The sequence below is a fragment of the Pelmatolapia mariae genome, linkage group LG18 (assembly GCF_036321145.2).
Source record: "Pelmatolapia mariae isolate MD_Pm_ZW linkage group LG18, Pm_UMD_F_2, whole genome shotgun sequence".
Lineage (NCBI taxonomy): Eukaryota > Metazoa > Chordata > Actinopteri > Cichliformes > Cichlidae > Pelmatolapia > Pelmatolapia mariae.
The window spans coordinates 14,536,576-14,678,094 of NC_086243.1; the positions used below are offsets into that span (position 1 = coordinate 14,536,576).

Sequence of the window (141,519 nt, forward strand, 5' to 3'; positions counted from 1 at the left end):
AACATAACATAACATTACATAAGATAAGATAAGATAAGATAAGATAAGATAAGATAAGATAAGATAAGATAAGATGAGATAAGATAACATAAGATAAGATAACATAAGAAGAGATGAGACTGAGATGAGATGAGATGAGATGACATAACATAACATAACATTACATAAGATGAGATGAGATAAGATAAACTGTTTAATTAAACAGAAAGATTAAACAGAAAATACAGAAATGTGGCAGCCATTTTTACAGAATGGGACTTTGCTTTAGTATTAAACTGTACAGCTAGCACTGTATCTTGTTGAATCCATTCCATGACAAATTAAGGCACTTCTGAATGCAAAAGCGGGTCCAAACCGGTACTACAAAAGAGAATAGTGTGATGTCTGTCATAGCAGGAGAAGATCAAGTTTAACTAATGACATTGTTTGCTTTCTAACCATATTCAAATAAGACATGGCAATACATCAAAAGTAAAGACTTTGAAATTAGAAAACAAGTGCTGAGAACTTTCAGTGAAGGTCAACAGCTAAGATGAAAACAGCTTGCGGTTATACTTACAGATAGAAGCCCATGTCTTGTGCACATGGGCTTCTGATGTTATCTGTCTAGCAGTAACATCAACAGGATGTTTAGTTTTTTTTTTTTTCAGGGTTTCTGTACAGCATGTTCCATCTTCTCAATTAGATCTAACTTATTTACAATGATGACCTAGCTAGATATTGTACAGTAGACTAGCAAAATTACTTTAGAAATATTATAACAGAACATCTTCTAAAATTTGCAGCATCATAATAAAGCACCAAAAGTCAAAGTAGAATACTCATTATGCATCAGTGTTGCATTGTTATTTTGTTTTTTGGGGGGGTTGGGGGGGGGGTGGTATTGCATTGTTACATTACAAAGCCAACCGAACCACATCCTCTGCAAAAAAAAAACAAAAAAACTGAGATCAGGAATGAGACCGACTTATTACCGGCAATGCGGACCAAGCTTCTTCAACAGTTGCATAGGTAGCGAATGGTTTGTAGCAAAGGACCACACACCACATACCACCGAAGCACCACCCACAGGACATTCTGAGGAACACGGTTGCCTTTTCTCAGTCCACAAAACACATGTAGACTGGTTGGGCAAACTCCCACGCACCCTCAAATATCTTTGGTAGGATAAAGAGTTGGTCCACTGTTGCACGACCAGGACGAAAACCGAATTGTTCCTCCTGTGTCTGAGGTTCAACCACAGAGTCACTCTCTTTTTCAGTACCCTGGCATAGACCTTCCCAGGGAAACCGTGGAGTGTGACCCCTCTGTATTTTCTAGTCCCCCTTCTTAAAGATGAGAACCAATCCAGTCTGCCAATCCAGAGGCACCGCCCCAGATCTCCATGCAATGTTGCAGAGGTGTATCAACTAACGGCCCTACAGTATCCAGAGCCTTCAGGAACTCAAGGCAAACCTCGTCCACTCCAGGGGTCCTGCTACCAAGGAGTTGTTTAGCTGCCTCAGTGACCTCGCCAAACTCCATCCCCAAACTCCAAGGAAATGGGGATGGAGGAGGGGACTTTTGTACCACACAGTAGTGGAGTACAACATACAGTTCTGGCTAAGTGATTAAATGTTTTAACACAAGTTGAATAACAAACATATGCTAACTATTATTACATAGCAACTTTTAAAAGGTGTTACATGTTTATATTATTATTTTAAAATCTTAGTATCATGAAAGTGAGCAATTTTGCATAATGTACACAGAGGAGGGGGTTTCGGTGGTAGAAAAAAAGACAAGTCACATTTCCCGTTTGACTCAGACAGGGTTTTCCACCTCCCTGACCTCTCGTGGGACATTTCCCTTCCATCTCACACAGTATTTAAACTTCACTGCCACAGCCGGTTACAATCATTTTTTCACTGACTCCCTGAGAATCCTGATCAGAAAACTGATTCACTGCTGATTTACTGAGGATGGCAAAGTTCGCCGTGCGTGTCTCCGTACTGCTGGTGTTGCTGCTGGTGGCACTGAATGAAAGCAGTGAGTATGGCTTCAGCGATTATTCACTGAGACGTTATTATAATGTTTTTTGTCATATTGTCATATAAAATGCTGTTTTCACTGAAATGTCTCATTCTTTCCTTTAAAGGTTCCAAGAAATATTGCTGCACACAGTACCAAGAAAAACCTGTCTCAGTAAAACGGCTGAAAAGCTACATAGTCCAAGATGATAACTGCAAACTCAGGGCAATAATGTAAGGGAAAAAAATCATAACTGCAACTAAAACACATAATCCACACTGACTACCAGCTCTGCTGTGATACTAATGTCCGAACTTTTTTAATCATCAGTTTCAAGACTGTGAAAAACAGACATATCTGTGCCAATCCTGAAGACGAGTGGGTGAAGATTGCCATTCCGTTACTGCCACGGTAAGATCAGTTCCTTACCCTACCAGTAGCTATCAAACACCAGAAGAAACAAAAACACTGTTTTAAGGTTAGTCTTGTGTTTCTGATTTCTAATCCTTTCCTTTTTTTTCTTTTTAAACAGAAAACACTGAGGACAATCGGCATTCACGGAGCTCACTTGAGGGCATCAGTTTACAGACTAGTTCTGTAAAAGTTAAATAGTATAGTATTGTATTTTATATTTTATGTTCTGGTTTTTTTATATTTTTTATACTTCATTTGTATAACATGATTCAAAGCTAATAAATACATTATATTTTTTTAAAAATATATTAATAATTGCATCCGTTGCTTTTTATTGACCTCATGAAAAAACACTACTAGTCTGCATTACTATTTAGCAGTAAAGCTGACTGACACAGCATGAGTACGCGTTTACAACAAGAAAAGAAATCAATTTTACAAACAGAAGGGAGTATCAGAAAACAGCGAAAGATTAAAAGTGAGAAACTAACACAGGCTTATGACTTTTAAAAAAAGCACTTGAGTACAGTAATGGAGTAAACATAAACAAGAATTTCAATTTATGAGATAGAAGTAAGACAGAGACTTAAAACAATAAAAATGTGGAAATAGGACGATACTAAAAGCAACAATAGATATAAATACAGCAAAAACTAATTACAAGAGACACAATAAAGATGCTTAACACAACCAAAGAGTAAAGTACAAAAGGACCACATTTCAAACAAATGTTAAAGAGAGCCAAAGATTTGGTCACAAAGGGGTGTAGGATGACTGGTATAGACAAAAATGATGCCAAATGTCCTCATTAAAACAAAAATGTAAAATGACTAATGAGTGATGTGAGAGAGACAAACAACCACAAGTAGGTCTTTCTCCTTCCTACGAGTGTGGCTCGTCCTGCATGCCCACAGCCAGGTACTCAAACCAAAAAAAGAAATGAAGAAATTTATTACAGCACCCACACAGTCCACACAGTGCAGATCCCCATCAGATTTTTTTTTTTAAAAAAAGGCAGATTAATAACCTACAGATTTCTACAAAATTACCAATTCACACAGAGAAGGTGGTATTCTGCATTTACTACTTCTACATTTACAGTGAGGGAAATAATTATTTGAGCTCCTGCTGATTTTGTAAGTTTGAGCACTTACAGAAAATGATACAGAAATTTTTATGGTAGTTTCAGTTTAACAGAGAGAGACAGAATATCAACCAAACATCGAAAAACAAACAAACAAATAAAAGTTATAAAAATATTTGTACGCTGCTGAGTGAAAGAAGTATTTGATCCCTAAGCAAAACACGATTTAGTATTTGGTGGAGAAACCCTTGTTGGTAAGACGTTTCTCTCGTAGTCAGTCACCAGGTTTGCACACATCTCAGGAGGGATTTTGGTTCACTCCTTTTTACATAAACCCTTTAGATTTCTTGGATGTCTCACAAAACGTCAGCACCCTGCACAGATTTTCTGCAGGACTGAGATCTGCAGAGTTGCCAGACCAGTCCATTGCCTCCATGTGCTTTTTCCTTTGTTTCCTTGGTGGTATGTTTGGATCGCTGTCATGCTGGAATGACCCATCTTCAGTGTTGTGGCTGAGGAAAGGAGGTTTGAGACTGACTGAATGTCACATGGCACACAGCCAGTCTCTGGGAGCCACAATTCTGGCTGCTTTGCAGAGAATAAACTATTGTTTACATTATTTCCCTTAATGACAGCAAAAAAATAATTATATATATTTTTTCTGTAATCAACTGGTAAAACCTTTACCTAATTCATAATGCATTTTAGTAAATCTCTACAAAAACATTCTACACTTTTAGATTATTTTTCCCGCTTTAAGCTGGATGTATCCATGGAATCTGAAACACGGTGTTCCTGCAGTTCAGAGATCCCAGCAGTGGGCGGCAGTGCCCGCAGCACAGGAAGGATTCACTGCATCACCGGAAGACCCCGTGTCTGTTTTATTTTCACCATCACGCGATGTCTGCTGTCGATATAACTTTTACTCATCGCTAAATATGTCACACTGAGAGAAAACCGCTGTGGTTATGGATTTGAAACCACGATAAGATGAAGCGATATGGAGATGCTAGCTTACCTGCTGTGTGTGTCTGTGCTGTGCAAGCTAGTTCGAGCTAACGATGCTATTATACACAATGACAGCTACGTGGCGAAATGAGCTTAAAAGAGGAGCAAGGTAAGATAAATACACACATGCTGTTTCTGACATTATGTTTCCAACATCTCTTTGTATATTTATGTTAGTATGTCATTGTTATTGAGTGAGTGAAAGCTAAAACGTGAAGATGAATATGCCGTAAAAGTCAGTGATGCTCTGTAACGGCAGCTTCCTCTCAGATCCGTGCAGACTTCACGAATGCATAACGTAGTTAAGGTGTAATGCAAGTGTTATATTTAGGTACATGCAGTGAAGGTGGCCTTTGGTCCAGCAGGTTTCCAGGCTGAAAGCAGCAGGAGCCATGAAAGAAGAGGGCAGGGCAGAGTGCGGAGGTCCAGCTCTGTATGAGGACCCGGACTTCCGCTGTGTGGACGCCTCCCTGTTCTCTGGCAGCTCCACGCCTCTGGCCAGACTGCAGGGAGACATAACCTGGCTACGGCCCCAAGTAAGCCTGTCTAGTGGAAATGCCCAGAAAATTCCTTATTGGTTATCTTCCCATTGATCGGGTGTTGTTATTGTTAAGATCCTGCCACATAGGGCACATTTGTGGCCTATTAGCTTGTGCCGCCTCTCACAAGATGAGGGGATTTCCCTTTTCTGGTGGTTGACCTGATTATGAAGGACTCTCAAAGTTACTGCTCTGTATCTCACAAAAATAAATATGTGCAATTAAATTAACCTCCTCTGCTGTTTCCAGCCATATCACTGTCTCAGTCCCAATTATTATTTCCATTTCACATCTCAAGGAGATCTGCCAGTCACCAGTTCTCTTCCCAAGCAACATCAGCCTGGGGCATGCAAAGCAAGGCCTGTTAGGAGACTGCTGGTTCCTCTGTGCGTGCGCCTTCCTGCTCAAGAACAAACAGCTTTTAAACAAGGTAACACAGGCTGGTTGTCTCATCAGTTTGATTTTGTGAGCCCCAGCACTGGTTTTGTTCTAAATGTGGAGAATGTTCATCGTGTTTTTCCTGTTGTCACTCGCATTGTCGTTGGATCCTGTGTAGGTTCTGCCTGAACATCAGCCACAGTGGGGTGACAGCAGGTACAGGGGCTGCTTTCATTTTCGCTTTTGGCAGCAGGGACACTGGACAGAGGTGACCATTGACGACTGCCTGCCCTGCATTAATTCATCTCTTTGCTTCTCACGCTGCCACTCCCCCACTGCCTTTTGGGTTGCCCTGTTGGAGAAGGCCTATGCTAAGTCAGTTGATTCCTTGAGATTAACATGTATTTTTCAAACAAGACCTAATCATAAGGAAAAGTTTGAAACCCCCCCTTTCCTTTCCCTTTCATCTTCTGCAGGCTTCATGGTTCATACGAGCAACTGTGGGCAGGTCAGGTGTCCGAGGCCCTGGTGGACTTGACAGGTGGTCTAGCTGAGCGATGGAGCCTGGGTGACTTTGGCTCGGAGGAGGAGCAGCGAACAGCACAGGACAGTGACCAAGTCAGAAGGAGAAGGCTGGACCTGAACCTTCTGGACCCTGTGAAGGATGACTGCGCGCTCAGCTGCTCCACTCACAGCACGCCTGGAGGTCAGAAAAGTGTCTGCTCACAGATAATACAGTGAGTGATGCTGTGCCACATCACTTGCTGGCCTTCTCTGTTTCAGGACTCACTGAGCTGGATCAGTATCACGCTCTGACTGTCATGGAGTGGCTGGATGTGAAGAAGGTGTCAGAGGGTGAAGTACGGCTGCTAAGGATCAGAAATCCTTGGGGAAGACGCTACTGGGGAGGAGCCTGGGTATGGAGGTGTGTGTCAGACTTGTCTATTGTGGAGTATATCTGACACCCAGATGTGTGGAGTTGAAAGTTGTTAAACCTTCAAATTACAGATTACAAATGTTCTTAAGATTAAAGCTTTTTGAGTGCTCAGAAAAGTACTATACAAGAACCAGTCCATTTACCTTTTATTTACCTAATATTCTGGATAGCATTACCTTGGCCTCCAGTAACACTGTGATGAATCTCATGGTCATTTTTGACCAGGATATGTCCTGTAGTGTCCATATTAAACAAATGAAGGAGCACTATCTTGAATTTGTGTGATATATCTCTAGTTCACACATTCAGTACTTCTAGGCTGGACTACTGTAATTAATTATTGTCAGATTGTTCCAAAAACTGTGTATTTGGACATTGATTTAAAATTTTAAAGTTAAATCATTCACAAAAAAAAAAATTCAAAAAAGAAGGCAAAACAAGACAGCTGATCTGTTAGCTACTAGTTGATGCCATCACTCTACAGATCCACAGCCACACAGGAGCATATTCACATAGTTAGGTTCTGGTGACAGCTCTTAAAGGTAGAGTTCTGCTGATATTTGGTGATTTAAAAGTCAGATATTCCGATATATAAACCAATGTTTTTTTCGTGTTCAGTTATTTATTTACTCATTTATGTCCGACTCTGCTTGGATCAGCTGCTTTATTGTGTTTGGAGTGTTAGTATTCCCAACAGGGAAGTTGCAGAGTGCCATCTGGTGGACAAACTGTGCAACATCAACACAGCAGCGCCTGTTCTATATCTTTTAGTTTTGGTTGATAGATTGGCAACTAGCTCATATCAACCTGTCAATAAATAAATTGGCTGGGGTCTACTCAAAGGTTACTCAATTTATAAAGTGATTCATTAGATTTGACAGCACTGGCTTTAAGATTTCAGACTTTAGTCGCAGCTATTAGGTATAACTGATTTCTCTGTCTGAAGTTATGATTTTATCTCACTAAAGTCACAGTTATTATACGGAATTTGTAGTGCATTTCTGGAATTCACACCTACATCAACAAATTTGTAAATGTGGGAAAATCCAGATGATGTTTCTTTGTATCTCTCTGCAGAGGTGCAGGTTGGGATTCTGTTGCCCCTGATTGTGCTTCGGAGCTACAAGCCAGGGTGGCAGAGGGTGAATTCTGGTTGGACGAGGCTGAATTTATGTCCCAGTTTGATGACGTCACAGTGGGCTATCCCATCAGTGAGGAAGGACACTTGAAGAGCATTTATACTGGTGTTGCCTTATTTTGTTAAAGAGGTTTTTGTTGTTTCAGATGTTACTTTCTTGGTGCCCTTGTTTTAACCTGATGCCTCTCTGCTCCGGCAGGAAACCTGCTGACACACAGTCATCAGCTGGCTGGTCGCTGGGTAAAAGGGCACTCTGCTGGCGGTAGCCGAAACTGCGGCAGCTACGGCAGCAACCCCAAGTTTTGGCTTAAAGTGTGCGAAAGAGGAGAGGTGGTGGTGTCCCTGTTGCAGTGCCGGAAATGGAGAAACACAGATAAATATGCACAAACCCCAGTCGAGGACAGCAACAATACAAAGCACCAGCATTACCAGGCCATCGCGCTGCACTTGTGGAAGGTTTGTTCTCTCATTTAGTGTTGGCATGCGCTCGTGTGGCTTTCCATCACTTTACTGAAAGTATGTTTGCACTAGGTGGAAAAGAAGCGTTTCAATCTGAGCCGGATGTTGAACAGACCTCCTCGCGCTTCTACTCACTGCCATGCCTACGAGAGAGAGGTGGTTCTCCACGGGCAGCTGGAGCCCGGATTCTACCTTCTCATCCCCAGCACCTACCAGCCAGGAGCCGAGGCCCGCTTTCTCATCAGGGTCTTTTCCTCCTCTTCCATCTCCCTCAGGTAAAATGGTCAAATTTTTCACGAAGTTATTCAATGTTTCTGATTTTATTTGCGCCTTTAAAACAATTAATCTCATCCTCAGTGCCATGAAAAGCCCAGCACCCCCACTGCCTTTAACAGCAGACAGTGAGTGGGAGACCAGCTACTTCCACGGCTCGTGGGTTGAGGGAAAGACAGCCGGAGGAAGCAGGAACTTCCTGTCTCACTGGCAGAACCCCTGCTTCCCTTTTACAGTTTCTGATGATCCAGCAGTGACATCAGGAGTTAATGTCAGGGTTACCCTGCACCAGAGCCGGCCTGATACGGATCTGCACCCTATTGGCTTCCACATTTACAAGGTCAGTAAAATACAAAGTCAGAGCATCAGTGTTAGCTTACATTATGTGACATCCGTCCTTCTGCAGTTCAGTCTGTACACTAGGATAGATTTCACATCGCCTCTGAGTAGCTTAACATTATTTTACTTCTCTTTATCCGGTATTGCTTTTAGTCGAAATATCTGCTTTTAACAACATAACTAGGTACTAGAAGGGCAATCTGAGCAGATGATATCCAGGGATGAGGATCCTGTGGCCAGCTGTGTCCCTCACTGTTACACGCAGGACGTCAGTCTGGCCTGTTCACTTCCTCCCGGGGCTTACTCCATAGTGCCGTCCACTTATCAGCCCGACTGCTTTGCAGGCTTCAGTCTGAGCCTCGCTCGCAGAATACAAAGGTTAGCTCTGTCATCAAGCAGACGTTTTTTTTTTTAATAGGTAACAAGTTCTTGTCGCTAATGATGGTGGATCTGTGTGTGTCTTTCAGGAAAGTAGTGAAAAGCCAGGAAAGGCTCGGGAAAGCCGTTCAGGAGGTTAGTGAATTTGAATTATGCATTGTATTATGTAACACGAGGAATTCATCAGGTGGAACCAAAGGATTTAGTGTCTGGGTGAATGTGCAATATTGTCCCAATCCTCTCCATCCTTTCCTGTGTTATGAACTTGAATAATGGCCAGAAATGTAGTTACTGACGAACATTATGACATCACAGTGATGTTGACCTTTGACTATTTTAATTGTTTGATGTCATTGCTTCTCCATTTTTTCCTATTAGACTTTTGTGATAATTTTCTTAGAATTAACATGAATTCTTGCATTGTAAGCTTTTTGTAAAATAAGGGTGAGCTTTAACCACCAAATTCTAATCATTTGTCCCGAGGTTCAGGTAAGTGTCTGTGCCAATTATGAAGGCCTGACAACTCGCACTGGAACACACGCTAGTACAATTACGACTTGTTAGCATGCCGCATATTTGCGTGACTTAATGCGTAGTTAACTGTTTAATGATTGTGGTCAGAAGATGGCAGCACTCAATAATCCCTCTGTCTTGTCTGCCTCTGTCTGGACGGCAGGTTTCTCACGTCTCTGTGATGCAGAGCTAGATCTCTGGGACCGTTGCTGCTCCACTAACATCGACTTACCTCCATTTGTCTCTTGGCCCGTGATAAAAGAACCAGCCAGGCCACAGATATCGTGTGTGTGTTTGTGTGAGCATACATGTACACGCTCCCCGTGGATGAGAAGGCAAGCAGGCTTAGTGGGAATCCCAAAAAAAAGCCTTTATCCTGAACCGCCAAGGCTCTGGGTTGATGGGCAGCTACATGCTTGTCGGCGATTAGGACATCAGAGGTTGTCGGTGGGCTGGGCTGCTAATGAAGTATGACGGGACTGGCTGGTGTAAACAAACAGCCGCCACTGAAGAAGGCCGCCGCTGCTCTTGCTCACTCACTCACTGGTGCGCCTGCCGGCCCAGAACAAAGGGCCCTCTCATGAAGGTCCTCGCGGAGGCACAGGGGGCAAGGGGCTAGGGGATGGTCTGCAGAAGCAGCGCCAACCGAACCACACCACACCATACCGTGATATACCACCCCGGAGCTTTCCTGCTGTCCCTCACCCACAAACACTCTGCTTTTTATCTGGCTTTAATTGTTTGTTTCCAATACACAAACACAGGGGTTTTCATGGTCTTGTAGCCACTAAGCTCCCATAATTCTGTCTAATGCCTGAACCGATTTGGACCAAAAGAAGTCCCAACTCCATCCTCACCCTCCAGCTCCCTTTGTTTTTGATTTTTTTTGCCCCCCCTCCCCTCTTCAAAACTTGGTCCACAGCTCTGCTTGGACCTGAGCACAGCTACTGTTTGAAGGCGCTGCGAGAACAGATTGCAAGCAGAGGAATGGAAAGCGTTGAAACGAGGGTTGCAGCGTATCAGAGGAAGCCGCTTGCTGTGATGAAGCCACCCGTGTTGTTCTGAGGCTGTTCTTGTGTGACAGTGTGTGTCGGCCTGCACATACATCTGCGCTGAAGTCACAGGGTTTCTGATTATTCAACAGAGTCATCAGACTCTGAAAAACTACAATTAACAGATCACAGTGGTACTAATGTGCATTTATTATATCTTAAAGTTCTGAAATGTGGAGAATAAAATAAAATTATTGGGACTTTTGCTTCATGTATGCATATTTCTTAATTACTTATTTATTTTAATGCACATTTCAATTAAGTATAAATGAGCGCATGCTTAATAGTAATGACGTGGTTCACCTCTGACCTTTTCGTGCTCATCACCAAGATCGATACATGGCATGCGCGTCCACTAAACCGCTGCTGTGCGCGTCGCCGTCACTTGCTGCGGGATTCAGGAGGCTGTGGTCGGACTCCGAAAAGACTCCTATCTACAAAATAATGAACAACAAATTTGACGCGTGAGTATTTAAAAACATTTCGCTGAATATCCAGAGATCGGTCTCGTCGGTCGCTGCTGTGAATTCACTGGGGAGGGTAACGTAAGCTGACCGTGGTTTGCGTGTGTGAGAGGTGTGTCAGCTTTATTATATGTTTTTGCATGAATTATGTTCTTTTATTAACTCACGGGAGTGCGAGGGCAACACGTAGACGCGCTTTTAAAAAGAAAGGGAGCAATATCTGTGAGTAAATGGTGCTTTTTGATGAAGAATTTCAGTGTTGTTAGCTGTTAGCTTGGCCTGGAGGAAGGCGGATAGGCCTCGAATCCTCGGTGTGGTAGTTAACTGAGAGGCGGGGAGCGGCGCGTAGAGGCCGGTCACAAATTAGACTCGCGTGGCCAATAAATACGGGAAGCTGGAGAGACACTGTTACACGCAGAGAGCTCTTATTAATAGTGACCGTAGTTTAAGATTAGCACAATAGTCAGAGCGCATGTTTGCAGGCCACAACTTTAAAATGCATCAGTTGCAGGTTTATTGGGTTAAGTTGCCTTAAATGAATACAGCAGCCATGCTGCAAATCTTCTATTCGTCGAGGTTATAGTTTGTGTTCATTTTTTTCTTGTATTTCTGATGTGTTGACCAGGATGAGGGCACAACTAAATAATTTAGATACTGGTTGCTGTAAGACGGTATAACGCCAACAGAATGGGTAACAAAATGACAAAAGATTTGATTTAAAACACTCTGTAAAAAGAGTTAAAATGAAAAGGGCTGTTACCTGACAACAGGTGTAAAGTCCCTTTTGATTTCAACTATTGATTGCATGATACAAATGTATTCTGCATTTCCCTTGATTGTAGTCTGAAAGACGATGACAGCGGAGACCACGACCAGGATCAAGGCTCACCGAAAGACGGTGAGAAGGAAAAAAACGAAGATGAAGAGAAGGAGCAGAACACTTCCAAGAAAAAAGTGAGGCCGCTAAAGTCTTACACAGATGTATTTGCAGATTGTGCTACTATTTGTTGAACAAAGGTACAGTTTCTTTAGTTTTGGTTTGTTTGTTAAACTATAAAATTTTGAACCTCTGGAAATGAATTAAACAGTAAATATAATTTTTGAAGAACCTCTAGATTAAAGCAAAAAGTCTGCACTTTAATCATATGTTAATTATTAGATTTAAAATCCACTTTGGTGGTGTACAGAGGCAAAATGACAAATTATAGGTCTGAGTTTGTATAAAGTTAATATGTCAATGAGCTGTACATGTTACTCTCTCGTTTCCGGCAGATGGTGGTGCCAGGAGCAGGAGAACACCCTCTCCAGTACAATTACACCTTTTGGTACTCCAGACGCACCCCAGGGAGACCAGCCAGCACTCAGAGCTACGAACAGAACATCAAACAAATTGGCAGCTTTGCTTCGGTGCGTCGCTCCACATCACATCTTTATATGGCTTAAAACAGGAGCCAGTGCACTTTTCCTTGCCCATGCAGAACTGCACACTCCACATTTTGACTCGTTTTCCACTAATTATTACAATTGTCCATCCCAGGTGGAGCAATTCTGGCGTTTCTATAGTCACATGATCCGACCTGGCGATCTGACAGGTCATAGTGACTTCCACCTCTTCAAAGAAGGCATTAAACCCATGTGGGAGGTAAGCACACTGGCTGATATCTTCTATTTGCTCTGGTTGTTTGGTTATGCGTGAAAGGCCTGATCTGAAATTGTGTATGTTTAGGATGATGCTAATAAGATGGGTGGGAAGTGGATCATTCGTCTGAGAAAAGGCCTGGCATCTCGATGCTGGGAGAACCTGATCCTGGCTATGCTGGGAGAACAGTTCATGGTAGGAGAGGAGATCTGTGGGGCTGTGGTGTCAGTACGTTTCCAGGTAAAGCCAACAGCAGACACACTCGGTTGCACACTAACTGCCTGACCTAACGCTCACACATGCCTCCTCTTCATGCTGCTTCTCCCCAGGAGGACATCATCTCCATCTGGAACAAAACAGCCAGTGACCAGGCGACCACTGCCCGCATCAGAGACACCCTGCGCAGAGTCCTCAACCTGCCCCCCAACACCATCATGGAGTACAAGACACACACAGACAGCATTAAGTATGTATGTCTTCTCCTTTTTTATTTTCTTCTCCAGCTTTTCTTTCTCTTCAGCTCTTCCATAAACCTGCATGCTCACACACATTTTCCAACCAAAGAGGCAATGAGAGAGTACACTTACATGTTGCCTTTTTAATGGCTTGTTTTTAACATGCTCAGGTGATAAGATGATGGTTTTCTGTAAGTTAGATTTTTATTTTGACAGTATGTTTGGATTTTAAGGGAGAAATAACAGAAACACAATTATCAAAATGTTTTATTTTATTGTTTGAAGTATTATTCCAAATTGAAATGTATAACTGTACACACAACCACATATCTTGTGCATGTCTATATACTAATATAATTTTACAAACTCCCATATTTTTCTATTAGTTCATTATTAAAAAGAGAGAGTGAAACAAATGCCCATTTAACTGATTATAATGGTTTTCCATTGCAGTCTTAACCTTGAGTCAGTATTTCTTCAGTATACAAGAACTCAGTTCTGCCTTTTGTTCCCATTTTCATGCTTTTCAAAATCCAAGTGGGGAAAAAACAACTAGTTCTGTGTCCATGGTTGTCCTTTGTAGCTTTGAATGTGAATGCCTAGTATGATGGCTTTCAAGTCCTTTTACACAATCTCTATATCCTCATGTAGATGCTGTTGCTCCATTTTTTTTTTTTGTTTTTTTTTTACTCACGGCGCTTGATATTAATGAGATGGGATGTTCTTGACACATGTTGTTAAAAACTTCTGTTTATAATGGCCAGCCAGTCCAAAGAAAGGATAAAAAGCTAAAAGACCAACTTCTTCTGCACGAAGGCACAGAAAAGATGCACAGGGATTATTTTGAGCTCTGAATCGTGCAAAGGTTCTCTAGTAAAGTCTAGAAATACCAGTATGGAGCTAAGAATAATAAGTCCCATTCATTCTAAAATGGCCTGTATAAATCTTTATAATATTGAAATGACCTCTGTTAGTATATTTCTTTATTTTGGCAGCTTTAGCTCATAAAGCTAAGCCTAAAATTTTCATCATTAGTTTTTGGTAACTGTGAATACAACTATTTTTCCCATCTAAACCTCTCATTCAGTTAACTGATGGGCTTACGATTCTTCCAGGAAAATAATTAGATTTCTTTATGCATTTTACTGCGAATTATAATTTACTGCATCCTCCTCTGTTTGCAGAGCATGGGAAGACTTCCATGGTCTGGTGAATGCTAGCGGAGGACGTTAGCCCCCCACCCCCCTCACCGAGATGCTCAGCGAAGAGTAAGAACTCCTGCTGTGGGATTTCACATGAACAACAACACAACCTGTGTGATGTAGTTAGACTCTACTTATGTGGTCTCTGTTTGCGGTGTGCAGGTGTGTGCATACGGGATGTGTTGGGGGAAGCCGAGTCCAGAGAAGGGCAGCTCTGCGTGGATTGGCACTGCGTAATGCGAAGACAGAGCAAAAGTCGGGGACCGAGGCCAGGAGACCGTTGGGTCTTTGTGTCAAATTGGAAATGAACAGAAAAGCCTTTCAACAGAACACTGAAACAGGTCTATGAAAGAGGTGATTTTAATCAACTGGAAGAGGAAATTACAGTTTTGTTTCTTTTTTTTTAGTAATGCAAGTTGTAACATCTTTTAACCAGTGAGTGACTGGTGTGGGCTGTTCTGGTCATGAACGCTCGACAAAGTGTGCTTTAAATACAACAGAATCAGTTGTACTCTATATGATTTTATTGCTTAACGTGACATTTCACCTGCTGTTAAAATAGGTGTGCTAATCAGTTTTATTGGGACTCAAACAGGGTTATTATAACACAGTGCTGTATTTTAACTACAATTCCTCTAGTCATTTTGGACTAGAACAAATATTAATGTTGTTTAAATGCAATCCACATCAAAGATCACTTAATAGGATTTAAAAAAAAAATTAAGTTGTATCCCAAAGGATGAGGATCCTGTGTTGGGCAGGTTTCTATAACCGGCATCTTTAGAATGAACTGCCAAGCTGCCTAAATCACTGTGCCTGGCCTCAAGCCCGACCTGAACCAGGTTTCCCTTCCCTGCCTTCTCCTTTCTTTACCCCACCTTTAAAGGAAGGGCTCTGCTTTAATGTCAAAGGTGTATAGGAGTCCTGAAACACTGATATTCACTCCTTTTCCATTTTGTAGTCCACGAAAGAAAACGGGGCCCAGGGTCTGTTACAGTTTTTATCCTGGGGAGCTTTTTTTTTGTTTTGTTTTTAATATGTTAAGAAAGAGCCTACAGTTTGTTGAAAAACTGTAATGCTGCCCTTATTTGTTATTGTAATGATGGATGCAGGTGTGTGTGAGTGTGTGGAAAGCGAGGAAACACTGTTGGATGTACACCTGATGGATTATAGCAATAAATGGTAAATATGCATCTGCTGCTAAAGATGGTTTAGTGCCATTTTTCTTTCATAAACGCTGGAACTGAAGCTGTGGAGTTTGCAAGAAGCCGAGATTCCTCTTTATCCGCTCTTCTTTCTTCCCGGACCGGGAAGCTTGGGTGCCCGTTGGTCTGTAAATCATGTGATGATGCTGGTCAGCTCATTTCAAAGAACATATGATTCTGCAGAGAAATCATTCAGACAGGTTAGAAACAGTGTTAGTTTTTCTTTGTATTAAAATGTCTTCTTTATGTATGCTTTTAATGGCTTTTTTTTTTTTTTTTTGGAGAAAGAAAGCAAGTGTGCACACATCCAGGGACACTTGGCAAACAAGTGTCCCAGGCAAACAAGGGGGGGGAGAAAAAAGGAAGAACGGTCTGAACACTTTTTGGCTCAAAGTAATAATTTACTCCTTAAAGAATCTTTACATAAGCAGATTTTTGATGCTTGCGATTGATACCCGAGGAAGATCCCACACATCAAAATGTTGCTTTTGTTACATGCAAACATGTTGTTTGTTTGCATGTAACCTCAATATAAATTATGATCTCCAGTTGTAATGCAAGTTCCAGTTAAACCAAATCGTGAAAGGCTCCTTAGGAGCCAATACATCAAATATTATATTCTAATATTACAGTGCACCTATCTGGGATCATCTTAATATCGTGTCCTGATTTTTATACTGAACCGCTGATTTCCAGTTAGTATACAATGATCCCAAGGCAGGGATGTCGAACATACAACCTGGGGGCCAGATTAGGCCTACCAAAGGATCCAATCCGGACCAAAAGCATTTAGGAAAATTAAAAAGGAAAAAAACATCAAATAAGGAGGGCATGAACTTAAAATATGTTTAATAATTGCTCAGTCAAACTAAAGTGAAAATAGGACAGAAACCTTGCAACTTTAAAAAAAAAAAAAAAAACTTTATCAAAGCATTAAAAAAAAAAAAGAAAAAGAAAAAAAGATTAAAGGTAGTTGTAATGACCAGCTGCTTACCAAGAGATGGAGCGTGTCAGTGATCATGAGACGATTGCAAAGATTGCCGGGTGGGAAGGAACTTGTCTTCTAGAAATATTGCATCTTATTGCCAATTTGACCTCCAGTCACAAACAGAGTATGCAGATTCTGTCTTATTGTGGTTTTATTGATGTATTAATGCACAAAAGTCATTTTGAAGACAGCAGCTGACTGCGAGTGGTTGCAGACCTGGTCCTTGTCTTCAAAGCAACCACCAGTACAGATGGACCAATGATACTGTTAGCTAAATGTACTTTTATATTAATATGATTAACAGTTGAAATCGTTACCTAAAATTACAAATATATGTTATTCACTAAAATTATAGAATGAAATTAAAATTGTTAGCTGCTGTTTGAAATGATTATGAAAAAGTATGAATGAACAGATAAAACTGTTGCTGAAGGTTGATTCATTAGTAAGCTAATTTATTCATAACACATACTTGCAACTAAGTCTTCAAAGTCTAATGTACTGAGGGTAGAAACTTTGGGAAAGGTATAATTATATTGTGTATGACAAAACATCTTCCCACCGACGGACACACATGCTTACCAACAGGAAAGTGGCTGCCAGGAGAAGGAGTTTGGTGTGTGACTCCATACTGAGTGGAACTAGAAGATGAAAATAGAATACATACAGTTGTACTAAAGCCGTGATTAAATAATAAACTATGTTTATGACTTTGGTATACTTAGAAAGAAGTCTGATACTAGCCAGAGAGATGCAGTTAATGTTTGGCAACTATTTTTTTCTTTTTTTAAAAAACAATCTAGTGGTGTTAGTTGATGTCCCTGTAAATATCATGGAACAGTCTTTTTTCATTTATTTTTTATAAATTAAAAGCATTCACTGGTGACTTTATTAGGTACACCTGTTTGGCTGTTTGTTAACACAAATCTGACCAGCTAATCACATGCCAGCAGCTCGAAGCTTTTAGGCATGTGGTTGTGAGGAAGACGACCCACTGAAGTTAAAGGTAAAAGTGCCTTGTTGATGCAAGATGTCAGAGGATAATGAGCAGATTGCTTCAAACTGATAGGAAGGCAACACCAAGTCAAATAATACTAACTTTTTTATTAAAGTTATATAGCACTTTTCTAAACAGAGTTGCAGCCAAGGTATGCCGAAGAGAGTGTCTGAATGCACAATACATCAGGCATGCTCTTGCATACCTAGCAGAGCTACAGCAGACCACACTGGGTGCCACTCCTGTCAGCTATGAACAAGAAGTGCATTGAGGTGACTGTTGTTGAGGTTTGGTGCTATGAATAAAACTGAATGTTGTTGATTTCTGCTGCAACATTCAGTTGTTTCAGAATTTAAAATGAACTGCGTGGAGTCATTAACCCTGCCTTGTATAAATGGTTCAGGCTCCTGGTGGTGTAGTGTGTCAGATATTTTCTTGGCACTCTTTGGACTTCATATGAACAGCATTTAAACACCACAGCCTACCTGAGTATTGTTTCTGACTGCGTCCATCCCTTTATAACCACAGTGTACACACCTGATGGCATCATGTCTGAAAGCTCAAACTATTTGTTTTTTTTTTGTTTTGCTTTTGTTCTTTTTTTATGTGACAGTGAGCTCACTGTGCTCCAATGGCCTCCAGTCACCAGGCCTCAATGTAATGGAGTAACTTTGGGATGTGATGGAAAAGGAGATTCACATCATGAAGGTGCAGCCAAAACTTCTGTTGCAACTGTGTGATACTGTCATGTCACGATAGACCAAATTCTCTGAGGGGTGTTTGCAGCAACTTGTCAAATCTCTGGCACAATACTTAAAGCAGCTCTGAAGGCAAAATATACTGCAGTTTAGTACTAGCGAGGTGTACCTAATAAGGTATCCGGTGAGTGTGTTTTATTATATTGGTCTGTTGTTTTTCTTTCAGTCACGTTTCTTAACTGCTCAGTAAATAAAAGTATCAGATCTGAAGAGGTCGATTAAATTAAACTTGGTCCAAAACTAAACTTTGGGAAAGGTAAATGTTCTCTGGCATCCTGTCAAAGAGAAATTAGGAATGTAATTTACTGAGGTAGAACTCACCCTCCAGCCCAAAATATTCATGGTCCATGTTGTGATCTTCGTTGAAGCCAGGCCATTTCTTCCATATCGTGCCTATTTCCTCACCAATGTTGGAGACAATCTAGTGTATAATTTAAAACTGCATGAAAGCACTGCTGCAGTGTTACGCTTTTCAGTCACACATATACTTTTATGAGTTATAAATATTCCTACCTGGAATTGTTGGTTGGAGAAGCAACGGCATGGACAGCAGGAGCCCTGGATTCTGATGGTAGACGCCCCTGCTGAAGTGCAGACCTCCAGGAGGGGTGTAAACATGCTCCATCTGAAAACATGGTCACCAACACACAGCAACTCAGTAACCGTGCACTAAGCCTCCTGGCAAATAGACTGGCCAGTGCTTCACACAGAGGCGCAGCCCAGTCTTGATGGTTGGATGACTACATTTTCAGCTGTCATGATTCTGCAGCACCAAAGCAATTGTTTGCTTGGTGTCAGAAGAGTTCAATTTGGGGCATGCTTTATTAGAGCACAACTGAGAGAATATTTATACCAAGTCGAACTCTGGTCACTGAAACCTCTGCCAGGCCAGTCCTAATTGGGCACAACTTCACCGACTGTTGCTTCTGGAAAACTCTAAATTCGACACACAAAGACACCCCCGCTAACCCTGGAGTCAGATTTAGGCCAGATGAAGAAGGAAGTATTTTGACGACAGAAGAGCCGTGAGCCTGCCATGCCATTGGCCAACATTCCCATTAGGAAGGATGTCGCATTCCTTCCCCTATGAGCCCACGCCAGCTCTGTTGGTGTGTTTTTGTGTGCAGACAGCTGTGCTGTGCATTAACCATCCCAGGTTTATATTACACTCAGGCTGTTCAGAACAGTAAAGGCCCCGACTGCTATTTACAGACAGGCCTGAGCATCTAGGGTGGGCCAATGTGGTCCCAGGCCTTGAGTGACATGGAAAAAGGCTCACATGCGAAGTGTTTAGTCTGACAGTATGAAATGCTACTGGTGTTTGTTCACCCAAATTAAAAATGTAAAATTATAGTAATAATAATAAGAAAAAAATATACTATATGAACGTTATTCTTCAAACTCAAATGATCCACAAAACAACCATTTTATCCAGACTAGTTCCTTACTTCTAGGCTGGACTGCTGTAACCCATTATTATCAGATTCTTCTAAAAGTTCCCTGAAAAGCCTTCAGTTGATCCAAAATGATGACAGGAATTAGGTACTGACAGGGACTAGAAAGAGAAAGCATATTTCTCCCATACTGGTTTCTCTTCATTGGCTCCCTGTTAAATTCTGAATCAAATTTAAAATCTTTCTGATCACATACAAGATCTTGAATAATCAGGCCCCCTTTTATCTAAAGGACATCATAGTACCATATAACCCCAATAGAGCAGATTGAGGTTTAAAATTTTCCTTTCTAATCAACTTATAGTTAGAGCTGGACTCTGAGCCAGGTCCTCCCAGAGGTTTCTTCCTTTTAAGAGAGAGCTTTTCCTTCCCTGTGTCGCCAACTGCTTGCTCACAAGGGGGTCATCTGCTCGTTAGGGTTTCTTTCTAATATTGTTGGGTCTTTACCCTACAGTATAAAGTGCTTTGAGGTGACTTGTTGTAAATTGGCACTATATAAATAAAACTGAAATGAGTGAGTGCAGACTAAAGACTTCTGTGGACTCCTTCATACATAATTATATTTATGTTTATAATTTTTGTTAACCCATTAACCAAAGGCCAGTAGTTGGTAAAATTCAGTTCATTAGATTTTGCAGAGAACCTAAAGAGGCTGATGTATGAAGTATGTCTCCTTAATATAAATCTTCACCACTAACTTTACCTACTTTATATATTCACTCTACTTATAACAACAGAAGTGAGCTATATAAGCTTCAGTGTGGCTTGATCACATGTAATTTATAACTACTGAGCAACATAAGGAAACATCAGCGTTTAGTAGGAACATATATACACCAAGGAATGAACAAGTTTCCTACCTCTGATGTACTGTGCCAATGAGATGGTTTTGAGGTGTATACGCTCTCATCTCCATCAGGCAGCAGCCCAGGCAACAGGCGTCCACCCTAAAGGGCCTTTCAAAATAAAAGACCTGACTGCCCTCACTGTCAAAGCCTTTCAGGGTGTAGGCCCGAGCTGGACCACAGCACTGCAGACACACACAGGAGCTCTCTAAAAGGAGGGAGAAGCGAACAAATGCTAAGAATATGCTGAAAAACATCAGTAGTTATAAGAGTAAGAGGTGGAACGGGACAAATACCTTCCACAGCCACAAATGACAGTGGCCTGTTGCCTTCTGTAGTGATGTTATAGATCCTCCTAGAAACACACTGAGGACCTGCAATCAGGATGTGGTATTTTCTTAACGCATACACATCTAAACAAGAGTCCTGTTTTATGTAAAAGAAAAAAGTAGTCCTCCTCACCTTGCAGCTCTGGCTTGGCAGTGATATGAATCTCGCTAGCAGTTTCCAGCACAGACATAAAGCATGACCTCACTGCACTACCAGTCTTCTTTACCGGTGGCTGCATCAAGCCATTCTCAGCAGTCTGGCCCAAAAGCTGCTCTTCAGATTCCAGGTCAGGAGGCATTTGGTGGGATTTGGGTGGAGTGCTTTGAGTCTGGCACTCACAAGAGGGCCCACAGCGGTTGTGAAAAGCCCTGAAGACCATGTGAATGTGCTTCTCTCGCTCAAGTCGTCCAAAGGGAAGAGGCTGATTGATCACTGCTGACATGGTCTCAAACTAAAAAATGAATCATACCGAAACCTTAAAGAAAACATTTGAAGGATGGATGCTTTAACTCATACCCAGTCTATAGGCTGCAAGCAAGTTACTTAAATAAAGTATAGTAAGTGCTAAAAGAAGAAAATCCACACACATCTTTCATTATTTACAAACCAAATTCCCCCAAAAGTTGTGAAAGTGTGTAAAATGTAAATAAAAACAGAACATGGCAGCCACATGTATTAAAAAAGCTGTGAGCAGGGCCATGTTTACCCTGTGTAGCATCCCCCCTTCTTTTAATAACAGCCGGTAGACATCTGGGTACTGAGAAGACCACCTGCTGCACTTTTAGAAAAGCTATGATCATATCTGCTCAGCACTGCTGGATCTTTGTCATATTTTTGTTTAATGGTGCAATTAACCTAATTAGTTGTAAAATGTTCCTCCAGCTGTTTCCTTTGAGTACCACTTACTTTCCCAGCCTTTTGCCAACCCCAATTTTCGGAGCCATTTTCTCAGTTTAAACGTTTGATATGTTTTCAGTGTTCTGTTGTTAAGAAAATGTAGGTTTATCAGATTTTCAAACAGTTGCATCACAACTTTTTGGAGCTGGTGTTGTGCCTTAAATACTAAATATTAATCTGACAAAATGATAAAACATCCACTAAAACGGTCTCAAAATCATAGCAAAAAGTGCATAAACAAAACTACAAATAGATCTTTATCATGTAAGCTTGTAATTTAAAATTTAATTAATTTTTATGTTATGATCAAAATTTTGATAGGGGAAAAAAAAGGAGCTTTCCTTCTCCTGTACTGTGTTTCTTGGCAGTTCCCTGGTATCAATATTAACATCCTCCTTGCAATAGTAGCCAGCTTAATACTTTTTCACATTCAGATCACACGCTAATATTTCTGTCTCACCCAGCCTGCAGCTGCAAGTAGCAGCTCACAGCATCAAACCGAAGCTCCCTTGTATAAACATTGATAGCTCAAGAGTTTCTGTACTGGCTAAGATCTTCCTGGAGCCTTTACTTATCATGTATTTCCAATAAGAGATTAGAAAGAAAAAAAACAGCACAAAAGAGTATCACAGGCCTGCTTACCATCAGTGTTCACCCTCCACAGACTCGGATCATCTAAGTGTTACGAGCAAGAAACCAGATGAGCCTTCATGAGTTATCATTATCTGGAGGGGCTAAGCCTTCTTACCCCCCGTGTGTTTGTGTGGCTATTCGCATAGCAGTGTTTGGCTTTGTGAGTGTTTTCGGACTTCTCACTTCAGCTCCATCTCAAAACGACTCTGTTTCCATCCCAACCAGCCGGATCTGCCTTTTGTTGGGGTAGAAAGGCACAACTCAGTCATGTAATTGAAATGCTTCCAGAGGAGGGGGGGCTGTGCAGGATATTTGTGCTTCAGTGGTAGGGTTGGGAGTGGAGGGGTGGGGGCAGAAACTTTCCACTGGCCTCAAAAATGACTCAGTCACAAAAATCATGCAATTAAAATGCTTTTATTGATAAAAAGAAAGATTCTCGTAGATTACAACAAATGAAATCTGTGGTCAACACCATGTCTCGTGGCTTGTGCCCATAGTTTTGTTAAAAATGAACAACACTTAGAGCAAACACTGAGATATAAGTAAGGAGACCATCTTCTACAGCATTAAATGCAACACAAACAATCTCAACAGCCAGGACAGCTGATACAGTATGCATTCACACAATGGTGCAGTGGATTGTACTTGCTTCTGTGATAGTCCGCAGCCCCACAGCAGGCACCTGTGCAAAAAACACATACAGCTGCATCTTCTCCATTCTTTGTATCATAGTCATTAGTGAAAGATCACTAATGAAGGCTGTCAGATTCTCACTCTGGGTAAAGTGATAACATCAAACAATTTCTCCCTGGTTCACCCTAAGGCGTTTGTTTCTATTCCTGCTACAGCAGTTATGTTGTGTAGTGGAGGGAGATACTTCTTTGGATCCCCAGGAAAAGGTGTAGAGGGCGGCTGGTTGAAGTGGCCCATCAAGAAGATGCCAATAGTGCCGATAAAAAACACCAACACCATGACAATAAAGCAGACCCTGTCGATGACACGGGCAACCAGGAACCATTCTTCATTTTCCTGAGGTTGAGTGAGATGATACATTGCTATTAGCTCTGGCATTCCCAACTAAGAACTCATCAAAATGTCCATTGCAAATGTGCAAAGAGTAAAATGGTTAAGCATACACTCTGGAAGTCATTCTGCTGTCTTGCAGTCTCAGCGATGTGTTTGCAGGAGGCCACACACTGCTTCAGCTCTGGACTGGCCTTTGCTAGACTATTAACAAGGTGCTGTGCTGTACCCCCCTCCAGCCCATCATCTGGAGTCATATATTCACAAAAAGCCATATATTTATGTGTTATATTTATGCATTTCAAAGGATAACCTAAACTGTCAAAAGTTTTAAAAATAATTAAAAAAAAAATGTGTAACAAACTCTTTCAAATACTTACGTAGCTTCTCCAGCACTGATTTCATCAATCCATTTCTCCCTCTGAGTTTGTCAAACATGAGCTCAGACCGAGCTGTTTTCATTACGTATTCCTCCGCCTTAGTGATGACAGTGATAGAGCTGCGGCGACGGCAGGGAACCAGGTGGACACCATTCCTGCCTGCAGACACAGTTCCACCATTTCTCATTTCTGATGCATTGCTGGCGTTTGGTGTCCAGGGTTGCATCTGCATCCTAAGTAGGCGAGGCAGGATGTTTAGGAAGATCTGAGGGTGACACAGGGTTTAAGATGAAATCACAGCTAAATAGACTTGTGTTCATTTCATTGAGCAGCTTTAAAAGATATTCAAATGATTCAGACACATTCTCACCTTCCGGACTTTGTCTGCCATTTTGTGAGTGTTTGGGGTTCTCAGGGATACGTTGAGGACTACGACACTGTTTATCACTACCATGGTGGTCACCGACATCACAAACATCAGATACCTGCAGTCAAATGTTCGTATCATTTTCAACACAAACCTAAAACTCTGAGCTGAAATCTGAAAGTGATCTGCTTACTTTCCAATAAGAGGCACCGCTTGAGAAGTCTCTGGAACCTTCTTAGCAATGAGGAAGAGGAACACAGTCTGGCCCAGAAGAGTCACAATAGACATGGTGCACTTCTGACCACCAGCTGTAAAACCAAAACCAGTACTCAGTCAGGGTGGTGCAGTTTTGACCTAATGTATGCATCAACGGCTAGATCGTCAATGTATTTCTATGATCATAGGTCAAAGTATGAATAAAATCCTGACTCACTGTCTACATACATCAACAGGCACAACATTATGACAGGTAAAGTGAATAACACTGATTATCTCATGGCACCTGTTAGTGGATGGGCTATATTAGGGACCAAGTAAACTTTTTGTCTTCAAAGTTGAGGTTAGAAGCAGGAAAAATGTGCAAGCATGAGGATTTGAGCAAGTTTGACAAGGGCCAAATTGTGATGGCTAAACGACTGGGTCAGAGCATCTCATATTTTGCAGCTCTTATGGGTTGTTACTGGTCTGCAGACCAAATGTGGTCCAGGGAAGAAACAGTGGTGAACCAGCAACAAGGTCATAGGCAGCCAAGGCTCACTGACACATGGGCAGCAAAGGCTGGCTCGTGGGGTCCGATCCAGCAGATGAGCTCCTGTAGTTCAAATTGCAGAAGAAGTTCATGCTGGTTCTGATAGAAAAGTGTTAGAATGCACAGTCCATTGTAGCTTGTTGCACATGGGGCTTCAGACCTACATATTCACACCAAAATTCCTTACAGTTCAATTCAAATAAATTTTATTTATATTGCAATTACAACAACAGTCGCCTCAATGTGCTTTAATTGTAAAGACCCTGCAATTATACAAAGAAAACCCCAACAATCAGACAACCCCCTATGAGCAAGCACTTGGTGCCAGTGGGAAGGCAAAACTCCCTTTTAAAAGGAAGAAGCATTGCATAGCTGCATGATGCCCCCAGTCTAATGGGCATGTGCATATCAGAACTGGACCACACATCAATAGAAAAAGGTGGCCATGTGTGATGAATCACTTTTTCTTTTACATCACGTGGATGGCCGGGTGTGTGTGCATCACTTACCTGGGAAACACCTGGCACCAAGATGCACTATGGGAAGAAGGTGAGCCGGTGCAGGCAGTGTTATGCTTTGAGCAATGTTCTGCTGGGAAACCTTGGGTCTTGCCATCCATGTGGATGTTACTTTGACATATACCACCTATGTAAACATGTAAAGATTGTTGCAGACCATGAAAAAACTTTCATGGAAACAGTATCCCCTGATGGCTGTGGCCTCGTTCAGCAGGATAGTGCTTCCTGACACAAAGCAAAAATGTTTCAGGAATACTTTGAGGAACACAAGAACAGGTTTGAGGTGTTGACTTGGCCTGAAATTCCCCAGATCTCAGTCCAGTTGAGGATCTGCAGGATGTACTGGACAAACAAGTCCAATTCATGGAGGCCCTGCCATGAAACATACAGGACTAAAGGATCTGTTGCTAACATCTTGGTGCCAGATACCAGAGCACACCTTTAGGGCTCTAGTGGAGTCCAAAAGATGGACCACCACAGTACTAGGCAGATAGTCATGATGTTATGCCTGATGGATTTATGATCACACTTTACACAAAGTAAGAAGACGAACCTTTGGCAGGTAAGTAGTAGACTAGCAGACCGAGGGAGGAGAAGAGGACACAGGGAGCAATAATGTTAATGATGTAGAAGACAGGCTTCCTCTGAATGATAAGAAAGAAGACCAGCTCCTGATACTCCAGGTCATCTTTGGTGTACTGAGTGTTGATCACCTTCTTGGCTGGTCTGTGTCTGATAATCCACTCTCCATTCTCTAAAAAACACAAAATAAAAGTCTTTTATCACAAGAAAAACAGTTTCTTCTTCTTTATATGAACCAATGGATGTCTTTATTGTGTTCACTAATTTCAAATCTATTTTTCAAATACCTGTAAAGGCCTCTGGGTCGATATCCACCCACTCTAATGTGATGTCATCTTCTTTTGTGAGAACCAGCTCGATCTCATTGGCGCTGTAAGTCTGCGAGCTGAACACATGGCACAGAACATGCGGTCAGAGTCGACCAGTCAACACCTTCATCGGAAGAGCAAGAAGGTAACATGACTGAAGGAAGCTGATTGCTGTTGATTTAGACACTCTGGATTCTTTTTACATGTCATGCATCGGCCTTTAATTCAATTTTATTTATATAAGAAGAAATTACATCAACAGTTGACCCTATAATAATACAGAGCAAACCCCAGCAATGAGAAAACCCCGATGAGCAAGCACTTGGTGACAGTTCAAAGGCAAAACTCCCTTTTAACAAAATACCTCCGGCAGCACCAGGCTGAGGGAGGGACAACCATCTCCCTTGACCAGTTGGGGGTGACAGACTTGTGATTGCTTGTGTTTTGTACAGATCAAGTCCCATCTGATCTCTTACCGGAAGACCATGGTGCAGTTCTGCCAGTCGAAGGGAAAATAGTTCACAGTGATGGCACAGGCGCTGTGGTAAATAGCAGGAGGCAGCCAGTACACACAGCCATCAGGAGACACCAGTGCATTGCAGTAAAGAGCTACCTCAAATTGTCCATCAATGCTACCAACCAGAAGAAAGATGAGAAAGATGGTGTATGGTTTATCTGCAGTTTATTGCATACATTCGTGCATGCATGCACACATCAGGCCTCATTCATGTAAATTTCACACGTACAGGCTTGTAGATTTAGCTTTAGAGAAACTTTACCTGGAAACAAATACATCTGTCATCATAATGTGATGATATGTTTTTAAATTTGCAATAGTAAACTAAATCTGCCTCTAACAGTGTGAGAGTGCAGGACCTGAAAGCGCTATCTGAAGTTCACACATGACTTCTTTTACCTAAACTCTGCCCTTTGCTTCCATTTTTGCAGCACTGTGCTTATCCTCAGCGAGCACAGAGGAAAGGAGATTTTAGAAACACAATGTAAAGTTTACCTTTCACTAGGGTTGGTGCAGCTCAAAGAAAACAGAACCAAAGTTTTGTTTTAAAAAAAGCCTGCTACATCTTTGGTGAATGCTTTCTTTGCCTCCCACACATTGTTTGGTTTACTTTCAAAGTACTTTAGGTGCATTTACAATGCTTTAAGCAGACGAGTTAGTCCAGAGAAACCTGATTTAACCCACAGGTCTTCTGAATAAACAAATATCAGAATCAACTATGATTTGATGGGTGATTGTATAAATGCATTTTTTATGTTCCCATTTATCCTGAAAATGAATTTATTGTTAATTATTATTTTAGAATGCTTCAACTAACAGCCCAAAAAAGTCCTCAGAGACGTATCATAATGGCTGCCTAAACATTAAAACTCATATCTCAATGGAAAATTCATATCTGAAGGTGGATTCACTCACTTGTTCTCCAGTACAATGTCAGGCAACCAGATGCTTTTGGAGGGGACACGCAGACTAGAGGTGATGTTCCCATACAGAGCTGACCTGGGTGGCTGGTCCCATCTCAGCCTGTAGTCGCACCATTGCTACACACAGAAACACTGCAGGTTTGACTTCCTTTCGAATGCATAAACTGGGTATTTTTGAAAGAAGCTAAAAAAAAGACCTCCAAAAGTTACCATTTCTATCCAGACGTTGGTGGTCAGGGCCTCCTCCTTTTCATTCTGAGGACACAGTTTGGTAAACATTGCAACCATAGACAATAACCCTCTGAGGTCATTATAGATGATAACCCAACTCTAACTCTAGCCTGTCCTATGTTTTGAAGAGGAAAATATTACATTTTTGATGTGTGTCAGTTAGACTTTGCTCATGGCTTGCAAGAATATTTTAATCAAAACAAAAATGATGTATTCTGATTGTCTAATGTGAGAATTATGGTTTTGGTGAGGGTCATCACTGGCTAATCATACGCACCAGGACAAGCTCTACTCACCAGAGAGATGAGGTTGGTGAGCGTCATCTTGATGGAGACTTTAGTGATGTCTCCACTCTTCTCCATGGGCCGAACGTTCTTGTTGTAGCCCTTCATCAAATCCTTAAACAGCTCCCTTTCAAGGTTGGCTGCCGAGGCTGCACACAAGAACATGAACAGCCACGACAAAGCAGGTTGATTTAAAGGGTCGATCTGTGCATTTTTATAGCAGGTGTAGAATTAAAGAGATTATTTTACTGCTACTGTTCAAGACCATCATCTTATCATTGCATTAATTATCATTTCATCAAAGCATTTATTGAAGCTGTTGGCATTATGTTATAATTTGTATTACAGGGGTTATCATAATCAAATATTAACATGTTTATGACAGGTGCAGTTATAACCACTTTAAAATGATTGAGTTAAATATATATATCAAAACTCATACGCTGAGTATATTGTTACAGTAAAATAGTAGCTGAGCAAAGGCCTGAATGTATTCAGCTTCTTGTGGCATTTGAGTTTGCCTAGTTACAGGTGACACAAGGAGGACAAGTCCATGGGGACCTCAAAGGCCTGAGATCATCACCATATTTGGATGGATGCCAGAAAGGGGAACTTCTGTGTCTGCAGTTATCTCTTAAAATACATGAATGTTCTCTACATGCAAATTATGTGCTTGTAAACGCAAGAGGGGGCGTTACAATACCCTGATGTTATAAAAGCAATCTAGAGTGTATTTTGGGTAGAGATGTACAACTGATGTTTTGCAGTTTACACCTCTCCACGCTGCGTGCATTCATTAAAATCAATTGTTTGACCGACCTCTTCTGGACTATCATTGTTTTACTCTCATCCTCAATTTCGAACTGTGGAGACTGTCAGGAAACGACTACAAGAAGACAGCTCCTTGGAAGACAGGACCAACTTCACACCCGATCAGATCTGCACACTGTTAGACCTCTGCCTTACCACAACATACTTCAAATACAACGAAGGCTTCTACAGACAAAAACATGGCTGTGCCATGGGCTCCCCCGTGTCACCTATTGTAGCCAACCTTTACATGGAGGAAGTGGAAAGGAAGGCTCTTGGCTCTTTTAAAGGAAGAGTACCCAGCCACTGGTACAGATATGTAGATGACACCTGGGTCAAAATCAAGACGCAAGAAGTGGAATCCTTCACTGCGCACATTAACGCCGTGGATAAAAACATCAAGTTCACCAGGGAAGACACACAGGATAACTGTTTGCCTTTCCTGGACTGCGCTGTGCACATTGAAGAGAAAGGCAACCTCAACATCGAAGTTTACCGGAAGCCCACACACACGGACCAGTGCCTCCTCTTTGACTCCCATCACCCTCTGGAACACAAACTTGGAGTAATCAGGACCCTACACCACCGGGCAGAACATGTTCCCTCTAAGCCTGAGGGAAAAAAGAAGGAACACACACACGTAAAGGAAGCACTCAAAAAATGCGGTTATCCTAACTGGGCATTCATAAAGTCAGCAAAGAGGCACAAAAAAGAAGATCAGACACCAGCGAGGGAGGATAAGAAAGACAGACGCAACAACGTTGTCATCCCCTATGTAGCCGGTGTATCAGAGAAACTCAGGAGAGTCTTCTCCAAGCACGACATCCCAGTGTACTTCAGACCCAGCAACACACTCAGACAGAAACTGGTTCACCCGAAAGACAAAACTCCAAAACACAGACTTAACAATGTGGTGTATGCTGTACAGTGCAGCGAGGAATGCCCAGACCTCTACATTGGAGAGACCAAACAGCCACTTCACAAGTGCATGGCACAACATAGAAGAGCCACCTCCACAGGACAAGACTCAGCAGTCCATCTGCATCTTAAGGATAAAGGTCACTCTTTTGAGGATGCCAATGTTCACATTTTGGACAGAGAGGACAGATGGTTTGAAAGAGGAGTGAAAGAGGCCATCTATGTCCACCGTGAGCGACCATCTTTGAACAGAGGCGGTGGTTTACCACATCAAGTGTCTGCCATTTATAACCCAGTTTTGAGATCCCTCCCCAGACGCTTTAATGCCCACTCACATCCCGGGCCATCTGACCTCAGGAATTCACATGACAAGGTGGGGCCAGGTTTCACAATGAGCACACCCGAAACCTTGGCTGATTAGGTCCCACACCCACTTTCACACCTTGGCTCATGTGATTAGAGGCTCACCAGGGGGTCCTTTGTCCCTCTTTGGGGGGATACTCCCACTTGGTTTAAATCTGGGACTCTCGGCCATTTGACCTTAGAACTGAAGAAGCTTCTCGGATGAGAGGTGAAACGTCTTCAAGCAACTTAAAGAAGTCCAGACGCTTTTCTTTGCAACTCCTTTGACTAAGTTGTAAAAGATTTGAATTCGGCTGATCTTCTGGTCAAGATCTTCTCAGGCACGTTCAGATGTCTTCCAGTACATCTGATTTTTTTTAACTTGTTAGAGACACAGATGCAAGGGGACACAGTGGAACTTCTAAGTGAAGCAGATAGAGCATCCGTGCTGAAATAAGTCCAGAAGTCTTGTATATAGATTTTTATGTTTATGCGACAATCCCCACAGCTTTTCAATCGTATCTCTTGCATAAGGAATATTTGCTCCAGTTGTGAAAAGGAGTTGCATCAGCTCTACTGTGACGTTTGAGATTACAACATGGTTACCACGGTTTCGATTTGTGGCAAAATAACAAATAGCCTGCTTTAAAAACTTGATGAAAGAAGTTAGTATACAGGAGGTATGGGCATTTGATTAAAAATACTATTGAGCTGCATGATGGGAAATGTAGGCTTCACAACTCATTAAGCCAGAAGATTAGGTATCTCTACTTACTTCTTTCATCTCCCCAACATTATGGAAGCCCAACAAAAAAACTGCTGTTTTGAAAAAGTTTAATTTCCCAGAGAAACTTTGTCGTAATAATCAAATGAACAATGAAGAGACAGCTACATTATAAAAATATTTGTTTTGTAAAAAAAAACACCAGTGCACAAAAGATTATTTCAGTTTACTAACAAACTGGAAAAATAACAAAAAACTAAAAAAGGTATTAAAAACAATTTCAAACTGTAATATAAAACTGTAAATAAAGCTTTTAATTGTCCTATGGTGCCTGAGAAAAAAAGTAGTAATGACTATTAAAATGCGTATTTCAAATATTCAATAATTTTTCAAAAATGTAGTTACCAGACTAATAGTAGACTGTGAAGGAGAACACATGTATAGTATCAGCATCACAAATTGAGTGGGACTGTGTGCACTGACAAATATATATTAGATCTTTTAGATAGAACAGATGTTTTGAGATTTACCAGTGAAAATGCCAACAACACATGGTTTGTACAGTCTGGTGATCAGTGCTTTTCAGTGTACTGCACTTTGTTTGAATGCAAATACAGTGAGAAATAGTGAAAATAATAGACTGCTAAAAAAAAACAAAAAAAACAAAAAACAAAGCATATAATTTCTAAGCAACACTCAGCATCTTTGGTCTTCAAAAACAACAGCATGCAAATCACTTAATAGCAACAAGAAACCCAAACTGCTTCACTCAAACTGTGCAGTGGCTCCTTAGTGTTCCTACCTGTGGCACAAAACACCAACACTCCAATAAAGAGTGGCAGAGTGCACGGCGCTCCAGCATCCATCAGCGTGTCTTTGTGCAGTGCTGTCCCAGACAAACCCTCAACCACTAATGTGACACGCACGGACTCGGGCACCCGTGTGTGCTTCCCACCAGAGGTCGAACCTCGGGTTGACGGGAAGGCTGAAGGTTGGGGGTTGGTGACTGGGTGATTGTTAGGGTAAAATCCAAAAGTGGATTTCCAGCACGGCATAGCCAGCTGTCACACAGACACACACCCATAGTTTGAGCATTGTACTCTGTCCATGGCTGCCCTCCAGTGTTAAACATGTCGCATTATAATTCTGTTCGGTGCACCTGTCTATTGTTGCTCAGTTACATGAACGCAATTTTCTGTAATGAACTCGGAGCACACTCGGCACAGCACTGATATCTAAAACTCTCAGTTTTATAGTCTCAGTTAAATATATTCCTTACAACAGAGGGATTAGACAGATCTGGTGTTAAAGAGCGAAAGAGCACAACAAGCCAGAAACTAAAAAAAACTGACAAACAGCAGAGAAGACAACAGGTGGGAAGTCTTGTCCATTTACAGCACAGCGTCTGTGATGAGTGGCCAGGCCCTGGATGCCAGCACATTTGTGTCCTGTCATTACTCGTGGTGTGTGTACGTGCATGTTTGTCACAAAAATACACACACTTAAGCACACAAGCTAGAAGCAGGAGTTAATGTGATGTAACAGAGGTATGTATCTGTGTTTACTCAGCTGTCTTGCCCCTGTATGTTCCTTTTCTGGGAAATTACCTGTCTGTGATCACAACGTTAAGTACTGGCTTAATTCAGCCGATTGTTTAAAGACTCAAATACAGGATTAGAGAAGCAAAAGTCAACACAAAGCAATAATGGGGGCCTGTTTGCTGCTCAAAGAGTGCCACTTCCTTTAAACTTGCCAGTTGTGGATAATGACAGACAATAAGAGACTCTAGAGGGTGGTGTATTTCTGGATCCTGTTAAAATTACCCATCTTAAGAAAAAAAATCATGGAGGTTCTTGTCATCACAGTAACAGCTGCTGCACTGACCGTGAAGCTCTGCTCAAAGGGTGAAACCAATGAATGTGGGGTCACAAAGACGGGAAGATCAGAAGCTGCATTACTGCTAACTCAGTCTTTCCTTACAATAAACACAGCATCCCATAACATTAATAACTTTTTTATTTATAGACCTGAATTTTTGTTTTGTTTTTTTACAAAAATACAAATACTTTTCTCTATACAAATAAATATTACAAGAATAAACATTACATAATATATATATCGCGTATGTGCTTTACAAGAGGCTCAACCTTTGTAAAAGACAATATGAATAACTTATCATTTTTGTTCGGGTTCATAAGTTAGACAAGGCTGCGTCTACAACCACATACAAAAGCTTGTGGTGTGACTGGTGGTCAGTAAGTGGGTTGATACATTCATGTTCTTCGTTTAGAGTCAGGAAACTGCAGAGGCAAGAAGTAAAGTCTGTGCGCGCTTTCAACGCATCTGTCTGTTAAAAGTTTCTCAGTTGACTTGGAGAGGCTTTCTGCCATCATCTCTCCTTTTTAGCGTCGTTAGCAGTTACGACTTGAGAGCCTCCAGTGCCAAAGCGATGATCCTCGGCACGCTGCGGTAGAAAGAATCGTTTTCTAGGCCCACAAGACTGTAGAAGGTCAAAGGTCGTCCTCCAACTACAGCTCTGACCCGCGCTTGGTAAAGTCCTCGGTCATTCTTGGAGCCCAGATCAACTAACACCTAAAGAAACGAGAGAGCTCATTAAAAGGCTGTTTCAAAAAGAATATTGCATGCATATTACTGAGACTTACCTCCTGGAAGTTCATGTGGAGATTCTTGCTCGGGATGTTTAACACCCAGCTGTAAGAGTCTCTGACTTGGCTGACTTTCTGTGAAGACTCTCTCACTCCAGGACAAACTACAGGGGGGAAACAAACACACCTGAGCACATGCATTATTTTGGAATATATGTAATGAAAGTTGTCTGAATAAAGATGTGGCACACACTTTTCATGTTGGCGCCGGTCGTTTGCCTCCTGTGAACAAGGCTCCTGTATTTTCTGTGAAGAATTAAAGGCTTGACAGCAGCCTGTCTGAGGTCAGCGGTCTCTGTGGGCGCGCTCTCAGTGACTGGCTGGAGAACAGTTGTTGACTCTGTGCCGTCTCCATTCTCAGAAAATGTCAAACCCTCTGACGCGGCTCTCCGTTTTTCATTAGCAGTAGCTTCTTCACTAAATGAGCTTTCACTCTGCAATCCTGCTTCTGTGGCAATCCCACTTTGTGCCTTTAAATTCTTAACATCATTTATGAACGCTGTCAGAAGTGACCAAGGTTTCTGTGATACCCAGGAAGAGGAGGGTGGGTGGGTGTGGTCCGGTGCTCCAGTGGATGGAGTAAAGACAGACGGAGAGTCCTCCTGAAGGTAGACTGTGTCCAAGTGCAGGATGGGAGGAGCAGCTCTGGAGTCCAGTTTGGAACGCAGAGCTGAGATGATGGATTGATATTCTCCCTCAAGCTGCTGCAGAAAGGAGTCCTGTGTCTTGAGACATTAAAAACAGATTTAAATGTTCAGATCAAGCTGAAATAAAAACACATGGAAACAAAGTGAAACCGTCTCTGTAACTGAAAGAAACTCACATTAACCCTCCCTAGGTTTGATTTTCATTGTTTTATCTTACTAGGATTTGTTTTGTGCTGTAATTAACCACAGTTTACTTTGTACACATGCAGTTATTCATTAAATTAAACACAAATACAATTCAAATTGTCGTCTGTGTAAGATAAACCATGCATCACTTTATTCTTGAGCATTAAACAGCGCACCTGCAAGAAAAGGTTGTCCTCCTGCCTCCTGGTTTTGGAGGAGATATCTGTGTCAGGGTTTTGTTCATCCACATCATCGGCCATGCTTCTCAGATATTTTTCCCAGTCATCCACCAACGCCCCGACGTCTGTGAATAAGGCTGGGGGAACTGGAGAAGGGCCTTCCTCTGCTGGCACCACAGCACCACCTAGCTGTTCTGCAAGTAATAAAACACCTGTTACAGCAGCAAGCAGCAAAACATGACAGTTTGAGCTTGGACAAATGGTGGAGAGCATCCTCTGTCAGTCATGTACCTTCAATCTGTTTAAGACTGTGGCTCAGGCCTAGGTCCCGCCTCTCTCTGGTGTGAGTGAAAGCTGTGCTGTAGATATGCTCCACAAGCTGAGGCAGAGTCTGGGTGAAGAAAGTCAAGTCCACTTTGTCCCTGATGTAGTCCTCGGCCCTCTGGAGCAAGTCCAGCAGGGTCTGCAAGAATGAGTGCAACTCTAGATGATGGAGAGAGTACGAAAGATCAGAAAACTCAGCGTAAACAATATATCAGGTATTTGTTGTACATTCATGAAGCCAGGCGTTTCAAATAGAAGTACTCACGGCATTTCTTGAAGCGGGTGAGGCATTTCTCCTCGGCCAGTCGGCTGCAAGCGCTGGCAGACTGACCAGAAGGACAGGTCAGTTTATAGAAGCGACACAGAGAGCTAAACTCTGACCTCTGTTCTTCTTCTGTCATTTCAGTTGTCTTTAGAAGCTCTGGACATGTAGGCTCACGGCTCCCAAATGACTCTAAAAAGAAGAAATAGAAGTGATGATTTCATGATGAAGTGCAGTATGTCAGTATTACGGAGTAGCCACTGATAATACTTTTCAGATTACTCAGATGAGTTTACTTTTACGGTAAAGCGAGGTTATGTCAGATTACTTTATATCGATATAAATACACAACTTACTTTGTATCTCTGCCTGAATCCAGTCAGAGAAGGCAGACACCCGCGTATAAACGCCGGGCTTGCCTTTCTCTCCACAGCCGTCTCCCCAGGAGGTGATGCCATGGAGCTGAAATCGACCAGATATTCGGTCCTGGTAGATCAGGGGGCCGCCAGAATCTCCCTGCAGGTGATATAGTTTATGGTTTGCAATGAATTAAAGTGGTGCCACTTCAGTAACTGATAAAGATAATTCAAAAATGAACCCAGAAATTCTAATGTGCCCACCTGACAAGAGTCTATGCCTCCAGAAAGATAACCAGCACAAAGCATAGTGTTGGTGACCAGTTCTTTGCCAAGAGCACTCTTACAGGTGCTTTGAGGCAGCAGGGGCACCTTGGCCTCCATCACCACATCAGCAGATGGGCCATCTGTGGACAAAAATGCACCATTATTGATTTGGTAGGATAATAAATAAGTTGTATTTTCATGAGGCTAGCATGACACCGTGTGTGTCTATAGGATACTGAACTCACCTTCATAGAGGGAGCCCCAGCCTGCCACCAGACACGGGCTGCCAGTGGGGGGCTCCATACCAGAAGGAAGACACACTGGGGTGACGTGCTGAGACAGGACCACTGGAGAAGTCAGCTCCACCAGTGCTATATCATTGTTAAATGTCTTTGGGTTGAACTGCAGAGACATGACAGAACTGTTATTGCCCCTGATCAATAAATCAGTGATTAATTAAAATACTAAGAGCTATGATCCCACACGTTGGGTTTTTACCTTCGGATGGGGGATGACGCGATTCACTTTGAGAACCTGTTCATCAGGGTCAGTCTTGGTGATGTCGAACTCGCCTACGACAGCTGTCCAGTAGCTCTGGCTACGGCTGCTGCAGAGGTCAAAAGACAGTTTTAACAAATGCTAAATGCTGTGAATTTGACTACTATCTCATCTGTCTTTGCAAAGAAAATAGTCACACATGCACACTAACCCAGCAAAACAATGTGCGGCAGTGACCACCCAGGAGCTGTCCACCAGAACCCCTCCACACATCAAGGCACCATCCAGCTGCAGGTTAACCAGCCAGGGCCAGCTGCCTGGAGGTGCAGGAGAGCCGCCCACAATCCTGGAGCGAGGCTGCGTAACATTTTGCATGGTGGCTGACCTCTGACCGCACACTGCTGCTGGGACAGAGAACAGGCACCGCTGGTGAAAAACGATAAAAAGCAATTACATCTAATGCCTCTGCATCGGTGAAAAGATGTCTCCCCTCACCCTGTGCGTGTGTCTGCATAGCCGGTTCCAGGTTTTGCATTGTGTTGAGCAGGCTGCACTGGAGGACGCGAGCGCTGCAGCTCTCCCCCATGACCCTGATGCAGCTCTCCGTGTCTACCTCACCAGGTGGGCAGCGATGCTGATAGTACGCACAGGCCTGACTCAGAGCCCAGCTCCTCTCCGCCTCACCTTGAAGCTTCTGGGCCTTACCGATAACCTCACAGCTGGGCTCTGATAGAGCATTGGAAGAAGACGCTGTTGACAAGAAGGGGACATCTAAGACACACCAAGATGTAGCGGTGGTGGAGCGGTGACTCGATGTGACTAAAAGGTGATCAGGATTGAACAGGCAAGTAAGCATGATTTTGCACTCACAGCAGGACCCTGACAGCTGTCCGCAGTTCTGAAACAGACAGGGAACACAGCCCCGGCAGCTGGCTTCAGCCCGGCTTCTCTCAGACGTTGCACGTTCAAGAGTGGACAGAGCACTGGCCATGGCTGCTTCCAGCACAACAGTGCCCCGATCAGACAGAGCTGCAGGAAGGACAGGAAGAAAAAGAAAAGAAGAGAAAGGAAAGGTGCAAGAAAAGAGAAGAAAACACAGATGAGCAATATAAATCAGCCAAGCCGATGTGCAGAAACTGCAGCACAGAATGACATACACTGATATTTGCCTCCAAGCTCCAGCACTGCACTGGGATGAATTTCAAACTCAATCAGTTCTACTGTGAGAATTTATTTCCTTAACACATATGCAGAGACTTGTTTGAATTATTATCAATAAAATGACCCAATTTTTGTTTTGAGGAGAAATTTGTGGCAGTGATTCTAAAAAGAAGGACATCTAGGTCATCATAAGGAAGACAGTCATTTGCTGTGGGAACACAGTGTATGTAAGCATTAACATGAATTGGTGCAGCTTTCTGGTATGTGTGTGAGTAGCCCCCTTTTTTCTCATGCTGCTCTTTGAGCTCATTGGCAGCATTTTGGGGAAGCTAGCTCACGCTCAGCGCCCTGGTGAGTCTTCTACAGACACACTTCAATCGGGCCGCCGACCCTGCAGCCCCCCTCTGTGCCGCAAAACATCACAGGATACGCCAGTAACAACAACAATACTGATTGAAGATTTAATTAGAAGGCCAAGGCTGAGCGGGCAGAGGCTGGTGGGCAGGGACAGGCCCTAAGGGCACAGGCTGGCAGCCCCAGGGCGGCTGGGACCCATAGTCCCTTGTTCCAAACACACTGCCATCACCAGTCACTTGCATGAAGGCTCTGCTGTACTCAGCACCTCAACCAGAGAAGGCCAGAGGCCCCTCAACACTGTGCTCTACTGTAGGATTTAAAGGTCACACAGCACTAAATGAAATTAATTTAAACAACTGTTTGCTGCTTCAAACAGGTCCTGAAGAGTAGTGCTGAAATTGGCCAGTACTCGTTATTTACATTTGTGTTTTGGCTCTTTTACAATGTGTTGTTTTCAAGTATTAAAGTTAAAAATCCATGAAAGCAAAACTAGATTTTTTTATTAGATGTTTACATGTGCCAAACTGAAGGTGAATCTCACTCAGACTAGCAAAATCACCAGATGTTTCTTCTGGTGTTTGACTCACTGAGAGGTATTAATGCTTTAAGCATTACTATTTGTTTGCTGCAAGAGACTCATTTGCTACTGAAGACATCTGACATAAGCTCTCCCAAATATAGTCACAGATAGCTACAGCTGTGACCACTCTTAACATAAACTGCCATAAATGAGAAATGATGGGTCAGTTTTACCTTTAAGAGCACTCTGGGGCATCCTGTAGACCTCTCTTCCTGTTGGGGCTCCCAGCAAGCAGTCCAGCCCCATAAGCAGCAGTGACACCAGCAGCGGCATGCTGTCAGAGCATCAGACCTCCACTCCACAGTGGCAAGAAGCAGGCGGGCAAGAGACACACAGAATGACTGAAGAGGATGCAGATGAGCTGGAGATGAGTCTGCAGTGTTTCCAGGTCCTTGTTGTCTGGCAGCTCTATGCATTCACTAACTGTCTCCCTCCTCCTGACTCTCTGGGCTCTCTCCCAAACTGTGGTGCAGGGCATCTGTCTGTAAGTTTACTTAGAGGAACAATAGATGCGTGGAGTGGTCCCTGGTATATATAGAGCCCTCAGGGGACCACAAGCAAGAGGGAGGGGGTAGAGGATAGGAAAGAGAGAGGGAGAGGGAGGGAGAAATGCTCCCATGGCCAATACACAAACAGATGAATTCATTAAGACTGTGACAGCAAATCGGGCGCAACTTGCCAAGGCTGGACATTACAAAGAGGCTTGGTTCTATGAAAGAAGACCGAGTGAGGGAGTGAGAGAGAGATACAGAGGAGGGGGGGAAGAAGAGCGATTGGCTGGGCTTTGAGGAAGGGGGTGTTGTCTGAATTAATGTGATAGAAAGAAGGAGAAAGTTATACAGTTAAGGATAGTAAATGATGCAGAGTATAAGCATCTAAACCAAAGAGTCACAGTATTGCAGGAGGAAGCAGGAAACGGAGGGAGGCTGAGTGTGAGAGAGCAGGAGCCAGGGAGAGGGAAGTGGCTGCCATTGCCCATGCCCCTCAAAGAGGGCATTGTCCCAGGCGTCCCTCTGAGGATGGCCACATCAAAGCCGTCCTCCGGGCATCACTTGGATGCCGCCTCCATTGATCACTTACAGTCTTTTATCCCCCCCATTAAAATATTGTCAGTTCACATCACTTTTGTCTTTCTCTGCTGAACTTTGCTTTTGTTACATAAAGATACAGTAAAAGACTGCTCAGGAACATGATGTATTTTTTAAAGAAAAAGAGAAATCCTTGATTGAGACCACAGCTTGAATTTTGTTGTAGATTTTGGTGATATTCTCACCTGCCAAAACATGACAGGCACGTTAAAAGTCAGAACAATTTCCTACTACATAGACATGTTACATGTTACTTTTTTTTTTAATGAATATGTATAGGTTTTTGAGAAAATGCCACACAGGGCAAGTAATACGATTTTGTGAAATGTAAGGGATAAAACTGTTAAAATGTAAAAATATATGTAAATATGTAAAAATATTAGATGAATAAATCAACAGGACTATGCCCCTTATTAAAAAACACAAGGTTAATGCAGCATAAAGCTAGCGGTTGAGTGATGTCATTAGTTGCAGTTGTACAGTGTAGACTCAGGAGCATAAAAAATAAATGCTAACTGTGGGCTAACTGATATTTAAAGATGTGAACAATCATTTTAAAACTATTACAGCTGTTAAAATCTGGAAAAAGCAGCTATACTGTTTCATCTGATGTAGGCCTAGTCCCAAATCCCTGTAGCGGAGCTAACATGCTCACTAATTTAATCTATTTTTAAGCTGGATCTGGTCTACTTTTAACTTACACTTTATGTTTAGAAATAAATAATCAGCTTACCATTTACCAGTTGTGGTTAGAAAACTGCTTCAACCATTTATCCATAACTACTGGCTTGATTTAAACCATTTGTCTACTAATTGTTGTTACTAGGCTAATCAATTTAACAGCTAGCTGTTAAGCTAGTTTAAACACTTATAGCAGTTTCCATCCCATCTACAATTTCAACTGATTGCCACACTGTTTCAGTTGTGGGCTGTTTCAGCTGTTTCTATAACTTGTTTTGACCATTACCGATCATTTTAAATCAGATATGTGTTTATTTTAGTGGTCTGTGTTTTATTTTAGTCATTTATTTATTTATTAACCTTTTAGCACGAATCTGTTAAGGTCCACTGATTGAGCTAATTTCTCACCCAACCTCAGCTAGTGCACATGTACCGCCTGAGTTGCCTGCTTTAACTTCTGGTTGTGAATGAGGCTTTTCCAGCCTTAGGTGCCACCAGTGACTATACAGCTGACTACCCAGCCATTAGGCCAGAGTACTTAAGGCCACAGAGAGGCGAGCTCCAGTACTAGAGCGCCTTTGTGTTGCAGCTTGTGAGCTGTGTGTGTGTTTTGGCAAGGAGGGTGTTTTGGCAATTTTCAGCTGTTTTGACTTACTCTTTTGATCAGCTTCTAGGTTTTGTTGGGCTTTTCTTCTTTTGATCGTGATAGCAGCTCAACTCTTTCCTTTTGTTTGATTACTTAGTAAGAAAAATGCATTTAATTGGCTAATTTACCCTCATGTCTCCTTTTTCAAACTGAACAAGTTGTGTTGCTTTCCCCCCATTACCTTAGCTTCCTGGGGTATATAACAACCAATTTTAGTAGTTTTTAAGAGTGATTATATTGAATAAAAACAAAATTCAACATGTTCTGTACATTCACATGGGGCCACAGTCTAGATGGATGGACAAAGTGGTCTGTGCTGACAAACTCAAAGGAGGAGTACAAATTGGAGTCAACTCTGAGCCAACTAACCGGCTGAACGATAAAAAGAGCGGCTGCCCAATCTAGCAGAGCATTATCAAAGAGGGCCGTCCACTGCTGCCACAACCCAGCCCTGACAGTTCACACTAACAGCATCATACAGTATGTGTTAGTGTGCGACTGTGTGTTTATGTTTCAAAGCTTCTGCTCACGTAAGTTCAAACACTTTGATACTGGAAAACCGCAAACAGTCAAATATGAAAACATGAGACTTTAAAAACCACTCTGAGTTAAACAAACTGCGCTAATTGCACTTCTTCTTTTTCAAGCTTTGCTTAGACATTTGTTAATGTGCATATGTTTTGTGGTACTCATTGTGCTCCAGCCCCCTGTATGCACTCGTGCGGCATGATGAGATCAGAGAGCAGGTTCGGGAGGAGCAGAGCGGGAGTGAACAAACGGGCGGCACTCTTTCATCCCTTCCCCATTTGCTGTTTATGTCCTTTGATTAATTTGCCTTTTGATGAATCTTCCTTCATCTATCTACCAAACATGGAGCGCTCTCTTTTTTCCCCCTGCCAACTTCTACATCTGTGATGTTCTGTTCTCCGACGGTTCTTTTGACACATTTCAGGATCTTCAGTTTAAGGCAAAGGTTTTGTCATTCTGCTTGTTGTTACTGGGATCTATGAGTGTGAAAGAAGGAAGAAAGAAAGAAGCTTTGCAGGACTCTGTGTAGTCATGTGAGAAACTAAGCACACCCCAGCTTCATGAGCAACTTGAAGCAATCATTCACTGTGTGTCTATCAGTCTCTCACATGGTTGTGTAGAAATTTTTCCCACTGTGCCTTTCAGTGTTGCTTCTTTTCATTGAGTTTTACAGACATTCACCTATGTACAGATCTCCAGTATTTCAATCAGGCTGAGGTCTGATTTGCTGCTGTGCATAGGATCATTGTCCTTTATATTTTAATTTGGGCCAACCTTTAGCTCTCAGACAGAACACCTCACATTTGACTCTGGAATATTTTAGTTTAAGACTCCATAGTTAACTCAATGACTGTAAAGTGTTGTGGCTGAAAAATAAGCCCAAATCAACATCCCTCCACTACTGTGCTTGACAGCTGATATGATTTGTGCTGGTATGCCGTATTTGATTTCTTTTCCAAATGTGGCACTGTGCACCATGACCAAACATCTTCACTTTGATCTCATCTATCCATAAGACATTTTTTCTCTTTAGGAGGCTTTCTGCTGACAATCCTTCCAAACAAGCCATGCTTGTTCAGTCTTTTTCTAACTGCTGTCATGAACTTTAACGTTTAACGTGCTAACTGAGGCATGTAGAGTCTGAGATATGGCTCATGTTTTGCAGTTTCTCTGAACACTGCATGGGTGAATTTGCTGAGATGTCCACTCCTGGAAAAACTGGCGACTCTCTTGAATGTTTTCCATTTGTGAATAATATTTCTCACTATAGAATTATGGCCTTCAGATGGCTTGGAAATGGCCTTATAACCCTTCCTATTTAAGATCATTCATGATGTATTTCCTACTCGGTGTTGTGTTAGCACACACTTGAATATTTTAGACCAGCAAACTGCCTCTGCTTTTATAGAGGTGCTCACCTAAGCTGATTTACAGTGAATCAAGAGCATTTGACTAGCAGCTCCTGGCTTTAATTAATTTAATTTAATTTAATTAAAATTCCAGCACTCAACCAGACAGTGGACAGAAATTTCACTTTTCTGTGACACAATAAAGACAGGATTTAAACAGTATTTTTAAAACTGCTTTTCTTATCACCTAACAAACAAAATTAAGATCAGATTGTGATCTAGTGAATAAATGACTACTTCAAGATTGTTAGCTTCCCCAGTTTTCAGGACAGATCAGTGTAGCTGGTACAGTTTTAGGACCTGTTGGCATCTAAGGTTATTCAGTGGTCTACATCTCTGTCTCAGGCCTTCAGTGAAGCACTGACTAAAATATATTTCTCTGCAATCGATACTAAAAGCACCACACTCCTCAGGAGAGTAATGTTTTATTGAGGAAATATGAGAGGTCTGTTAGAAGCAGCAAGGAATATACTAGCTTCTCTGCAGAAATTCACATGGATGCACATCATCTGCTGAACGGTTCACAAATGATTTACTGAGGGGTCCACAGGCTTGTCTGCGGCTGGCTGCTTGAGCAGGTTACATCGAGAAAACGCACAATGCACAGCACAAACTCACACTACAATGCGATATTAACAACAATCGTGTTGAAAAACACCCAGGTATTGTGTTCAGTTATGAAACCATTTTCCCTCCCATTGTCTCGGCCGAAAACAATTGAAATCTAGGTCAGTGGGGTACGCAAGGGAGAAGAGGTTCCCAACATTTCAGCACAGACAGACACTTGAACCTCATGACAATAGTCAAGCAGAAGCAGCTCGTCTGCACAGGCCTGTCATTGTTAGACATGTTGTTAATTAGATCTATTATGACCTCAACAATCACATTAACTGCCATTAAGTTCACATTAACCACCAACTGTTCGATAATGAAATCTCCAATTTACGTAAATGGAGTGAGAATGATGACATGGCTGATTAAGTTTATGTGGAAACACAGCTCAGATCATTTTTCCTGATAATAATTCAACCACGCACCCGTGATCTTCTCATAAAATATTGCATTTTTAGGGAAATAAATGGAGTTGTTAAAAGAGTGGCACGGAGATACTGTGCTTAGCTATGGTTTGAAATTGGATACTCTAAATCTGTATCTTTGACCTTAGAGCCCCATGTGAGGGGTGAAAAGCTTTTTCTTTCAGTCACCTCTTGCTAAATGTTTTGAAACTACTTAGCATCTTCTGGTTCATGTACCTGCAGGGAGCGGGCAGTCTGTCTCTAAAATGTGTATTTCTCTGTGCTGCGTGCTTTGGGCTCCTGATCACTGAAATAAGCTCACGCACTTTGTTGCATCAAAAACAAAAAAAGACTAGCAACCAGCTGAAAAAGGAGACAGGCTGCATGAAGAGAATCCACAAGCAGCAGCTTTGTAAAGACTGACATCTAGTGTCACAACAGTGAAACCTCCTGTTTTAATAGCTCTGCGGTTCAGTCTGGTAGAGTATTTACCCTCTGCTGAGATCCAGTTCAATTTGTAATCTTCAGTTTTTATATAACAGAAACCAAAACAAACTACTTATATAAGATCATGTTAGATATTTAAAGCCTGTAGTAAGTGACTGTGTTCCTTAGACTATACTGATAAAAATAATAACGATAGAAAGAACGTATATAACTGCTTTTGCTGTGAATTGTTAATACAAAGTTACTTAAATGGCCAGTGTCATTATTCTTATTTTAAACTTCTTCAAAGAAATCCAGCTTTACTTCTAAAGCTAACTAGCTTAAGCTGTTAGCTTGTATGCTTTCCTCCAGCTTCGGCCATCTTTGGACTCCGCAAAGCTTTCAGCTTCTTCTGATCCAACACTTTAGGCTGGATTAACTTCTGTTGTTTAAGATCTGCTGTATTAATAAAATGGACTTAGCTTGACAGTTAATATGACAGGGTCATTATATTCAGACATTTCATACTTCATGTTTTTCAATAAAATAATTCTTTTCAGTTTAGGTGCACTCATATATTATTTGAATGGCTGAATATAGTCTATATCGGTCAGCTAAAGGAACAACTAGAATCATCACAGCTAAGTAGCTAAGCTAGCCTAGCTAATATGCTAGCTAGCTGCAAGAACATCATAGGGATTTTTTAATTACTGTTTGATTGCTCAAGTGTGACCATTTATTTTTAAAAGCAACATATTAATAACATTTTTACATTTACATTTTCACACAATTACAGTTATACTGGATTTAAAGGCACAGGGAAGAAAGGTTAGCCAGATCACCCCATGCTCTCTCCCTATATCTGCCTTTGTGTTTCTGTTGTACAACAATTCACAAACAAAAAATGAGTTTTAGTGATGTACTCATATTCATCATAAATAAATCCAAATATGGCAGTTTAATATGTTCTTATTGGATGCACAATTTAATTAATTTAATGATAAATAATCTGATGCAATATGAAAAACAGACAGTATTGTACAGTGTCTCATGTCTTCCCATGAACATCAAAAACAAACAGAGTGCTCTTCAGGTGAACTATCAGGAGATGGTACTCTACTATGCTGACCTTACCTGCTTCCTTTCTCTTTGTATGTATCTGCTTTTCTGTCTCATACACACAAACACACACACACACACAAACACACACACATACACCTGTAGCACATTGAACTGCCAAAGAGTAGTGGATAAAACTAAGCAAATAAATAAATAATCAATAAAACGAATACAGTTACTTGTCTTGCAAAATGTTCTATCTATATATCTGCTTACATATGTGACATTAAGTTTAGCAGTGACAGAGATGTTTTCATTTTTTAAGTTTCTTTAATCAGAGTGTTTTCTTTGTGACGCTCTGCAGCTGCTTTTTTGCTGCTTGTTAGTGAGTCTCTCTGCTTACAGTTTCGCAAACAGTAAAAGATGTCCAACCTTTAAGATTGTTACATTTCTTTGCTTAAAGAAGCCCCTGGTTCAGTTTGTCACTATCCCCCTGTGTTGTGTGGCGCCACACTATCACTTTTGCAGCAGTTAACTGAATCTGATCAGCGATTAATGCCCTAAATTTAGTTTCGTGAATATTAGAATTTGCATCATTAGTAAACATTAGTGACCCAGTTCCATTTGCAGTCATTCTTTCCCTCTGCACACTCTTCCCATTATTTTTAGTTAAAGTTCATCCGTTTTCACCTGGCAGTTTAATCAGGCCTTTCTGTTCTTGAATTACAGGTTTGCATCCTGAACTAAAACCTCTTTACATTCATGAAGGCGTCCTCATACTTATCTAACAATGAGCTTAATTTGCATAGCTAGAGTTTCTGTCAAATTCAAAACTCCAGAACTTTTACTGCTTCACCATAAATCCACTCTGGTGGATGTAACTGTCTAACTAGATATGAACCCAACTGTGATGCTGTTTTAGCACATTTTTAATACTTTTAAAATTCTGTAAAATTCATATTTCAAACCATGGTCTCAGATGACAGACTGAATTAATTTTTTAATTCTTTGCGGTGTTAGACCCACTGAAATGTAGACTGGAGGACAAAAACCTGTTCCTTCCTTGGTGTCACCTCCCCATGCTTACTGCTGCTGCTGCTGCTGCTTCTGACTGACCTGTTGGGAGAGGCAGAACACATCACCCCCCCTTTCCTCTCCCTAGCCAAACCATTAGCCATGAATTATGGTGCTGCTACCATCACGGCCAATTGTCTGGATGAAAAGCAGGCTCTGCCTCACTTACCGATCTGAGCTTTTGCCTCAACAGCAGGTTCCCGATCATAGTTTCCGATCATCCCCTTGGCTCAGGTCAAAGCAGGTAAGCAAATGACATTTCACATAACAGGAAATGTGGGTTCGTGTGGAGATGCATGCTGGTGATTGATAGCAGCAGTGAGACCTGTTGTTAATCTGAAAGAGTCATTTTAATGCGTTGCCAGGCAATGAAAACACATTTGTACAGACTTTATGTAGCTACAGTAAATGCATGAATGGGCCAAATAATCAGTTGTACATGAAGATGTTTTTATTAGCTTTGTACCATATTTGTTGTTTATTCATGCATATGCATTTATGACAGTGCTTTGTGACTTGACTTTCTTTATAGGGCAACTGCTGGATTTATGGACAGAGGCAAGGAGAGACAGAAGGAGGGAGAGAGAGAGACAGAGAGGGAGGGAGGGAGAGCAGAAAGCAGTATCTGTTAACAGGAAAACTCCTAACGTATCACTTGGGAAACCCGCAAGCAGATGTGGTGGCGGAGTGATGCAGGGACTGGACAGAGAGGCAAATTAGCAGACACAGCACAGTAAGTGTTCCTGGACGATTATTTTGCTTGTTATCTGGGGATTGTAACTGTCATGAGGAGACTGCAGTGTTGCCCAGAGCCAACTCGTAACCACCTTTGCTACTGCAAACAACAAGCTACTGCTTGATTAAATCTTGCCAAACAAACACAGAATCATCACTTTCTAAGATTTCAGTCTACTTTTAATACATACAGTTTAAATAGTGGCTGCCATGACGACCTTTTCATGCACCTGAATATCTAAATATGTTACTGGATGTTGCAGTATTTGTTATATATATATATATATATATATATATATATATATATATATATATATATATATATATATATATATATATATATATATATATATATACATATAGATAGATAGATAGATAGATAGATAATATTTTTTATATATATTATATATATAAAGTTGTTTCAGGCAAAACTGTTGAAGGTTAATATGTACATGCATACATAATTTTCATCTTTATTCTACAATATGTATTATATGCATGCACACACTTACTGTGTAAAGATGTCATTATCTGTGTCTTACTTTTTTTGTCAGCAATAAACCTAAACAGATCTTCTATCAAGATTATTCATTAGCTTTGTCAGAGATCTTGTTCTGAATAGCCCAAAGAGGGCCGCTGTTGTACTTTTCCTTTCACGTGTGTTCTAGCAGTATTACTTTGCCCTACTTTGACAAACCAGGCATTTATTTGCTTGTTATGCTCTGAGAGCACAGTAGCCAGATGGAGGCTGTTGATCTTGTTAGAAAGGTAGATGTGAAAAGACCATTACCTTGATCACAGCAAACACACACACACACACAGACGCACGCACACAAATGCACCCATGTGTGCATACTCAAACACACGTACATACACACACACAGAGTTTAGTTCACCCTACCACTCACTAAGTAAGCTATACATAGGTTTCAGCACCTGTTGCACTTACAGTTATTAAGTGATCAGTCATGAAGACTTATTGAGTACAGTTTTAATTACATACATGAAAATTGGGAAATATCTTAACAAGTTTAAATACTGTGTTATTTCTTCCTGCAGTTAGAAAAGACTGAAGTAAGTATGGCACCGCAGTTTTAAGAACATGTGGCTTTGCATAGAGATTAGCAGCTGATTGCAAATGCTAGGCATGATGCATAACGGAGCAAGTGCTGACCTGCAGTGTTAATGATTGACCAAGCCTGTTATACTCCAGCTATCAAAGTTGGTTGCTAAGAGCTTGAGGAGACACGATAGGATGTTAGATTGCCAATAACTGATATGCCTGCACATATAAACAAGAAATATATGGCCTGCATTGTGTATACACATAAAATTGTGAACTTATCTGTTTTTGTTTTGTGTTAATTTGTGCAGCAAAAATCAGGTCTGATTTACAAGGATCATTGTAATTGTGCTCTGAATAGAAAATGAGAGAATTTAAATGCACACTCACATGTTCCCCTTCCTGTCTGTGCTGGCCATTTCTCTGACCCGTGTACCTGTGTTTTGATCCAACCAGCAGGGCAGAGGCTTAATTTTACAGAAAAGATGGTGGGGCTGAGAAACCGCTCTACATGGGAACCACTGCTACTCAAAACCTCCTGCATCAAATCTTGTGCTAATGGTTGCTCCATGGGCATCACTGCGCACCTTACCTATGCCAACGCTGACATAGAGTCTGTAGAAGGTGAGTACTAACTGCCAAGTTTAGTGTAGCTAAACTGTCATCTCATAATATACCACGAGACATAAGAAAAAGAGTTTTTGAGTGCAAAGGATAATGATAATCCCAGATTAAAAATGGGAGTGGGATAAGACTTGGCCCGTGAGGAACACCAGATACTTTGAAGTAAAGATGAAGAGTAAAAATCAACAAATCTCTTTCATGTTTATTTGCACTTTATCATTATCAAAGACATCTAAAACCAACATGACCAAAACTGACCATTCGATGAAATAAACAAGCAAACATACAATAGTAGTATGACTATTAATTTTCTGTATGTTCAGAATAAAAAAAGTTTTTTACTTCCTTTAATAATCAGGAGCCCCTGTATGAATGTTCCAGAAGATTGAACATAGCATTTGCTTTGCCCCTATTAAATTTGTTCAGAAAGCTGCCACTGTCTTACACACTATATGCCACGAAGGCAGCGCAGCAGGAGCTGATGGCACAAAACAACTTTAAGTCTTCTCCCTAAGGTTTCCTTGAAGTGTTTACTTTACTCAAGTAAGATTTTCTGCTTATCTTCTACTTAATGAATACCTTACAGCCAGTAAAAGTGATGCACAAAAGACCTAACTTACCAAGTAAGAAGAAGAAAAGACCTAAGGTAGCCCTGACTCTGACTTAACAATATAGCCAGATTTATTACAATAAGTGAGGAAATTAAAAAAAACCAAAAACAAATGTGTTTGTGGGATTCATTCCTTAACGACAGAGTAAACTTAGCACAAAATGTAAGGTAAAAAGCAAAGCAATTGTTGTTTATTTTACTGCTGAAAAATATCTTTCAGTGAAAAAAAAGCCTGTTATTTGAAGGAAATTTGGGAGAAAGACACACAGTGACCAATCTCAAGGGTAGATTTGAACCCAGGCTCTTCCATAAACCTTACAACAGCTCAGTCACCTATTCAACCCAGCGAGCTACACTAGCACCCTGACAAAGGAAACGTATTAAGGTTTTCCATATTATGTCTTACCTAAGAAGAGAACTTAAGGTATGCAACTGGCTCCAGATCCCCCGATCTTAGAAATATCTACTGTACTTATTTTACTTATGAACATTTCTTTAGCAAAAGCCTGTTTCAGTGTTATGTGTCTTAGCAGCTTGTGTGTCTGTAACCTTCATCCAGGTGTGTTCATATACCCTCTCGGTGAAAAGGAGGTTGTGGTGGGCTTTGAAGCCGTGATCGCAGGCCGGTTGGTTGGGGTCCAGATCCAAAGCCGAGGAAAGTTAAAGGACTGCTGTTTGGATTGCTGCCCTGGAGTTGGTCTTGAAGGGAATGGCCTGGAGTGGGGCTGCTGTGGGAGCCCCAGTCTAGACATGCAATGCACCAACGGTGAGGGGGAGGATGGACGAATGCTGTGAAGGCAAAAATATTATGTTGAAGTTGTTACATTTTTCTCTGATACAATTTCAGCATTGTAAGAAATTAAACATTAGAGTTATACCAGCTTGCATTTAAATATGTATAATATTATAAATGATATATAATATTATTTATGGATACTGCTGCAGACATGATTCATTGCTTCTCTCCTTGCAGACGGTCTAGCTCAGACGTAGAGAGGGCTATCTGAAAAAGCCATCTTTACACTTGTGAAATGCGTATATTTATTTTGAAAAGCCCTTGATGCTAATGCTGATGATGCATGACACTAAAGCAATAAAATCTGCATTTAGCTTATAATAAAAATGTTCTATATAAGTGCAAAAAATTTGTGTACTGATGCTGCAGTAACAATGTGGCTTCAGTACGGTAAGTCCCTTCTGTGTCAGATGAGGAAGGCCATCTGATCTGGATCCCTGCCTAATGCTGTAACGGCATTCACTTAGTAGAAACATATCTACTTAACTGCAGGCCACAGAACAGTTTATTCAATTCAGCTGATGGTGATGGATTATTCTGAGTAAATACCAGCAATTAATGTGCGTTTGTGTGCTAGGTTTTTAATCATGTGTTCTTTTCACATTCATCTACATGTATTTTCATATTTATTAATGATGTCGCAGACAATCTTGAAAATTTAACATAAGGTTCTAACACAATGTTGTATTTTGGGCTTTAGGACATCTGATCCTGGATGAGGACCTGGAGAGAACCACTTTCATCGTGGGCACCGGAGTCATTGGCCCCATGGATATAGTGTCGATCATCATAAGCACGACACTAGAACTTCCCACATTAGAAAACGGAGCCATTCGGATCGTCTACCCCACACTCCTTACCCCGCTTGTCACTGGGAAAATGACTCCAAGCAAGAGTGAAAGTGGGGGGAAGTCTGATGAAACTGGGTATTTATCAGAAGTGGACTCCTTATTTTTTCCCCCCACTTCTTTCATATTATTTTCCTAAAAAACTCCCCATTGTGCGCCTTTTTTTCTTGTTTTTGTAGGGCGACCAGTTGTTTTGGTGCCACCTCAGGAAAACAAGATCGGATCGTGCACTCTCAGCAGCAGTGTGCGCACGCCATCTTCACCAGCCCAGCTGTCAACCTGGCACCTTATGAGCTGAACTTCCAGCTGCTGGTCAGAGGGGCCTGTCTGCTGGCTGGTACTGCCCGTCTCCTCAAATAAGGCTGATTCAGTGGTTTTCATCTCAACCATTATGAAATATGAGAACAGCAGGCAATCTCATTACTGAATAAAATGAATAGCTTCATAGGCGATTTCAGTCCAAACACAGCCAGACGATGAATCAGATTTAATCTTCACTAGTGTGTGCTGTAAAGAAAAATTAACTCATTCAAAACATTGCAATATGTTTACTGATTTTCATTTTTTGCCTCTCTTTATTGATAGGACTGGAGAGCCCTACTCACGCTCTGAGGGCAGATGCAGATCCAAGTGCCCAAAGTGCCTCTGCCACCTACATCACCTTGGCACAGGAGCATCCCTATGACAGGCACATAGAGATTATTTTGCACCTCAGCGGTGAGCAATGACAAAGTGGTTTGAGAAGGTTTGAACTTTTCATTGCTGTGATTTTTTTTTTTTTGTTCTGACTTTTAAACCCTTCCTCAGAACCTCACAGCCCCTTGGTCATCTTAGAGAGAGGCAGGCTCTCCTTCAGCCAATATGAACAGCAAATCTGCTCCCGTCGAGATTTCATCCGATGCACCCGCAAGGATTCAGAACCTGAAAGAAAGGTTTGGGTTTTTTTTCCTTCTGTCAAGCATTTAAATACATCTTTCTCAAGACGTTAAGCTTTCATTGCTGATTTTCCTTCTTGGCCTGCAGCTGGAGTTTGTCAGGAAGAGATACCACAAAGACATTCTGTGCAGCCCCGTGTTGATGCTCAATTTCTGCCCCGACTTGCTGCGTGAACCTCTGGAAGTGCACAAAGCCACCAGGGAGCTGCTGTTTCTCATTGATCGCAGTGGCAGCATGAGTGGCGCCAACATCCAGCGTGTGAAAGTGAGCAGTAGTCAAAAACATGCAAATAAAAACATGTAGTTCAGATTTGAGAATGTATATATATGTATATGACTCTGGCTCCATCCTGTATATGCTTTCTTATTCTGACAGGAAGCCATGGTGGTGGCACTCAAGAGTCTACCTTCTGGCACAATGCTCAACATTGTGGGATTTGGTACCACCATCAAGCCCCTGTTCACCTCCAGCAAGCTTTGCACTGATGTCAGTATTACCTAGTGAGCTTTGTTAGATTAGGAAATTCCCTGAATTGGGCATTTTTAAAAGATTTTCAGTGTTTTTCATGATATCTGTGAATCCATTCCAGTAAACGAGAACACACGGAGCATTTGGATGATGTTTTTCTGAACACAAAATGTCATTCAGTCGTTCAGGACTATCTGTTCTGTTTTCTACTCTCTAATCAGGCAATAGGTCAGTTCTTGGGTTGCCTTAGTAGCAGAGTATCAGGTTTTATCCAGACCCGGGGCTGCAAGCACAAACAGTCTTTCCACATTCTCCTCGCCATATGGTGGCCTTTCATGCATTTTCACTTAGGCAGGACGTGTCCCTCCATCTCCTGCTCTGACAGCTATGTTTGTCCACCGTGTGAACTGAGGTCATTTTAAGGCAGGTGCTAATGTGTGTTTGTTTGTGCTGTCTTTATTAGAGAAGGGTTGATTTAATTTGTTGCTTCCCTCACAGGCTAATTAGTGCATCTGATAACAAACAGTAAATTTATCCTGGCAACATGTTTGCACAGGCGCTGCGGTTCGACAGGTGTTGTTTGCTTCTCCCTCCTTTACCCAGGATCTGATTGCATCCCCACTTTAATCACTTGTGTGTTTGCGTGCAGGTCACACTAACTCAGGCCTACGAGTACGTCCAGAGGATGAGAGCTGACATGCGAGGCACCAACCTGCTGGGGGCGCTCTTCTGGGTCTATCAACAGCCCATGCAGCGCTCATACCCTCGCCAGGTCTTTATTATTACAGATGGATCCATCAGCAATGTAGCTAGAGTGCTGGAGCTAGTACGCAGAAACGCATGTGCTGGCAGGTATGGATATCATGTGCGAAGGAGGGTACAGAGGGAGCAGCTGGTTATCTATCATGACAAGAAACAGATAAAACTGACAATAGTTGCAACAGCTGGTTAATAAAAATGCATTATTAAATAAACCATTAAATCAGTGAGGTTAGGAAGCAGGAGATAAGTAAAGGAGAGTGAATGGAGGCAGAACCAGGTGAATAACATGACAGAGACGGTATATGGGGGAGGACAGCAAAAGAAACAGAGCGTGGACCCAAGCAAACACTGATCATAAAAACCTGAGAGCAAAGCTCTGTGGAAGAAAGAAAAGAAAGGCTTGAAGTATTTTTCAGCCCCGCCCAGTAATCCCGTTAAGTGCTCTCCTCTGCAGTAAGAGTCACGCCCCTCTGGTTTTCCCCAGATGCAGAATGACTCCATTTATGCCTTATTAGTATTCGCCTGTCAGACTGACTTTCTCCACTGTAATTTTTGGCTGTCCTTTAGCAAACTATGAACATGTTTGTTCGTTTCTTTATTCTTATGGAAAACATCTAATTCTGCTAATGTTAATTAGATTGGCATCTTACTGCAGTCTGCAGCTGAGAAGGTGTTGCACATCATTTTGAGCTTCTGTTTCCATATTTAGCTAGCCAGACTGCTGCTCAAGAACTCAGCCTTTTTCAATTATTCCGTCCCCTGAGCCATTTAAACTCTTAGCTAGCCAAATGGCTGGTGATCTCCACCAGTGTCTGTTTGATGACTCTACATTTTCTATTTGTAAGAGACATAGAAGCAACATTTTAGGTTATTTTCAGGCTACTGCAATAAACATAAAAAATGAACTATTATAACACAAACAGTGAAAATCATCCACAATTTGATATCATAATTAAATTTTCTCTTGTGACGTGATAAAAATGTAATGTACACACTGTATCACCTTTGCAGATGCTTTGGCCTAGGCCTTGGTCCACGAGCCTGCAGGAGACTCCTGCAGGGCGTTGCCAAACTGACAGGAGGGACTACAGAGTTCTTGGATGATGAGGAGAGACTCCAGCCCAAGGTCAGCAGCGCTGCAGCACTGCCACCTATTGGAGTGAAAAGAATTGCAAATTAATTAAAAGCAAAGTCTTGAAAGAACACATATGTAAACCTTGGGGCATTACATTAGCATTTCAGCATAGAGAAAAGCAACTAGCAGCTGTAAAGTGTAATAATTACTCAAGCATTTAAGTATAATTTAGAGTTATTTTACTTTAGTATTTTTATAGTATGGTTTTTATAGTTAGTTTAACAACTGTTAGCCATTGAAGATATACATGTATAAGTTTAAGTTTACCAATTTCTTAGCTTATGACAAATCACGGAAAAAGTGTTTTTTAATTAGTTTGATAAGTTTACTTCTTCTCCCCATTTCTGCAACAGTTAATCAAGTCCCTGAAGAAGGCCTTTGAACCTGTTCTGACTGACGTACGGATCGACTGGTATCTGCCAGAAAACATGGAGGCTCTTCTTACGCCCAATGAAATCCCTCCCCTCTATCCCGGGAATCGCCTCATAGGATACTGCACGCTTTACGACATGACCAGTTTCAAAGTAAAAAAGGCGGAGGTATTACTCTGTGTGCATTACCATGTAAAATATTAAGTCACCACTTATTTGTTTATTTTGCTTCAAGTGAGTCAAATGTTATTGTAATTTTTACAGTGGTCTTGAGCAAGAGTTCTCCAGGGTTTCTGAAACGCTTGCAGAATTTATCTTTGGACATTTGCTGATTTTTCGCTCATTGTTAGTCCAGTCCTTGTAGCTGACCAACTTTAGAGCTATAACTGACTTATGAATCATTCAATCATAAATAACACACCAAACTAAATGGATGAACCAGTCTTGTGTCTCCACATAACAGACAACTTAGCAAAGAACAAATTTTAAATTGTATCTTTAGGCACTTTGTTCCCATTCGTTTAGTTGAATCTATGAGAAATGTCAAAGATAACACAGTTTGGCAGGGATAAAGTATTATTTTTGCACCTGGAAACCTATTCCTGAAGATTACTTAGAGAACCTATGAGAGCACTGCCTAAGACAGTTCAGGCTATGATGGAGAAAAAATGAGCTTCAAACTCTTTCTTTTTGCTTTATAAGCTGTATTTTTGTGCATGGATATTTCAATACATTGCTGAACCCATTTCCCGCTTTTCTACCAAACTATGCAGAAGTGAGGGTTGGCCCCATACTTTTGCACAGTACTGTACCACTTTTTTTTTAATGTAATCTCTGCATTTTATTTTGTTGCGTCAGGAACAGAGCTACAAAGATTTACTTCATGGTTCTACGGGTTCAGTTTTTGGCCAGTCGAACGATGAGCTTTCACCTCCTCCTGCCTCTGAGCTCATGCCTGTGGTGACATGTGCAGATGGCACTGAGTTGGAGGAAGCACTGAGGGAAATTTCTAGAGAGATCTCCTCTGAGTTCTCCTGTGCCAAAGACACAGACACAGGCACCAGTCCAGGTTGGTCACTCATCACGAACATTTACATTTGCCAGCACACTTTAACACTAGAATTACTGAGCCTTTTTTCCCTGGTGCAAGTCCCTACTACTAGATTTACTAGCCTGCGCAAATTTGCGTAAATTCCCCCCGACCTTAACACCTCTTGGCACCCCGCTGAGATTTTCACAGGTCTTCAGCTCTATTGTTCTCCTGCTTTTGTTGTGCAAACACACCCTCCCCCAACCCCTAACCATGAGAGATTCAGGTCTTTCCTTCCCTGCAAGGCTACTTTCCTTCCTTACCTGCAGCATACTATACACCATGATAGTTTCTATGTGTAATATTTCTCAGATGCAATATTAGTTCTTGTCACTCCTTTTCACTACATTGGATGCCTGGCCATAAACATATATACACAGAGTTGTACATATATTTATATAGCCACACCTTATATAATATGCATAAAGTCTAGTTATACACACAGACACATCTATATCATATATATCTATATCTATATATATATATATACACACACAGATAGATGTGTGTGTGTATACATACACCAATATTTTTGAATACTCGTGTCCATATATATGTTTCCAGATTGTTTGTATAGTGCACTTTCTATACCGTGCTCTGTCCACTTTTTTGCAATGACAATACAGATTTTCCACTTGTGGGACAAATAAATGCAGATTTGCTGTGTGTGTGTGTGTGTGTTTGTGCTACATTGGCATTTGTTTACTCAGATCCAAGGCAGGCCAAACCTCTGTGTTACAACCTACATACAAAAGACACACATTCACAATATATGGGTACACAAGTCTGTTTTATTTCAAAGTGTTTCAAACTTTACAGCGTTTGCAGACCCAGTGTCCATCATCCCTGCATTTGGCTCAGGTGAATTTCTGACATGTTGCACAGGTAAACCTGCTGCGATTCCTGTTGCAGCTCTCTTGCACCTGGCACTGCGTTGTCTGCGTTGTAATATTTCCTTGAGCTGCATGGATCGGCAACAAAGTTGCTGAGCTAAAAGACTCAGAAACAATCTTCTTTTGCCTGTCCACCCTGTACATGCCTTGTACAAAATGTAGGCATTCACTGCTGCCAGGTCCAGCATATTGTAGAAAACCGCTACTGGCCACCTGTGTGCTGCTGATCTTACGGAATACATCCATGCCATTTGGTCCAACACGTCTACACCACACTGTAAAAGCAGAGAGAGAGAGTCATGAGTATATGTTTTTTTCTATAGGCCTGTATAGCACACATCAGAAAACATTGTAGCACTGGTTTAAAATTGTACACACATTCACATACCTTCATGTGGTTATAGTCTGTTATCGTGTTGGGTTTCCTCTTTCTGCCGTCACTGATCGTCACGTCTTGGTGCATGGAACTTAGAACACACACAGTCTTGTGGTTTTTAGGTGCATAAATTGTCAAGGAGACACTGCCACTTCTAAGCACTGAAGTGGAGAATACCTCTCGCTTTGCAGTATCTTTTGCAAGTTGAGGAAGTTCATGCCGGACTTTATTCACCGTGCCCAGTAACGTTGTTTTGCGCTGCAGCAGTCTGTGCGACAGTAACAGTGAAGTAAAGAAACTGTCCGTTGTGACATTTCTCCCATCATCCAAAAACGGCTCCATCAGTTTCATGACCACGTTCTCTGCCAGCCTCTCTCCCTTCTGACGACTGGGGTCCTTTCCCAAGTAAGGAGATGCACTGCAGACATATTTGGTGTCCAAATCCGTGGCCATCCAGAACTTGATCCCAAATTTGTCTGGCTTGGTTGCCATATACTGTGTAAATGGACAACGAACCTTGGTAGGGAACAGCTGTTCCCTACCAAGCATTTCTTGCAGCTGGCAACAACGGTCATGCATTCAGTATAGCTGTGACTTCCGCAAGAAATGTGGTCAAAATCTCATGAGTAAGTTGAAGAATTTCTACCAAGCATTTCTGAAAGTTGTAACACAGAGGTTTGGCCTGCCTTGGATCTGAGCAACTCTGAGTGAGCAAATGCAAATGTGCCAGGCCTCAAGGATAATGGGTGGTTTGCACAACAAAAGCTGTAGGAGAAACAAGCTGACGACCTGTGAAAATCTCAGCAGGGGTGCTTAACACCTCGGGACTTGCACCAGAAAATAAAAAAGCCAGTAATTCTAGGGGGTGTTGGGTTTAGGGAAGCTACGCAAATTTGCGCAGGATAGTAAATCTAGTGTTAAACCACAGTGGCTAACAACAGGCTTTTGTCCACTATAGGTGTGGAGTTGGACTGGTCCAGCGATGTGAGGAAGAGGATCCAGGAGAGTTCTTACATTCAGGAGCAGTACGTCCTCACTCGCTGCTCACTCAGCAGTGAACGAAGTCTACAAACGCAGTCCCACTCTCACATACATGCCTCAAATTCTGAAGGGGCCTTTCTCTCCAGCTCTCACTGTTCTGGTCCAGTGCTTGATACAGGGTCTCTGCCCCAAGGCCTCGAGAAGATGCCCCCTCCAGAACAGAGATCATCCCTGTCTCGCTGGGCAGACTCATCATGGCAGCAAGACCTTTCAGTCAAGTCCCCGGACAGTGGGACCAAAAAAGTAAGTCATGTACAACTGAAGCACAGTCAGTATATCACAGGAAGTCACTGCAAAGTTATTCTTGCAACATGGCAAATACATTTCAATCTAATGACCCTAACATACTGAACATTTTTATATATATCACTGCAGAGAAAAGCAAAATGATACCCAAACCTACTTCTCTTTGCTTGTCCCCCTTTTACAACCAGAAGGGGTGTCTGGATGGAGCTGAGGAGTCTCGTAGGAGACAAAAAGCACTAGCACGTTCGACGATGGCAGCGCGAAGTTTTTCGTCCCCCCAGGGTGAATTAGAGATGCATCGGCTCAGAAGGGCTCTGGAGAGGGTCTCCTTTGACCAAACACTGGGAGGGAAGCTGGAAGAAAGTGACGGGGAGACAAAGCCAACACCACGAGGGACAGCGTCCCACAGAAGCCTCACCGACTCCAGTAAGTTTCACTGCAAAGAAAACAGGATCATCTTTATTTATTCCGTCCCGTAAAATTTCTATCCTATTTTTCATTCTGCCCCTCAGATGGACTCTTGTTTCCTGCCTCCCCTCTGGACTGGGACAGCTTCACAGATCCAGAGTATCTCTTCACTGCTGTCCCACCTGACAGTCCTCCCCCAGGCCAGTGCCGTTCCCTTATTCATGGTGTCCTGGGTGGCAGGCCTGTGTCCTGGGAGGTCACTGTAGACCTGGGGCACCTCTGGACCCCTGAGAGTCAGGACATTGAAGTAAGTGGGGTATGTGGAAGGGGAGGTGAAGAAGGAAGAGGAGGGAAATCGTGGCAGGAGATCATTCACCAACTGACCGCTCGCTCAGTTATAAGAGACTTTGAGAAAATGGCAGAGAAAGAGAGCGACATTGGACATGGTGGGCGGTTTGCTGGTTGCTTTTTCTCACTGATTAATGTGCCGTTATCTCCAAACTACTGTGCATCTCTTACTATTCCTCTGTTTGATGGCTTCTTAGGCTCAGCAAAGCGATATCGTACAAAGGCTATCCAGACAAGTAAGCACTGTAACATCATCTGTATGTACACAGCCTTCACTACCACTGACAGCAATCCCAACAAAGGCTTGGCTGACATGGATGTGCAAACCACAGGTGTGCCACCCACCAACACACATACACAGAATAAACCCTCAGCTCAACTTTCATCCAGGAAGTTTTGTTTACTTGTCAATGATAATAAGATATCTGTAAAGAACAATCCTGATCTTCTCATTGGTGTTATGAGGAATCAAGCATTAGAATTTGTCTTCTCTTTGAAGCCTGGTTTTATGTGTATGCAAGGTTAGAGTGTGCAGCTTGAAAGACTTTGGCAGTAACAGGTCTGTATAATTCTGTATTTGTGTCTGATCCCCCTGACCTTGAATTGGATAAAGGAGGGATGGACGGACAGACGGAAGGAAAATCAATAGCTCTTCTGAATTCTCTAACTTAAGGAAAACGATGCTAAGTGAATTACAGAAGCACCATTTTAAATTTTATTTTTATTTATTGTTGGATTCAGTCGATATTTTTAAGGGTCCACATTGTGTTCTGTTTATTTGTGTGTGTCTGCAGGGCTACATTTGGGAAACAGGCAGACTTTTCAGTCAGGCATTCGTAGGCAGAGGACTTATTCTGTAGGTCTGGGCAGGCGGCACACCACTGGAGACAGTGCAGAGGTGGAAGACACCTGGAACTCTACAGGTAAGAACGACCGAATGATGCCAGCACCCATTTCTGTTATCAAGACTTTAGGTCATCAACAATCTTTGTATCTCTCAGACAGAGATGACACTCCTGCCTCACCCTGTAGTGTAACATCCTGGGACTCTAGTAAGTACTGCTGTCCATTCGCTCAGGGAAAACTCTGGTGTAAGTAGTCTCGAGGATCGAGGCTTCTGAAGAGAAAGCTGTGGTGAGAAGGAGAAAAAGGAGGACCCCTCTCCCCCGACTCCATTACACACACAACTTGTGAAGAAGCTCTTAAAGGATCAGTTCATCTAAATAAATCTTCCTTAACTTTATTGGTATCCAATCACACAGACATATTTGCTTTTATTCATTTAGTTCCAGATCCATGTAAAAGACCTGTGACCAGTTTTGTTTAATCTGGATGAGCTGAGCCTTTAAGCACAATCAGAAAACACCACTTTTATCACTGAGCTGATAAAACAATACAATGTAATGTTTTAATGTCATCCCAGGTGTAGGGAGCAGCTCCTACTACACTACAGCCATGGCAACAGGCACCTCGAGCACTCGCTCACAGCGATCTATAGAGAGCAAGTCAATGGAGAGCTTCTTTGGCACCAGGTAAGACTTTCATATTAAACTCTTTTAACAGTTTGTGTGAGACTGACAAAGATGCAATAAAATAAACAGCATGAAAGGACGAAAAGGCGGTAAAAACCCTTAAGAAGTAAGACACAAAAACAAATACTGTAGTTTCTTGAAAAGCTCCTACTTTAAAGTTGTTCATGTATACACTCCTGTTTGTGCACGTTACTTAAATGTAAGAAATGAGCCACAGCATCACCACTCTATTTACCCACATCTGTAAATGTCCTGAGAGTGAATAATGGTCCATTTACTGAAGTTTAAGAGTTAATAAATATGTGAAAACAACTCGGCTCTGGAACTCATACACCGCAGACCGTAGGTTCTAACTGTGATCTATGCAGTGAATGAAGGTCAGGTCAGGGTTCATCTTTCCACAGACGCATATGGCTGTTCACCGCAGCTGCACGCTAATGCAAACCCAGCAAACCTTACATGTGACATTTCTTTAGTGACTCCCTTCGCAACAAAGGTTTCTAACCGCAAATTGTCAAAAGTTGTTGCAAAACTCACCGTTGTAGTGAATGTAGATGATAAGGAAGTATTCATAGGATTTCTTTTTTGTGAGGCTCCTGTTAAATCTGACACTCTGAATCCATGTAATTTGTCTTTTGTTTAGTTAGCTGTAGTGTTCACACTGAAACAACAGTGTTATAATGACATGTAGGGTGTACGCACCAGAAGGGTGTACGCAAAACCCCTACATCTCCACTGGCAAGTTGCACTCTCTTTAAATGTTAGATATATATTTTTTAGCATACCTGTTTTGTTGGGTTTTTTTTTTAAATTCCAGGTTCCCGCTGGGCAGGTTCAGGTCCTCCATTTCATCAGGAAAGCAGGTGCCTCTCAAGTCCCACTGCTTATCTGCCGAGACCGAGAAACAACCTGAAAGTGAAGCTCCAGACTACCTGCCCCTGGTGAGCTGTGCCAACATGGAAAACAGTGAAGTGCTAAAGTTGTGTCCATTTTGTTTACCCAGCACACAATACATACCATCAGCTCCACAATTCATTCTGCAAACTCCTAGAGTCAGTCGACATTTAAAGGCAGAAGAACTTTGGAAAGTTAAACCATGTGCTATGACAAATAGTGTGCAAAAGAGAAACACAGCCACGTTAAAGGCAAAGTGCATTTGCAGCATTGTAATACTGTGCACTCATCTTCAAGTGTGCTCATTACTCATGTCTGTTATGACTCCTCAGGTTCGTCTGCAGCTGGCATCAGGAGCTTTTCTTCTGACTGAGATCTACTCTGACTGTGTCCAGATTCCTCTGGACCGCCTTAAAAGAGCATCGCCATACAGTCTCCACCGCCGTAGTCTCAGCCCAGCCTTACGCTGCACATCTCCCAGTGCTCCATCCTTGTCCACTACTGCCAAACCTCCTGGTGCTCCCTCTGGTCACCACGTTACCTTCTCTCCTTCCGCTTGCTCCTTTGTCAGACCAGCCATTCCACCTTTCCACCACACTCCAGATGATACTCCCCTAATTTTGGAATCAAGGCTTCGCCGAAGATACCTCTCTGACCAAGACCCTGTCACCTCTCCCACTGACCTCCCCAGCTCTGAAGAGGGTTCTTTGGAGTTATCCATCAGCCCCTTTCAGAACCAGAACCTCGGCCAAGCAGACAGTGGCCGTGGGTCAGAGACAGATATATATGAAGGCTCTACACCTGAGCAAGCTTACCTCCAAGGGAGCAGCCAGTTGGCTCAAGAGGATCTGGAGGGCTCAACTTGGGCCACAGCTGTGGCCCTAGCGTGGCTAGAGCACCGGTGTGCTGGCTACTTTATGGAGTGGGAACTGGTAGCAGCAAAAGCAGACTCATGGCTGCGCTGTCAGAAGCTGCCCGAGGGACTGGACATGGCAGGGCTTAAGGGAGCAGCCAGACAGCTGTTCCTGCTGCTGCGCCACTGGGATGAGAACATTCAGCTGAACATGCTGTGTTATAACCCTAATAACATGTGAGACAATCATCTCAGAGGAAACCAAGCCAACTCTGATTGTTAGCATTCTCACCATTTCCCAATGATAGTGACTCTAAATGCCTTTACATGGAAAAATCCTGTTTTATTAACTTAGGCAGTGCCAAGTTCATTCTAATACTACATGGCATAGACCAGGGGGCCTTTTATTATCAGTGTGCTTTATGCAATCACAAATATGCCTTTACCATCTGAATGGGCTTTTTGTAGTCTAGCTTTTAGTTTGCAGCCAGTATAATATACTACTATACCAAATATGTAATCACAGTTACTGTCAAATGAAGATTTTGATTATCAAGATGATTATTTGATAAATTAAACAAAGATGAGCTTTAAACAGTGAAATGATTGTTGGTAAAAATAATAAAAAACACACTAAAATTCAACCATTTGTTGTATTGTATAACAATGAGGACCACACGGGTTTAGTAGAATCCATTTGCCGTTTCAGTCTACTGCATGTTTCTCACATTAAATCCATCTATGAGTGCGGCCACTCACAGAGGATGACAAGTTACAGAAATCAGACAAACAGACTGATTGTCCACAGCTGACTTTTACACATTTGTGTAAAAATACAAAAAAACATCCCCTTCGATAGAGAATACTTATGTTTCATAACTGTGGCAGAGGAAATGCCACAAGCTTATGCTTCCTATGCAGTTATTTTAAAGCTTGGTGTTCAAGTTCTTATGCACATTATTGACACTTTCAATATACGATCATCTGAGCACCAGTAAATAAAAACTTGAGATGATATCAGCCTACATGACTAGACCAGAGGAATTATGAACTGAGTGTAGTTGTACCACAGTAAGTGGGAATATAGCCCATGTAATCAATTCTTTCCACACAGCATAACATCTATGACATTCTCATAGCCTCCACTCTTCTTATTTTCTATCTAAAACTAAACCTGAGAATTCTTATTTTCTCTTCTTATCTCTGCAACTGCATATTATTCCATCATGTGGGCATCAGTCTGCACACACATGATGCTTCCTTCACTTTAAGCAGTGAGAAGCTTTAAACGGCTCCCTTAATTCACTTATAAACAGTCAACCACAGTGACCGCCCTTTGCACTGGTGCTGTCAGGATCAAAAACAGGAGGATGGAGCGGGCTTGTCGTCAGCTGATTCGGCCGAATAATACTTCTGGTCCGATCAGGCCGGGGCTCAGTGGCGTTTGTCCTTAACAGCTTTCTGCTCTTGTGTTTCTGCTGCAGCTGAAAGCAAAGGTGGAGCTAGCCAGAGACATAAGAGGATGATGAGGTGACAGACGTGAAGGGCAGCTGAGCTGCTGTTAGTAGAGGGATAGGTGTTCCACGAAAGCTCGATCAGACCCAGGATCAGGACCCTGCATGCAAAAATAAAACAGTTTTTCATTAAGATGTGGCAGAGTGTTCAGGGAGGTGCTATGCTTCAGGACTTATGATTCTGTCTCACCTGAGCAGATGGGCCAGCTTCTTGACACCTCCACTCCACAGCAGGTAAGGCAGCGAGTGGAAGTACCAGACGTAAAACTGGTAGTGCAATGAGCGACTGAAGCACATGCCGATGAAGTTAGAGGTGAACAGAATCAGCACAATCTGTGATTTTCAGATAAGGACAAAAAAAAGGCATATCTAGAAGATCATATGAAAAAATCTGCTAAGCATTGTTTTACCATGTCCTGTAAAGAGAATGTTCAAAGCAAAGCTAATTTGAGGTGCTCGCTTGTCACCAGGTTTCCCACAACAGGTAGCACCACAAGTTTTTTGATTTTGCACAGTTTTGGAAGAGAAACCCTTATTTTTCCCGTGACTCTATGTCTGTCTCCTCTTGAATACAGTGGAACTTTAAGCGCTAAGTTTGTGGTTCTCTGACCAGAAATCTTGACCCTCTTACTCAAAATAATTAAGATTCACGAATCTTGCTGAGAGGAGTTTTCTGTATGAAATTTTTTCATTCTGTCAACAAGGCCTGCAGAGTCATATTAACATCTAATAACAGACTTACAGAAAAATATTTTTCACATTAAAGACAGGAGTAGATTGAAATGGAACAAAAGGATATGATCCACAGTGCTTTTCTGAGCTGGGATTTTCCTCTTGCCTGGTTCCTTTAGAAGTTCAAAGATGCTTTCTCCTGGTCTGGTGCCACAGAGAGAATATGGTTATTTGCCATTTTAGAGATCTAGGAGGTACGTGTGTATTAGTAAAACATAACTTTAAAAAAAGGTTTCCGCTGCTGACTGATGAGAACCCTGAAATACCAACAACCATTTAGTGCTGTTACTAGAAATCAATTGTATTTCCTTGTGGCCTAAATGTCTCTGCAGAGTATAAAGTAGTGACAATCCTGCTGAGATCGCCTTCTATTTTTTTCATGACACCTTGTTGCATTGTCATAATGATGTGGTTTTGATCAGTATGTTATCATGCAAAGCATTTAGAAATGTAAAAAGAAAACAAACAGTTTTTTCAAAGGTCCACTAGTTGCTTACAAGCTAAAGCATGTGGTACTGTGACTGTAACCCTCAGTTTTGTTTTTTTCCCCAGAATCCCTGGTTTTGTTCCCAGTGTATCCCTGGCATATTCAAAGTCTATCTCACCTCTTCCAGCGGCGGAAGGCAAAGAGCAGCAGGGTGAGCAGATGAGCGGCCAGCAGGAGTAAGTGGAAGTAGCGATTCAAAAAGACCCATTCTGGCAGGAAGCGCCAGTTGACCGTCCACTTGAACATGAACTGGCGGCCAAGATCAAAGGCACGGCTCATGTAACCAACGGGATTCTCTAGGAGGAAAGGGAGCCCCAACACAACCTGCCACATAAGATAAAGAAAGAGATGTTAGCAAAATACAGTCATTTGCTAAAATTGACTGTGGACAGAGTACTACAGTCAAGCTGTACCTGTCTTTATGTGTATATTTACCTGTATGCCTGCACACAGCGATAACTTGGGGATCGTCTTCATTAGACCAAACTCCGACAGGAGGAGGAAAAGTAATCCAGGGGCAAAGAGAAGCACGTTCATTTTCACAGATACTGCTAAACTGTCAGAAAGAGGAAAAGATTGAGTTGTAATTTCATCTTGCTACTCTCAGGAAAATTTAACAATGACAATGTAGAATGCCGCTTTAAAGAAGAGTGCACACTTGCCTGTACAGGCCACAGCCCAGAGTCCAGTATCCATCTATGAAGAGATTGACAGCTGCAAACAGCAGCATCATGGCCACTGGGTCATTAAAGAGACGGAGCACAAAGATGGAGTGGATCCGATAGGATGCACAGCACACAAAGAAGAACACATAGGGAGGAACCTGGAGAAAAAAAGGAAGGAGATTTAATTATTTGTGAGATTAATTATTAGAAGAAACGCTAAAGAGATTAATTCTGCAAGTGGCTCAGAAAAAGAAGAGCTGCAAGCAGAGGAAAAGGGAGGTCTCGGTATTTCTGTTAGACTGGCCCTGCAATCCAGAACCAGATATGCAACAGAAAATTAATGAATTAATGTGTGAGAATATTCTGAAAATAACATTAAATTTTGTTTCTGTAGGGTATAAAAGTTGAATTGCACACAAGGACACGCCCATGTTTCAATGTGCGTTTTAGCAAAATGACATGCTGCTTAATATATAGGGTTCCTGGCACATTAGTATTAACATTAGGCTCACCTTTTTGGTGCGATGGTATATTCTGAAGACAAGCAGCAGTGTGACGAGGTAGAAAAAAGCAAAAATGTACTGGCCCAGACGGATGTTCACCCCATGGCCGGTAATGTAGTAGAGAGCTGTGAAGATGTAGACGAACCCAGCTGGGTACCTACAACAACAGTGTTCCAAATTATCTAGGAGACCTGCACTGAAAAGCGTGGTATGGAGAGAACTACATCATTTTGAAACTCACACCAAAGGGCCTGTGTCCCCTTTCAGCTGGGTGTAGTCATAGGTGCCATTGATAACTCCTTCCACTTCATCCATGTATGCTTTCCAGTCGATCTCAGTGTCTGCAGTACATAATAATATTAATAATAATGATGATGCGGATGTGAATATCTTGATGCATGCTCAATAGTCATGCTCAGTGATGACTATAGGTTCTGGAAAAGACAACTCACCCAGAACAAACAATCAAGGAGAAAATATTATTGGTATTTTTCTGTTGCAGTTCCATAAGTCTTGTATGTGGACGTGTAAAAAGTGAGCAGTTACTATGCCTTTAGAAGTTTACTTCTTGTATTTACTATTGAAATAGCTACCTTTGGTTGTATATAGTCTTAAAAGTAATGGACGTTATTTGACGTTGGGAGAGAGTAAACCATTGTATTTGGTCATGCAGTGACAGTAAATTCCCTTTGACAGGTGGCAGGCTAAGCTAATACTTTTCTGACGCTAGCTACTTAGCCTTCAGCCGCGTTCAGATAAACGTCAAAATACAATAGCGTGCTAACTAGTCGACCAGCTACTTACATGCTACTTTCTGTATGACCCACACATTGATGCCGATCTCCAGGAACCACAAAACTGAAACCACCAGCAAGGTGTATTCCGTCTTGAACAAGAGCAAATGCTTGTCCTGCCAAAGCGTATAGAGTTTCCCCCATAGCGGGGACGGGGAAACGGGAGACTTTCTCCGCACACCTCCAACTCCTGCCATGTCCGCGGCGTAGCGACGTGTACGCGGAGGCCGTAACTGACGCATGCGCCCAGACTTCGTCACGTGACAATTCTGTCACCGCACGTCAGAACCACGGTGCTGCAGAGTGAATACTGGGAAGGTTTCGTTTCCTTGACAGGTATAAAAAACAAACTTATTATTAGTTCTAATTCATGTTGAAATATATGTGTTTTATAAACTAATAAGTGTTTCTTATATGACTGTTGAAGGATAATTAAAAAAAATCTTTAGAGGTCACTGGAGCCATGGCAACGTTAGCTGGCTAGCAGCTAACTTTGTTGCAGGGAAAACGATCAGGAGAATAACAGCATGTAAACACACTGTGTTTTAAAAGGCACAGCAAAGAAATGAAACTTCAGACAATGGAAATACATTTTATTCAAGCTTTCCAACAAATAACGCGTGACTGCAGCTTGTTGAAGTTTTGATTTTAATGTCAGAGTGATCAAGAACAGCTTAAGTGTCCAAAATCATTTTCCTTCATATTATGGAGTCACATTTGTTTGTTTGCTTTTCCCATTTTTTATTTGTTCTCCAACTTTCTCTAACTCTTACCTTAATAAGCTGGTTTGTCTTTTCTCTCATATTCTATTATATTTTTGAGCTCCTGAGTCACTTTGCTGTACACTGCATCTTGATGTTTTTGCTGCTGGACACCAGAAATAAATTTCACAGAGAAATTGTTGGAATAAATATGTCCTGTGTCTTTGATCAGACCAGAGAGAAATTTAGCAGTCTCATTGGCATCATTTTAAAATTCAATCGAAGCAGTTATGCAGCTGTTAATAATTTGTTGTTTCTTATGGTATTTCAACATAATCTCGTCTGTGCGTGGTGGCATTTTGTTGTGTTTGATTTTTGTATTATAATGTGTGTATGTATAATATAGATTGTGTATGTCATTGGGATGGGCATTGCTAACCAGCTTGGGCTATGAATGTTGTGGTATATTGCCTGGTTTATGTAACACACTTCGTCCTATGTAAAAATATGTAGAGGAAGCACACAGTAAAGATGCACACATGTAGTAAAGGAGGACATGCACAGGGCTGATGTAACAGATAAGGATCTAGGGAGGTAGCTAATCTGCTGTGGTAACCCCTAAAGAGAGCAGCTGAAAAACGAGGAAGACTACCTGTTGCTAGCTTTTTATCAACATTAATCCCATATTTTTATTTTGCAGTGTGAAAACAAAAGACATGCTGGTAAGTCTGTATTAGAAGAAAAATAATGTTCCTCTTTATCACAAAAGGCTGCAGTGCAAAATGTATGGCAGATAATTAACACTGTACATAGTTAGAGGCTATATTATCAGTTCCTTTGTTATGTCCCACACGTACCTCAAATCAGCCAGTAATCACTGCCACATAGTGTAGGCACATCAAAGCCTGTCACAACATAGCCATGAGCCCCGCAGCTGTGGGTTTACAGACAGGTGATTATTATCCTTCTTCTTTTATGTTTGTGCAGGTGCTCTTGGAGCCGTTACAGGAGACACAGGGCCAATGGAAGGATTCTTCGTGACAATTTCAGAGGCAGCATGTCTTGGAGTGAGCCTTGCTCTCTCAGGCTTCTCCTTCTACCTATATAAGAAGAGCCGAACAACAATAGACAAACTCAACGTGAGTTGTTAATTTTGTGTAATTAGCTTTATTGGAAGACTAAACCTCTAATAAGCTTCTACTTCAAACCCCTCATTAGAGATTACAGCTCATATGTTTTTGATGGAAGAGTTAAGGTCCCTTCTCAGATGTTAGTAATTTTTTCAGAGATGTGAAGAATTAATCTGGGCAGAGAAATAACACAACAGGATGTGGAGTAGTTTAAATGTATAAGGTGAGCCATATATCACAGTAACATTTAGTTTATCTTCACCATATTGCATTACACACTGTAAAAACAAACTTGCATCGCTGTTATAAAGCTGTAGGTGAGAACAGTGAGCACATCTGTGGCTATATTGCACTAAAAAGTTAAGATGGAGAATTTGGACAAAAATGCAAAAATTTGGAATTCTGAGAATAAAAACAAAATGTCAAGAATAAAACTGAAATAGTATTTTGAAGGGAAAAAAATCAAACTTGGAAGTGTTGGCTCCATTTGTGCAAGAAGAAATAGTGGCAATGGACAGATGCAAGGCTATTGATGGGGGTGTTGTATCAGAGGATCAGCCTGCAACTGACATTTCACAGATGAAGGCGTAAGACATTTAAAGAATGACCATTTTATGTAAAGTTTTATTCTGTCCTTCTGAAACCCGTCGTCCTTTTTATTCAGTTTTTAGCTGTTTATGTTGTGCACTTTTAGTCTTTCTGAGTTTCTTGATTACATCCTGATTGTTCTTTGCCATTTGCATCTGTCTTGATGTAAATCCATGAGGATCTTTTAGGGACATATCTTTTCTTTTTCTCAAACTAAACTTATTTTTGAAAGATTTACTATTACTACCAGTCATTTATAGAATTAATAGCAATGCTGTGATTGCTAGCACTGCACAGAAAAGTACCCATTTACAGCGAGCTGATTAACACACACCAAAGACATAAAACCACTGGAAAAGCAAATGCATGACTTATTAATTAGCCAGTCTTATTTACTGTGTGTGCTCCATGTTTCCAGAATGCTCCACGGTTAACCATAGATAAAAAACTCAAAGACATCTTGAAAGTTACTCCAGGAGCGTGTCTACGGTATGTCGTCATTGAAGGTAATCGGTCTTTTGTTTGTTTTTGATAAGGACTAGTACATTTATTTATTTTTTTAATCTGAAAAGTTGTATACCGGCCTGCCTCTCATTCCCTGTTACTGTATGTGTGCTTGTATACATTTTAGGTGGTGTAAAACCAGCTGGAAAGCCTCTCATTAGTTGGTACAACAAAGAAAATGTTGGTGTGCTGCGTAGATTCATGGTGAAAGAACACAGGCTGTTGTGGAACGGATTTTTACGTACATGGTGAGAACATCATCAGATCAAGCTGAAGTTCCAGTACATCTAACATTTTCTCCTTATTATCAGATATGCAAACTGTTTCTCACATTACCTTTGCAGGACAGATAATGAACGACTCTTGCACGAAAACATAGAGGCGGTGCCCTTTTTATTAGTGGGACTGGATAATACCGAAATCAGAGTCTTGTCGCCTTTACAGGCCGCTGGGCTGGACATGGAGGTCACATATGAGAAATTTCACCAGGTCAGTCACAGTTTGGGTGACCTCATGGGACAGTACTTTACTGGGGAGAAGCCAAAAGGTCAACTGGAGATCGAGGAAATGCTCAAAGTAAGTCATTCTATTTAAACTTGAATGAATTAGTGTTCACTTCATAAAGCCCAATTTGTTGTCAATATTAAAAATATATTCATATTGATAAGTGCCACACCTTTTTTTCAAGGTGGGGACAAATCTTACAGGTGTAGGCGAATTGAATCTGGACACAGATGGCACTCTGAGTCTCCGACCCCCTTCTAACGGTTCACAGTACTTCCTGACCCCAGCGGACTTTGACACCCTGCAAGGGGAGAATGAAGACATTGCTTTTTGGTGGAAAGTGTTGGCCATTACTTCTGCTTTGGCAGGGGCAGCAATCATTTTCTGGGCCGGGTTACGCTACTACCGCCACCTTAAGGCTCTCAGGGAGCAGGAACGGGAAAGAAGGGAATTTAACAGACTGCAAAATAATGTACCAGACCAGGACAACCTTCAAGACGTGGCCATGTGTGTTATTTGCCTCAGTCAGCCCCGTAACTGTGTCCTGTTGGACTGTGGACACGTGTGCTGCTGCCACACCTGCTACCAGGCTCTGCCACAGCAATATTGCCCTATTTGTAGACAGAGGATTGTAAGAGTGCTACCTCTATATCAAGTCTGACGTATTTGTGGAAGCAGGTCACTTCAGTACAAGCTTCACGTCTAAATGGCTTAACTTATTAAATTCAAAATTAAATGTGAGTCATGTTGTGAAAACATTTTGTCCGTAACGGAGATTTGTTGTGGGAAATATGGGGATATAAAGCAATTCGAAAAAATGTGTAAACTTGTGCAATACAGATGTTTGTTTTGCTCAGTGCTCATGTGCCTTATTTTAGCATTTTCTGCCGAGTGATGGTACTTTAAAGTAAATAGAGTGATTATTTTATAGTGCTTTCCTACCCTACCTGAGCACTCAAAGCACTTTACACAACTTCTCTTATTCACTGGTTCAAGCACTTTTTTGCTGTGATTTTTCTACATAGGTTCTTTCTACCTAACAGTTACAGTCATTCGTACTCTGATGGATGAATCAGAGGAACTTGGGGTTAGTATCTTGCTCGGGGATATTTGGCATGCAGACTGGAGCAGAGTTCAGACAGTTTAATTTCCATTCTTGTTTGTATCGGAAATTTACTGAAACACAAATAAATCTAATGTCGAGAAGTTTTACCCTTAAAGTGTATTTAAGTGTATTTAACACATATTTGAGAATCCGTAGTGTCACTTTTAATGTGTGCATGCACACTCATAGCGTGTACACTCACACCCAGTTTATTATGTATTATGTTTGTTTGACTTCTCCTTAATGCAAATATCTTATCAGCTGATCACATGACAGACACTCAATGCATTTAGATGTTCATACATGGCTGTACTGCTTGGAGCTGATAGGAAGGCCAAAGTAACTTGTAAAACAACTCCTTAGAACCAAATTATACAGAAGAGCATCTGAATGGACACATCCAACCTTGAAGCAGATGGGCTACAGCAGCAGAAGACCACACTGGGTGCACCTTCTATGAACAAATAACAAGGAAGCAGGAAACAACTAATGCAGGACAAGAGAAGGAAAAAGACTTAATCTGATGAGTTGTGATATTTGCTGCAACATTCAGATGGTAGGGTCAGAATTTGGTGTAAACAACATGAAAGCGTGGATCCACCCTGCCTTATATCAGCTACTCAGGCTCCTGCTGATGCTATAATTGTGTGGGGAATATAAATCTGCAGCACCTGCAGGATGCTCTCATATCATTAGACCAAAATCTCTAAGGAATGTTTCCAGCACCGTGTTGAATCTATGCCATGTAGAATTAAAGTAGCTCTGAAGGCTAAAGGGGATCCAAGTTAGTGCTACAGGAAAACTAAGAGTTATTCCCCTTCGGTCAACCACATGCTGAATAAAGCCTCCTGTAGGAGTTTCCCATTACATATTTCCACTTGATCAAGTCGACTGATTCAAAGCTCTGGGACACACAGGATTAAGCTCAAGTATGTACAGATCACATCGTCTTATATAAGACTTGGTGACCACCTGCTCATCTTAAACATCAGGAAAGTAGTTTTGTGTTGGCCTGAACAGGCACACATTTCACAGAACTCTAAAGATGGTAGGGGTTCATGTTGGGTTTTCTAAAAACATAAATGCTTTTTGACAGCACCTGGTGTCTGAAAAGACTCGCATATAGTGAGTTATCAAGCACACTACTTCTGTCATCCCTAACCAACAGCGTCTGTGACACGCCACCTCCAACCTTTTTCTTTTTTCCCAAGCATTGCCACAGAAAGACAAATGTTAACAAGTGTGTGTTTGAGGTGGAAGACGGCATGTGCAAGATGAAAAGTGCAGCATCAGGCTCGGGTCAAAGAAGAAACAGGGCAGGTGGATCCCATAAATCTTCTTCAGTGGTCATAAGCTGGACAAATACAAAGCTCTCTCAGCAGATGGCAGCTGTGGTTCAACAGGACCAGATTATTACTGCGACCTCTCAGGGCATGGGGGGAAAATGTTCTGTGTGTTTACTTCAATGAAAACTTGTATGTTGTTGTTATAGAAGATTGTCCAAATATGTGAGAGTTTTCAAATTAGCACTGCATGAGATTAACTGGGGCACAGATCAGATCATGTTGTTGCACAATAAAAATGATGGAGGTGTCAGAAACGGTCTGGCTCTGGTTATTGTCTCAGATAGATTACTAAGAAAATGTTTTATTTAAAAATGCAGAGATCTCAAAGCTAAACGACATGATTTTGAATAAGAGAAGTGGTATTAAGTGTATTTATTGTTAATCACAGAATCCTAATTCATATATGATTTTACTGATAGTTAATTATGTTTAACTGCTCAGCACTGAGCAGTATATAACCAGGAATAAGTTTAACCAGTGTGATAGATCAGAAAATATAATACAGACAGGCTTCACACTGAATCTGTCCTTGGTGTGGGAACATCTATCGGCAGATGGATTCTCTACTTCCTCACAAACAGGCCCCAGGTGGTGAGAGTTGGTAAGCACACTTCCTCAGTTTGTCTCTGCTCATGGTCACGTCGCTGTCAATGTGTGCGCCCTGTAGATGTTATGAGTCACATCACTGTGTTGGGATTTCCTCCCTCTCAGTAACAGCACAGTTCTGCACTACACGGAGCCCAGATCATCCTCCCTCCACCAACGTGCTGACAGCTGGTCTGAGGTGTTTCGTTTTGTCCAAACGTGCTGCGGTGCTTTATGGACAAACATGTCCACTTGGGTTTTGTCTGTCCAAAGGACAGGACATTGTTCCAGACGTCTTTGTTCACTGTAAAAAGAAAAACGGAAAATGTCCTGGTAATTTTCTGCCAGTACATTTTCTGTTTTTTTCGGAAGTTTGACAGACTTTTCTGTAAAAGACAGGGGCGATTTTAGCCCATTTTGGAGGGTGCTTCAGCACCCCCAAAATGAATCAAAGCACCCCCAAAGATTTCTTACTTTTTTTGACAATATTTGCTGTTTGTGGGACACACTACTAAAAATATAAAAAGCATACAGTACGTAATTGAGATAGAACATTTTAACAACTAAAGCATAGATAACCCCTACCCCCTCCCAAAGTGGTTTGTTCCAGCTCGCCTCTCCCCTACTCTGGCTCTAGCGCCGTTGCTGCCAGAGCGATGGTGGCTGAGACGCAGCGGAGCGGAGGTGGAAGCACCTGCCTTAAAACAGGACATATTAGCTGCATTTAACCTTCAGTTACTCTTTATATAGTTAGGTAGGAGTCAGGCCATGTTTCTTTTTAGCTGAAAAACATTACACCCAGGTAACCAGCAGTGTTGGAAACGTGTTTCCCGACTATGTTTGCTACCCTACAATCCGTCCTGCTCTCTAGTAAAATCAGCGACATTTGACCGTCCTGTTGCTCCCATTGAAATGTATATAGCCTATTTAAAATCTAAAACTTAATATTGTCCGTATTGTCCTGCTGTTACCACTGTCCTGTTTGAAATGTAATGAGAGAAACTGGTTATTTTGTCCTATGTGTATGTGCCGATATTGAACCCAAGGTACTAACTAGCTAACTGGCTGGATGCCCATTAACCTTATAACTCCTGTTGTGTGTGTGTGTGTGTGTGTGTGTGTGTGTGTGTGTGTGTGTGTGTGTGTGTGTGTGTGTGTGTGTGTGTGTGTACAGAGAGACAGCCAGGTTCATAACGGATATGAGGAAGTTTTTTCAAAAAAAGTAGCCACATTTAGGTAAAAGTGTAAGATCAAATGATCCCTCAATAAAGGATAATGTTGGATCAGTGTTTCAATATTTATATCCTTTATTAGATGTACATGTGGTTTGGTTATTTGCCTTTTGGTTGAAAGTACACTGAGAGAGGACTTTTTTTTTATTAATGATCTTAATAGTATTTTTTTTATCTAATTGAATACAATCTATTTGTGTATGATTGTCAGTCCAAAGAAAGAGAGGAAAGAGGGGAACGTACAAGGTCAGGAAGAACCAGGTAAGAAAACAAACAGGGAGTACTAACAGGCAAAACAGAAACTGTTAAACTGGCAAGGAAAAAACAACAACTAATTTTACTCATACAATCTGGAAGTTGTGTTCTCCCTATATTAAAGCTGCTATACAGAATCTGCAAAACAAACTGGGTTGTCAGCCCTGGCACTGCATTACCATATTGAACTTCAGTCAGAGGAAGTCACGGTTACCAAAAACTTTTTGAAGCTCAAGAGTGAGGCTGGTGCCATTCCAGATATGTTAACATTGTACAATCTTCTGGTTAATCAGATGTTCCCCACACTGAAAACTGTTATTCAGGTTGCCCTAACAAACCCAGTTAGCAGCTGTAGCTTTGAAAGGTCTTTTAGTGTCTTGAGTCAGCTCCATAGCTGGCTGAGAAGGACCATGGGTCAAAGCAGACTCCAGCGCCTGGCTGTGATGTCAGTTGAGAAAGAGATGCTTGAGAGACTTGACCACCAAAATGTGATAGACAGATTTGCTAACCTCAAGGTGAGGCAACATAGGATAAAAGAAAAGAAAAAAATCTGCAGAGCCATAGTAGTATCTGCAGTAAAGATCTTTTCATACATTGTATACATTGTACCATAGGCCAAGGTGTCTCAATTTTTTTTAATTTTTTAATAATATTTTGTACATTTCAAGGACTCTTCTATTTTTGGAGTGTATTTTTTATATATCTGTATTGTATTATACATACACTTTAAAAGTGAATCTCTGTCTTGACTTGATGAATTTAAGAATCTTATGATTTAATAAAGAAATTTGCAGACTTGCACAGAGAGGTTAAAATTATGATGACTGATAATGGAGATGAAGACAACAGACGATGAGGACAGGGAGGAACAGGGGTTTAAATGCACCGAGACAGTCAGAGGGAACACGGGACAACGGGAGACATTTAAGGATGCAGGGACTCACAGAGACGGGGAAGAAGTCTCATCGTGACGAGTAAAGTTTAGCTTGCCTGGATGGGCAGCTCTCTGGGTGCTCAGCACCCCCAAAGCTCTGATCCTAGAATCGCCCCTGGTAAAAGATAAAACGGAAAATTCTGTAGATTTACAGCATACTCTCTATACTATTTACGGACATTTCCTTCAGCTATAAAATGGAAAATTCAGTTTATTCACAGTGTATTTTCTGTATCATTAACTGATATTTTCCATTAATAGGAAAATTTCTATTTCTGTTTATATTACTATTTCCAAGCACTTCTTTTCACTGTAACTCATTAAATATAGTTCTTTATACCCTTAAACGTACATTTCTGTGCAATTACAACCAGTACACCATGTGCTCAAAAATTCATAAATTAAAACTTTTTAAATCAATTTGTGCTTTGTACACAAAAGCATTAGTACAATTAATGTTAAATATTCTTTTATTCTCCTCAACTCAAAAACTATACTAAAATATAACGACTGCATCCATCTTGTCATAAAACGACTAAACAGCTGATACATGAACAAAATAACTCACAAGCTTTCGAATTTGAGCATTTTTATTTCCTTGAAATCAGGTTGCCCTCATGTAAATGTGTTTATTTACATTCATTCAATTGGCTCCCAAGTGTTTTCTTCAAACAGGACACCTGACAAATGAAAAATGTCATATTTAACGATATGTTCACATTTAATACTATCCAGAGTACCTTTAAGTTAGAATCACTGCCTTGTGGTAGTTTTGCCTCAGCCAAATGGTTAAGGTGTGGTTTACATCCATGTCTGTCCACTTATGATACAGTACACACATGTAGTCAGTTATAGCCAAACACCTTTGATTACTGAATTGCATTTACTTCATCAATGAAGTGAATGCAATTCACATTTGTGTGAACATTTGTCCGAGATTAACTCTTTGGGGTCTTTACCTTACAGTATGACATACTTGAGTCAAAATTTGTTGTTTGCTGTTTAAGTGGTGCTACATGAATAAAACTGAACAGATCTAAAGAAGGTGTTTCTGAACTTTGAATTTATTCGAACAGGACAGATAGATAACCACAGGACGTTTCCCCATATGATAACTAAAACACAAAATAAATTAAGACAGATTACTGTCCCAAACTTAAAGATAAAAGTGCATTTATTGGACTTGTTTTGTCAGTGAGGAGCAAAGTACAATTAGAAGTGCTTGTTCTGATGAAAAGTTAAACTGTAAACAGCAGCGTGGTGAATAAGGATCTGTGTCCACGAATCCTCAGCAGTGACAACACTTAAAGATCATAGCTCAAAATCCTTAATGCACACCTTTCTCAAATGCTCTTAGGTGTTTAAGTAGAGGAAAAAGTCTGACATATTTTACGGCCATTAAATGTTAGACAAGGCTCTGAAAACGAGGTCATGGTTTCTTCCCAAACAAAAACCTCTGCTTGTGCACACAGACCCTAAATCACAAATAATTAGACAATAGTAAGACAAATGACAAGCATAAAGTGACATGTTGTGTGTGCACAATTTCTCTTGTTACCACTCTTCATATGTGACAAAGTCCTGAATGCAGCCTGCATGTTAGTCCATCAAGTTCCAGCTGAGCTTTAAATAAAATAAACTCAGCTTTTCCTTGGATTTTCAGAGTTGCTCAGTTCATACGGGAACTTCAGCAGTCGGGGTTAACGTGTCGCTGTGTTGCTCCTCCGTCTCAGCCATTGAGACTAATCGCAATTTATTCTGAGGAAAAAAAGAGAAACAACAAGACATTTTTATAAAGTTTGTATTTTTAAATATTTTTTTTTATCTTGAACATAAACAACAGAAACAAAAAAAAGGGTTAGGGCTGTGCGATATGATGATATATATCAGATGACGATATAAAAATGTCTATCGTTTTATACTACGCTATCGTTTGTTTTGTGGTGTTGCAAAATAAACTGTTTACGACAACATTTTTTTCACGGTTTTGATGGTCACTGTAGTTGCTATATTAATTTCTTAAAGTTCTCTCCTTCTCTTATACTTAAAATAACCACACTATGGACGGACAAGCGACTGTTTTTACGCCTACTTTCGTTACCAACAATGACGGTAAAACCATTGTATGGCTCCGCCATCCACTTAACGCGGTCCGTTACTATTTTTCAACAAACAGACGGTTGAAGCTGTGTTCAGCTTACCGCATCTTATATCAGCTGCAGGAAGTAGCTGTGGGTAATCTGGGTGCTACAGCTTTAAGCAGCTGCGCGCTCCCGCGGACAGCAATCACAATCACTGTCTAGCACAACACCTGGAGCTAAGGGGGCAAAACAATCACATGAGTGCTGCTGTTTGACTGAGGAAGAATAAAGTAGTCGTGGTAAGTCAATCAAATGACCACTTAAAGACAAAGCAACAAGGTGATATATACCAGTTTATAAATTGTGTTGATAGGCCACGTAAAACCAGAGTCATGATAAACAAGATATACGCAGCGTTTTTTCCTCAATAGTTTTGCCACGTTAGCGCTATGCTAACGTAATGTCTCTCTGTTTGCCAAGCACTCTCTGCTTATGAGCAAAAAACCAAAACAAAACAGGGGAAGTTTTAAGAGTGACGGCGAGAGAGAGAGAGAGAGAGAGAGAACAGAAAAAGAGAGAGAGCGAGTTTTGAGATGTGACAGATTTGTGACGTTTAGCGTGTTTGGAGTGTGTAGTTAATGTGTTGTCTTGTGTAGTTAGTGTGTAGTGTTGTGGATAGTTTTGTGTTGTGTGTTAGAACAATGAGGCGACTGCTGTCTCCAGGTAGAAACAGGAGTGATACACCTGCTGCTGTCAGACCTGCAGGTATCAGGCTGTGATGTTCTCCTTTATAGTGGACAGACATTATGTTTTTGGAGTGGCACAAATAATTTGTGGCATCTTATTGAAGAACAGCTGATTGTTCTGTAAATAGTTTGAAATGGTTATTTAAAAAATCAAGGTAAATGGATGCAAATAAATTTGTTGTTTGCAAAACTTGTGCATAGGATTTTAAAATTGACAATTAATATTTGCATTTGAAGTTATGAAATATCATTCATTAAACATGTTTATGGTTGTTACAGTAAAAATATAACTTTTTCTACTCTGATTTTATGGTTTTTGTCTGATTTTAGATCAATTCTGGTTATACAGTTTGTCAAAAATGAAAACATGACTGTAAATTCAGACACGTGATGTTGTGCTAAAAACAATGATACCAAACAAGGCAAAGCAAATAGTTTTTAAAGGTAAAATGTGGAGGGAAAATCAAGAGTAGTAAAAAAATGGCCAGTTATACCCTGGACCCCAGAGGGTTAAACGTTCTTTGTTTTTTTTTTAAAAGTAACGCAATAGTTACTTTTCCAAGTAATTAATTACTTTTAGAATATTGTAACTCAGTTACTAACTCAGTTACTTTTTTTGAAGAAGTAACTAGTAAGTATAATTGAATTACTTTTTCAAAGTAACTTGCCCAACACTGGTGATGTCACACACAGACCTGTTTTAGGTGTAAATGCAGGTAGATGATGACAGCCCTGCATTGTGATGTCAGCCCTGCAGTGTGTTCATACACTCTCTGAAAACGTTTGTAGCAGAGGAGGACAGGGTAATACCTGGCGCTGCAGTTTACCCCAAACCAAGCTGACCCCTCCTCCCATGATTCACAGCTGGAAAGGGATCTTCTGAGCCCGCAGGTGCTTTTAATGAGTGGCGTGTGCGAGCCTGTGTGCTGCAGTTCAGGACTCTCGTTCTCCGCCATCATCGCCAGTCAGCAAGCGTCTGCCCCGTCCATGTACCCGCCCGTACGGAGGTGAGAACGGTAACGCGCGCACACACACACACAGAGAGAGAGAGGAAGTGTTTTAGTTTTTTGTTATTGCTTTTTCTTGCTCCTTTTTTAAACACACCAAAAACTTATTCTTATTTTTCCTATATTTATTGTTGTTCTTTTGCACTGTATGGAACTGGAGCCTCGTCGTCTCGTGTCTCTATATACTCAACTGTATATAACAGGTGTTGCAAAAATCACCTTTGTTAGAGGGAAGTCACCTTTGTTAGATAGAAAAGTATTTAAAAATAAGTTCGTTTCATTTTGTATGATCTGAGCATGCGCAGAATGATCCCCAGCGCTCCTTTGATGTCATCTGAGCATGCGCGGGATGATCCCCAGCGCTCCATTGATCCTTTGATCTTTTCAAAGGCTCATTGTGATGTCACGTTCGTTCAAGTCCTTAAATAGAGGAGCTCCTTTAACAATTTACATTGGAGCATTTTCAGAAAGCTAGTTGTTTTTAACAAAGCTGATACTTTTGCATTTCAATAATTCAGAGAAGGTATTTAACTTTTGACTCTTTGCTTCAAACGTTTTAAGAAATGTCACGGGAATCATTAAATAATTTATCTTCTAATAGTGAACCCGAATCACTCAGGCTGCAGGCTCAGCTAGCTATAATGGAGATTCAAGAAGAGCACACAGGTTTTAGGAAACAGACTGCAAAACTCAGAAGACAGTACAAAAATATTAGGAAAGAAAACACAGAACTCAAAAGAGGGTTTGAAATTATTAGAGAACAGAATGCAGAACTCAGGGAAGAGAATGCAGAACTCAGAGGACGGTACGAAAGTATTAGGGAAGAAAACACAGAACTCAAAAGAGGGTACGAAAGTATTAGAAAAGAGATTGCAGAGCTCACGAAAACTTTGGAAAATCATCAGCCAAAAGTGGAATTGGCAGATAATGTAATAACTAGAAATGCTCCTGAACCTGAGGAGGTTGAGACCCATGGTTCCCATGGTGCCATACGCCTACTTCAAGCAGGTTTAGGTCTTGCCATAGGGGCCATTGTTGTTCCTGCAGCTTGCTGGGCCATCTCAAAGCTTTTCAGCTGAAGTGAATGTGCCGCTGATCTCTGTGGGATCATGCTTATTATCTACTTCAGCCCTACTGTAATAGTGGATTTGGACCAGGTACCTATTAAAAACAGTAATAATGTTTTCCAGCCACGGTCCACCAACTTGTCATAAATATGCTGTGCTCTCCTTTATGTTCGATTTTATTTTGCCCCTCACCCCCCCAACCAGCCATGGCAGAAGACTTGCCCCTCCCTGAGCCTGGTTCTGTCAAAGGTTTCTTCCTGTTGAAAGGGAGTTTTTCCTTTCCATCGTTGCTTAGTGCTTGCTCATAGGGGGTCACTTGATTGTTGGGGTTGAATTTTTGGATTTGATTTAATTGGCTTTAACTGAAAAACCTAAAAATTCAGGTGATGGGTTCACATAGTGGAGAGCACTACATTTGGTAACTGCACTTTTTTTATTTGTAGTTTTTGTAGTGTTTCCTTTTTTTTTTTTTTTTTTTTTTTTCTTTTGTAGTGTTTCCTACTACAAAAACTACAAATAAAAAAACAGTAGTTCACAAATCAAAATAAAGAAAACACATTTAAAAAAATCCACTACTGCTCTGTGTGTTTACTTCAATGAACACTTGTATGTTTTTGTCATAGAAGATTATAGATTGTCCAAATATGTGAGAGTTTTCAAATTAGCACTGCATGAGATCAACTGTGGCACAGATCGTAGAGCAGATCATGTGTTGATCTGAGTCCTGTGTGTGTGTGTGTGTGTGGCGGCTTCATTTGTAGAGCCAGGGTCAGGTTGGAATTCATGAACATCATCAGTGATGTTTCTCCACAGCGGGCTCATCAGTACCTGGTGACAGAAGGTCAATCCAGCTCTGACTTGAGGCGGTTCAAGAATCAGCGCCACTTGATCTGGTTCCACCTCTACCACAGGCAGAGAAACACAGGGTGAGATCTCCTCCTGCCAGTCATCATGCTATAACTGTGTCCAGGTGTTAAATTCATCAATGTGATTCAGCAACACTGTAAAATAATATTCATTTCTTTGGCAAGAAACGCTACAACTGTGTCCAATTATAGGATATTATGGCGAGAGGTTCTGGTGCGAATGGATATTATACATGGTTATGCTCAAGGTAAGTCCCCCAGTTTACACTGGAAATGCCTTTTGGTTAAACTGTCAGCAAGGAATTAGCACTGTTAAATTTTTATATAGCTTTAATGCACATAAAAAAAAGAACAAAACATACTGCAAAGGAAGCCAAGGTCATAACTTATGCTCACTGAGAGAGAGAAAGAATGTGAATGCTTAGTTTGGAGGAGGGCCAAAGCTATAAGAATGTGAGAAACAGTCAGACACTTTGAGATTTCGCCGGACACCCTCCTGTGCAAATCTCCCGTCCGGACGTAATGCTCAAAGTGTTCTATGGAATAAAGAGATTGTTGATTGAGCATTAAACACCGAGTGTTGTTCTTCCTTTAGTCCGAAGATTAAAGAGTTAGGGTATTTAACACTGGTTTTACCGAACTCATTCACATAAGAGTAAAGTACTGCTTTCCCGTTTTCTTTGGGGTTTTTTTATGCTAACTTTGTTACCTGTAGTTGCATTTTCCTGTTTATTTTCCACGTAAACCTTTCACAATAAAGCACAAGCTTCTGTTGAGACTTTTCAAAATAAACTGAAATGATATACATTATTCTCAAACATAAAATTTCTGAATATGCATCAAACAAATGACCTCAAATGAAAACATCAAGTAACTAGAAATGGCGCTTACAGTCACCACGTGGATGAATGCACAGAGAATACCAGCATGGCCAGCAAGGATGAGGCAGAACCAGCTAGCTCCAAACAGAAGGACCAGTCAAAACAAATCGAGGACCTTATTGCTAAACGAGGGGCTACCTCTGTAGCATGGACATGGTTTGGTTATGAAAAGTCTGACATGGCACAGACAACTGTACTATGCAAATTATGCCACAAACTGGTCCCCACCACCACTCAAACACGACAAACCTCTTTAACCACCTACACAAGAATCACATCATCAGCATTCTGTTGCAACAAAAGCAGTTTATAATCAAAGTAACATACATACCTTGAAAAACTAAATCAATCACAACATTAAACTCACCTTGTTTTTGTAGAGAAGGTGATCAGGGTTTTCCTTCATTTCCTGAGACCAGCTGCTCTGGATCATCACCAGCTTGTATCTTCATCTTTTTTTCACTCGGGGAAGTCGTTCCTTTTCTTGGCCATTGCTCTGCACTGGAAAACCAAAGTGTGATCAAAGGTGAAATAAGGGATATTTTTCCACTGCAGGATTTAGAGTGCTGCAAGTAGTGAAGCAAGTAGCTGTTGACGCATTTCTCAAATAATCTCTAAGGATCTGAATTTTTAAGAAAGACACAAATATCTCTGCTTATATTTGGCTAAAAGCTTTATATAGACATAACAGTTTATAATATGTCAGCATCCCCCACAAGACATATAAAGCCCCTGCACACCAGCACTGCACTTACATTATACTTCAATCAAGATATGGTTATTATTGATTTATTATTGAATTTTTTAGTAATAATTATTAGTATTTAATCACATTAGCACAGTGGGGGTGACAAAAATATCCCACATACTAGATAAATTACATTTTCAACAAATGTTGGAGTAAAAACACAGTTACAGGGAAAATGTGTCTGTCTGCAAATATTAACTAAACATTTCTATGTGCTACAAAATAGACATAATTGTAAATGTGCTGAGGTGAAACTATACTTTCAATAATATTACCACTACACTCTGTTAACCACCAAATTAATCTATGCTGGTCAGCTAGCTAAAAGTCTTTACTTTAGCAGCCCAAATCAGAGGCTAACATTAGCATTTGTTAGCTTCAGACAGTAAGGTCTGAGACTGAAACTAGGGTTAGTGTAACTTTGCCTGAAACCCTTTAAAGTGTACAGTAGAGCCAACTGTAAAACACGGGTATTGATATAGCACTTATTAGAGTCCTAAAATAATTTCTTCCTCTCTACATTAGTAGAACCATGAAGTTCTCACTTTTCCCAGTTATGTACATCGCTGACTTTCGCTAATTAGCTAGATAGCAGTCACAGCTGTGTAATACCCAGAGAGAGGCAGACAGCTAACTAGAATATTTATGAAAACTGGTTCAGCCACTGAAGGGCAAAACTGGGGGTATCACAGTAAAAATAATTTTAACATTAACTAAAATGGAAAGCTTAAGTTATGTTAAACCTAAATAACGATTATTTAAAAAATGAGTCAGCAAAATATTCCTGTCTGGAGACAGCAGAAACCAGTTAACAAATAAATTAACAATTCTTTCTAAATAAAAACGCGGAGTTTTTATATTTACCACAGAAATTTGAAGGCAGTTTCCCCAACTCCAGAGTCCAATATCCAGATGAAGCCTAAAAGAAGTGTAACGGCCGCTCTTGCTCTTACTACTTTTCCGTCCTTTTGGGGTCCTTTTTTCCACAATGCATTGCAGTAGTTGAGAAATACAGAAAAATACCTGTAAATGACTAATACGGAAAATTCCTTCACGTTTATACAGTAGATTGTACTGTATTTTTACAGATTTTTTTTACAGTTTTCAGGTGCAGCTTTGCAAACTTTGCAAACCTAGGAGCTGCTGTAATGTGTTTAAAGAGAAGAGGTTTCCTCCTGGTAACCCTTCTAAACAAGTCAGACTGTGTATTCCAAGATTCAAGTTGCAGTTATTCATATTTCTTATCACCTTAAATCTTCACTGAAAGACAAGTATCTTTGACAGTGTGTGTGTATAGATGTATATAAGAGACAAATATTGTTATTTTAATATGTTGGCATTACTAAATTTGGCTCAATGCTATGAATTCTGGGATAGGTTGGGGGCATGAAGGATACACCGACCCATCCTTCAAATTCAGGAAATGAAGGACGCATTTGTCGGCCGCGTTTGGAGCAGCCTTCGAAATGGAACAGCCTTCGCGGCGTTGCTGTGACGTAATCGGCCTTAAAAATTGGGATACAGCCACTGTACGACCTGTCCTACCACTCAGGTGAGTCTCGCCCGCTGCCTTTAGATCCTCTTTAGCTTAGGTGTTCTCAGACTGGGGGACACTGAGACCAGCCACAGTGGCATGGTGATGTCACACAGCCATGGTGATGTCACACAGCCATGATGATGTCCAGTGATGGGAATAACGGCGTTACAAGTAACGGCGTTATAAACGGCGTTACTGTTAGAGTGAATTGTTAAATGTTTGTCATTTTTATTCTTACCATTTGTACTTTAACTGTGTGTTGAAAGGAATTCTTTTGTTCTCCCCTCCCCAGATTCTCGAGGTTCTGAGTGGGGGGCTGTAGTGTTTTATCACAGGCAAACATCCTTGTGAAGGTCTGTTTGATGTGGTAAAACTTCCTGCCCTTTGTATGGCTTCACTGTGTTATCTAGGGTGAACCATAGATTGGGTGTGGGGAGGTTACCCTCTTTATGACCTAGGATGTTGTTCCTGCTTTATGACCCTTTTGGTCAGCAGTACACACACACACACACACATACACACACACGCACTTACAAAACCACAGGCAAGGTACTCTTTGTGTGTATGTATACATCATATGTTAATGACCCTATGCATATTCAAGTAACCTCAATAAAAGGAGTGCTATGGGGAACCTGGCTGAGAGTCTCATGGAGGTCAAGTAGGTGGAACGACACTTGGCTCCAGGCAGGCCTCCCTCATGCATGAGTAACACAAAGAACGTTGCCTACTTCGTGTCTTGCTTGCTGTGTAATCACATTGCCTTTAACGTTCCAGCGAATAGGTTTAAGCTACAAACCTATCATTAATTGGTCCTTCTTGAGCCGGATCCCTGGAGTCGACATTCACCGAGGGGAGAGGAGACACGCTGAAAGACCGACGTCAGCCAGGAAGTTCCTGTGGATTAGCTGTCTGTCTTTCTTCCTCGATGAATGACGATCGGCGGGATCCGAGGCTGATATTACACGCTAAGCAACGCCGAGTAAGTTGGAAGAGTTGACTGGGTTGGTGTCCCAGAACTGGGTTAGGGTCCCGAGAGAGAGGGTTTGGTAAAATCGCCCAAGGACCCAAGTGTCCGGTGAGTGTCCGGTTTTGAAATCGCCCTGGGTTTGTGTCCCGAGCGTCCCTTCACTGGGTTTTGAGTCGCGCGACTGGGTTAGGGTCCCAGAAGAGTGTTGTTGTGTTTGTGTGAATGCTGCGGAGCAGGCGCGGTCTGTGACACGGTTGTTGTTGTTATCATGGGTTCCCGAGCAAGTAAGACTGCCTCACAGGGAGACGACACATTCATGCAAGAGTTCACTCCCGGCAGCGCGAGCCATTTATATTCTCATAACTGTCATGAGCGTAAACTAGTCATGGGAGAATCTCAAATGTTAGAAGTTTTCAGGAAAACAGCAGCCTTGAAGAGCTTGTGGAGAAGGCCAGTCCACATCAGCAGCAGTTAAGCTATGCTTTGGTGAATGGCTTTCACCCACCCCTTGCTGAAACAAAATGTTTAGATGATTCTTTAGATTTCCCTGATCAACAACAGCCTGTGCTCCAGACCATTAATTTAACCAACTGTTAAAAGTAATCTGCATTAAGCTAAAGGTTGCTCAAAGTCAGTACAATGACATATGAGATGAAGTAAAATAGATAAATATTTTACCTAATTACGTGCATAGAGGCACTTGACCTGTTTAAAAACTGTCATCCTAATATGAGCCATTGTTGAGATATAGAGCACACCTATGAAAACAACTAATAAGCTGAACCCTGGATGAAGCAGCTGAAAACTACATGATGGAGAAGCTGAATTGCAAGTCTTTGCCACTGTGGGCAAAGCGCGCAACCACTGTGTGAGGTTGTGTTGCTGTCTCTTCTGAGCTGATGAGCAAGCTACACATTATCAGATCAGGAGCTGGCTGAGAACTCATCAAAGAAAGGGGAAGAGAACTATGATAACTCGAGTATGTAGCGTATCTGTGAGTTCAGCTTCTTCTTTCAGATGCGCAGCAGATTACCTGCATCTTGATTCATGTGTGTAGAGTGTTCATAGCATCAGCATCATGTTCTTGTTTATTTGTTTTGTTGGGTTGAAAAATAATTAAATAAACTTGTGATCATACTTATGGATCATCATGGCACATGTCATCAGCCATATGATTTATTTATGCAGATGAAAAGAGTGAGTGTGAATGTGCCTGACGTCGCAGTGTGTGTGTGCGTTGTGTAAACGTAATTGTCACAAATTGTGAGAGCGGTGATTCTGCAGGTCACCAGCTATTGTAAAGAAAAAAGAGTAAAAAGAGACAGAATCTACATTGTAGATGACAAATAATCATAGGAAAAAGGTTATGTGTTTATTAGCCAAGAACCACTGCAATCTCATTTTCTGCTTTTAAGAAAGGAGAGTTCTGTGTGTTGGTTAAGCAGTGATGATAATAATGGAAAATGTCTTAGTTTGTCACTTTCAGATGAAAAGCAGACCTGGACCAATTTTCCACATGCAGCGGTCGGAATAAAGTTATAGTTTAAGATCATTGGAAACATTCAGGCCAGGTTTCTGGCTAACTTATTTACAGCACCATGTGTCCCTCAACCTCACAAACGAGCTCTCACTCCTCCCTGAAGACAAGGAATGCAGTTCCAAAGAGCAATAACGTGGCAGATAAGAGACAGCAGAGTCCTGAGCAAAGAGACCCAGCAAGCAGCAGCAGTGTGGACAAACAGCATCGCAGAAGAAGAGCAAACCATCATCCTGACTGATTGATGAATGGCACTGTGTTTCCAACAAGCTGCAAAGTCACTGTGCTTGTGAAAAGAACGTTTGAGGAAAACTGAGGAGACTGTTGGAGTTTGACATTTGCCACCTTTGGAGAAAATGGCAAGAAGAGACAGTGGAACACAGGACAAAGCTGAAGAAGAACTGCCGGCTATTGGACTGTTGAAGTGGGAGAGGACAACAGAGTGAGAGCAGGTGAGAACACAGAGGAATGCTGTTGTTTAATGTGGGAAATCAAAATTTTGGGTTAGCAAACCTGGGCAAAATAATACTGACTGCTTATGTAGGAAAATTGTGAAGGAATCTGAACCACTGCAAAAAGAAACATATACAAAATCACACACACAACAGAACATGCATTAACCCTACTAACACAAACAAAAGAGAGCTCATGAAGAGTAGACAGCATCTTGAGCATGTGAGTCTGTTTATCATCTTGTCCAAGTCACTTCGTGTGATGAAAAGACCAGTGGACTCATAGCACGTTAGTTAAAAAAGGATCAATTAATAGCAGAGAAGTGTGTAGGAAAGGCAGCTTTAAGAACATGTCCTGCTGGAGATGCAGCTCCAGACACATTGATTAAACCTGCCTAATAACACAAACACATATGCGATAAAAATCAGCTTGTTATCTCTCATCAGTGCTAAAATAGTGTAAATTTAACAGAGACTTGTTATCAAATGCTGAATTTATCCAATGGTGACAGTTAACTCTCTAGGTTGCAGGACAACAGTTTAATTTTTGTGGGAAAAAAGATTCTGGTTTGAACAACTAGTGATCAGACAATAAATTTAGTTGTTAATATAGTAAATTGAGAGATGCTTTCTGCCTGATTGATGCAGCACAAAATATTTTACTGTATGAGGGAAATTCTATTTTGGTGATAATATTTTGAACATGCATTTCTGTTGTCCTGCCATCTTAGTGGGTTAACAGATGATATGCAAATCAGTTGATCGTTCTTAGATTAATGCAAGGTGACTGAATTCTAGCACGAGTGAATGGGAAGTGTTGGAGTTTGTTAGAGTGGAGACTCTAAAACACTGAGTCTCCTGTTGTGATGTGCGAATGAATCCTGCACCCAGATACACAACTCTGCACACATACGAACACACTTCTTTTGTGAAATGCATGACAACATGTCACATGTTTTATGATGACGGGGAAAAAAGGAAAACTTAATAAAATCTGTGGCCTAAATGAGTAAAAGGTACAGATTAAATTCATAGCTAATAAGATATTAGGCTTATGTTGTGTGTCGTGCGGCTGATGGTTGGTTTGGTGTTTATCTAGCTGATGATTTTTCTTTTGTTGTGAAGTTGAGCCTGCCAATTAGTATGATGGTTTGATAAACCATGCTAATGGTATGATTTACCCTCCTGAGATGAGGAGCGTGTGTCATGACTTAACGAGGCCTTTTTTTTTTTGATACTTTCACAGTGCACTGAAAGTTTTGTTTGATAATATCTGTTTGAGCAGATCTGCATGATTGGAACAAAAGCGCTATACGACATGTCGAGAAAACCGTTGCAAACCGTTGACTTTCTCCAAAAAATTAAAATGGGCTCAGGAGAAAGTCACTTATCTGGGATAATTAAAATGAAAGTCCCTGTCAAAAAGGATTGAGCGAGATAATCCAGTCTAAATTCTTCTTTTGAAATTTTCTTCTTTTTTCTTTTTAAAATGACGTCATTTTGCTATGTGTGGAAACTGAATGCGTCGATGGGTTCCACTTTTAGCAAAGAATGAATGAATGCATGAATGAGTGAATGACAAATGAGTAAGAGAAATAAAACTGACTGATTGACAACAGCTGACAACAGCTGACAAAAGCTGACGAGACTGACTGACTTAACACCATTGTGTGGAGTTAACCCCCACCTGACAAAGGTGCAGATAAATCTATGTGTGTTTCTTCTTACAAGGAGCAGGAAGATGATAGCACCATCCGAGGTTGCATGACGATTTAACCTTTTAAATGCCACTTTCTGTGTTTGCATCTACCAAGGGTGTTATTCACTACCTTGTGTTGCTCACAGAGGTAACTGTGAGAAAGTGTGTATACACCTGCGCAGCGCTAACTTTTCTACAGCATTACAGTTCTTCATGTGATTTGATCATGTGATTTATACCAGGATAGCTGGTTGATGTTTTCTACTACAGGATTTCTGGGTTTATGTGTGAAGAAAACTGTGTTTACAGGTTATGAGTCGGTGATGCAGTTACACTGTGTTGTTGGGAAAATGTTAAAGGTTACTTTGACAATGTGAATAACATGTGAAACATTTCCTGTGTTGAAACTAGTGTCACTTCTTTCCACAGCTATGGATGGCTAACTTTATGGTCTCTTTTTACAGCACCTCTGGAACCTGTCAATTTGTGCCTGACCTCCAGGATTATCCATGTGTGTTGCTAATGTTTGTTTTTCTAAGAGTGCATGTAGAGGATTCAGCAGAGACGGACAAGTAACGTGAGAAAGCAACTAAGAGATGCAGTGTTTATGGAGTAGTTTAATATGGGGCTCATTAGCTGGCCACTACTGAGCTCCTAGTGTTAAATACATGGAGTGACTTTGCTTAAGGGAAGTCACCGATTACGTTAATGTTAACTGAGTACATGGTATGATCCATGTCTGAGGCAAATTATGTCAATAATTGTAGTTTACTGATTTGAGAAAACCTGCACATGATACTTGTCCTGTTGATGCTGAGTGCTTTATTACTTTTATGATACAATTGTTTATACCTGTGGAGTTTGATTTCACTTCCAGATCTTGTTTTCCAGGCCATGATAGTGTGTGTGCAGGCTCCAGGCGGAGCCAGGTTTTGAGCACACTTACTGTGCAAAACACACTAACATCTTTTATTGCAGGGTTACGAGGCTGCTCCAGAGGAGACGCCCTGATGTTGCCTGGGACATGATGTAGCTGACCTTTTTCTTTCAGACAGGGATCTAGGTTTGATGAGTTGACTCATGGGAGTGTCCATGCGTCAAGAGGAGGGGTCCTGAATTATAGAGTTACATGAAACTATCTTTTTTATGTTTTCTAAACTATGTTTTTAGGATTTTTGTGTGATTAACAGTTAATCAACGGGTATTAAACCTATGCAATTGGTGCATCCATGTTCAGATGAGGCTTTGATGGTCCATAGATGGAGCTCACTGAACTAAAGAATGTGGTTTGATGATGATTGACATGCTTTTCAAGTAGAAGTTTTTCCTCCTAGCAAGGAAATACAGGTGCAGCAGTCAGACAATTGCTGAAAGGAATCTCCTGAGAAATCTTCAGAGGCCCAGTGAGACGCAACCCATTCCAGGCATAGCTGACAGCCAAGGCAGTGGTTGAGGTCAAAGGTCGAGCTGTTTGGGGCCCATCATGAGATCAGACTTTGGAGCCACAGCAAGGACCACGAAGCTGCGTTGGAATGAGAGCTGTGCCAAGGGGGCTTTCCAGAGGCCAACAGAGGAGATTGTGGACGACAGACGGGCACCTGAAGGATGAGGGGAGCGTGCCAAGCTCCATCGACAGCGCAGGGGGAGTCCAAGGATGGCATCATGATTCTGTGAAAAGCACAGGAACCAGAAGCTATGGTGGTGATGACAGCAGTTTCCTATGAACATCACCTAATGCTGTGTCACTGTACTGTGCATACGATAGCACACTGAAGACTGCTGGGATCATAACAGCAGTAAGATAACTGGATCCAGCACCCTTTCCACAGAGGGTTTTCCTGCAGAGGATGGACAATGGAGGATATGTATCCCCCACAGGACAAGGAGGCCTGAAGTGAGGTGATGGGGGTTGGTAGAGGCCATAAAACTAGATCGTTGACGAGGTCTGCAGCTTTCAAGATGAGACCCATGTTGATAAACAACAAACTCAACTGGTATGTTTGAATGTCTATTCTACATACATTTGGACTCTGGTCCTATGGACAGTGATGGGAACATCTGGAAGAGACAATTATGCCGCCCTATAGAGCTTAAACCACTCTACAGAGAGACATGCTATTTACATGTCTTGCGGAGGAGCACCACCAAGCTGGAGTGTTTTTGAAGTGTTGCTTTCTTATTTTAACTATTAAAGTAACAATTCATTTGTTTGCTTATGTATAGGATGCATTTTACCATGTATAAGATCACTGTTAACTAAAATGATTTCTGATACATTTGTTAATTATGTACTTTTACAACAATATGAAATGACTGAAATGAATGACATGACAGAGGCCTGTGTATGAATGACGCCTGCACTGAAAATGTTAAGCAAGAGGTGCATGGCTGAGAATATACTACATAGGAATAATTTGGAGCATAAAAATCACAAAACAGGAGGGAAATGTTAGAGTGAATTGTTAAATGTTTGTCATTTTTATTCTTACCATTTGTACTTTAACTGTGTGTTGAAAGAAATTCTTTTGTTCTCCCCTCCCCAGATTCTCGAGGTTCTGAGTGGGGGGCTGTAGTGTTTTATCACAGGCAAACATCCTTGTGAAGGTCTGTTTGATGTGGTAAAACTTCCTGCCCTTTGTATGGCTTCACTGTGTTATCTAGGGTGAACCATAGATTGGGTTTGGGGAGGTTACCCTCTTTATGACCTAGGATGTTGTTCCTGCTTTATGACCCTTTTGGTCAGCAGTACACACACACACACACACATACACACACACGCACTTACAAAACCACAGGCAAGGTACTCTTTGTGTGTATGTATACATCATATGTTAATGACCCTATGCATATTCAAGTAACCTCAATAAAAGGAGTGCTATGGGGAACCTGGCTGAGAGTCTCATGGAGGTCAAGTAGGTGGAACGACACTTGGCTCCAGGCAGGCCTCCTCATGCATGAGTAACACAAAGAACGTTGCCTACTTGTGTCTTGTTCTTGCTGTGTAGCAAATTGTCCTGAACGTTCCAGCGAATAGGTTTACGCTACAAACCTATCAGTTACTTTTTTCAGTAACGAGTAATCTAACTAATTACTATTCCTATCGTTACAACGCCGTTACAGTTACTAACAAGGAAACGCGGTCCGTTACTATTTTTCAACAAACAGACGGTTGAAGCTGTGTTCAGCTTACCGCATCTTATATCAGCTGCAGGAAGTAGCTGTGGGTAATCTGGGTGCTACAGCTTTAAGCAGCTGCGCGCTCCCGCGGACAGCAATCACAATCACTGTCTAGCACAACACCTGGAGCTAAGGGGGCAAAACAATCACATGAGTGCTGCTGTTTGACTGAGGAAGAATAAAGTAGTCGTGGTAAGTCAATCAAATGACCACTTAAAGACAAAGCAACAAGGTGATATATACCAGTTTATAAATTGTGTTGATAGGCCACGTAAAACCAGAGTCATGATAAACAAGATATACGCAGCGTTTTTTCCTCAATAGTTTTGCCACGTTAGCGCTATGCTAACGTAATGTCTCTCTGTTTGCCAAGCACTCTCTGCTTATGAGCAAAAAACCAAAACAAAACAGGGGAAGTTTTAAGAGTGACGGCGAGAGAGAGAGAGAGAGAGAACAGAAAAAGAGAGAGAGCGAGTTTTGAGATGTGACAGATTTGTGACGTTTAGCGTGTTTGGAGTGTGTAGTTAATGTGTTGTCTTGTGTAGTTAGTGTGTAGTGTTGTGGATAGTTTTGTGTTGTGTGTTAGAACAATGAGGCGACTGCTGTCTCCAGGTAGAAACAGGAGTGATACACCTGCTGCTGTCAGACCTGCAGGTATCAGGCTGTGATGTTCTCCTTTATAGTGGACAGACATTATGTTTTTGGAGTGGCACAAATAATTTGTGGCATCTTATTGAAGAACAGCTGATTGTTCTGTAAATAGTTTGAAATGGTTATTTAAAAAATCAAGGTAAATGGATGCAAATAAATTTGTTGTTTGCAAAACTTGTGCATAGGATTTTAAAATTGACAATTAATATTTGCATTTGAAGTTATGAAATATCATTCATTAAACATGTTTATGGTTGTTACAGTAAAAATATAACTTTTTCTACTCTGATTTTATGGTTTTTGTCTGATTTTAGATCAATTCTGGTTATACAGTTTGTCAAAAATGAAAACATGACTGTAAATTCAGACACGTGATGTTGTGCTAAAAACAATGATACCAAACAAGGCAAAGCAAATAGTTTTTAAAGGTAAAATGTGGAGGGAAAATCAAGAGTAGTAAAAAAATGGCCAATTATACCCTGGACCCCAGAGGGTTAAACGTTCTTTGTTTTTTTTTTTAAAGTAACGCAATAGTTACTTTTCCAAGTAATTAATTACTTTTAGAATATTGTAACTCAGTTACTAACTCAGTTACTTTTTTTGAAGAAGTAACTAGTAAGTATAATTGAATTACTTTTTCAAAGTAACTTGCCCAACACTGGTGATGTCACACACAGACCTGTTTTAGGTGTAAATGCAGGTAGATGATGACAGCCCTGCATTGTGATGTCAGCCCTGCAGTGTGTTCATACACTCTCTGAAAACGTTTGTAGCAGAGGAGGACAGGGTAATACCTGGCGCTGCAGTTTACCCCAAACCAAGCTGACCCCTCCTCCCATGATTCACAGCTGGAAAGGGATCTTCTGAGCCCGCAGGTGCTTTTAATGAGTGGCGTGTGCGAGCCTGTGTGCTGCAGTTCAGGACTCTCGTTCTCCGCCATCATCGCCAGTCAGCAAGCGTCTGCCCCGTCCATGTACCCGCCCGTACGGAGGTGAGAACGGTAACGCGCGCACACACACACACAGAGAGAGAGAGGAAGTGTTTTAGTTTTTTGTTATTGCTTTTTCTTGCTCCTTTTTTAAACACACCAAAAACTTATTCTTATTTTTCCTATATTTATTGTTGTTCTTTTGCACTGTATGGAACTGGAGCCTCGTCGTCTCGTGTCTCTATATACTCAACTGTATATAACAGGTGTTGCAAAAATCACCTTTGTTAGAGGGAAGTCACCTTTGTTAGATAGAAAAGTATTTAAAAATAAGTTCGTTTCATTTTGTATGATCTGAGCATGCGCAGAATGATCCCCAGCGCTCCTTTGATGTCATCTGAGCATGCGCGGGATGATCCCCAGCGCTCCATTGATCCTTTGATCTTTTCAAAGGCTCATTGTGATGTCACGTTCGTTCAAGTCCTTAAATAGAGGAGCTCCTTTAACAATTTACATTGGAGCATTTTCAGAAAGCTAGTTGTTTTTAACAAAGCTGATACTTTTGCATTTCAATAATTCAGAGAAGGTATTTAACTTTTGACTCTTTGCTTCAAACGTTTTAAGAAATGTCACGGGAATCATTAAATAATTTATCTTCTAATAGTGAACCCGAATCACTCAGGCTGCAGGCTCAGCTAGCTATAATGGAGATTCAAGAAGAGCACACAGGTTTTAGGAAACAGACTGCAAAACTCAGAAGACAGTACAAAAATATTAGGAAAGAAAACACAGAACTCAAAAGAGGGTTTGAAATTATTAGAGAACAGAATGCAGAACTCAGGGAAGAGAATGCAGAACTCAGAGGACGGTACGAAAGTATTAGGGAAGAAAACACAGAACTCAAAAGAGGGTACGAAAGTATTAGAAAAGAGATTGCAGAGCTCACGAAAACTTTGGAAAATCATCAGCCAAAAGTGGAATTGGCAGATAATGTAATAACTAGAAATGCTCCTGAACCTGAGGAGGTTGAGACCCATGGTTCCCATGGTGCCATACGCCTACTTCAAGCAGGTTTAGGTCTTGCCATAGGGGCCATTGTTGTTCCTGCAGCTTGCTGGGCCATCTCAAAGCTTTTCAGCTGAAGTGAATGTGCCGCTGATCTCTGTGGGATCATGCTTATTATCTACTTCAGCCCTACTGTAATAGTGGATTTGGACCAGGTACCTATTAAAAACAGTAATAATGTTTTCCAGCCACGGTCCACCAACTTGTCATAAATATGCTGTGCTCTCCTTTATGTTCGATTTTATTTTGCCCCTCACCCCCCCAACCAGCCATGGCAGAAGACTTGCCCCTCCCTGAGCCTGGTTCTGTCAAAGGTTTCTTCCTGTTGAAAGGGAGTTTTTCCTTTCCATCGTTGCTTAGTGCTTGCTCATAGGGGGTCACTTGATTGTTGGGGTTGAATTTTTGGATTTGATTTAATTGGCTTTAACTGAAAAACCTAAAAATTCAGGTGATGGGTTCACATAGTGGAGAGCACTACATTTGGTAACTGCACTTTTTTTATTTGTAGTTTTTGTAGTGTTTCCTTTTTTTTTTTTTTTTTTTTTTTTCTTTTGTAGTGTTTCCTACTACAAAAACTACAAATAAAAAAACAGTAGTTCACAAATCAAAATAAAGAAAACACATTTAAAAAAATCCACTACTGCTCTGTGTGTTTACTTCAATGAACACTTGTATGTTTTTGTCATAGAAGATTATAGATTGTCCAAATATGTGAGAGTTTTCAAATTAGCACTGCATGAGATCAACTGTGGCACAGATCGTAGAGCAGATCATGTGTTGATCTGAGTCCTGTGTGTGTGTGTGTGTGTGGCGGCTTCATTTGTAGAGCCAGGGTCAGGTTGGAATTCATGAACATCATCAGTGATGTTTCTCCACAGCGGGCTCATCAGTACCTGGTGACAGAAGGTCAATCCAGCTCTGACTTGAGGCGGTTCAAGAATCAGCGCCACTTGATCTGGTTCCACCTCTACCACAGGCAGAGAAACACAGGGTGAGATCTCCTCCTGCCAGTCATCATGCTATAACTGTGTCCAGGTGTTAAATTCATCAATGTGATTCAGCAACACTGTAAAATAATATTCATTTCTTTGGCAAGAAACGCTACAACTGTGTCCAATTATAGGATATTATGGCGAGAGGTTCTGGTGCGAATGGATATTATACATGGTTATGCTCAAGGTAAGTCCCCCAGTTTACACTGGAAATGCCTTTTGGTTAAACTGTCAGCAAGGAATTAGCACTGTTAAATTTTTATATAGCTTTAATGCACATAAAAAAAAGAACAAAACATACTGCAAAGGAAGCCAAGGTCATAACTTATGCTCACTGAGAGAGAGAAAGAATGTGAATGCTTAGTTTGGAGGAGGGCCAAAGCTATAAGAATGTGAGAAACAGTCAGACACTTTGAGATTTCGCCGGACACCCTCCTGTGCAAATCTCCCGTCCGGACGTAATGCTCAAAGTGTTCTATGGAATAAAGAGATTGTTGATTGAGCATTAAACACCGAGTGTTGTTCTTCCTTTAGTCCGAAGATTAAAGAGTTAGGGTATTTAACACTGGTTTTACCGAACTCATTCACATAAGAGTAAAGTACTGCTTTCCCGTTTTCTTTGTTTTTTTTTATGCTAACTTTGTTACCTGTAGTTGCATTTTCCTGTTTATTTTCCACGTAAACCTTTCACAATAAAGCACAAGCTTCTGTTGAGACTTTTCAAAATAAACTGAAATGATATACATTATTCTCAAACATAAAATTTCTGAATATGCATCAAACAAATGACCTCAAATGAAAACATCAAGTAACTAGAAATGGCGCTTACAGTCACCACGTGGATGAATGCACAGAGAATACCAGCATGGCCAGCAAGGATGAGGCAGAACCAGCTAGCTCCAAACAGAAGGACCAGTCAAAACAAATCGAGGACCTTATTGCTAAACGAGGGGCTACCTCTGTAGCATGGACATGGTTTGGTTATGAAAAGTCTGACACGGCCCAGACAACTGTACTATGCAAATTATGCCACAAACTGGTCCCCACCACCACTCAAACACGACAAACCTCTTTAACCACCTACACAAGAATCACATCATCAGCATTCTGTTGCAACAAAAGCAGTTTATAATCAAAGTAACATACATACCTTGAAAAACTAAATCAATCACAACATTAAACTCACCTTGTTTTTGTAGAGAAGGTGATCAGGGTTTTCCTTCATTTCCTGAGATCAGCTGCTCTGGATCATCACCAGCTTGTATCTTCATCTTTTTTTCACTCGGGGAAGTCTTTCCTTTTCTTGGCCATTGCTCTGCACTGGAAAACCAAAGTGTGATTGTTGGGTCTAAACTCAGACCCCGCTGTATCCAGGACTTATTCCCATGAAAGAAAAACAAGGCAACAGTGTTCGATCGATTACTTGCGCAAGGGAGGCCTCTCATCTGTGTCCAGCACGACAGTGACCTCGACGACGGCCTCCTCTCGCTGCCTTTTATTGACAAACTTCAAACAATAGTTTACAAAACACCTCCCCTTGCAACCCCCTTTGGTTACAAAGACAAGGCACCTCAATGTAAATGTATATACAAGAGTGTGTGTGTGTGCGTGTGTGTGTGTGTGTGTGTGTGTGTGTGTGTGTGTGTTCCTGCTGATCAAAGGGTCATAAAACCTAAAAGCAGGGGGAACATCCTTGGTCATAAAGAGGGTAGTCTCCCCCACACCCAATGTATGGTTTACCATAGGTAACACAGTGAAACCATACAAAGGGCAGGAAGTTCTACCAAACATCAAACAGACCTTCAAAAGGATGTTCCTGTGATAAAACACTTCAACCTCGCACCCAGAACCTCGAGAATCTGGGAATGGGAGGAAAGAAAGAATTCCTTTCACAGAGTTAAAACAATAGACAAATGGTAAACATAAAAATGACAAATGTTTAACTATTCACTCTAACATTTTCCCTCCTGTTTTGTTATTTTTATGTTTCAAATTATTCCTATGTAGTATATTCTCAGCCATGCACCTCTTGCTTAACATTTTCAGTGCAGGCGTCATTCATACACAGGCTTCTGTCATTTCAGTCATTTCATATTGTTGTAAGAGTACATAATTAACAAATGTATCAGAAATCATTTTAGTTAGCAATGATCTTATACACGGTAAAATGCATCCTATACATAAGCAAATCAGTATCAATAGTCCAAAAACAGGAGTTAGTACTTTTAAAAGAAGATGCCACCAAGGACCAGACAGTAACCACGCTATCCAGCCTTGTGGTGCATCTACTCCTGGTGTGCGATTCATCATGTATTTCTGCAATGTGGTTAAATTCTGCAGTGCTTCATAAATGTCTCCTCCACTTGTATATCCATCTGGTATGAACGTACAACATGTTTCTCCTATCAATTTGCATACTCCTCCTTGCGATGCAGTTATCAAGTCCAAAGTCAGCCTGTTTTGCAAAACCATTGTCCTTATGGCCTTTTGCTCCTCTGCTAAGGCTGTTCCAAGGGTCTGGGTCCAATTTATGTGTCTCAGTAGTGCATATCTGTTAATTTCTACATGAGTTCCAACTTTCCCGACCCCGATCCATGGGAACAATCCTTGTAAGAACTTGGCTCCAGGTCCCCAGATTCGAAACTCCCAGGGGACCTCACTTAAATCTGTGAGCCTTGTGCTTGCACTCTGTACGTCTCTCTTTGTCTTTGATCCTGGATGATGTTCAATCCTCTCCATGAAGAAAACATGATCAGACAATTTCACGAGTGCACATAGACCTCCCCATTTTGCTGGTAAAGATGGGTAAGCCTTATGTCCACATAAGAAATACCAATCTGCTAACACCCTCGTACCTTTAGGTGTCGGTGCGATCGTTGAGCATTTAGTCACATTCTGTCTTCCTTCAGTAAGTGTCATTTGGTACGAAGAGTCAAATGCGCAGTCTGCTGCTCGTTGAATTTCATTACTCGCACACCTGGCATTCATCAAACACGTCAGACACCTAATTCTGTTCAGACGAGGGCAAAAAGAATAGGTGACGTTGCATAGATGCCATGGTAAATCCCCAACTTGGGCTGACCCATTGCCCTTGAAACACATAGGTAACTGGCCTGCTTCCAGTTTATTTAACAGTATGATGTCCGGAAGTGGATCAGGAACTTGGGGCCAAGCCAGCAGATCTGTCTTACCAGAGCAGTTCACCTTCCCAGCTACTGGTGAATCAATCTTCCCAGTCAGGTTCAGGGGAGTTGAAAAGTTGGCAGTGTTCCAAGTACGTTTTACTCCTGGATGTGTTGCTAAAGCAAGCAAACAAACTGTCTCGCTCTCAGTGATGCTATATGGCCACAGTCCAGAAGAATGTGTAGACAGTGGCATATGTGCACAAGCATAACAATTGGTCTTGTTGTTTATGTGAGCGGTTGTGTTCATAAACTGCCACCAGTAGTTAGTTGAAAACCCATGTGGGTACTGGGTGTGATTTGCTCTGTCCCAGTGCGCTCCTGTCATCCCACTCAGGGTCCACAGGCACAAGAAGGCGAACAGCACATTCCCAGCCATTCTAAGTTGGGTTCAGGATCCGTTGGTTTCTTCACCAGGATTGAGATGAGAGGTCCTAGAGATATACTCCCCCCTTTGTACCGCTGGCCTTTTCACCATCACCCAGAGTCGGCCAGGAAGTGTGTTACCTTCTTGCAGTGCGCTTGATGTATCCAAGTGTTCCTTTCAGCGATCTTCACTGCTGTGGGCGTCGTCAGCAGCACCTGATAAGGACCTTCCCACCGTGGACTGGACCAGCACTTCCTCTTTATGGCCTTTATCAGCACCCAATCTCCAGGGTTCAGGCTCTGTTCCTGCGGAGAAACAGAATCATCTGGCAGATCATTTGTTCTCGTGACCTCTTTACTTTTAAACATTTTAAGCATCCAATCTGCTAATGTGTTCTCCTCTTCTGCTTTTCTGTCATCACTACAGAAAACTGGAACTCTAAATGGTCTGCCATATATAATCTCAAAGGGTGTCAGACCATTCTCTGTTGGAGTAATCCTCATGTACATTTTAACTAATTCTACACAGTCTAACCATGTTCTGCCTGTCTCTTCCATTGACTTCCTAAGTCTTAGCTTTACTGTTCCATTAGTTCTCTCTACCAACCCTGCACTTTGTGGGTGATATGAACAATGATGTTTTAATGTTATCCCTAGATGTTGTGCCATTAATCCAATCACTTCATTTACAAAATGTGGACCATTATCACTATAAATGGTCTCTGGAATCCCATGTTCTGGGATAATATTCTTACATATTGCTTTGGCAACCGAAATGGCATCTGCTTTTCTAGTTGGGACGATTTCTACCCACTTTGAAAAAGGGCACACTATCACTAAACAGTATTTATAGTTGTTACAATTGGACAGTTCTATAAAGTCCATGTGAATAACTTGAAATGGGTGACTGGGTCTAGGGAATTTCCCTCTCTTAGGTCTCAAATTACCCTGAGAATTGTGCTTGCAACATATCATACATGACCTACAAAAATTTTTTGAAAAGGTATTAAATCCTAGAGTATAAAAATGTTGCTCTACTGCTGCCATCATCCCCCCTGTGGAGACATGGCAAAGCCCATGACTCAAAATAGCAGCAGTCTTATACAAATTCTTAGGCAGTATTGGTTTATCACACAGATAATAAACACCATCCTGCAAGCTCGCACCCTTAGTGAGCCACAACTGTTTTTCTGCAGTAGGTGAGTGTGCCTGCATGTCTGATAATACATCTGGTGTAATAGGCAACGTCTGCTGGTGTTGCACCGCTAAAATATGAACACCATGTTCTCCTAAAGCTGCCTCTTTTGCGATCTTATCTGCAAAAGCATTCCCTAATGCAACTGGATCTTTCCCTCGGGTATGTGCTGCACATTTACAAACGGCAATTCTACTGGGCAATAACACTGCGTCCAGCAGATTTTGCAAGAGTTTGGCGTGTTCTACAGGTTTCCCTGTTGAGGTTGTCATACCTCGTCTTGCCCACTGTGCTGCAAAGAAATGTAATGTAGCGAATGCATACTGACTATCAGTGTATATTGTCACATCTTGTTTCTCTGCAGCTTTACACGCTTCCGTTAAAGCTACTATCTCTGCTGCTTGAGCAGACATAGAACATGTTAGTTGTCCTGCACAAATAACTTTCTCACTGTCTACTACAGCAAAACCTGTTTTAGCCTGTCCCTCTGCTGTTTTAAAACTTGAACCATCAACAAACCAAACCTTCCCCTCACTTAGTGGCACATCCGTTAAGTCATCCCTCGGCTTACACTCCTTCTCAACGTGTTCTCTACACTCATGAGGAGTGCCCTCGTCTTCTGTTGGCAAAAGGGTTGACGGATTGAGAATTGTGCACCGCTTGATGGTAATGTGTGGTTGTGATAGTAAGAGTGACATCAAAGACAAATGTCTTGCAGGTGACAGAAATGTCATTTTAGTCTGCAGTAGTAAAACATCCACCTCATGTGGAACTAACAGTGTCAAAGGGTGAAATAAAACTATTTCCCCAGAACATTGAACGGCCTGAGCTGCTGCACACACTGATCTCACACACGGAGGCAAAGCACTAGCAACTGGATCTAATCTTTTAGAATAGTAAGCTACTGGCTTCATTTTTCCCCCGCTGTCTTGTGCTAACATTGAAGTCATAAAATGTCCTTTGCAGTCAACTGTTTGGACAAATGGCTTTTTATAATCAGGCAATCCTAACACAGTCGCGCTCGTCAACAGTTGTTTCAACGTGCAGAATGCCTGCTCTCCCTCTGGAGTCCAAGTTAGCCTATCTGACATAGCTAAGGACTCACCGTACATCATGTCTAACAGTGGTTGACTTACTTCAGCAAAATTTGGTACCCATGAACGACAATAATTAGTCAGTCCTAAAAATTGCATCATATGTTTCTTTGTCACAGGCCTAGGAGCCGCTAAAATAGCTGCTTTCCTTTCTGGGTGTATGCTTTTCCCTGCTGAACTAAGCTGGTGACCTAGGAATTTCACCTCTTTCTGTACCCACTGTAACTTTGAAAGTGATGCTTTATTCCCTGTTTTTGCCAAATGTGTCAACAGTGCTATAGACGTAGTTTTACAATTTTGTTCTGAGTCAGAAGCTATCAAAATATCATCCACATAAACTAGGATCTGTGAATGGGATGGTATTATGAAATCAGACAAACAATTAGTTATTGCCTGCATAAAAAGGGTCGGACTGTCACAAAAACCTTGTGGTAATCTAGTGTAGGTATATTTTTTACCTTGGTATGTAAATCCAAACCAACCTTGTGAGTTCTCATGCACTGGTATGGAAAAGAAAGCATTACTCAGATCTACCACTGTGAAATGTGTCATATCTGGTCTTATCTGATTTAACAAGGTATGGGGGTCTGGGACACATGGTGCAATACTTTCTACAGCTTGATTTACAGCCCTTAAGTCTTGAACCATGCGCCACGATTGAGAATCTGCTTTTTTCACTGGAAAAATGGGTGTGTTACATGCTGCATTTGGAGCTTCTACCAGTATCCCTGCTTCAATCATGTCTTCTATTACAGGCTTAATCCCTACTTCTGCATCTGGTTTAAGTGGATACTGTTTTACTCTAGGTCTATATGAGGTTTTAGGCTTTATTACTACTGGGTTTGCTGTTTTCATTAACCCTACATCAGTCTTTCCTTTTGACCACAAAATGTCTGGAATCTGTTTAAGCTCAGGGTGATCATTTAGATCTACCATATGTCATTCTGCTGTTTCATTCTCACTTCCCTTTAAGTGTATCTGAGGTGTTGCATGTGTCACCCACCCCAGCTTCTTACGGAAGATACTGCTATGCATGTTTGTCTCCCATCCCCCTCCACATGGCTGCCATACATTTGTGTGCTCTCCCTGCTCCACTAGAAATGCTAAATCTTCCCACTCAGCTGTGCTACACTTAGTTAGTGAAAAATGTGGCACCTTTCCTTTGAAAAGTTGTTGTGCTGCTTCAGAAATTATTACACTGCATCCTGCCATTTGTTTACCATCAGTATATACAGCTTTTACAGTAATTCTTTGAGGACCCAGTTTCATTACTTTGTTAGTGTAGACATCATCAGGTCCTGGTGTTGTTTTAAACCTAAGTGTGATGTGCATCTCATCTGGCTCCTGTCTATCATAGCTCTCAGCTAATCTCTCCTCAGCTGTGGTCAACATTTTACAGTTTATCTGATCTGGCCTAGAGGTTGACAGGTCAAGCGTCCAATAGTAATGTACATCGCTACTGCCCTGGTGAACCATTGTTTCTGCAGTTTCTCCTTTTCCTGCAGTTATCATTCCAACAGCCGTGGGAATGATTGAGATTGCAAGTTTTACCATCATATCTCTACCCAAAAGGTTCACAGGACATGTTGGACACATTACTACTGAACCCTGAGCTGTCTCTCCAGTGGATGGATCTCTGATCCATACTGGCTTAGAGATCCTATGTTGATTTAACTGTCCGTTTGCAGATTTTACATAAATGACACCGTTTGATGGGTCTATTCCTGACACATGGTCCCTCAAGACGGTTTTATCTGCTCCTGAGTCACATAAAAACTGTATAGTTTTCCCCTGCACTGTTAATGTGCGAAAGGGTTTTACTTCTTTCCCTGATAAATTCAACAAAACCTCAGTCAAATCTATGGTTTGGGGCACTGATTGTTGTTTGTTGCAGTCTGATGGGGTGTTTAAACATGCATGTGTATTGACAGTGGCAGCAGATACTAGTCATTTATTATATGAGGGGTTACGTGGACCTGGTCGTCTATACTCCTCACGTAGGTCCTCAAGGCAGTCTCTAATGAAATGACCTATTTTCCCACAGTTGTAACACCTTTCATCCCTTCTCTTTCGTTCTCCTCTAGCCCTCCAATTACCTCTATCTCCTCTACCTTTACTTTGTCTAGTCTGCCCCTGAAAAAGTACCTGAGACTCTTCATCAACATAAAATGTGGCAGCATTAACTGTATTCAGCAATTTTTTCTTTTTGCTCTTAATCACATCCTGTGCATGCCTTGCCCAATTCATACATTGAGTAACTCCATCTGTGGTGTGATTTACATTTTGCTTTCTCATAAAATCTGCAATGGATGGATGGAACCCACTCATTAAGGCATGTTTCAGCTGCTGTTGATAGGGGCCTGCTACGTCTGCATCTTCTTCAAGTCCACTATGCCTCTTAAACACTTCCTCTAATCTACCTCTATACTCATGAACGTCTTCTCCTTCCTTCTGTGTGCATTGCGAAATTTTTGTGTAGTCTGCAGTTGTTCTAAAAGTATTTCTGAGACGATCGTACACTCCATTAATTTGGACAGTGAGACCTGCATCTCCATAGGGCAGGGTGTTATCACCTGGCCCTCTGTCCGTGTACTGTCCTCTGACACGGGTCCAGTTATAAGTGAGACATCTCCTAAAGGTAGTCTCAGTTTCCTGTCCATTTAAACGGTACGAGGAACAAAGCTGTCTGTGTCGAGCTATAAACTCATCAACATTAGTCAATGGGTCTCCAAGGCTCTTACAAGCATCAGCACATTCAGACTCGGTCCATGGCCGGTAAACATGAATAGTGCGACTATTGTCTGCATCCACTCCAAAATGCGGGTTAGCAACCTCTACCATAGGGTAAGTGTTCACCTCATGGAATGGATCAGGAGAAAAACTTTCATTATCTTCACGCTCTGGGGCTGGAACACCATATGTTTTTTTGTGTTTTGTCAGGGATGGATATGTGGTTGTAACATTTATGTTCACTTTCTTTGCTTTCTCTTTCCTCTCTTTCCTAGTCTGTATAGGACTCAATGCTGCTCCTAATGCCTCTCCATACTCAGCCTTTAATCTCTCCTCCACCTCTGCCTCTGCTCTCTCACGCTCTTCTCTGGCTCTCCTTTCTGCCAACATTCTTGCTCTTTCTAATGCTTTTCTACGGTGTTGTTCTAGAGTAGTTGCAGTGGATTGAGCTGTAGTTTCATCCTCAGGTTTCACAACTACTGCTTGCAATATTGCTCTTTTAACATTCTGTGCTTCTCTCCTCTTCTGAGCCTGCTCCAGCCACAACTTAGCAACTGCTAACTGCAATTCCTTCCTCCGCTTCGCTTTCCCTGTTTTACCTGCTACACTTACAGCTATTCTTTCTACCAGCATTTTACACTGAACTTCCACTAATGTCCCTTCAAATCCATATTTCTTACGCCAACAACCTATATACTGCGTGCTGCCTGGTGAAAATTTCTCCATAAATTTTGCATCCCCTTCTAAGGCAGACTTACACATTTTATTCCCCATTATGACAATTCTCTCAAGTTTGCGGTAGGCAACGCCTTACCCCCAAAAAAAACAAAACAAAACCCAGGCTACGTTTACACAACAAGTCACAAAATTCCGTTAACACCGCTTAGGTTTCCTTCTGTGTTGCTGCGTTCACTTTACTGGCACTCATACACACATACGCTCATTCACACTCTTTATAGGCCTCTAACTTCTGTTGAAAGCTCTCAAACGCCCCAAATGGCGGAGAATTCAACCGTCGGACACTCTCCAAACGCCCCAAATGGTGGAGATTCCGAACACTCCTCACGGCGGAGCTACCGAACCTAGGTTGTCTCCACGCCCCAAACGGCGGAGAAGCCTGCGTCTCTCTCACGCGGCTAGCGCGCTCCCAGACTCACGTTTAACGCACAGCCCGTAGCCGCTCTCTAATGTTTTGGGTCCACATGCGCTCTCGTGACCAGCGCTCCACCGAACTCACGTTTAACGCAGAGTCTCGGTGACGCGTTCCTATCTAGGATCCCACATTCATTCACACGGTTATAGAGACGATCTCTGATTGCTTACCGTTGTGTTGCGTTTCGTTCACAGGAGAGTCCTAGAATCCCGTCAGTCGCCGTCCACGAGGGGAGTTCAGACGCTATTCCACCGGCCTGGTCGCGAATTTAACACTCCAGGGCTTTGTCAGGCGTCCTAACGGCCTGGTTGTCGACAGTCTGCGGCGTGTCCTCTCTCTCCTCAGTGTGCGGCGAAATTCTTGGAATCCGGCTTCGAAGGACCAAAAAATGTTGGGTCTAAACTCAGACCCCGCTGTATCCAGGACTTATTCCCATGAAAGAAAAACAAGGCAACAGTGTTCGATCGATTACTTGCGCAAGGGAGGCCTCTCATCTGTGTCCAGCACGACAGTGACCTCGACGACGGCCTCCTCTCGCTGCCTTTTATTGACAAACTTCAAACAATAGTTTACAAAACACCTCCCCTTGCAACCCCCTTTGGTTACAAAGACAAGGCACCTCAATGTGTGCCTTGTCTGTATAGTGTGTATAGAGTGTGTGTGTGTGCGTGTGTGTGTGTTCCTGCTGATCAAAGGGTCATAAAACCTAAAAGCAGGGGGAACATCCTTGGTCATAAAGAGGGTAGTCTCCCCCACACCCAATGTATGGTTTACCATAGGTAACACAGTGAAACCATACAAAGGGCAGGAAGTTCTACCAAACATCAAACAGACCTTCAAAAGGATGTTCCTGTGATAAAACACTTCAACCTCGCACCCAGAACCTCGAGAATCTGGGGATGGGAGGAAAGAAAGAATTCCTTTCACAGAGTTAAAACAATAGACAAATGGTAAACATAAAAATGACAAATGTTTAACTATTCACTCTAACAGTGATCAAAGGTGAAATAAGGGATATTTTTCCACTGCAGGATTTAGAGTGCTTCAAGTAGTGAAGCAAGTAGCTGTTGACGCATTTCTCAAATAATCTCTAAGGATCTGAATTTTTAAGAAAGACACAAATATCTCTGCTTATATTTGGCTAAAAGCTTTATATAGACATAACAGTTTATAATATGTCAGCATCCCCCACAAGACATATAAAGCCCCTGCACACCAGCACTGCACTTACATTATACTTCAATCAAGATATGGTTATTATTGATTTATTATTGAATTTTTTAGTAATAATTATTAGTATTTAATCACATTAGCACAGTGGGGGTGACAAAAATATCCCACATACTAGAAATGCTGCTCAGCATTTCATAAATTACATTTTCAACAAATGTTGGAGTAAAAACACAGTTACAGGGAAAATGTGTCTGTCTGCAAATATTAACTAAACATTTCTATGTGCTACAAAATAGACATAATTGTAAATGTGCTGAGGTGAAACTATACTTTCAATAATATTACCACTACACTCTGTTAACCACCAAATTAATCTATGCTGGTCAGCTAGCTAAAAGTCTTTACTTTAGCAGCCCAAATCAGAGGCTAACATTAGCATTTGTTAGCTTCAGACAGTAAGGTCTGAGACTGAAACTAGGGTTAGTGTAACTTTGCCTGAAACCCTTTAAAGTGTACAGTAGAGCCAACTGTAAAACACGGGTATTGATATAGCACTTATTAGAGTCCTAAAATAATTTCTTCCTCTCTACATTAGTAGAACCATGAAGTTCTCACTTTTCCCAGTTATGTACATCGCTGACTTTCGCTAATTAGCTAGATAGCAGTCACAGCTGTGTAATACCCAGAGAGAGGCAGACAGCTAACTAGAATATTTATGAAAACTGGTTCAGCCACTGAAGGGCAAAACTGGGGGTATCACAGTAAAAATAATTTTAACATTAACTAAAATGGAAAGCTTAAGTTATGTTAAACCTAAATAACGATTATTTAAAAAATGAGTCAGCAAAATATTCCTGTCTGGAGACAGCAGAAACCAGTTAACAAATAAATTAACAATTCTTTCTAAATAAAAACGCGGAGTTTTTATATTTACCACAGAAATTTGAAGGCAGTTTCCCCAACTCCAGAGTCCAATATCCAGATGAAGCCTAAAAGAAGTGTAACGGCCGCTCTTGCTCTTACTACTTTTCCGTCCTTTTGGGGTCCTTTTTCCCACAATGCATTGCAGTAGTTGAGAAATACAGAAAAATACCTGTAAATGACTAATACGGAAAATTCCTTCACGTTTATACAGTAGATTGTACTGTATTTTTACAGATTTTTTTTACAGTTTTCAGGTGCAGCTTTGCAAACTTTGCAAACCTAGGAGCTGCTGTAATGTGTTTAAAGAGAAGAGGTTTCCTCCTGGTAACCCTTCTAAACAAGTCAAACTGTGTATTCCAAGATTCAAGTTGCAGTTATTCATATTTCTTATCACCTTAAATCTTCACTGAAAGACAAGTATCTTTGACAGTGTGTGTGTATAGATGTATATAAGAGACAAATATTGTTATTTTAATATGTTGGCATTACTAAATTTGGCTCAATGCTATGAATTCTGGGATAGGTTGGGGGCATGAAGGATACACCGACCCATCCTTCAAATTCAGGAAATGAAGGACGCATTTGTCGGCCGCGTTTGGAGCAGCCTTCGAAATGGAACAGCCTTCGCGGCGTTGCTGTGACGTAATCGGCCTTAAAAATTGGGATACAGCCACTGTACGACCTGTCCTACCACTCAGGTGAGTCTCGCCCGCTGCCTTTAGATCCTCTTTAGCTTAGGTGTTCTCAGACTGGGGGACACTGAGACCAGCCACAGTGGCATGGTGATGTCACACAGCCATGGTGATGTCACACAGCCATGATGATGTCCAGTGATGGGAATAACGGCGTTACAAGTAACGGCGTTATAAACGGCGTTACTTTTTTCAGTAACGAGTAATCTAACTAATTACTATTCCTATCGTTACAACGCCGTTACAGTTACTAACAAGGAAACGCGGTCCGTTACTATTTTTCAACAAACAGACGGTTGAAGCTGTGTTCAGCTTACCGCATCTTATATCAGCTGCAGGAAGTAGCTGTGGGTAATCTGGGTGCTACAGCTTTAAGCAGCTGCGCGCTCCCGCGGACAGCAATCACAATCACTGTCTAGCACAACACCTGGAGCTAAGGGGGCAAAACAATCACATGAGTGCTGCTGTTTGACTGAGGAAGAATAAAGTAGTCGTGGTAAGTCAATCAAATGACCACTTAAAGACAAAGCAACAAGGTGATATATACCAGTTTATAAATTGTGTTGATAGGCCACGTAAAACCAGAGTCATGATAAACAAGATATACGCAGCGTTTTTTCCTCAATAGTTTTGCCACGTTAGCGCTATGCTAACGTAACGTCTCTCTGTTTGCCAAGCACTCTCTGCTTATGAGCAAAAAACCAAAACAAAACAGGGGAAGTTTTAAGAGTGACGGCGAGAGAGAGAGAGAGAGAGAACAGAAAAAGAGAGAGAGCGAGTTTTGAGATGTGACAGATTTGTGACGTTTAGCGTGTTTGGAGTGTGTAGTTAATGTGTTGTCTTGTGTAGTTAGTGTGTAGTGTTGTGGATAGTTTTGTGTTGTGTGTTAGAACAATGAGGCGACTGCTGTCTCCAGGTAGAAACAGGAGTGATACACCTGCTGCTGTCAGACCTGCAGGTATCAGGCTGTGATGTTCTCCTTTATAGTGGACAGACATTATGTTTTTGGAGTGGCACAAATAATTTGTGGCATCTTATTGAAGAACAGCTGATTGTTCTGTAAATAGTTTGAAATGGTTATTTAAAAAATCAAGGTAAATGGATGCAAATAAATTTGTTGTTTGCAAAACTTGTGCATAGGATTTTAAAATTGACAATTAATATTTGCATTTGAAGTTATGAAATATCATTCATTAAACATGTTTATGGTTGTTACAGTAAAAATATAACTTTTTCTACTCTGATTTTATGGTTTTTGTCTGATTTTAGATCAATTCTGGTTATACAGTTTGTCAAAAATGAAAACATGACTGTAAATTCAGACACGTGATGTTGTGCTAAAAACAATGATACCAAACAAGGCAAAGCAAATAGTTTTTAAAGGTAAAATGTGGAGGGAAAATCAAGAGTAGTAAAAAAATGGCCAATTATACCCTGGACCCCAGAGGGTTAAACGTTCTTTGTTTTTTTTTTTAAAGTAACGCAATAGTTACTTTTCCAAGTAATTAATTACTTTTAGAATATTGTAACTCAGTTACTAACTCAGTTACTTTTTTTGAAGAAGTAACTAGTAAGTATAATTGAATTACTTTTTCAAAGTAACTTGCCCAACACTGGTGATGTCACACACAGACCTGTTTTAGGTGTAAATGCAGGTAGATGATGACAGCCCTGCATTGTGATGTCAGCCCTGCAGTGTGTTCATACACTCTCTGAAAACGTTTGTAGCAGAGGAGGACAGGGTAATACCTGGCGCTGCAGTTTACCCCAAACCAAGCTGACCCCTCCTCCCATGATTCACAGCTGGAAAGGGATCTTCTGAGCCCGCAGGTGCTTTTAATGAGTGGCGTGTGCGAGCCTGTGTGCTGCAGTTCAGGACTCTCGTTCTCCGCCATCATCGCCAGTCAGCAAGCGTCTGCCCCGTCCATGTACCCGCCCGTACGGAGGTGAGAACGGTAACGCGCGCACACACACACACAGAGAGAGAGAGAGGAAGTGTTTTAGTTTTTTGTTATTGCTTTTTCTTGCTCCTTTTTTAAACACACCAAAAACTTATTCTTATTTTTCCTATATTTATTGTTGTTCTTTTGCACTGTATGGAACTGGAGCCTCGTCGTCTCGTGTCTCTATATACTCAACTGTATATAACAGGTGTTGCAAAAATCACCTTTGTTAAAGGGAAGTCACCTTTGTTAGATAGAAAAGTATTTAAAAATAAGTTCGTTTCATTTTGTATGATCTGAGCATGCGCAGAATGATCCCCAGCGCTCCTTTGATGTCATCTGAGCATGCGCGGGATGATCCCCAGCGCTCCATTGATCCTTTGATCTTTTCAAAGGCTCATTGTGATGTCACGTTCGTTCAAGTCCTTAAATAGAGGAGCTCCTTTAACAATTTACATTGGAGCATTTTCAGAAAGCTAGTTGCTTTTAACAAAGCTGATACTTTTGCATTTCAATAATTCAGAGAAGGTATTTAACTTTTGACTCTTTGCTTTAAACGTTTTAAGAAATGTCACGGGAATCATTAAATAATTTATCTTCTAATAGTGAACCCGAATCACTCAGGCTGCAGGCTCAGCTAGCTATAATGGAGATTCAAGAAGAGCACACAGGTTTTAGGAAACAGACTGCAAAACTCAGAAGACAGTACAAAAATATTAGGAAAGAAAACACAGAACTCAAAAGAGGGTTTGAAATTATTAGAGAACAGAATGCAGAACTCAGGGAAGAGAATGCAGAACTCAGAGGACGGTACGAAAGTATTAGGGAAGAAAACACAGAACTCAAAAGAGGGTACGAAAGTATTAGAAAAGAGATTGCAGAGCTCACGAAAACTTTGGAAAATCATCAGCCAAAAGTGGAATTGGCAGATAATGTAATAACTAGAAATGCTCCTGAACCTGAGGAGGTTGAGACCCATGGTTCCCATGGTGCCATACGCCTACTTCAAGCAGGTTTAGGTCTTGCCATAGGGGCCATTGTTGTTCCTGCAGCTTGCTGGGCCATCTCAAAGCTTTTCAGCTGAAGTGAATGTGCCGCTGATCTCTGTGGGATCATGCTTATTATCTACTTCAGCCCTACTGTAATAGTGGATTTGGACCAGGTACCTATTAAAAACAGTAATAATGTTTTCCAGCCACGGTCCACCAACTTGTCATAAATATGCTGTGCTCTCCTTTATGTTCAATTTTATTTTGCCCCTCACCCCCCCAACCAGCCATGGCAGAAGACTTGCCCCTCCCTGAGCCTGGTTCTGTCAAAGGTTTCTTCCTGTTGAAAGGGAGTTTTTCCTTTCCATCGTTGCTTAGTGCTTGCTCATAGGGGGTCACTTGATTGTTGGGGTTGAATTTTTGGATTTGATTTAATTGGCTTTAACTGAAAAACCTAAAAATTCAGGTGATGGGTTCACATAGTGGAGAGCACTACATTTGGTAACTGCACTTTTTTTATTTGTAGTTTTTGTAGTGTTTCCTTTTTTTTTTTTTTTTCTTTTGTAGTGTTTCCTACTACAAAAACTACAAATAAAAAAACAGTAGTTCACAAATCAAAATAAAGAAAACACATTTAAAAAAATCCACTACTGCTCTGTGTGTTTACTTCAATGAACACTTGTATGTTTTTGTCATAGAAGATTATAGATTGTCCAAATATGTGAGAGTTTTCAAATTAGCACTGCATGAGATCAACTGTGGCACAGATCGTAGAGCAGATCATGTGTTGATCTGAGTCCTGTGTGTGTGTGTGTGCGTGTGTGTGTGTGTGGCGGCTTCATTTGTAGAGCCAGGGTCAGGTTGGAATTCATGAACATCATCAGTGATGTTTCTCCACAGCGGGCTCATCAGTACCTGGTGACAGAAGGTCAATCCAGCTCTGACTTGAGGCGGTTCAAGAATCAGCGCCACTTGATCTGGTTCCACCTCTACCACAGGCAGAGAAACACAGGGTGAGATCTCCTCCTGCCAGTCATCATGCTATAACTGTGTCCAGGTGTTAAATTCATCAGTGTGATTCAGCAACACTGTAAAATAATATTCATTTCTTTGGCAAGAAACGCTACAACTGTGTCCAATTATAGGACATTATGGCGAGAGGTTCTGGTGCGAATGGATATTATACATGGTTATGCTCAGGGTAAGTCCCCCAGTTTACACTGGAAATGCCTTTTGGTTAAACTGTCAGCAAGGAATTAGCACTGTTAAATTTTTATATAGCTTTAATGCACATAAAAAAACAGCTGCTTGTTTAAGTGAAAATACCTCGACGGGATTTTTGCACTAATAAAGTAGTGGAGTTGTAAAGTATTTTGTCTAATGTCAATTATATCGTCAGTTATATCGTTATCGCAAATTATCAAATGTACATCGTGATAAATATTTTTGGCCATATTGCCCTGCCCAAGGTAGGGGTTCATGTTGGGTTTTTTAAAAACATAAATGCTTTTTTACAGCACCGGGTGTCTGAAAAGACTCTCATATAGTGAGTCATCAAGCACACTACTTCTGTCACCCCTAACCAGCACCGTCTGTGACACGCCACCTCCAACCTTTTTCTTTTTTCCCAAGCATTGCCACAGAAAGACAAATGTTAGCAAGTGTGTGTTTGAGGTGGAGGAGGGCATGTGCAAGATGAAAAGTGCAGCATCAGGCTCGGGTCAAAGAAGAAACAGGGCAGGTGGATCCCATAAATCTTCTTCAGTGGTCATAAGCTGGACAAATAAAAAGCTCTCTCAGCAGAATGGCAGCTGTGGTTTAATAGGACCAGATTATTACTGCGATCTCTCAGGGCATGGGGGGAAAATGACATCTGATCTGTTTAACAGAGAAAAGCAAGACTTCAGAGCAAAATTTTTGATAAGAAAACTGTCATTATTAGTATGAAAATAATTTCATTTGCTGCAAGTTGTGCAGAGCTCACCCACCTATACAAGTCATAATTTTTTTTTATTTCCAGTCATTGCTTCGACCACTAGGTGTCACTCTTTCTTCATTTGAGATGCTGCTTGAGACGCTGATTTTAGTAGAGGCTTTCCAAGTCAAATGCAATTATTGTACACTGCAAGATCCTGTTTAATCCATTCTGATAGCTGACAAACAATTTAGATCATATTATTGTTCTCTAATTGGCTCTTCTTCATGGGTGTTAATGTTGGTTGGTGGCGATGATGAGGGTGGTACATGGAGGTGGTTCAGGCAAGTGAAACGCTTTTCAGCATTATCTCAGCTATCATGAATATATATAATCAAACAATCATCTGTCCTGTTGATGCACTACAGGCCAAAATTATTTTACTATAAAAATGGATTTCTGTCAAATTTGGTTCAGACTTTCACAGAGGGCAGACGATCCAGCCAAATGAGGTTGACATACGTGGTCTTGAGGGAAGTGTCTTCACAGCTGCTTTCAAATTTGGAGCTCAGATGTGTCTCCCACCTAGGAGCAGATGTGATGACTTCACTCAGAGTGTCCACCTGACTTCTCATCTAACACCTTCATGTCAAATCTTTGGTTCATTCATTATTGTTTGTGTTTGATTTACAGTGAAGAACCTTACAAGGTAATACAGCACCAGACTTGCAGTTTGTGGTATGCAGCATACCAGTGTTGGGTTTCTTTGTGGTTCGCATTCATCGTTCGTTTGTACAATGAAATGCTTTGGATTTCTCTCAGAAAGCGTTCAGAACACAGCAGATGGAGACAAGTGCTGCATTAAGCACAGTAGAATGTAAAATGGCAAACCTCCAGCTCTGAAGACCAAAGTTTTGATAGATCTTTAAAAATCCCAATACACTATGACCTTATGTGGCTGTGCTTCACATAAGAACAGGTAGGGTTGGGGGCTGTTTTTTAAAAAAAAATTATTTCTGTTTTAGTGGTGCCAGCGAGATTTTAGCAGACACTCCAACAGACAGCAGGGGAACGGTAGAGATGCAGTATCTCAGGAGAGAGAGAGCACCACCACAGCATGCTGTAGTCCCTGATGCCAATTACTGCTGTCACCCATCTGCTTTGGGCATGCAGTGAAACGTGGGATAAGTGACCTATTTTCTGACAGTAGTGTGACTGCAGAACTTCTCCTCACATCAACAAACCGAGTGCTCTCTCCCTGAGGAGAGGAGGACAGGGATGGTATCATAGGAAAATACAAACTGGGCCGATAGAAAACACTGGTTTACTTTAAAGTTTTAGTTTGAGAGGATTACACTGGTTTTTAGAGGGGTAAAAAAAAAGTGTCATGATATTTTGCCTAGCGATATAGTGATTAAAATGCATTAAAGTACTCTAAGAATACTATGAACAAGGGGGCTCATCTCATGCACCAGCAGCCTGAGATAACATCTAAAAAAAATTTAAAATAAATCAACTCAGTCAAAAAACATCCAACACTGAACACTCAGCTTGACAAAGCGTCCTCCTAATATAAAACTGACTGGCTGTCAGCTGAGTCAAGTTAATTTCTGTCTATGTAGACATCAACTGATGTGCAATTTTCAATGATTTATTAAAGTTGATTGCTACATTATCAGAAACAGACTGTATGTAATTGCCAACTTGACCTCATTCAATTTAAGACTATATCAAGACTGATAGCAGACTGACTGTCTTATGGAAACATTATGTTTGACAATCTTATTTTGCAGCAAAAAAAAATTAAATAACTGAAGTGAGATCATTTGATCTTCTCTGATGAAACAGATATGGATAAAGTGTAACTTTTCTGTCTGGTGTGAGATTATTACACTATCTTATGCTACATTATACTTCTAATCAAAGAGTTGTTGAATCATTATACGGCTATAGGCCACATTATACCTCTGATTAAAGAGTGTGAAACCATTATATAATTTTAGGTTGCATTCTACTCCTGATTGATTGCAGAGAATCATGGCCTTGCTTTTCTGATTGTAGAAAGAACAAAACATACTGCAAAGGAAGCCAAGGTCATAACTTATGCTCACTGAGAGAGAGAAAGAATGTGAATGCTTAGTTTGGAGGAGGGCCAAAGCTATAAGAATGTGAGAAACAGTCAGACACTTTGAGATTTCGCCGGACACCCTCCTGTGCAAATCTCCCGTCCGGACGTAATGCTCAAAGTGTTCTATGGAATAAAGAGATTGTTGATTGAGCATTAAACACCGAGTGTTGTTCTTCCTTTAGTCCGAAGATTAAAGAGTTAGGGTATTTAACACTGGTTTTACCGAACTCATTCACATAAGAGAAAAGTACTGCTTTCCCGTTTTCTTTGTTTTTTTTTATGCTAACTTTGTTACCTGTAGTTGCATTTTCCTCAGGTTTAATAAATATTTCTGTGAGAGTCCTGCTGGTCATTACAGTACAATCGAATATAAATACCGCAGCAAATTAAACATTATAAAGCCATTTAGTGTTCTGTCATATGATCAGCTGCTTGTTAATGCAACCAGCCAATCATATGGCAGGAACTAAATGCATTTAGGTATGTAGACATGGTCAAGATGACCTGGTGAAGTTCAAACTGAGCATCAGAATGGGGAGAAAAATGCTGAACTACTGGAATTTTCCCACACAACCAACTGAGAAGAGGAGCATCTCTGAGCGCACAACACAATTTTCACACTTAATGCAGATGGGCTACAGCATGAGAAGACCACACACTAGGTGGCGCTCCTGTCAGCTAAGAAGCGGAAACTGAGGCTACTTTTCACATAGGCTCACCACAAGACTGGAAAAGAGCTCCTGATAGTCTCACTTTCTGCTGCTAAATTTGGATGGCAGGGTCAGAATTTGGCGTAAACAACATGAAAGCATTATACCTGCCTTGTATCAAAGGTTGAGGATGCTGGCGATAATGTAATGTGTGTAATGTTTGGGGGAATATTTTCTTAGCACGCTTTGGGCCCCTTAGTTCCAGCTGAGCATCATTTAATCGTAGTATCGGTGCTGGCTACGTTCATCTCGTTATGACCACAGTGTACCCATCTTCTAATGACTGCATCCAGCAGGATAACACACCACGTCACAAAGCTCAAATCATCTCAAACTGTTTTCTTGAACATGAAAATAATTTTAAAACTGTTAAGATCAGAAATGACGTTGTTGAGAATAGTAAGAGTGTGCTAGATTCCAAGAAGATGCTTGGTAAGGGGGCACACACTCAACATTAGATGAAGTAATGATTATGAAACAACACACAGTACTAAACAACATGAAACATAGACTTGTGATTAAGCTTTCACCTCTGATGTAGATGAGGTGTGGTGGCGGCAAGGAGTGGAGCGTGGCATCTGTGGCTCCAGCATGCTGCACTCGACAGCTGTGAACCTTTCTGTTTCAGCTGTGTACTCGCTGATCCAAGGGCAGGAGCCCTGCCAATGTTCCTGCAATCTACTGGAGCATATTTATGCAGGAAAACAAACAGCATTAATCTTCATGATGAGGAGTGCAGAGACACACAGCGGTTTCCCTCGGTCAGCGAGTGCAGATGGTGTGTGTATGGCTTTTCTTTCTGCTGGTCCTCGAAGCTACATTTTAAGCTTTCCTGAAAGATGCACCTGCTCCCTCACACACATGCAGGGAGTCATATTTCCATCCCTTCACTTTCATTGACTTATATTATTTCTTTTAAAAAATCTACTCTAAAGATCATAAAGATCACTGCTGTTGTCCATCCTGACCTCACACAAAGTCTTACACCTTAAATGTAGTGCTTTACATGATGGGAACAATTTGTCCCCAGCTAGGACGCGAGTACACACACACACACAAACACAAATCCTAAGGGCTGAATTGATCCTGGCTCTCAGCTCTAGGCTTGTTATTGCTGTTTTTCCTCAGCTAGTGTTCCTAGTGAACAAACTGTGTATATACTGTGTGTGTGTGTGTGTGTGTGTGTGTGTAAGTTCAGCAGAGCTCGGTCTCCTCAAGGGGAAAGATGGGGAGGGGGTGAGTGACTCAGCACGGTGATTCATTTGTAATTTGGAGCAGTGCTTCTTAAGGGTGGGCACACTTGTCAGAGATGAGACTGACTGAGTGAGCCAAATCATTGACAACTGCTGCCTCCTAACAAGCCTGAGAAGAGGGAAAGAATGGGGCAGGGAGAGGAGACACCACACCACGGACAAAGATCAATTGCGTTAAACAGAGACAAGTCAAATGAAGAGTTTCTGCACATAACTGAGAAGGGTTTAATGGTGCGTACAAGGCAGTGCATCAATAAGGGGGGAAAGCAATAAAGGGAAGCGTGACAGTTTGTAAAACATATGCATGTTCCTGCCCTAAATTGAGAACATGAAGCATCACCTGGTACTATGTGGGTTAGCAGGCCAGATTTTCCCCTAAAGCCTCCAAATCTGTCGCCAACTGATGACATCATGTGAAATCCCTGGCCCTCGCTTGAACCCGTGAATCAACAACTCTGCCTGTTGACAGCTGGAGGCTGCAGTTTATTGGGCAGGAGGAGCTTTGTGAGTCATCCCTGAGGAATTACATCGCGACCGAGCGGCAGATTTATGATCTCTGATTCACGTCCTTATTCACAGAGTGCGAGAGAAAAATCACAATCACATATTTGAGGATAATTACTTGCAGATATACATGCTGCATTGTATGTCTTCTCGGTCACTTGCAACTTTTTCCCAGGGTCTCTGTGACTGCTTTTTTTGCCATCAGTGAAAGACGACTGTTTGGATTGAATCTGGCTCCAAAGAGCTTGGCTGCATGTTTTATTAGTATAAAGAAATGTTCTCAGAGCTCAGTAATATATTTTGCACGTGGTTATGTGGTCCTGCCAGACGCTCTGAGCTAATTTTCACTCTGTGGTCATTCCACGTCTTATCCCCAAAGGTGCCTCGCCAGCACCACTCACCTCAAGACTGTCAGCTGGCACCTCAAACTGGTCAGTTATGCAGACAGGCTGCTAAAAAAAGATGAAAGGTTATTGGCTCTTTATAGATAGGTCAGCTGGCCCGAGTTGCTGAAACAGGTTTGGTGCAAAAATAATCCTTCTGTCAGATCACTGTTGTAGCTCTCTCTAAGATACCATATGCTCTGAGGACAAGATGAGGACAGAGAGGCGTAGCATATGCAGCAGGGAAAAACAATAGCGCTATTTAAAACATTTTTTAAAATGTTAAACTATATTGTCTCTGTCCATGGTGCTGAATTGAGTCATTCTTTTATTTTCTCCTGGCAAACTGCCAGTTCAATCAGGAGAGGTTATTTGGAAGAACTGAACGTGATTATACTCCAATGGCCCATCAGAGCAGAGTGGTGACAAGAATTAGGCCTGGACCAAGATGGAGGCTTGGATGGGGCTCTGAGTGACCGGGGTGAGGCAGATATGGGGAGCAGGTGGCTTGCACCAATGAGAGTCTGAAAGGCAGAATGACCAGAGGAGTGCTGAGATTTAAAGTAGACAAGATGGGGGCTGATTGGCTTGGAGAAGGCAGTGTGGGAAAGTGGAAAATCTACAATACTATGTTTTTAATGCTTTTCTGTAGGTGTAAGGTCGTACAGATCTTATTACTACAGCTTTTAAAACAGATTAAACAAAAATTAATGGCAAATTTCTTTGACAAACATGTGACATTTGTATGTATTTGAGCCAAACTGACCTGACATTATTGCTGTATTAATAAACTGAGTAAACAATAGTTAAGTTCCACAAAAAAGAACATTTCAGTGTTGCTGCTGAGTTGTCCTAACACTACGTCTGCCCTGTACTGAACTAAATACAGGCTGTTGGAGCACCGCGACATTTTTCATAACTCACAAAGTGACACAAAAAAATAAATTTTCTGGCCACAGCTGTGACTTTTCTAATGATGTCGTCAATATGCTCAGACAATGAAAAATAGTGGTCCAGTGTAATTCGCCATAATCTAATTGGCTTGTTCTAGTTTTTGAGACCTGTGCCCGGAGCTGTTAGAGCGCTCTCACTGTAATTTAGATATATTTAAAATCGTATGATTGTACAGACCAAGTTTAGCACAGTTGCCAATGTGTCCTAGCACAGCAGATAAATTATTGCAGTAGAATAAAGCACAGTGGAATAATTGGTTTATGACCACAGCATCCTGAGCATGCCTGATCTCTGATCTGATCTTGGACACTGAGCAGGGTTGAGACTGGTTGATGCTTGGATGAGAGACTGCCTGGGAGTACAGGGTTGTGTAAGCTTGGACGCCACAGTGGTGCAGTGAGAAGTTTCCTGGTTTGATCCCTGGCTTGGGTTTTCTGTGTGGCATTTGCATGTTCTCCTTGTGCCTGCATGGATTTCTTTTGGGTATGTTGGCTCCCTCCAACTGTACAAAGACATGCATGTTAGGCTAGGTGGTAAATTAGCCATGGATGTGAGGTAAGTGCATAGAATAAAGCAATGTATGGTTAACACTTGTTTCACTTCCAAGAAGGCAGACTTACTTACTTCTCTAGGCTTTGTGACAGTCTTTCAAAGTCTTTCTTTGAAAATTGGTTACTTTTTCACTAATTTTCAGTCCAGTGCTTGTAGCTAAACGCTTTCAGAGGATGTTGTTCTATTTGTTAAGCCACTGAACACTGACTCATGCTGAGGACCAAATCAGATAAACAGTATATGAGGGAGGGAAGCAAGGAGAAAAGACTGAGGTATGGAAAATTACACAAGAATTGGACTGAAATTCACTGGCAACAGATCTTATGGAGTGATGAATCCAAATTTGAACTTTTTGGTTGAAATCATCATAAATCATCACATCAGTGGTACAAAGAAAGCCCAGAGGTTAAACAGTGAGTGTCTTTAGCCTTCTGTAAAACACGGTGAAGGTGCTGTCATGATTTAGGGCTGCATTTTCCATTTGTAGCCAGTGGTCTTGGGGATCTTGTCAAAACTGATGAAATTCTGAATACAGAAAAGTTCAGTCAGATTTTTATCCACAATCCAACAGCATCTGGAGAGCATCTGCTGGGTAACACCTTCATTTTATTTTGTTGGCGGAGAGTAGTAAAAAGAAGCAAACATCCCTCAAATGTGTGGAAAAGTCTGAATTTTGAATGGGATAAAAACTGTTACTGTTAGTACTAACATCAAAGGGGGGGGGGGGGTTATTTCTATTGAAGTTTTTATGTATAAAAAGTGTTTTTTATTATTTTATTTTTGTCAGTTGAACATTGCATTGCAAGCCTCCACCCGGCTAAAACTTACATCTTTTAGCTGCATCTGGCACAGTGTATACATTGTCCATCGTTCCTGCCAAAAAAATAATCATAAAAAGGTTATACTACTAATAAAGTACATACAAATAAAATTAATTGAAATTAAAAAGTACTTATTCCCCTTCGAAAAGCAGAACAATAAAAAAGGTAACCTATGGAAGGGAAATGCAGTCTATAACGTGCCACATTAAGCGCTTTCCTGAGTCTACAGGCTGAATAGACATCCTTAGGAAAAGTCCACTTCTCGAAGCCTCACGAGGCTCTGTCAGTATCTAGCAGTTTCGTCTCTCGCCTGTTGATGTCAGTCTTGCTCCTCTACCCCTCGGAGTCCCCACGCTCACACACATTTACACACAGCCACACTCTCGCAGCTTCAAACCCGGATGGATGACTTCACCGTTCTGCCTGGGTTTCCTTTATGATCCCGGGATCTCCCACTTCCCTCGCCAGACATCAGCCAGCAACACAGGCGAACACATCTCTCTCTCTTTCTCACACGCACACACAGATACGCACACACAGTCACGCTCGGTTCCTCTGCTGCCGCTGCAACACATCCAGAGACCACAGAGAGACCACAACAGCACCCGGACCTCACGCACCGACTCCCCTCATCCACGCAGACCGAGGATCGCAGCAGGAGACGGCGCTCTCAGACGGAACTGTACTGGCACCACCGGGGAAGAATTTCAACAACTTTTTTTGCTTGATTTAAAAATAAAAGAACTTCCCGAAGCTGGTGAACCTTCTTTACTGTCGTGCCACGATGTCTGAGGTGCTGCCATATAACGAGGGGAAAATGAGCGGCTACGGGGCGGACAGCGAGGTCAGCCAGATGTCCTTTAGCTGCGGACTGCAGGACACAAGCGCCTTTTTCGCAGCGTCGCAGGCAAAAAGACCCCCAAAGCTCGGGCAGATCGGCAGAGCCAAAAGAGGTAAAAACGAATTCAGACGCTTGACATTTACAAAGAATGGCAGAATTATATATGCTGCGCAAAAATGAGCTAGTTATATGAATGGCGCTTTAAGTGACTTTGGAATTAAGTTCCCACATTACTGTCGTTTCCAGAATCTTCCGTGATTACAAGCAGCTCGATGCAAAATGCACCGCAGTTGTTGTTTTTCTCACAAGTGTCATTGGTCGTGAAAGACATCCAGACTGTTTACATTCACGCACCAGCGATAATATTCATGCAAGGACACACCCCGTGATGCAATCGACTCAAGTTTAGGGTTTAAACGAAGGGATTAAATAATATTAATAATAATAATAAAGAAATGGCTCGAGAATGAGTTGTTTTCACCGAGTGCGTGTGTGCGGGGATTGGGGATTTGCAACAGTAATAATAATTCACAAGCGCACAAGGGCCACATTTGCCCAAACTTACTTTTATTTAGTGCGCAATAGCCCACCCCCCCCCCCCAATTGGGAGCTCCAGGGTGAAATAAATCGTGACTTCTGATTGTGGCTCTGAGTAAACACCCTCTTCCTCTTTTTCTCCTCCACAGTGGTCATCGAGGACGACCGAATAGATGAAGTCCTGAAGGGGATGACAGACAAGTCTTCGCCCGGCGTTTAAACGTGACCGATGCCTTGCAGACTTTTTTAATTTTGATCACCGATTTGAAGCACTTGTCGGCTGTGCATGTTCGAGGATTGTGCGGGGAGGAAAAAAAATTCACGACGGCACGAAGCGAGGATGGGGTGATGAAATGAAATGGAGAGGAAAAAAGAGGCAGAGAAAAGGGAACGGAGAAGGCTGAAGAGATGAAGGGAAGAGGAAGGAAGAATAAGATGAGAGAGAGAAAGAGAGAGACAGAGAGACTCTGGGGAGGAAAAAAAAATAAAAGACCAAGATTTATCATGGGATTGCTGGCAATTCTCCAAACGAATCCCGATTTTAACTACAGCTGCGCAGCAGGATGTTGAGATGGCGGGCCCCGCTCTGTATCTCAACCTCTGCTGACTTTAATGATGGATGAACTTGTCATTAATTCACGACCATCTCTATTTTTTCCTCCTTTCCCCCCCTAAAGCGCTGTAAGCATCAAAAATACTGCAACTAGAGGCTGAAGCTAAATCCCAGCCCCATTTCAATAAGTTGTACAGTAGGTAGGCTAAGCTCCGAGACATCCCCCTCCCCCCTCCAATACCTTCCCTCCCTCCCTCCTTTAGGCTCTGCTTTGTTGATTCAATCGGCGACGGTGCATTCAAGGGAGCTGTCCTTTCAGCACCGGTCCAATGCATTCCTGTTGCTGCTAATGCTTTTTGAAAACAGACCAACCAAAACTCTACAGTCTGCTAAATAGAGGAGACACGTTGTATGTAAGAAAAAAAACAAACAAATATATATATAAATACATATATAGATATATATAGGAGGGTGCAATGTGAATATTTTCTGTTTTGGCACTTAAACAACAATAGGCTGCAGATTAATTGAAAAAACAAGGCTACATTCTTCTTCTTGCATCACCCATCAGTGGTGAAAGGTGCAGGCTGACACCTTCATGTAGCCGATTAACACCTGCACATATCTCTTTAAAAAAAAAATATTTTCTTTGCATTTCCAAATGCTCAGATATCTACAGAGGCCAGCAGGAACACGGACATTATAGTAATGTTTTAAATAACAGTCATGAAATTGATGGGAAAAAAACATTTGCTCTCTATAATTTGGTTGTTTAGATTTTGCAAATATTTGTGTTTCGTCTTCGATGACTTTAAAGATTCTCTCCATCTATTTGCATGAACTTTCACTCCGGTGCCAACGCAGGTGCCACCACTCTTACCCTGGCACGCTTCTTTTTAACGAAAGTCATATTTGTATTTTTATATCTAAATATTTGTTATTTAAATTATATGCTAGTCTATCGTCTTAGAATTCATCAACAGGAATATTTGTATTACGGAGAGGATATACAGAATGAGACTGGCCTTCAGAGAGGCAAAGCGAGGACTTTTTTGGGGGGGTTGGACTGGTCTCATTCTATATCAGATGTCGCACATTTTTTAAAGACTAACTGAATGTGTCTGGGGTTTTTGCACACATCAATGTTAAACTATTATTAAGAAATCGTATACTGTGACTTGAGCTTTGTTGATGAATTTGTTAGAAAATGGCAGTTTTAGAGTATATTGCACTGTTTACGAGTATCCTCAAATAACATGTTGTTATATGATCGATTTTTGGACATTACCGTTTTTGTTTTGTTCTGTTTTTCTTTTTCTTTTCTTTTTTTAATTTTTTTTTGTTCATTTTGTACCATTATTTTAAAGAAACTGGATATGGTTTGTTGTGCATGAAACCTTAATATTTTCAATAATGAAACATCGTTTTATGAAGCAAAAAAGCAACAAAAATGTCATGACATTCTAAGAATGAGTCATTGTATATTATGATGCCATTTTCACTGTATTTGGTGAATTAATAAATGGTGAAAGAAAATGTTAATGCGATTCGTTGATATGGCTTTTATCCCAAGACACTCCCTCTCTCTGTGTGCGAGCAGAATAACAAACAAACTTGGACTGCTTCTGTGAATCGCACTGCAGAAGGCAAAAAAACAACAACAACACATAAACGAAACAAAGGGCGCACCATGTGACACACACCGTTGCAGCACTGGGAATTGAAAGGCCTTTGTGCAATCGGTAGCCATCACCTTTGTGACAGTGAATACTGATCCTCGATTAAAGAGCTTGGAAGAAGCAGTGATCCAGCTGCTGAGTTGTTAAACAGCTCTTGTGCCGGCCTACACTAGTGAATCTGTTAAATCCAAAACCCCTAGGGAGCTACAATTGGCTACATGATCATCTATCAAAGTCTGGCAGTGTCCCTCATACTCTTGATTAGTCTATCACAGGCATGTTCAAACTCGCTTTAATTTCCCAACTCTGACGCACAGGTATCATAAGTATCATGGTCTTAAAATAGTGGTTGCAGCATTTTTATTTATTTTTCTTCATCCAATGTGCCCCCATTGTCCTGTCAGGTGAACTACACTTTAAACTATCACTTCGCCACCTCTCAGTTATCATCGGTTAACTGTTCCATTACTAGTCAGATACTACAATAAGCTTGTGGTCTATGCTATTTACCAGCCATACATATTATAACACAGGGATCAGTGAGCTTGGAAAGAAGGTTGACTGGACTTCTTTGAGTTTCATGAAGATACTAAACAAAAGAACTGAAACTTTAGAACTGAAGAAGCCTCTCGGATGAGAGGTGAAACGCCTTCAAAAAGATTAAAGAAGTCAGTCCAGTTGCTTTTCTTCAAGCTCTTTAGACTATACAGACCAATGATTTCACCTGTTGAGACTTTCTAAATCCTCAAGAACTGTTGCTCTTTGGACTTCCTAGCACTCCTTTTTAGTTGGTTGGGCTCATGCACCCATTCATGGCAACCTTTGATAAATTGTTTGCTGAGCATAATTTGCTGAAAGTAAGAACCCAGTAGCTTTGTAGCAAATCAATAGTAGACTTAAATGTCCTGGAATCTATGAAAACCATTGGTTTCTCTATATCAATTTGACTTTTCCCAAATGGTAAGTCGCTCCACAGCTTTGATCAATGATCAATGGTTTTTGATCAGTGGTTGTTGATCAATGCTCATGAGAATTTGAGTATTAATGATCAAGGAACTGTTCTCACAGCCCATTGTTCATTGCTGGTTTCAGTTATTGTGCAATGTACTGTTTATAAGATTGGGGAAACCTGCAGTCAGCTGAGATTGAAGAAGTCACTTGGATGAGTAACGAAACATTTCTCTAATTGAAAACGCTGCGTCCAGATGAACAGAATGAACCTCTTGGGAGTCACTCCACAGCTTTTCCCTATAGAAAGCCTCATTTTAACAGTAATTCTTGTTTGGGAATCATAGTTTTGTTGTTTGTTTGTTTTTATTTTTCAGGAAGAGCTGCTAATGAATCCTGTGCCAGCAACATTGTTTATCTTTTCGGGGAAACATGGTCAGGTAATATCAGCTCTCCACAACAAACTGAACAACACAGAGCCAATCACACTCCAGCTTCTATTTCTGGAAATCATGCAAGCTCAGTAATACATTTCATCAGTTTCAAACATCGAGTACCAGGACGGATCTATAAACAGCTACATGTTATGACAACAACAACACATGCATTTTTATTTTAATTGCACTCCATCCTAAAAGAAGAATATACGAGCGTCAACAAAGCGTCACGAGTGTAACCATCCACGTTCCCATCAGCGACATTATTGACTGTCCTCACAACATCAGCACTGTGCAGAATGAACAAATAGTGCTATTGATTATGTTGTTGTTGTTGTAGTTGGTCTATGTGTGCGTGTGTGTGTGTGTGTGGGTGACTGAGGCCGTGGACAATTACACATCTCACAGTAATGGGCAGTCCAGGCAGGCCGGAACCAGACTGACATATATGGGCTGATATTAAGCTTCATGCCTCTTACCCTGTCATCAGCGTGTCTCTGTACATGTGGATCGTTTAAAAGTCAGACTATCAATGGCGCTGCAGTGGCTGTTCAGATTCTGTTGTTCAGGATAATTATCAAATATGTTCATGTTCAGGAATTGAACAGCTTATGCATCAATCTATAGAAATTTAATTTAGATATGTAGATTCTCCTAACATGAAACACCTCCCTAACTATTAAAAACACAAAACTGACTATTTCACTGAGTAATTTATTCTTTGATTACAATCATCTTGTATTATCTCCCGATAAAACTTTGAGATTCAGTAGTTTCCATTAGCTTGGTGTCATCCAGGTCATGTTAGCCCAGAGTGTTTCAAAACAAGGCAGATGGACTTCTTTAGGTACGTGAAGACATTTCGCCTCTCGTCCAAGAGGCTTCTTTGGATCATAGTCACAGGTATTTAGGGCTGTCCCCTTGGGGCTATCCTTTTCAACCCCCACTCACACCTTGACTCAGGTGACCTCAATAGCTTAAATGGTAGTAGGCTGTGGTGCGGCAGGGATTTCACACCTTGGTCCTGGTGATGGTAATGAACCACAACTTTTTTAAAAACTTGGCTCATGTGTCGAGGATTGGCCTCCCCACAGCCTGGAACTCAAAGGTATTGAAAGAGTGTGAGATCATCTTGACAGAGAATGGGAAAAACAGCCAAGAAGAACCTTGAATGTCTTTTAAAGAGCTTGGAGAATTATTCCTGAAGACTTCTTAAAGAAACTATAGTACAAGAAATATTGCCTGAGAAAGGTCAGGCTTTGCTGAAGACTAAAGGTGGCCGTACAAAATACTGAATTTCAAGCTTGTTAGAATTGAAAAAAGTCAGTTTTTGCCTAATATACTGTATTTCCATCTATGTTTGCACACAGTTCAGAAAAATGCATTTTCCTGACACAATATAAAGAAATAAGGGGTGGCTAAAGACTTTTGCACAGCACTGTATGCGAATAAAAACAAAAGTCATAATAGGGTCTCTTTAAACTGCAGCATAAGATGTTTCTTTAACATTTCAGTGAACCTGTGAGCTACTGCCCTCTGATGACACACTCATTCAGTTCAATCCAGTCATCATTTTACAACTCTGAAGGTCAGAGGTCACATGACTGCTGGCTGGACTCGCAGATGTAACTCAGGCTGACGTAGAAGGTAGCCTGGGAGAGCAGGCAATGCTAGGGTCACGAGAGACATGGCATTATGTGCTGGGATGCAAACACGAGCCCCACAAACATGCAGAATGAGCACTGTCGATGTTATTGCCGTCAGACCCTCTGTTGTCATCCCTTTAGCACACAAACGCCACTTTCCCCAACATCCTGAGTGGGCATCCATTAATATTTCTCCTCCTGTTACATAATTCTGCCACGCAAGATAGCATACCATTATGCCCTCCCACGAGACGCACTGTTGAAAGCAGCAGCATCGTTTTCTCTTAGACTACGCTGCTTTTAATGCAGCTACCGCAGCTAGTCTGAAGCAAGTGGCTACACTGTGTGTAAGTGAAAGGAAAAGACGTTATTTATTAGGATAACACTGAACACCCTGAATGCCAGAAAAAAACTAATCTGAAAAAACCCCCAGTGATTTAAGCCACTTCAACTAGAGTTAAAAACCAAAAGGGAGTGTCCCTGAAATGCAAGAAAGAACACCTACTTATGCAAGGAAGTTCAGTTTGCACGCAACCACGGTATGTAGCTGCAAAGGTTAAAGTTGACACACACATACAGCTATGACCTACAAGGTGAGGGTCACATAACTCATGAGGGGGGGTAGCTGAGCTAGTATTACCATTAGCAAGCTAATCTGCAAGAAAGTTTACAGGCACTGCTGGGCGTGTAAGCTATTTCTATATTAGGAAAAGCAGAAAGAACCAGAAACAACTGCAAAGTCATCATGTGTTTTAAGGATCTTTAAAGAGTTGTTCTCAATGTGATTAAACTGGTAAGTTTGGCCCAATGTTATTATCAATTATAATATCATTTTAAAGGAAGTTTTATTTTTGAGTCTTTCTGGGCACTGACTTTTTGTCTCTTCACTCTGGACCAGAAAGGTCTTTTTCACAGCAGACATCTTGGCCTGTCACAGTACGGAGAACACAGACGATGATGGATGGATGCCACTTAGGGAGGTCCTGCTCCTCTGCAGGCTGGTCAACGCAGTGGGACACAGTGGAAATGAGCCATCATTGCTAAACATTTCTGCTGCTGTTCCTCTGATGATGTATGATATATGCCTTATGAAGAATCAACAGCAGGCTTGACCGATAAGTATCGCTGTATCTCCAACTTTGATCCACTTTGATCTTGAGAGGGCCAGACCAGTGAAACTGCATGAAACTGCATGATTTCAGTACAGTGAGGTCACGGCCATCACCAAAAAATAGTTTGTGATGCTTTGAGATTTGTGACATCGATTGTTATCCTGTTGGGAAAAGCCATCAGAAAATAGGTAGACTGTAGTCATGAAGGGATGAGCATGATCAGCAGCAATATTCAGACAGGCTGTGGCATTTAAATGATTCCTAGTTGGTACTAAGAGCCCAAACTGTGCCAAGAAAACATCCTCTGCAATATTAAACCTCCACAAGCAGCCTGAAGTTTTGATACAGGGCAGGATGGATCCAGGCTTTTAAATTGTTTACACCAAATTTTGATCCAACCACCTGAGTGTCGTAGCAGAAATCGAGACTCATCAAACCAGGTAATGTTTTTACATTCTTCTGCTTTCCACTTTTGGTGAGCTCGGTGAATTGTAGCCTCAGTTTCCTGTTTGTTGCTTACAGGTGTGACACCCAGTGTGATCTTCTGCTGCTTAGACAATCTACTTCAGAGTTCAACAAGGTATGTTTCAGAGATGTTCTAATAAAACTTACCTGGGATGCAAGCAGGCAGCAAAGCTGTGTTGTGATTCTGCTTAAACACAAATGTGGCAGAATAAATCCAGAGATGTTGTGTTATAGCATGCTGTAGACTGTTTGACTTGCATGATCCCCCACACAACACCCACACACCAAACCATTGAGAGCCAAACGACGCTTCCAGAGAGGACAGGGCGGTGGTAGAGACAGACATGAGAGATTCAGAGAGGCATTGAGTGTGCAGTAGATTAGTGTTGTTGCTGCCCTTGGGCAACAGAGCATAGAGGACAATTAGCAGCAGGAGAGAAAAGTCCAGCTCCATTTTCTTACACACACACACACACACACACACACACACACACACACACACACACACACACACACACATATAAATACTCAGCACTCACTTAATCACAGCTTGAGACACCTGGATTTCTCAGGGGGAGAAACAAAAACTTTTCAGAAGGAATATTTTTATGTTTATGTTTAAACCTCTTCTGTGTATGGCCTCTGCCTCACTCTGTGGTTATATAATATGAGCCCAGTCGAGTTAAATCTCACTGTCAGGGTCTGTGCTACTGCACATCAGTCATTCCAACTCACAGAGCTGAAAATTAAATTTAAGGATGGAGGAAGATATTCGTATACGGACGGGACGCAAACTAAAGTAAGAAAACTGAACCCAAAGGAGAAAGAAGTGGGGAAGATGGCATCATGCTGCAGGGGACAAGAGAGCAGAAAATATAACTCCATGAACAGGGACATACCCAACCTCCACACATGGAGTGCTGAATCCATCAAATGTTATGTACCAGAGCTGCAGAGTGGCTGGCTGCTGCCCCCACAGCAGCCTCTGTGGTCAATATCAAACCCGCTGCCATTTAAGAATTACATAAGAACCCTCCTGCTATGCACATCGAACAGGTGCCAGGCCGTACCTGAACTTTGCTGCTCAGAGAGCAAGGGCATTACAGCCATTTGTCACCATGGAAACCAGATAGTGGTCAGACAACTATCCAGTGGGGTTTACCCAGATTTTTAAGTGTATGCAAGTATTTGTTGTAATGGGATAGCCAAAAGTAACAGAAAGCACAAGGGTGGTAATGTTACACCCACTTTAACTTCTAAAAAACGATACCGTATGATATGTGATATACTGTGCTGTGAAAAAGCATTTGTTCAAATATTTGTCACACTCACATTTTTCAGATCAAAGAAATTTTAATATTGGACTTAGATTACCCAATTAAATACAAAATGCAGTTTTTAAAGGATGATTTCATTTATTAATAACGGGAAAAAAGGTTATCCAAACCTACTTTGCTCAATTCCCCTGCAAACCTAGTAACTGTTTGTGCCACCCTAAGCTGCAAGAGCTCCAATCAAATGTTTGCAGTGACTGGCTAAAGTCTTTATTGTTCTTTGGAGAATTGCTTAATTCAGCCAAATTGGAGGGTTTTCAAGCATAAACAGACAGTTTAAGGTCACGCCAAAGTATCTCACTCTTATTTAACTCCGCGTTTTTGAGTCATTCAGAGCTTGCTGGTGTGTTTCCTGGCATAACCCAAGTGAGCCTGAGCTTCATGAACTGGTTGCCAGACATTTTCCTTCAGGATTTTCTGGAAGAGAGCAGAATTCATAGCTGAAGTCATGCTGAACCAGCAAAGCAGCCCCAGACCATCACACTGCCACCACCATGCTTGACTGTTGGTATGATGTTTTATGAAATGCTGCATTGGTTGCACAGATGTAACACAATGTAAACCTTACAAAAACTTTTAAAAAATCAGTCCACAGAGTGTCGATGGTGGAAGTGCACGCAACCATGGCTTTTTGTCACTCCTGGGACTGTTAAAGTGTGTGTTAAATCTCACCACTAGTAGACTGGAGACAGCTGAATTCTACTTTCTTGCCTTTCCCAATTCAATTGCATAATCCTAGTTATGGTGGCTGTTAAAGATATCCTGAAGTTTTCTGTTGGCAAGCACTGCAGTTTTTGCCGCCATTATCTGCTAGCCTCTGTTAGCTGCAGTTAGCCTCTGTTAGCTGCAGTCAGCCTCTGTTAGCTGCAGTTAGCCAGCTTTAGTGAAAAGGTCTTTGAAGTGGATTGAACATTGTTGGACTCAGACACTTGGAATGGAATCAAACTGTTATCAAAGACAAAGTGTGATTTTTAGGACACTTGAGCCTAATGTTAGCTGCTACAATGTTAGCTTATAACCAGCTATTATTTAGCTGGCTTTGTCATCAGCTGTTCAGAAACAGAAGGGTCGTATGTCTAATCTGCTAACAATAAATGTTTGTGCACCTATTTGTGAATTACAGCCCTGACTTCAGTTCAGAAAATAAGGCTTGTGTTAAGAAGGAAGAGGATGACATGTAGACACTTGTGCTGACTCTTTCCTTTGTATTCTCACTTCTTTTGTGAGGTGGACCCTTTTCAGATGATAAAATGTAGTTATGATGATGCATATCTTGATTCTAATGTGCAGACACGACTTAAAATTGACCTCAACTGGGTATGCTCATGGGCAAGCAACTTGGCACTAGCAAATTGTTGTCAAGCCAATAAAAGTTTAAGAGTTTGGTTTCAAAGTGAGATTCAGCCCTCTTACATTTCAAAACACCATGAAGGAAAAAGTGGTCTGAATGGGACTTTGGTTACTACCCCCATCATTTATACTTTCTATGCCAAACAGGGTACCATCAATCCTGCATAAGACCTCTATAGTCATCAATAACTCCCAGTTCTCCCCGTTGTTCAAAAGTTAATAAAAACCAATATTTCTGTGCAGTGCAACAAAAGCTTAAAATAAAATTCAACTCTTGCCTTTTTTCATATTACGATAAAGCTTACACAGTGCACATAGTGCTTTTCTATCACTCACACCTTGTTTTAGTGGGTTTTTTAATACTTGCATGATATTTTTTAATTCTTCTGATTTTTCTTATAGTTTCCCCTTCTTTTACAAATTTTGCTGCTCTGCTGCCAGTAGACCTGTCCATGTTTCTGACTCATCTTAAGCTGCCAACATGAATTCTTTTATATCCTGGATATGTTGAACTTGCTGTGTTGTACAGGTTAGCCCACAAGTGGGAAAACAGGATAGACTCGGAAAAGGAAATATACCAGGGAAACAAGGCAGAGGAGAAACCAATGAGGCCAAGGAAGACAACAAGGAAGGCAACAAGGAAGGCAACAAGTAAATGCAAAAGAGCTGAACATGCATAAAGAAAGTGACAAAAAAAACAAGGCAGAGACACAAACAGCAATGACAGGAGGCCCCATCTAAGAAAGCTGAGGGGAAAAGAACAACCGAAAAGAAGACAAGTTTCGAAAGGAAAAATCAAAACCATGGCACAAATTTTTTATGTTATTTATTTATTTTGTTAAGCGTGATTACATTCAAGGAAACAACACTTGAAACAATCATGAATCAGTTAATTCATCAACAAGCAGGGGAACTCTTTCCTCGGGAATGACAAGATGAAAAGCTCCAGAGCAGCTGTGAAGCAAAGCTTGAGGTGAGGCTGTTTTGTAACCTCAAACTCAGAAACCAAAGCTATGGTTTATTAAAAACAACAACAATAATAATAAACTGGTGATACTCAACAACAAAAAAACCAGATTGAACACAAAGGCATAGAAAAAAAATCACACACCTTTTTTTTTCCTCCACGTTTTAAAAATAGGCAGTAATTAGATCTCAGTGGAGAATTAAAAATAAATGATTTCTACTTTATTAATGTGGTCCCCCCTCCAGTCACCAGCCTTCCTGTCTGTCTGCACGCCTGGTGCTCTCGCTCCCCTCTCTCTCCTGTCTATATTTAAGCAGCAGAGATCACAGGACCTGCACTTCATCTCATGTATCCTCAACAAATAGCACGCAGGGCAAGCTATTACTTGTATGTACATTTGTATGTGCACAAAGGTGTGTCAAATATGCATATCTCCATTAGCAGCGATTGTCTGGAATCTAAAGCAGACACGGGGCTCATGCAAACAACCCCAACAGAAAGGGGAGACTGTGACTGACATATTGATAGACTCTAATAGTGACTTTAAATGCAGGCTGTTGCTGCTGTTGGTATGCACTACGTCTAGACATGCAAGCTTGTCTTGCAATCTGCATAACATTGGCAGACTAGTACTGCACTCCAGAATGCAGAGATCGCTGAACTGTCCTGATATATTGTCGAGACAGGCATGACACTGGGATGTGAAATTGGTTTATAAATGATAAAAGTTTCAATTACGAACTGAAGAAGAGCCGAAGCTGGTGTAGTAGCAGCACAGACGGAACATATTAACACAGAAAGAAGTCGCACCATGAGTCACAGTTAACCTAGGAACAAATCCTTCTTGATGATGTCATAATTACACTAATTGACGCAGCAATAAACATGTTAAAAACAAACAAAAGTCCGCCTCAGAGGTAGGACGGTTACTTAGTTTCCTGTGGAAGCGCATTCACCACATTCAAATAGGAAGTCTTATCTTACATAATTCGAGTGTGTCTTCTGTATCTCATAATGACAGGAAAGCCAGCTCTGTTACAAGTATAACAATTTTCTTGTAATTACAAGTTCCTGATGTTGTAATTATGAGAAAAGGTGAAGGTGGTTATCAATCATCGCTGTTCACTGAGAGACATTTGTTTCTATTATTTTCTTTCTATATGGTCTAAGACAGTGAGAGACATTCAGTGAGTCTACCTGTGTGAACAGCAGTTAAGTCATCACTGGATCATATTTTCTATATTTTTAACACATTTTTAATCAAATTTTATGGCCTAAAGATCAATAAAACTGACTTTGCGTTTCTTCTGCGTCCAACTGTCTTGTCTCTCTCTCATAATGTCCAAATCTTTGGAATAAAGTCAAACTTACTCTTGACAGAAATCACACTTAATAGTGCAAAAGTGAAAGCTCCAAATCATTCGTGTCCTAGCTTTAATCTGCCCGAATCTGGGAAATCACAAGATTTCCCACTCTTTTCTTGTATGTACGAGAAGGCAAGTTTGAACTCATGAAGAGATTAGGCCAAGTTTTTTTTCCCTCTTTGGGGAATGTGATGCACTTTTGAAATATCAGACAACTCAATACTCATCTGGGATTTTCCCACATAGGGGAGGATGGTCCGGGAAAGAGAAAGTTTCCAGTAAGCGGCAGTTCTCTGGGTCAAAATGCCTCGTTGATGCCAGAGATCAGAGAAGAATAGCCAGACTGCTTCAAGCTGAAAGGAACAGCAACTCAAAGAAGCACTCATTACGACCAAGGTATGCAGAAGAGCATCTCTGAAGCAGATGGGCTATAGCAGCAGAAGACCACACTGGGTGCCAGTAGTTCAAACAGTCTTAATATAACTAGAAAATAAGAGACTGGAAAACTTTGCCTGGTCTGATGAGCCTCAATTTCGACTGTGACATTTGAATGGTGGGGTCAGAATTTGGTGTAAACATCATGAAAGCATGAATCCATCCTGCCTTCTGTTAACAGTTCAGGCTGGTGATGCTGCTGCTGTGGCCTCCACAGTCATCAGATCTCAATCCAACAGAGCAACTCTGAGATGGGATTTGACGAATGTTTCCAGCACCTTGTTGAATCTGAGCCGTGAAGAATTGAGACAACAGATCAGTTAGCCATTTTTTTTCTTTGCAAATGAGAAATTTATTAAGAGTAACATTTGTTAATCATGTTTTCAAAATGACAAAAGGCACGCATTTGTCTATTAAACTATTGTGAATACATCTGGTCAGATGCAGGATTTTGTCTCAAACATTTAGATAAAATATGGATTTCAATTTCCATTTATACAGCAGTTCTCTTATCTTTAAAACATCTTAATTACATATGCAGAACATTTATCCAAATATGTATTGGTATCTTGATAAAATTAGACTTTAAAACTAATATCTAGTACGTCAAACAGTATAAAATAGTTACTCTGTTGGGTCTGTTCCCACAAACCCCGCTAGTTCTAGAGACTTATTCATCATGAAAGAAAACAAGGCAACAGCGTTCGATCGATTACTTGCGCAAGGGAGGCCTTTGGTCAAGAACCAGCTCTTGGAGCTCACGCTCCTAACCTGTCTCCAGCCCAAAGTCCTTCTAAGAGCAGCTTCCCTCGCAGCTATTTATTGACAAACTGTTACAGTTCACACAATAGTTTACAACACGTACCTCCCCTCTTAACCCCCCTTGGTTACAAAGATGAGGCACTGTATGTATATGTGTGTGTGTGTGTGTGTGTGTGTGTGTGTGTGTGTGTGTGTGTGTGTGTGTGTGTGTGTGTGTGTGTGTGTGTGTGTGTGTGTGAGAGAGAGAGACCTCCTGCTGGGCAGGAAGCTTACATCAAACAGACCTTCCAGATAGGATGTGTCTGTAATCAAACCTACAGCCCCTCACCCAAAAACTCAAGAATCTGAGGAGGGGGACTGTGGAATTGCTTTCATCCCACAGTTAAAACAATGTAGAAATGGATGGCAAGCATAAAAATGACAAACATTTAACAATCCACTCTAACATACTCCTTACAAATTCTTGATAAATACATAAAAACAGTAAGGCAGAAATTTGGTTAACAGTTTCCCGTTGCAAAAAATCACAATATAAAGATTACTTATTAAGGCAATCCTATATATCAGAGTCACCCTACAGGTCAATATTAGACAGGAAGTCTTCCTTATCATCATTTGTTATTGTAGTAATCCTGGGTGGTGGAGATTCGGTATCCTGCAGCAGCTTTTTCTCCAGAGCTGCATCTTCCGAGCTGAGCTTCTCCCCTTTGGTCATGACATACACAAAATATTCAAAGCCTTCTCCATAACTTTGATGTTTGATGGACCATTTATATTCCGTACGGGCATAGAGCCGTTTCCTGAAAAAAGGCTGGGCGAAGGTAACGGAGACAAACCGACCTCCACGTTTCAGGCAGCGGCTGATCTAAGAAGGCAAATAAAAAGCAGGAGAACCTTATTAGGACAAACAAGCACATCCTACAAGACACACATCATAATCATAATTTTCAACACGGTCACTACCACCTGACTAATAAGTATTTGATGATGCTGGGCAATGAATCTTCACGATTTATGTAAATAGAAAAAATTGGAATTATTTTATTTTGTGGGATTATTTAGTTTTTAGCCAAGAGGCAGGTGCAATGGGAAGGCAGGGACAGGACAGTGATATGCAACAAAGATAATGATAATATTTAAAGTGGACGTTTCAATTATCTGGTACATGCTTTAAACCTTTAGGCAAAGGCAAAGGAACAGCTTCCAAAGATTCAATCATAGTCCTCACAGGAAGTCAGCTGCTTTGGGCTCAGCATGGCATAATGTGGACTGATATCTAGTTAGTTGGTTTATAAGACAAGGTACTCTGCAGCAGGAACGCTATTGAGTAAAGAACGCTTTAAGAGCACTGCTTTAGGCTGCACTAAGTGTACTAGACCTTTGATGATGTCTTGAGTGCATTCTAGTGAAATATTCCTGTGAATTTAAAAAACAACTTTCTCAAAGATTCATGTCTCTGTGATTTAAAGAAAAACTATTGCATGGATCAGCCAATCAGGTTGCTTTAATGCGCACAAGGTGTTTTACTCTGTAAGCCTCTCAGCGACTTGGTGGTTGCATAATGCCCATCTCTGCGTAGGCTTGCTAAGACAATTACATGCATTTTCTGCAAAGCTAGACTTTCTAAACAAACCCTCGTTTTTGTTTAGAAAGTATGCATCTGACTGAGTGATCATCATTACTATGGTGGGTACAATGTTATTATAAAAGAAGGCTGGAGCTTGGAAAATAAAACCTGAGATAATCTTTTTTTTTTCTCAAAGTAACGGTGTGGGAGAAGCAATCTTCTAAAGTGAATTCAAATCTGAGTCATAATGTCTCTGTGGCTGCTGCTTCTTTGTTATACACCTTGAATTTTAATTACACTGACAGGCACAAAAGAAAAAAAGAAGTGTCTCGGTAAAGTTTGTCAACCACACGCTGCTAGAGATTCTCCAAGTCTTTTCGACTCTACTGGGATGATGTGAGTCTTGGGAGTCCAAAACCTCCCATATGTGTTTGGCTAGGTTAATGATCAGTGACTGTGAAGTTCAAAGTGCACGATTTACATCATTTTCATCCTCATCAAACCACCTCAACCCCTGTGGGTGGAGGATAGTGTCATCCAGACAGAGACCACTGTGATCAGGACAGAAGTGTTGCATCGCAGGATAAAAGTGACCATTCAGAACAACTTTGTATTGATGTGCAGTGACCATTACCTCTGAAGGGACACTATAGAGCCAGCTGATCCTCTCACTGTAGGAGTGAAAGGTTAAGTTTTTTCCCCTAACATGTCACCCATCTGTTACATCTGTCAAATACCAAATTATCTCAAACTGACAGAGCAGACTTTAAGCACTGAGCTTCTCAGTCTACAGTGGCTGCTGCTTAGTCACGCGGTCTGATAACACGGTGTGACAGGATGAAAACTTAGAGGGTCCCTGCATATGAATAATTGCTACTTTGATTCTCTCACCATACCAGCGTGTTTATCCTTTGCGAGGGATACACGTGTGCATCAGGATACGGCAAGTTTCACAAGAGGCAGAGCTCAGGCAAGCAGGAGTATAAAGACACACACGCACATTTAGTTAGACATTAGCAGAGAGTTTCTCCAGAGACATAAGTGTGTGTGGGAGTAAAGAGACACAACTCACAGAATTCTGTGTAGACACAAACTGAGCATTTTTTTGTGTTCCATAAATCAAACATGTCAACAGAGTGAATAATAGATTGTAGGAGCAATATTACAAGTCTGCAGTAGCTTTCTTAAATCTATTATCTGATATGACATCAGAAGATAGTTCAGTAATCTGTCTGTTAAACTCAGATCAAAACTGTTACTGATGATTCAGCCGGGGGTGGGGGGTGGGGGTGCTCTGGAAAATGTGAAAGAGGGGATATTTTCATGACCTTTAAAGCTTTTTCTATTGATAAAGAACCCCCCTCAATTAAGTAAGAAACAATTAAGTGACAAAGTTCCTGTTTTTTCACTATTTGCTGTTTTTACAGGGGATTTGCATAAAAAAGGACATTTTCTTTTAATTAAATAAACTTTATATTTTATAATGATGGGACAGTCTGACAGTCTGTAATTTTACACAATATCACGTGTTGCTGGTTCAGGACACTTAAGGTTAAAGTAGTCTGAATGGGGCCTACAATGTAAAATGAGGTTGACATCCCTGGTGTGAAGTGTGATTGAATACTGTCAGTGTTTACAGATTTGGCTGTGAGACTTCGTGTTAATGGTACTCAGTGCATGTGTGCGTCAACTGTGTTCTCCTATATGCCCAAGAAAGATTGCTCCAAAACAGGCCTGGGCATTGTGCGCTCCCCAGAAATATGCGGCCCATTGGAGAAAAAAGCTTTGGACCTAACCTGTTGGTCCCGATTTTTAATTTGATCTAAAAATGATCTGAGTTTGTCCCAAATTCATTTGAGAATGAAAACAACTATTAGATAAACAGGCTATGATATCTGTCTGAACACACAGACATCTACTGAAAAGACAATGCAGAGAGAAGCTACTTCATGGTCTTTCTGGGTGGCTTCTTGCCCGGGTCCTGAGGGCAGAGAAGCTGGTGTTGAGCTCACGTGTGACTGTCATGCAAGCTGGGATGGAGTGGCTGCGGTCTGTACAGTACTGTGACAGAGTGTGGAGCCAATCCTCATATACTGCTGGGGTCTTTTGAGAGTTGCTCTCAGAGGAGCACGTGTATCCTGCTCTTCTCACATGATTCATCTCCACCAGCATGCAGCCTATATATGAATTATTCACTTTTCACTGTGACACAGAGGAAAAACGAGAGGAAGAGTGGAGGAGATGTTGGATATGGGATGAAATATGTCATGTAAGGCACAGAAACAAGAAAGAGAAGAAGATGTTCCAGATGAGGGACACAAGATAAAAGTATTTAAAACTGAAACCTTTTTATGTTCAGATTTACAACATTTGGGTAAAAGCAGACAACTGCACTAGCTGTCTTCCTGACAAAGCTAAACTAAGCTAGGCTGAAATAACTGTCAGCCAGTCGGGAAGCGCAGAATCCAGACTTCAGTGTTTCTCAAAGCTGTGTTAACTGAGTTTTGACCACAAGAGCAAGAAATAAAAAATGAAAACAAGATGGCAAACACACCACTGCTGCCTTTCCCCCGTCTACACAGTAGGAATGGTGAACATGTTACCTCACAGCTGTTTCCACTTAGCACACAAACATGACTGGTTTGAATCATGTTTCTCTTCAAAACATTTATCGAGAACACAAATGGTCCCAGTAAATGTTTTACTGTGTTCTTATAGTTTGACATGAAATGAATTTGGATGAATGTTTGACTTGATGTTATTATCTATCTAGGCTCTTTGAAGACGTCTCCTGTTGGTGGGGCTTCACTGGTGGAATATTTCACTCACCCTTAGGTGGAAGCTTGCTATTAGTAGAACACACCGCGTGGAAGGCCCTTATTGGTGAAATATTAATAGAAAATATTTAGTTGATTCATGGACTCTATTTTATTCCCTGATGTGGGCCTGTGTGCCAAACTGCGTTGGAGTTTTTACATAACCTTGTTGTGAAAATAAAGACATTTTAATTTTATTTTGAAAAGAGTATCTTGGAGTTTTTGATATTCAAGCCTATATATATCCCTTCCAAAGAGCACCTCAAATATGCTATGCTGTCAAAAGTATTTGCTCGTCTGCCTTCGCACACTTATGAACCTGAGTGATATCCCATTTTAATCCATGTGGTTTATTATGATATAAACAAGGTTTATGAGTGTTTATGGGAATTTCTGACCATCCTTCCTGAAGGGCATTTGTGATGTCAGACTGATGTTGGACGAGAAGGCTTGGCTCACAGTCTCCGCTCTAATTCATCCCAAAGCTGTTCTTTCAGGTTAAGGTCAGGACTCTGTGCAGGCCAGTCAAGTTCTTCCACTCCAAACTCGCTCATCCATGTCTTTTGGGACATTGCTTTGTGGACTGGTGTACAGAGATGTTGGAACAGGAAGGGGCCATTACCAAACTGTTCCCACAAAGTTAAGAGTATGAAATAGTCCAAAATGTCTTGGTATGCTGAAGCATTAAGAATTCCTTTTACTAGAACTAAGGGACCGAGCCCAACTCCTGCAAAACAACCCCACACCATAATCTACCCTCCACCAAACTTTACTCTTGCCACAATGCAGTCACACAAGTACCGTTGTCCTGGCAACCGCCAAACCCCGACTCATTCATCACATTACCAGATGGAGACGCGTGAGTCGTCAGTCCAGACAACACATCTCCACTGCTCTAGAGTCATCAAGTAGCGGTGTACTTTACACCAATGCAGCTAACACTTTGTATTGTGCTTGTGATGAAGGCTTGGATGCAGCTGCTCGACCATGGAAACCCCTTCCATGACGCTCATTATGAACTGTTCTTGAGCTAATCTGGAGTCCGCATGGAGTTTGGACATCTGCAGAAAGTTGATGACACCTGCGCACCGTGAGCCTCAGCATCCACTGACCCTGCTCTGTGATTTCATGTGGCCTTCCAATTCATGGTTGAGATGCTGTCATTCCTCTTTGTTACATTACCACTAACATTTGACTGTGGAATAATTAGTAGCAAGAAATTTTCATAACTGGAATTCACTGAGCTCCTGAGAGAGCGACCCATTCTTTCACAAATGTTTGTGAAAGCAGTCTGCATGCCTAGGTGCTTGACTTTACAGACCTGTGTCCATAGAAGTGATTGGAACCCTGAAATCAATGGTTTGAATGGGTGAGTGAATACTTTTGGTAATATATTGTAGAAATGGGTAGAATCCATAGAGTACAACTTATCAAAAACAATTGACATTTATTGGAAAAATTGAGATCTTTAGGAATTAAATATATAAATTTGTGTGAGTCAGTATTATGTGTATATTTAGGCTGTTGTCAGTCTCGGGATGCCAGAAAATGCTGTTTTC

The 141,519-nt window shown here is 41.3% G+C and overlaps 10 protein-coding genes across 13 annotated transcripts in view; 5 read left to right on the forward strand and 5 right to left on the reverse strand.

The window, feature by feature from the left end:
- Nucleotides 1-4,294: 4,294 nt before the first annotated feature.
- On the forward strand, nt 4,295-10,715 carry capn10 (calpain 10). 2 transcript variants are annotated; one of them, XM_063461133.1, is made up of 13 exons: nt 4,295-4,625; nt 4,879-5,052; nt 5,354-5,485; nt 5,612-5,808; nt 5,910-6,139; nt 6,217-6,358; nt 7,448-7,614; nt 7,708-7,964; nt 8,040-8,242; nt 8,325-8,580; nt 8,764-8,957; nt 9,047-9,092; nt 9,634-10,715. In XM_063461133.1, exons 2-13 carry the CDS (start codon nt 4,909-4,911, stop codon nt 9,661-9,663), a joined length of 1,998 nt encoding a protein of 665 aa, XP_063317203.1. In that variant the 5' UTR covers nt 4,295-4,625; nt 4,879-4,908; the 3' UTR covers nt 9,664-10,715. The 2 variants fall into 2 exon arrangements, with proteins under 2 accessions (XP_063317203.1, XP_063317202.1); XM_063461132.1 differs by having other exon boundaries at nt 4,297-4,625; nt 4,882-5,052; nt 9,634-10,714.
- An 81-nt stretch (nt 10,716-10,796) lies between these two features.
- On the forward strand, nt 10,797-15,733 carry eif4e2 (eukaryotic translation initiation factor 4E family member 2). 2 transcript variants are annotated; one of them, XM_063461135.1, is made up of 8 exons: nt 10,797-10,986; nt 11,829-11,940; nt 12,259-12,393; nt 12,524-12,628; nt 12,713-12,865; nt 12,955-13,095; nt 14,265-14,348; nt 14,445-15,733. In XM_063461135.1, exons 1-7 carry the CDS (start codon nt 10,862-10,864, stop codon nt 14,298-14,300), a joined length of 807 nt encoding a protein of 268 aa, XP_063317205.1. In that variant the 5' UTR covers nt 10,797-10,861; the 3' UTR covers nt 14,301-14,348; nt 14,445-15,733. The 2 variants fall into 2 exon arrangements, with proteins under 2 accessions (XP_063317205.1, XP_063317204.1); XM_063461134.1 differs by having other exon boundaries at nt 10,801-10,986; nt 12,955-13,091.
- Nucleotides 15,635-21,301, reverse strand: LOC134616334 (phospholipid scramblase 1). The gene is made up of 7 exons (XM_063461136.1): nt 20,992-21,301; nt 20,826-20,903; nt 20,545-20,737; nt 18,744-18,855; nt 18,552-18,651; nt 17,058-17,116; nt 15,635-15,664 (listed from the first exon to the last, which is right to left on the reverse strand). The coding sequence occupies exons 1-7, from the start codon at nt 21,299-21,301 to the stop codon at nt 15,638-15,640; spliced, it is 879 nt and encodes a 292-aa protein (XP_063317206.1). The 3' UTR covers nt 15,635-15,637.
- Nucleotides 21,302-23,202: 1,901 nt separating this feature from the next.
- chrng (cholinergic receptor, nicotinic, gamma) lies at nt 23,203-31,930 on the reverse strand. The gene is made up of 12 exons (XM_063462504.1): nt 31,867-31,930; nt 28,283-28,419; nt 27,966-28,010; nt 27,748-27,872; nt 26,792-26,947; nt 26,295-26,392; nt 25,979-26,179; nt 24,353-24,467; nt 24,163-24,277; nt 23,793-24,057; nt 23,526-23,659; nt 23,203-23,418 (listed from the first exon to the last, which is right to left on the reverse strand). The coding sequence occupies exons 1-12, from the start codon at nt 31,928-31,930 to the stop codon at nt 23,203-23,205; spliced, it is 1,671 nt and encodes a 556-aa protein (XP_063318574.1).
- A 1,182-nt stretch (nt 31,931-33,112) lies between these two features.
- prss56 (serine protease 56) lies at nt 33,113-39,033 on the reverse strand. Its single transcript, XM_063461820.1, has 14 exons — nt 38,721-39,033; nt 37,320-37,478; nt 36,945-37,199; nt 36,661-36,850; nt 36,450-36,558; nt 36,197-36,353; nt 35,949-36,091; nt 35,685-35,844; nt 35,332-35,520; nt 35,034-35,225; nt 34,740-34,936; nt 33,924-34,455; nt 33,728-33,834; nt 33,113-33,656 (listed from the first exon to the last, which is right to left on the reverse strand). The coding sequence occupies exons 1-14, from the start codon at nt 38,818-38,820 to the stop codon at nt 33,483-33,485; spliced, it is 2,664 nt and encodes an 887-aa protein (XP_063317890.1). The 5' UTR covers nt 38,821-39,033; the 3' UTR covers nt 33,113-33,482.
- A 9,724-nt stretch (nt 39,034-48,757) lies between these two features.
- On the forward strand, nt 48,758-62,744 carry vwa5b2 (von Willebrand factor A domain containing 5B2). The gene is made up of 21 exons (XM_063462382.1): nt 48,758-48,896; nt 50,066-50,272; nt 51,003-51,228; nt 51,330-51,487; nt 51,736-51,867; nt 51,958-52,082; nt 52,174-52,350; nt 52,462-52,572; nt 53,204-53,406; nt 54,328-54,442; nt 54,805-54,990; nt 55,681-55,891; nt 58,140-58,465; nt 58,660-58,894; nt 58,981-59,322; nt 59,422-59,556; nt 60,019-60,147; nt 60,226-60,276; nt 60,648-60,756; nt 61,574-61,697; nt 61,983-62,744. The coding sequence occupies exons 1-21, from the start codon at nt 48,758-48,760 to the stop codon at nt 62,742-62,744; spliced, it is 4,203 nt and encodes a 1,400-aa protein (XP_063318452.1).
- Nucleotides 62,745-62,825: 81 nt separating this feature from the next.
- On the reverse strand, nt 62,826-67,415 carry alg3 (ALG3 alpha-1,3- mannosyltransferase). The gene is made up of 9 exons (XM_063461790.1): nt 67,209-67,415; nt 66,646-66,745; nt 66,414-66,561; nt 65,899-66,059; nt 65,672-65,792; nt 65,355-65,560; nt 64,816-64,893; nt 64,208-64,351; nt 62,826-64,118 (listed from the first exon to the last, which is right to left on the reverse strand). Exons 1-9 carry the CDS (start codon nt 67,393-67,395, stop codon nt 63,938-63,940), a joined length of 1,326 nt encoding a protein of 441 aa, XP_063317860.1. The 5' UTR covers nt 67,396-67,415; the 3' UTR covers nt 62,826-63,937.
- Nucleotides 67,416-67,451: 36 nt separating this feature from the next.
- Nucleotides 67,452-73,262, forward strand: mul2 (mitochondrial E3 ubiquitin protein ligase 2). 2 transcript variants are annotated; one of them, XM_063461881.1, is made up of 7 exons: nt 67,460-67,534; nt 68,600-68,621; nt 68,887-69,038; nt 70,036-70,123; nt 70,249-70,369; nt 70,466-70,697; nt 70,810-73,262. In XM_063461881.1, exons 3-7 carry the CDS (start codon nt 68,922-68,924, stop codon nt 71,284-71,286), a joined length of 1,035 nt encoding a protein of 344 aa, XP_063317951.1. In that variant the 5' UTR covers nt 67,460-67,534; nt 68,600-68,621; nt 68,887-68,921; the 3' UTR covers nt 71,287-73,262. The 2 variants fall into 2 exon arrangements, with proteins under 2 accessions (XP_063317952.1, XP_063317951.1); XM_063461882.1 differs by lacking the exon at nt 68,600-68,621 and having other exon boundaries at nt 67,452-67,534.
- Nucleotides 73,263-121,530: 48,268 nt separating this feature from the next.
- Nucleotides 121,531-124,568, forward strand: camk2n1a (calcium/calmodulin-dependent protein kinase II inhibitor 1a). The gene is made up of 2 exons (XM_063462801.1): nt 121,531-122,100; nt 122,675-124,568. The coding sequence occupies exons 1-2, from the start codon at nt 121,932-121,934 to the stop codon at nt 122,743-122,745; spliced, it is 240 nt and encodes a 79-aa protein (XP_063318871.1). The 5' UTR covers nt 121,531-121,931; the 3' UTR covers nt 122,746-124,568.
- Nucleotides 124,569-135,256: 10,688 nt separating this feature from the next.
- The window catches only part of ece2a (endothelin converting enzyme 2a), a 98,776-nt gene continuing 92,513 nt past the window's right edge, over nt 135,257-141,519 (reverse strand). Inside the window, exon 4 of the mRNA XM_063462765.1 lies at nt 135,257-136,442. Coding sequence (XP_063318835.1) covers nt 136,152-136,442 — 291 coding nt within the window. The 3' untranslated portion in view covers nt 135,257-136,151. The remainder of the gene's footprint in view (nt 136,443-141,519) is intronic.

Excerpts from the sequence above, each read along its gene's own strand:
- prss56 (XM_063461820.1), bottom strand. The coding sequence starts at position 38,820 with ATGCCGCTGCTGGTGTCACTGCTGCTTATGGGGCTGGACTGCTTGCTG. Across the intron at positions 35,845-35,948 it reads GAGGCATAGACTCTTGTCAG|GGAGATTCTGGCGGCCCCCT; the intron begins GTGGGCACATTA and ends TATCACCTGCAG. Across the intron at positions 33,657-33,727 it reads TCCACATGAACTTCCAGGAG|GTGTTAGTTGATCTGGGCTC; the intron begins GTAAGTCTCAGT and ends TCGTTTCTTTAG.
- eif4e2 (XM_063461134.1), top strand. The coding sequence starts at position 10,862 with ATGGCATGCGCGTCCACTAAACCGCTGCTGTGCGCGTCGCCGTCACTT. Across the intron at positions 12,394-12,523 it reads AAATTGGCAGCTTTGCTTCG|GTGGAGCAATTCTGGCGTTT; the intron begins GTGCGTCGCTCC and ends TGTCCATCCCAG. Across the intron at positions 13,092-14,264 it reads ACACACACAGACAGCATTAA|AGCATGGGAAGACTTCCATG; the intron begins GTATGTATGTCT and ends CTCTGTTTGCAG.
- mul2 (XM_063461882.1), top strand. The coding sequence starts at position 68,922 with ATGGAAGGATTCTTCGTGACAATTTCAGAGGCAGCATGTCTTGGAGTG. Across the intron at positions 70,124-70,248 it reads ACGGTATGTCGTCATTGAAG|GTGGTGTAAAACCAGCTGGA; the intron begins GTAATCGGTCTT and ends TATACATTTTAG. Across the intron at positions 70,370-70,465 it reads AACGGATTTTTACGTACATG|GACAGATAATGAACGACTCT; the intron begins GTGAGAACATCA and ends TTACCTTTGCAG.
- alg3 (XM_063461790.1), bottom strand. The coding sequence starts at position 67,395 with ATGGCAGGAGTTGGAGGTGTGCGGAGAAAGTCTCCCGTTTCCCCGTCC. Across the intron at positions 66,746-67,208 it reads GGTCATACAGAAAGTAGCAT|ACACTGAGATCGACTGGAAA; the intron begins GTAAGTAGCTGG and ends TATGTACTGCAG. Across the intron at positions 64,894-65,354 it reads GCCTTCCGCCGCTGGAAGAG|ACCAGGAGAAAGCATCTTTG; the intron begins GTGAGATAGACT and ends CTGTGGCACCAG.
- vwa5b2 (XM_063462382.1), top strand. The coding sequence starts at position 48,758 with ATGGTGGGGCTGAGAAACCGCTCTACATGGGAACCACTGCTACTCAAA. Across the intron at positions 48,897-50,065 it reads TGACATAGAGTCTGTAGAAG|GTGTGTTCATATACCCTCTC; the intron begins GTGAGTACTAAC and ends ACCTTCATCCAG. Across the intron at positions 50,273-51,002 it reads AGACATGCAATGCACCAACG|GACATCTGATCCTGGATGAG; the intron begins GTGAGGGGGAGG and ends TTTGGGCTTTAG.
- chrng (XM_063462504.1), bottom strand. The coding sequence starts at position 31,930 with ATGGATGCTGGAGCGCCGTGCACTCTGCCACTCTTTATTGGAGTGTTG. Across the intron at positions 26,393-26,791 it reads AACTGCACCATGGTCTTCCG|CTCGCAGACTTACAGCGCCA; the intron begins GTAAGAGATCAG and ends CCATGTGTTCAG. Across the intron at positions 24,278-24,352 it reads GCGGTGCCTCTTATTGGAAA|GTATCTGATGTTTGTGATGT; the intron begins GTAAGCAGATCA and ends ATTTGACTGCAG.
- LOC134616334 (XM_063461136.1), bottom strand. The coding sequence starts at position 21,301 with ATGTCAGCAGTGATCAATCAGCCTCTTCCCTTTGGACGACTTGAGCGA. Across the intron at positions 20,738-20,825 it reads GTCATTTGTGGCTGTGGAAG|AGAGCTCCTGTGTGTGTCTG; the intron begins GTATTTGTCCCG and ends CCCTCCTTTTAG. Across the intron at positions 17,117-18,551 it reads TGAATATTTTGGGCTGGAGG|TTCCACTCAGTATGGAGTCA; the intron begins GTGAGTTCTACC and ends TTCATCTTCTAG.
- capn10 (XM_063461133.1), top strand. The coding sequence starts at position 4,909 with ATGAAAGAAGAGGGCAGGGCAGAGTGCGGAGGTCCAGCTCTGTATGAG. Across the intron at positions 7,965-8,039 it reads TCGCGCTGCACTTGTGGAAG|GTGGAAAAGAAGCGTTTCAA; the intron begins GTTTGTTCTCTC and ends TGTTTGCACTAG. Across the intron at positions 8,243-8,324 it reads TCCTCTTCCATCTCCCTCAG|TGCCATGAAAAGCCCAGCAC; the intron begins GTAAAATGGTCA and ends TCTCATCCTCAG.
- camk2n1a (XM_063462801.1), top strand. The coding sequence starts at position 121,932 with ATGTCTGAGGTGCTGCCATATAACGAGGGGAAAATGAGCGGCTACGGG. Across the intron at positions 122,101-122,674 it reads GATCGGCAGAGCCAAAAGAG|TGGTCATCGAGGACGACCGA; the intron begins GTAAAAACGAAT and ends TCTCCTCCACAG.